Genomic DNA, 112025 nt, shown 5'->3' on the forward strand with positions numbered 1-112025 from the left:
AATGGCTAACTGAAGAAGAGACAGAGAATGTGAAAAAAATGACAGAATGATTTATATTAATTAAACACTGATAACCAGCATCACTTGATTTGCTCTCTATTTTCTTCTTGACTCAATGTTGGCAAGTTCATTTGTACGATATTTCCACTCTTTGTGATGAACAGCTTTATGAAAACAGTAGCTTCATGACATTTACTGCAAGAAATGCACAAAGCCCTCTGTCCTCATGACTCAGTTTATTATTAGGCTTAGATTATGTGGATGGATGGATGGAAGGAAGGAAGGAAGGAAGGAAGGAAAGACCGTGGAAAAGAAACATGAAATACGTGAAACATCATTATGCATGTGAATGTTCAGAAACCCCATGTGTGTTTTCCCTGTAAAGGCTCTTTCAGTCATCTGTTTTTCGTCTTTGCCTCATTCATCTCCATCACTTCGTTGCTAGACAACCAGTCCCTCCTCAGCCTCCCAATCAATGTGTGTGCAGCACAGGAGCAGCATGGTCCCGCATGCTGAAATTGGCCTTCATCACGTCAAAACACGCGGGCATATTGACACAGCACTGCATGTATGTTTGTTTTGAGCATAAACTCTCTTTTCTTCCAGACCATGTCACTTTTTCTTTTTGCTATTTAAAAATTACTTATTATTGTCGTCTCAGTTGAATTATGCAACACCAATTAGGCAATAAGTGATGCTAATTAGTAAAAATCAGTGCTTAATTACAAACAACTATACTGGCTGAATTCTACATTTTAGCTCTTCCTGCTTATTATGATTATTTACCTATTTGTGTCTATGTTTATCTACTCAGTAGCTTCTCTCGTTCAACCTCTTCCACATCTAGCCTTTTTGTGTGAAATTATTCTCACATAGCATCCTCACAGTCCAAAACAAATCAATTTCCAAACTTTGAGAATATAAATATAGAATATAGATATTTGAGAATATAAATATTTAAATATTTAAGATAATGTAGGAAATGAATGAAAGGAAAATGCTTAAGCTTGCTGATGTTTAGCTGTAAAGTTGTTCTATAAATAATGCTATTAATGAACTGTGAGGTTGAAGTGCAGTGCAGGGCGCAGTCTGGAAAGCACCGGGATTTACCATTCAGTCTCGCTGAGTTAGCACACAAAAAAGACAATGAGCGTGAAACTACCTATAACTTCCATTCACATAGTATATCAGAGCGGCTTCTTGCATTTGTACTTCATCGTCAGCAGAAATCAATAAGGCACAGGATTAAGTTGGTACTTTGCTGATTCTATGATTGGGATGCCATTTGTGTCCCACTGATATTACATTTACAAATACAGTCAGGTCCATAAGTATTTGGACAGTGACACAGTTTTCATAATTTTGCCTCTGTACACTACCACAATGGATTTGAAATGAAGCAATCAAGATGTGACTGAAGTGAAGACTTTCAGCTTTAATTCAAGGGATTAACAAAAAATATTGCAATAACCATTTAGGAATTACAGCCATGGTGGTGGTGGTGTACAGAGGCAAAATTAGGAAAACTGTGTCACTGTCCAAATACTTATGGACCTGACTGTTTGTTCTCAAAGTATAGGTTAAAGACATTTTAAACACATTTAAGTGTACTTCACAACATGTGTATATATTTCAGATAAATAACTTATAATGTTAATAAAACACTTGCTCTATCACTAAACTTTACCTTAAAATATAATTACAATACCTTAAACATCATATTAATTTTGTACTGATTTGTGAATTCATTCATCTCATGCTTGAAATATCCTTTTCTATGCGCCACGCATTATACAGTCCTCTCCGAAAGTATTGGAACGGCAAGGCCAGTTCTTTTGTTTTTGCTATACACTAAAGGGATTTGGGTTTGAGATCAAAAGATGAATATGAGATGATAGATCACAATTTCAGCTTTCATTTCCTGATACTTATGTCTAGATGTGTTAAACAACTTACAACATGGCACCTTTTGTTTGCACCCGCCCATTTTTAAGTGATCAAAAATATTGGAACATGTGACTGACAGGAGTTTCTTGTTGCCCAGCCATTTTGAAGCTGGAAAAAAAAGGTAACTCGGAGCCAGTGCGGATCAGAGCCATTGCACAAGCATTGAGCATACCCAATACAACAGCTTGCAGTGTCCTGAAAAAGAATGAAACCACTGGTGCACTAAAAACCAGACATCGAACAGGTCAGCCAAGGAAAACAACAGCAGTTGATGCCAGAAACATTGTGCGAGCTGAGAAGAAAAACCCGAAAATAACAATCAGTGACCAACAACCTCAACAGGGCAGGAGTGAAGGTATCACAATCCACCATTTGAAGAAGACTTTGAGAGCAGAAATATAGAGGCCATACCACAAGACGCAAACTACTCATTAGCAGTAAGAATCAGAAGGCCAGATTGGAATTTGCAAAGAAATACAGAGATGCATGCTACTCTTCAGATACCAGTGATCCTGACTCCTTCTGCTCTCCGGACCTGCCTGATCCATCCTGATGCCCTACTTCTGTTCGGAGTTTTTTTGTCACCTGAAAATCACTCGCTGCTGCTGAGGATGGCCCTACATGAAAGATTCACCATGAGATTCTTGTGGATGGTAACACATAGAAACCACAAAGATGGCTGTTGATGTTCTTTCTTAGATAGCCTTAGGACTGCAATTGCTAAGAACAGTTTTGCACTCAAGTCTCCATCATTAAACAGTTGATAAATTCAACAAAATAGACTTCAAGTTAAAACTATAATGAATTCAGAAATGGCTCTGATGCTCATAAGTTACTCATAAGCTCATTAGTTCATTCTTTGACTATATAGTATACAGTTATAGAAGGGAAATTATTTATCATTTTCCGGTGTCACCCAGACCAGGATGGATGACATGAGGTTTCTTCCTCATGTCGTCTCAGGAAGTTTTTTCTTGCCACTGTCACTTCTGGCTTGCTCATTAGGGATAAATTTATAAATTTTAAATTCATATCCAGAATTTATATATTTGTGTAAAGCTGCTTTGTAACAATGTCCATTGTTAAAAGCATTATACAAATAAAACTGAAGTGAACTGAACTGAAATATCAGGAAATGGAAGCTGAAATTCTGATCAGTTGTCTCAAATTCATCTTTGATCTAAACCCCAAAAGTCTTCAGCGTATAGAAAAAAAAAACAAAAGAATTGGCCTTGCCGTACCAATACTTTCAGAGGGGACTGCATGTTGTGAAATGTACATTTTAGTTTTACAATATTCACTCAACTCTGTTATCTGAACACATTCAGCATTTAGAAATTTCCACTGCGTCATCCTAATTTCCTGAAGATCATGCAAAGATGAAAAGCATGTTCTCTTATTATTTTTTCTTTATTTTTAATGATACTGTGATTGATGAGGTCACTAAAAGTACAGCCATATTACACAGAATGAAAGAAAATTATTAATTAAAAAAATTAAGATTCTCCTTAGAATGTTTTTAATGTCGTCTTGCCATTAGCATTGATGCTAGTTTTTGTGGATTTGTTAAGTATATCCTTAAAACATACTCATTTATGAACACTGAGCCTCATTTATCAGTCACTTAGTAAGCACTTAGTAAAGCATTCCACGAGGTTTGGTAAAGCTGATTTTCTTCTTACTAATTTGCATATGTTGATAAATGCTAATCACCTGTAAATTGCCAAGCTTGTGTACAACACGGTACAGCTTATTTGTGATTTGTGCCCACAAAACTCCATAAAAAGCAAAGCTCACAGAGGGCTGAAAATGGCAAAATGACTACTAAATGGTAAAGGAGTGCCTCCTAAGCAAGAAATGTGCTAAATCCAATAATGCAGTTCAGCCACTGCAGTGCATCAGCTACCATAGACACATTAATTCTTCCGTCTTTTATAGGCTGCTATTTCTAAATAATTAGTCTTATTTGTCTTAATTTATGGATTTGTTTTGGATTGCTTCCTTTGAGATCATGAATATAAAATGAGGGATTTTCACATAGTTTTTATTCAATTATTGTCTGTAGTTGAAATAAATAGTTTAAACCTGACAGTATAATCTGTGAAAAAAATACATGCTAATTATACAATTTGAAGCAGTCATGGTTTAGATTTGTGAGTCTCCTTATACATAAATTAACACAAACTCAAGAGTTCTGATAGGGTATGAATGTTTTTATAATAACTGGATTTTAATTTATACCACATTTCTTGTATAAATGCAGTTTAATCAAGAATTTGTGATAAAGTCCATTGGCAGCAAAAAAAAAAATTAAACTAATTAAATTAAATTGAAAAACAAAAATAAATTTAAAAAGTAATAAAAATGGCATTGTTGTTAGAGAAGGGTTAATGCATTTGGTCAAATGAGTGTTTTCTTAGAGTCAATGTTAAAAAGTTAAAAAATTGTTGAAAATAAAAAAATTTGTAATTTGTAAAAGGGTTAAATGGCACCTCAATTATGGAATCACTTATTTGAAATTCAAAATTTTAGGTCCTCACTATGAGCATGTATTATCATTATTACCTCTTCCATAGAGATGGTTGTGTGTACTGAAAACATGAGCAGAGAAGCTCTCCAGTTATGCAGATATACAGTGCAGAGATCAGAGAGCTTTCAGAATCATCATGCAGGACTGAACTAGGATGCTGTGGGTAGTGTGATGGGGGAAGGGTCTGTGTGTTTGTTTGTGTGTGTGTGTCTGTGTGTGTGTGTCTAGGGACCCGGTGTCTCTCTCACATCTATGCCTCTGGTTAATAACTGCTAGTAAATCGCCCCCATCCAGCACACACTCACTGCAAATACACAAAACCAACCACACACTGGCAGTTCACTTCTTTCCCCTGTGTCCCTTTGTTTTATTTTCTCCCATCGTGTTCTACCTCTCTCTCTCTATCTCATTCTTTTTTCCCTTCCTCCCTCTCTATCTCTGTGGCATTAGGTAGTACAAGCAGGCTTGCGAATCTCAAGGCAGCACTTATAATTCATTGCCCTCTGTATAAAAAAAGAGAGCGGGAGAGATAGCAGGGGACGAGACAGAGGAAATAGGAGCTTAGGGAGAACAAAACATTGCTGTTGAGGCGGGGAAAAGATTCTTCATTGGATTTAGATGACAGCCACACACAAGCAAAAATAAAAAAGCAAGCCTAACCAAGCATGCATTTCTCAGTTATATCTTTAGCCACTATAGTAGTCTTCTTAGCCAATAATCTCTCTCTCTCTCTCTTTCTCATCAACCTGTGTCTTCTTCTGTTCCTCCTCAGCTGGAGGAGAATGTTGGAAGACTATTCTCTTACGTTCCTGTTGTTTTCAGGCACTGTGAAGTGAGTAAGCCTAGTTGATTAACACAGAAGTAGAGTAATTGGCTCAGTTAATTAAGCAATATCACAATATCGAGCAAGAGTGCGGTTATACTGAATATTGACACGGCTGTGATTCAGCTGTAGGTAATCACAGCCATGCCGATAATCCGTATAACCACACTGAGTGTGAGTGTGATATTGCTTTTATACAACAGCTCTATAAACAAGAAATTAACAGAGTAAGTGACATTTCAGACACAATATGGCCAAATATTCTGTTTATTTTTACTGCGCTAGCGGAAATCGATCCTGATGAAGCCACACTCACTTTATAGCCTATCGTAGCTAGCTAGCTAGCTCACTTTAATTTGTACTTCTGGTAAAATTGGCGTTTCTTCTTCCTTTTCAACTTCATTTGATGAGCTTTCATATTTAAAGTCAAAAGTTATATTCCTGAAAAGTATTGTTTATCATGTCCACTTATAATGTCGCTAACGCTACTGTAGTAACAGTTTCAAACTAGGAAGTAGTTTGGCGAACACAGACAAGGGGAGTGATACACACAGTGAAATGTTCCAGTGTGGTTATAGGAAATATAAGCACTCTCGGAACGCCGCTCGACCAATCTATTTTGTGGACCGGAACTAACTGTTGTATAATTATAATTAATTATGTATGTGGTATCAGGGTCTTGGGAAAGGTAGGACTAGCAGTCTCATCTGCTGTTCCTGAATCCAATTCCTCAGTGAGTTATTTTCCATGAGATTCTAAAAAAAAATTGCTAATTTTTCAGCCTAAAGGATCTATGAGTCTTGGGTTGTAGGATGCACAGTAATTGAAGCTGTAACATTTTAGAACTATAAGCTGTTCATTTTTCAGCCTGAAAGGTTCATTACTTCTCCCATGAAGTAGTATTTACTGAATTATGAACACTTAATCTTTCTTCATATTTATTCTTTCCAATACCCTTAGTTCATAAGACTTTGCTCAAAACTTAGTTCCCTTCTTTCCTTATGTCACTGTACAACAGGGCTCATCAATTAAATCAATTAGATACATAGTGCAATTTCAGCCACAGAAACAGAGCCATATGTAACCTGGGAAAAATACTTCTCTGTCTTTGCATATTTGCTCGCATAAGATTAAAGTAATCTCCATTAAAACTACTCCTGGCAAGTACAATTTATTTAAAAAGTCACTACTGCTTGACATATTTTACATAGTTCTAATCTGGTCAGAAGGGAGTGAATGATAATCATGCAATTTATATTTGTTTTGGAATTTGTATCGTTACCCAGTTGCAAAGCAGTTGCAAAGTAGCTAATGAGATAATGATAGTTAGTGGGGTTTTGTGTATTTTTGTACTTTAAATGAGCTTATATTGCATTGGTATATATGTATATCATCCACCAGTCTGTTTTCTACACTGATTTTAACTAGCTACAGTTAGCAGGCTAGCTGAATACCATTTGCCCCCGAGATTCACATTGTGCGCTGTGAGATCAGAGCAACTCTTTCCCCTTCAACCAGAACTTATATTTTAGCTAGTTAGCTAGCATCAGGTGATTAGTTGATTCTGTAGGTCTGTGAGATTAATTTGTGGGCCAGAGAATGGTGCAGCATAACCCACATTACAAAATGTTCTTCCATGGTCGAAGGATAAAGCCATTTTTTATGTAGTATTTTTATGAGAATCTGCGTCAAGAGGCATTATACTGTTCGAGCATCTTTGTGTTGCGATTTTCACAGTCTTGCCAAGAGATTGAGTTGTGCAGTGTGAGGAGTAGTCAATGAGTGAATATGACAAGATTTGTCTCATCGTACAGTGTGAACCCAGCTCTACAACACTCGTCCTTTTCAACTAACAATAGGAATGTGTTTGTTAAGGAGTGCGTCTTTTAACAGTTAACAATAGGAGTGTGTTTGGCTGTTCACATGTGAATGTTTTCTCACTGTGGTCCTAGTCCTGTGATGTCACCTACATGCACACATGTCTACAGAGCGAGAGAGTATTGTGTATATGTAGTTATACATTCCACTGGTCTTGATTGTAAAACAATATGTAACAAATTGACTGTTTTTACAGTTTATATATAATTGTAATATGACTGTAAAGTGTTAGCAGATGGGTTGGGGGAAGAGAAAACTCACTTTTAGTGAAATGTACCCTGGTGTATGAAATGTCAGACATTGTTCCCCTTGGGCCATTATCTCCCATCACATTCAGTTAGGCTGTTGTGGTTGTTTTGTCAGCTCATTAATAAACCCTCCTGTTCCCTGCCAGTCTCTCCCTCTAATTCACAGCATACATTCTTCCCGCACCCCTCTCTCCATACTTTCACCCACCCTTTCCCTTTCTCTAGCCATATCTCACAGGACTACTCCAGTCAGTCAAGGTTGGATGGCTTTACCTCCAGTTTCAGATTTGAACACACATGCAATCTCCTTTTTGCCCAGTGCTGATGTTTAATAAATGTGTTGTCGCTTGCAGTGAAGCATGTCAGATTGGCTGGGTTTGTCGTGTGTGACAGAAGAGAATGGTGCTGAATGGCACCACCAATCTCAGCAAGAGGGTTATGGAGACTCCAGAGCTCTCTCTTTGTGGCACTTACTCATCCATTATTGGACCGTATTTTACAATATATTGCATTTTATGCCATGAGTGTGTGGATGACCCCTCTACTATTCTGTCCTCTGCTCTCCAAACCCACTTGAGTCTGGACCGATTGCATTAGAAGGCAGTTTGATTACATTTGAGATTAAAGTGGGTGCAGGCTGCGTGTGTGTCTGCAGGGAATGAATTATGCTGCTGTTACCTTCTCAGGCTGGGAGTGAAGCAGCTGCGGGGGCTTCATTCCATTGCGCTCATGACCTTGAGGGTCATGGAGGGGAAGGATGCATTTATCACAGGTATGCTGGAGGAAAGAGATGGGGAAGAATCTGTAGGCAGGCATTCACACAACTAATCAGACTGGGCTTCTTTCTGAGTGGGTGTCTTTTTCCTAAAATAAATGGTATTTGAATTCTTTTAAAATGATCATTTTTTGCATATTTATCTCCTCCAAGCCTTATTGTTCTATTTTAGCTTTTCATTTCCACATACCACTATCTACCACACTCCCTCTTTCTCTTTCCTCATTCACATCTACTATGCTCATCATCTACCTCCATCAGTGCAGCGTAATGAATAAGAAATAGAGAGGAAAGGCTCTCAGACTGAACCCCTCCCTCCCCCAAGGCAGCATATGAGACTATTGATTAGGGGAATCAAGGTCATATCCCTTCTCTCTGTCTATAATCTAACACATCTAACAGGGAATTACTGCCAGCCAGACCTCACCTCAAACAGGTTATTACATTCTGATATGCTGCTCTGGTGTTCAAAGAATTCAAGCTCAGCTTTGCCATATGGAATAGCAGCCAATAAAGAAGTGATGGACATATCTGGAAGGCAAGAGTATGATTAACATAAGTAGACATGCTTACACTAAGGGCTGCACAATCGTTAAGTTATTAGAGTTACTAGTAACTGAAAAATTTTTGGGCTAATGACAAAAATGAATAAATTAGTGCAATAAAGGTGCAAAATAATAAATCTGTGGCTCATGTTACTCTATCCAAGGATGTACAAATTCTTAAAATGCAATCGCATGTACAACTTGGAGGCTCAGCCAAAATAATTAATTCTGGAAATGCTGGAAGACTGCACAGTATGGAAGCTCATGTCCATCAACAGAGCTCTCTATAGTCCAATGACCAGTCTTTCTTGAATGGTGTATGTTATGTCTACAGCAATGTTTGGGAGGATTTTCTAGGCTAATGACCCCTGAGCTGAACAGCCATGTTAAACTCCAACCTCAGTAGAGTCTGAAAATGAGTATGGATTGGCCTGGCATGCGCCGCTCTAAACTAGCCAAGTAGGAATTCACTATGGTGCTGTGCAATGCTTTATTTCAATTTTATTTAGCTTTAAAGGATAAACAAAATAACCATGGGAGAAATTCTTCCAGAGTGTGAGATAAAAAAAAAAAAAATCTCCTGAAAAAAAAAAAAAAAAGCCCACAAAGACCTGTACACTTTGTATAAAGTGATATCAAACAGGTAACATTCCATGTCAAGCATGTGAGCTACATGAGTCTGGGCAGCACCTCCCTACCGTTAAGCTGCAGGTCACTCTGGTAATGGGAGTACATATTGTAAATAGGGCATGACATCTGTCAAAGCACTTTACATCATTTTATGACTGAAGACATTATTAGAGGATTCTAAAACTGGAACTATTTTCCAGAGTTCAGGTTTAGAAAAGATAAATAATATGTTTCATATATGTTTTTATAATGAATACAGAAATAACTATTCATTATGCCCTATGTCCATATGACATCAGTGAGAAAATATGAAAAAGAAAAAATACATCTGGTAATATTTTGATGCAGAAAGGAGCAATATCATGGTGTGCATAGTGACCAGAAATCCAGGATTTTTGTGGGTGCTTTATACTATAATATAAAAAGAACAGAAAGATTTTTTTTCTCAATAATGTGCAGTGCAACTCCATTAAAAGTCAATAAAATCAGTTACCTCGGGTCTGCAGATTAAGCCCATTTTACACCAGAAGCAATGCTGCACGTACAGCACATTACAGCTGCTCAGTGATACCCTTCTGTCATGTAAAACAAGGAAATTAAAGTAATAAGGTTTTTGTATGTTGTTCTTTTTTCCCCAATATTAAATAGAACTCTCTTGATCATTTATGAGCTCATTTGTACTGCATGATCATGTCAGTGATAATTTTAGCAAATTGATCATTGAAAGGTTACTTTGTATTGGTTCTTAAATCCAAAGCCTATGAATTTCAGAGGGGCAACTTCAAACCCACTTGGCATATTCGCACAGCAGGGAGCATTTCCACCTCACAGCTTCAGGGTCCCTGGTTCAAGCCTAAGCTTGTGTTATTGTCTCTTCAGTGTTTTCTGTCTGGGTTTCCTTTGAGTTCTCTGGCTTCCTCCAGAAAAAAAAAATGCTAGCAGATGGATTGGCTACACTAAATTTCCCCTAGGTGAGAACGTGTGTGCCTGTGCGTTGCATTGTAATGGACTGGCATCTCATCCTGTCTCACACCCAGTGTTCCAGGGATAGGCTCCAGTTCCTGCACAACCTTAACCAGGATAAAATGGATACTGATGATGAATGAAGGAATGAATGTCCAACCGCTCTGTTCAATTTCTACTCTTAAAACACATTTCACTAACTAAAACTCCTATGTGCTGTTCAGTAGGGTCACAGCGTATACCATTACCAATATTCTTATATAGTCTTGCTGAAAATGATATTTTGTATTGGTTGGTCTTATTTGCTTAAAATTACATTCAGCCCATGTTGAACAAACCCTATTACTGTGAACATCAATCAGTTAGTGAGTCTCATTAAATGAATCAGCAATTTAATATGTAGGACAATCATTCAACACATTTGAAAGAAGAATAGAAAGGTGCTTGTATACACTCCACCTTCACTGGATTAAGAGGAAGCTTGATTGGCTCTGTGGGGTTCTTATCTTCAGCGTAACACCAGCTCACTCCCAGGGTTCTGATGAGAAGCAAACACCGGCTGTTATAGTTAATTGCTAATTTGAATCCATAAAGGCAACCAATTATGTTTATGTGCGTTGTAAATCTGATTAACCTCTCTGTACTGTTCTCCAAACACAGTGGTCTAATGCTTAGTCAACAGGGATGCATATGTCTGTGTGACAAAGAGAGAGAGAGAGAGAGAGAGAGAGAGAGAGAAATGGAAATATGGAGAGAAGAAGAATGATGGCACTGACAGATCTGTGATTATTTACTTGATAAGTGAATACTAATGAAACATTAAAGCTAATTATGTTGTTTTTTTGTTTTTTTTATTCACCAAAAACACAAAACTGAATAAAATCCAAAATAGCCAAGCATTGCAAAAATGCTGAATTTAATAAGATATAGAGTTACAAAAATACAAAAGGTTGGTTTCTGTCAGTGAATGAAAAAAAATCCCCAAACCATAATCTTACACAGGCATCACAACATGACCATTTAACTTGATTGATGATAAACACCAGTTAATTAGTCAACAGGACACAATTAGTCCAATTAACCAATTAACAGCAATCTTCCTATTACAATTCATACCATGCTTAATTTGCTGAGCTTTTTCTTTGTTTCTTTTTATTCATAACACAACCAGCAACTAGAAACCTCCATTGTGGCTAAAGCACATATTAACGATTCTCACACCAAAGGATTAGTTTTCCACGCACTTTTCCTAAAGCATTAGGCTAAATTTGCATTTCTGTAGGATATTTGAGAAATGGGATTTTTTTTTTTTTTGCAGTGAAATCCAGTGAAATCAATTTTTTCTCACTAATTGCTATTCTATGTTATGGTGCAGAAGCAGTCCAGTGAGAGAAGGCGGCAGTCTAAGTGTCTAATTTCATCATCAGCCATCCAATCAGATGGAGGTATTTGTTGCTGCCTGCCTCACCCCACTCTTTCTGCCCTCACCCTCCTTTCCAGCCTCAAGGGAAATAAATCCAAGCCAGAGATGCCCAACCTATTATGCTGGACTGCCAGTCATAACAGCCTGCCCCCCACCTCACACACACACACACACACACACACATATGCACACACCTCACACTAAATCACTGCCTCAGTCCAGGTCCTTTATCCAGCCCTATAATATTCCACATGGACTGTTTAATACCACTAGATGATCTACTGTTGTGTTGTTTGTAGTTCAGTATTTACTTTATTTTCAGACTGTATACATACAGTATAACGTGAGTCTCACATACACACTACTACTACCTATCATTAACATGCCAGTACTATTATGAAACCATTATGGTTGAGCCTCACAGAGGGTCTCACAAGCTTTAAATTATTATACATAAACATAGTAACACATGCTCATTATAAGACAACACAAGTCCTGCTTCTTTTTTTTTATGCCAAGTGTTTCAAGTCAGTGCATAAACAGTAAACATTAAAATTGCACATGCTGTCAGCCAGCTCTTTACACACACTATTATACAGGCTATGGATGTGTCAGTGAAGCAGGTTCAAATAAATTAGCCCCACGTAGCGCACAAAATCTAGTGCCATTTTAATCAGTGTATGCTGTGTGATTATACACTCTGGGCTAGAAAGAAATCAGCCCCAACCTCTGTGTACTATATTGTGTGTATTTTACTTATGACCGTTGGGGGTGCTATTGTTTCAAGTTTCCACAAATGTATAAACAAACAAATAAACAAACAAACAAATAAATAAGCCATGGTTAACAGTAAATAAGATCCTCTTTAAAGGTGTTTGTTCCTTGAAAGATAAGGAGGGCTTAGCCAATTTGTACCAGCTGGCCCTGTGAACTACCAACACAAGAGTAAAATATCTACTGGCTTATACATAAACAATGATCCTATTGAGTTAAGTCACTGCCAAAGCACAAGCACTGATAGAGTTTATGATGAGCTTTTAACTTGGTGCCTCGAGGCTCTGTAGTGACTAAATCTCATACATCTTTACTCTGACTCCTGTTGACCTTAATCAATAGAGAGGAGGGAGATTCCCACTTAATTCAGCACTTGGGGTCAAGCCTCTTTCCTGAGGTGACATTTAACAGCCTGCTGCAGCTTGGGCTTCAGAGCTGCAAAGTCAATGCCAATGAATTATGGATCTGAATTATGATGACAGGCAAGATTAATTACCATAAGCTCCATGCCTCTATACCTGTGATATGAGTAATTGTGTTTTGCTGCTCTCTGTTTAATTTATACCACGGCTATAATCCATATGCAGATGATATGAGGGCAGATTGTTACTTAATAATTGGTCTCCTGAAGACCTGTCATCTGGTCTTTACCCACAAGACTTTGTCCTTTAACTAACCTGAAAAAATTCAGCAACGCTTCTCATTCACCTGGCTAATTTGTATAGTCTGAGTGTCAAAGGTGGATGGGTGCTAGTGAGAAAGACATATCTTTCTTAGTTGCTGTGCAGTCTTCTTAGTTTCTTATTTTGAATTGTTGCTTATTGACAAATTTGTCCCAAACTCAATGCTGTTCTATATAAGCCATCAAGCCATCATATAGGTTTATACCACAGCATTGATCAGAAGGTGTTGATCAGAAGGTGTTGATTTATTTCCTATAACAGCAAAACTTTGACAGCAGTGTCGGCTATAATTCAAATCACAGTCTTATATTAATGCACTCATTCCAAGATGTTATTGTTTCTGTAGTAACAACTCGTTCACAGGGACTTGTATGGCAGACACTCATACACACATAATCTAAGGCTAATAATAAACTGTATTTAAAAATGTGTTTTAATTTAACAAAGAATATATATATATATATATATATATATATATATATATATATATATATATATATATATATATATATATAGTGTGTGTGTGTGTGTGTGTATGTGTATATATATATATATATATATATATATATATATATATATATATATATATATATACATATATAGTGTGGTCCAAAAGTCTGAGAGCACTAGTGAAAATACTTCTATTCTGCATTCTTTTCTAATTTAGCACAACAATTATCTTTGCAAATTGTATCATTGACAACAATCTGAGTGAAAAGTAGAATCTTTGAAATATTTACATGAATTTTAGAGTTTCTTAGTATTTGGTACATCCCCTGTTTGCTTTAATGACAGTGTGCACTCGAGCTGGCAAGTTTGTGCAAAATCTTATGATCCATTTTAGATCAAATCCATCAGTGTGTCGTCTGAACACGTTTCAAAAGAAGAGATTAGGCATGAGGAAAATTTGACCTATTTGTGGAACTTATTTCAGAATGGTACCAAATAATGACCACTGGCCCATGCCACACTGTGGCTGGACTGGAAATAGTTTGTGTACATTTTGCTACACAGACACTGAGGTAATGATTGGGGTAATGATGGTATTCTTGCTGCCTCACAGCTCCATGTTATCTGGTTTGATCATGAGCTTGGGTTACTGTTCATACAGCGTTCAGGGCATGTTCTCCCTGTGTCTGTGGGTTTCCTCCGGGTTCTGCGGTTTCCACCCACCACCCAAAACATGCCAGTAGGTGGACTGGCTAAGATAAATGGCCCCCAGGTGTGGGTGAGGAAGTGTGTGTTTGCATGGTGTCCTGCAGTGGACTGGCGTCCCATCCAGGGTGTTTAACTCCCGCCTCACACCCAGTGTTCCCAGGACAGGCTGTGGATTCACCCCGACCAATAATTGAGTGAAATAGTTGAAAGTAATTACAGTGGATCCATTCATATGTCGAAACTGCGTCCCCTGCTGGTGAATAGAGGTCGGTTTATGCGTTAATATGGCCAGCTGTGGCTGAGGCACTCTGGAATTGCTTCTGTGAAGAAAAAAACGTCTCAGTGTTTATCAAAACAGGAAGTCAAAGGCCTATATACGGGACAGACAAACAGAGAGAGAGAGAGAGAGAGAGAGAGAGAGAGGGAGATGCACTGAAATGGCTCAGCAGGAGCTAGTAAATCCCGTTACCATAGTAACGAGAAGGTGGAACCACTTTTTTTAGGCTTGTTTGCGCCGTGAGGTCACGTGACACGGCGCTGGGGAACGGGGCACTTCCTGTTTGCAGTGAGCTGCTGTTGTCAGTTTCAACAAAATGGCTGCTGGAGGACGGCAAACGAAAGCCCAGTAAACGCCTTATGTCACTACCGAGCAATTTAAATGGACATCTCGGAGTTTCTCTCCAGTCAGAGCACGTACTCGTGTGGACTCGTTTGCATGCGTGTTAGCGAGATAAATGCACGCTGAAACCATTTCCCCCCGGTTTGCACTTTTATCGCCTGCTCGGTATGAACACGTCATTGAAAAAGCGCAGAGCGCGCGCTGTGGCGGTGTAGCTGCTGCACGCGCCGAGCCCGAGCGCTGAGGCAGAGCTGAGGCATTCGTTTGCGCGCTCGAAAGCAAAAGCCGTCGTGTTCTCTGTTTGCACTGGTTGTTTTGTTTGTTTGTTTTTTCCTGCAAAAATTTCGAACTGAATTCGTGAACTGGAAAAGCCAAGCGTGCTGTGTGAGTGCAGGGTTGAGGCTGGAGTGCGGTGCGAGCTGCGGTGGAGGCTGAAGTGTCAGTGCGGGGAGACAGCACATCTCCGGGCCACAAACCCCCCTTCCAGCTGAAGAGCGCCATTACTGGACGTGCGAGCTAAGGTAAGCTGAGGGGAATCCAAAACGGACATAATTACACGTGCACACCTGGGTGTTAAGCCATTTAAAAAGCTGTTTAAAGGCTATTTCAGGTGCAGGTTCGCGTGCTGGATTTATGTTTGTTTTACTAACCAAATAAACCACTCGTTCATTAAAGTGGTGTTTTGGGATGGAGATGTCTGACAGCCTGTTTGTTAAACAATCCGATGTGTAGTGTTATATCACGGATTTGTCCAAGCATGCCTGGTTGTTTTGCAGTCTCATCTGTCAACATCACATCGAGTTAAATGCACTCTGTTGTTTATTTAATGAAATGCGCGAGTCCACGTTGCAACATCTGCTCTTTTCTGGGAGATCATTGCTTCTACGCACTTTACTATTCCTTGTGCTAGGACTGCTGCAGAGGAAAACATTGCATGCTTGAAATAAAGCTTGCAGGCTGCTTTGACTTGATTATCTTTGATTATCTGTGGTGCCCTGTTGTAGCTTACGTCATCATTTCACCTCAGACGTCACACCTGGTAACACGTCTGAACATTTTAAATACAAGAAATCTAAATACTAATCTATACTCTGAGAGAGAAATGCATAAGGTGAGACACTCCAGGTGAATAGTTTTTTTTTTTGAACAACAGATAGTACAATCAGTTGATTGTGGAGATTTTTGCAAATATTTTATCAGTTGGAACTTTTTCAGAAATCTCTATTTATTTATGCAAATAAGGCTATTTTGCATATTTAATAAAAACAGAAATCTAGTCTTTAGATGATTATGATGATGATCTAAATGTTTATTTCACTGAAGAAAGAGAAATACTTTAACAGAGGTTTGTTGGAATATCATTTTTTTATTGTTTAATCATGAAATTACCGTGCATTTTCATACAACTGTGTTGTTTATGTTTTTTTTTTGTTTGTTTGTTTGTTTTTTCAGTAAACATGATATAAATCCAGTTAGTAACCTTTTATGGAATTCCTCTGTAATTTTATCCTGATTATGGACAGGAAGGAACATGTAAAATATCATGAATGTAGGTCATCTAGAAACTGAGACATTTGGTTCTGAATATTAAAAACAAAGACCGGATTTTGAGAGAAACAGTTTTTAACCCCAGTGTGAGTTCACGTCTTTACCTCTAGTAAGTGCGGTTTATAAAGGAAATTGATGAGTACAGTACCGTGCAAAAGTCTTAGGCACATGCAGAAAAATGCTGTAAAGCAAAAAATGCCTTCAAAAATAATGCAGTTAAACATTTCTACATTAAAAAATACTATAAAGAGCAGTAATCAGTAATAAACTAAACAAAGCCAGTATTTGGTCTGACCACCCTTTACTTTATAGAAAAAAAAATGAGTAGTCTGGTGTGAAGTCTTGTAAGGAAATTAGCTGGTCAGTTCTACTGAGCATCTCGAAGGATCTGTGCAGTTCTTCTTCAGACTTTGACTGTCACGCTTGCATCTTTTTCCATGCAAACCCAGCAGCCTTCATTCTGTTTTTTCTTTTTGTCTGAAAAGTGGTCATTTACCTAACATGTTACTTTCTTTACTGACATACAAACATCTTTCTGTAACATTGCACTCTTTTTTTGCTGGATATGTAATGTTTGGAAATCTAAACTGTTATTGTACTGACTCACTAATGCAGAAGTGAGCTTTAACAAAATTTGTACCAAAACAAACAGGATGCCTAAGACTTTGAAACAGTCCTGTATGCCTCATTACCATGTATTTATTACTGAGTTTTTATAGTGTTGTGTCTGTTTAATCTGGTCACATGAGTGGAATGGTTTTAATCTAAATCTCAATAACTCAAAAACAAGTCAGCTTATGTCAGGCAGGACCTGATGTGTACTGTGGATGGGAAATTCAGGAATAAAAAGCCCAGTAGCTCAAATAAATATACAAAACATTATAATGTTCATGAAATAAATATGAACTGAAGGGTTTCTATGGATCTTAATTTACAATTTAAGCGGCCCTTGGTTACAAAAAGTTTGAGAACCTCTGTTATAGTGGTTAGATAAATGTTTGGCTCCATTTGGCATTAAATTAGTTACAGACACAAGAGTGGGTGTTCACACACACATTTTGAACACTAGTTACAGAGAGGGATGGAGTACAGTCATACTGACAGGATCAGCTGATGTGAGGTGTGAGATTTTATCTGAACTGATTGTTTCCCTCTTACTGTTATTTACTCCTGGCTTGTGTGGGATTTACAGATGCCTTGTGGGAAACATGTACAGGACTCTGTTCAAGCTGCTGACGCGCTTGTTCCCTGTGTGAGCCCCCTGGCCTCACGCTTGGCTAGTGTGGTGCAGTAGTTGCTAATTTTGGAGAGCAGATTCGGCCCCCTCGCAGGATCAGGGCCCCCCTGTCAGCGTGCAAGCGTATTAAAGAAACTGTGTATTCTCTGGCGGTGAAAGAGGCTATTGGGAGAACCAGACAAAAAGAGGCCACATAATGCTCAGATTACCATACAACATGCTTTCACTGCATGCTCTTACACAGCCTTAACAGCATTGTCGTGGACATGTGCACTGTGCTGGGCTGAATACCTCTGAATGTTGCTGTTTGAAAAGAAGAAAAAACAGATATTGTTGCCGACAAGGCGAAGACAGCTGTGAAGGGCAGTCATTGGCAGAGATTCATCTTTAGACGTCTCTGGTGTGACATAGTTTAGTTGGAAATGCTGAGGAAACGTACAGTACGCTGCCAAGTACATAGTTTACACAGTTGTTTTAGCATGGAGGCGGGAATAGTATGTAGGAGCACTCAACCAATTTACAAAGGAAAAACAATGGAAGAAAATGTCATGAAAAGCCTCATCTTGCAGCTTAAACAACCTAATCAAGAGTGTATATGAAATATTAAAATTATATAGCATTGATCATAGTAAAACTCTAGCAGAGATCAGTGTGAACCAAGCTAGTCAGGCGGTAAAAATGTATCACAGTATAGTTTAAAACATTCACTGTATCTGTATATAATGGTGTAATGTGATGTTCCCTGCTGAGCAAGTAACGAAACCAAACTGAACTTTCCACTTATATTGTCCTTTAAATCCGATTTTTTGTTGAATATGCAAAAAAGTATAAGAAGACAAACCTAATAAAATTTGCTTAATAGCAAGCTACACTGAACAAACACTGCTTCATTATGTTATTATTATATAGTCCTGTTTCTGAATATTTCTGAATTATAATAACATATTTATAAAAATACATATTTTGTTATTTAAGACATTAATACGTGTTGTAATAATTAATGCTAATGATCTTACCATTTGCTTTCCCCACCAATGTGAATGCATTGTGACGCCTGTGACATTTAATCACATGAATTTGATTACTGACCAGCTGATGACGGTTATCATTCATGTTATCTCTATTTTAGGGAAAAGTCACTATAACAGAGATAACATGAATGCTTTTCAGCCAGTGATTAAGCTTGTGCTGTGTTCATTGTAGCTGTGTGTAACACCCAAAAAGAAAATAATCTTCTCAGATTTTTTCACATTGTTCAGTCTTTTGCTCTATTGCCTCATATTCTGTGTGGATTAGATGCAATGTCATTTTTGTCCCTAAATGTTATACTATTACTGGTTATCATCATACCATCCAGTAGTACACCAAGCTCTACTGAGAGAACATGCTCGTTATATTGATTATATTGATTTCCTGTTTCTTTTATGGCCATATACTGGTCAAGCAACTAAAATAAAATAAATAAATAAATAAGTCTATTATTATCATTATTATTATTATTATTTTTTAAACTGCTGGCATGCCACTCAGGACGTGGGACCAAGTCTTGTTTTGTATCTCTGTTGTTGACTTTGTGAATTGTTTAGCATATGGAAATCACGCCTAAATCTTCGCAGGTGGGGCTAAACTGTTGTGTTGGAATCAGAGAGGGAAAAAAGTCTGCCCATCGGACATAAATCAATAGTCCCACTATTAGTCAGATGCACATCTGAATAGTGAGGAGATGCCCAAAATCAATCCCTATATTTCAGAGGCAGTGTCCTGAATCCATTAACCTTCTGAGAAAGCCACATTTTAGTTTTTATATTCAGCACAGTTCACATTTCACCTACATGACTGTGGACAAAACCGTTTCACTCAGAACATAGCCTTTACTTTATCCTTAATGTCCTTCACGCTTTTCCTGAATTGTAAATGAAGTAAGGAAGGAAAGTCCCTACATCTCTACAGTGCAGGAGTAGTGCATGTTACTGATTATTAGTTGTAGTTCTAAGCTGAATTAAAATTAAATTAAAAACAGTAAAGTTATTTGAATTGGCAATGTTTTTGCTCTGACTTCCATAGACATACATTAATGCCAGTTAGTGTGTTCAAGAATATTTTCTTGATGCCCCTAAAGTTTATTTGTTTGACTATAGCAAGTGAAATACGAGGGTGAGTCAAATGAAAACCCTATTTTTTTTTTCTTGCGTTGTTGATTGCATATAGGTTTGACAAAAGTGGATTATGTTTGTCATGTTTGCCTTTTTGCTCAGTGCAAATGTTCCAGTGCTGCCCAAGAGTCCAGACTGTTCTAGAAAAACATTTGATTCAATTGCAATATATTTCACCCTTTTAAGGTTTTCGTTTGACTCACACTCGTACATGGAACAAAATCAAGACGGTTGGCAAAACCACATGAAAACATCTGAAGTTTGGGGACACAGTAACGTTCAGGGTAGTCTGTGCAAACGTGTTCGCTTGTTCCAACACCACAACATGCCTGAAGCAGAAACATCCTGGTGCTCATTTAAGACAAAAATAGCATGTTAACGATCACAGCTGCGGTTTAACGTTCCCTAGATAATCTAGCTAACAAATAAAATATATGTATTTGAAATCCATGCTTTCATGACTGAAAGGTTTGTTTGCGAGCTTCATAAACAGACACGTCCCTCAAACAGTGAGGAGCATGCACATGTACCGCTAAGTGTAGCACTTCTCCGTGTTTAAAACCTGTCCCTGATATGAATACCACTATTTTTTTTTTTTTTTTATCAATCTTATTTGAATATAACCTATCAAAAAATATTAAATCATTAATTTGTGATGGTACTTGCAAAGAAGGAAGTTGTGCCAGTGAATCATTACACAGAGAATATGAATCCCTGAGGTAAAAACTGTTCCAACTTTCAACAGAACGCTTTCATAATTACGGACCTTTCCAGGGTATAGCAGTTATTATGTTGTTAGCTCTGGACTTTTCAGCTTTAAGAAGAAGTCAGGATGCTGGTTGAGCTGATGCTTAGCTGAGATTGCTTGCTGCTCACGTCACTTTGTGTATCTTGCCTATCTGAGTCAAGTACACACGTACTATTTTGGCTTAGACAAGTAGATGAAACTACCAGAGAAATAAAATAAACCGACTTCCTCCTGACTTTTTCAAGCGAGGTATTTGTTCGGTATTTGTTCGGTATTTGTAAGTATTAAAGGTAATGTATTGGTGTGATGCACTTTAATGCTGTAACTACAGTATGAGCTACAGAGTTCCAAATCTCATCGCATGCTGCACTAAACGCAACAGCCGAGGTGCGGTCTGGCTGACAGTAGAACTGATTTTTACCAGGTGGATTAATTAGCCTGCATGGATGACAGACAACCTTTTCTGTGGAAACACTGTCTACACCAAGCAAAATAAAGTTCAGTGCAAAGCCGTCGTGTTACTCTCCTGCTAACTCAATACGCCTAATACGGTAAAGAAGCTAGTCAGACTCGAGTAATATTTTTACTCACGATGTGAGGAGAGAACACTGCAACTACTAAACATGACCCCATGCTACATCAACCTTTATCAGGAGGGGATAAAGACTATGGCTATACAGTCATCCTTTCCCCAGGAATGCATACACTCATTCATTTACTTGCCCAGTGGGCTGGCTTATGATTTCTTATGAGCATGTGTCATCCACTGCTTTTGCAACTCTAATGTACACTATATGGCCAAATGTTTTTGGACCCCTGGCCATCACACCCACATGTGGTTCTTCCCCAAACTGTTGCCACGAAGTACACACAATTGTATAGAATGTCTTTGTATGCTGCAGCATTACAGTTTCCGTTCACTGGAACTAAGAAGCCCAAACCTGTTCCAGCATGACCATGCCCCTGTGCACAAAGCGACTCCATGAAGACCTGGTTTGCCAAGCCCTGCACAGAGCCCTGACCTCAACCCCACTGAACACCACTGGGATGAATTGAATGCAGACTGCACTCCAGGCCTCCTCACTTAACATCAGTGCCTGACTTCAGTAATGCTGTTGTGGCTGAATGAGAAATCCCCACAGCCATGCTCCAAAATCTAGTGGAAAGCCTTCGCAGAAGAATGGAGTTATTATAACAGAAAAGGGGAATAAATCTGGAATGGGATGTTCAAAAAACACATATGGGTGTGATGGTCAGGTGTCCACAAACGTTTGGCCATATAATGTGTTTGCCACGAGCTAGCTCAAAGACTTATGCATGTATCATGCATTTAGCTGTATTGTGCACTATTAATGTTTGAAAGTCATCAACTGGGCAATACATGTTTCCTGAGTGGTTTATCATTTGCTTTGAGTTAACGCCTTGTTGTCTAAGCCAATGTCCATTCTAAGCTGAAGCCTAATTGTAGACAAATGGCCTCCTACAAGTTTACTTCTAATGCCAGGACTCAGCTGTTTCATGCTATGCATTTTATTGGTTCAGCCATTAAACACCCTAAGTGACGTGAGTGTAACGACCAAGACCTTTGTAAAGGATGTTTGTGTGGTCTTTGAAGGCAATAAATTGGAAAAGCTCGTGAAAGTGTTTTTATTAGTGGCTACTTGAAAAAAGTTACCAAGGCCGCAACAACAGTGAATCAATCAGCGTGTGTTGTTTTAGCTGCTTTGCGTATAAAACAGTCCTGTTGGTCGTATTAGATCAGTTCTTCTTTACACGACAGCATCTTTTACCTGTAACATAAAAAAAGAATACTTCGGAAATCGGCCGTGTTTAAAATGGAAATTCTAAGCGTCGGTCCACGTCATTCTTGCTGGCGCTTGTACTTGATCACACAGCTGTTTTACTTTCACTCTTGGCACTGTCCTGTCCTCTGCCTTTGCTCATTTTCATGTGCGAGTTAGAGAGAGAGGGTTTTGGGTTCCCCAAGGTTGAATGGTGCATCAGCTTTACTCTTCACAAATGACATGGAAGCACTGGCTACATGATGTGCCTCTCAGACGGAGGAGCTGCAGATTTCTTCCTCTGAGCACCGCCGTTGCTAGTCACTGGGCTCCCTGGGGTTTGCTGCACTCTTGTTTGTGTTGTAGCGCTGGCATTTTTGGCTTTGTGCCCAGAGAGAATCCACCCCCTCACACCACCCCACCCCCACCATCCGCTTCCATCTCCTCCATCTTGTGTGCTTGCACCGTGCTCCTCGTCGTCTCACTTCTCGCCTGCCGATACAATTTAGTTACATACAGCTGCTTGGAAAAGAGGAAAAGAATGTAATGTGACAATCACTTTTGTTTTTAACCTGTCATTTATGATGATTGCGGCTTCAGGAAGTGCCATTAGAGTTACAGACTAATTCTGAAGCTATGGGAGCTGTGCTCACGTACATGGCTTGGAGATTGCTTGGTGAATGCGCCAGTGCTGAGAGCACATGGGCTGCAAAATTAATCAAATCAGGATATTAGCTTCTGTAGTTATTTAATTGTGAAAGACTGTATGTAATGTGTATACGTAGTGATAGCCGGCTGTAGCACGCTCAAGAGCTGCATGTTCCAGAGTGTTAAATAAATGTGAAAAATACAAAAATTGTATTAAACAGCTGTATCCCAGGTTCCCACGGGTTGCTACGTAAAATAAAGTTCCAAGATCAAGCAGCCATTTGTTGTTTTAATAAAAGGGCTGGGTTTTGGAAGTACTGTACAATCTAAATGCCCTAATGTAAAAAATAAATAAATAAATAAATAAATAAACCACAACGGGGCGTGCTGACATGGGAAAATAATCAACAGTGGGGTGTTGTGATGTGGCCCAAAGTGAGTTACTTTTACCCCAAAATTGATTATTTTTCAATAACAGCATGCATGCCCTGTCATGATTTATTCCTCTTATACCACAGCAATTTGCAAACAATTACAATTTCTTTTAGATTAAAGAACATGTACTTTTTATCAGTTTCTAATTAATTTAATTCAATTCAATTTTATTTGTATGGCGCTTTTAACAATGGACATTGTCACAGAGCAGCTTTACAGAAATAAATGGATTCACAAAAAAATATATTGTAAATATGAGAATTTATCCCTAATGAGCGAGCCAGAGGTGACGGTGGCAAGGAAAACTCCCTGAGATGATATGAGGAAGAAACCTTGAGAGGAACCAGACTCAAAAGGGAACCCATCCTCATCTGGGTGCAACGGATGATTATAAATCATTCCCTTCTATTATTGTTTACTATATGGACAAATAGTGCAATTGTGCAACCAATAAATTCATCACAGTTTTTGCAAGTAGTCCGGTTGGTTAAAATCTATCCACCGTCCACTGATGGAGTCCTGAGTACGAAGGTGTTCGTGGCAACTGCAGCCCCAAAGCCACCACAGCAATCGCAGTCCCAAGCCATTACAGTACAGTACAGCTCCCCATATGTGATCCCCAAGCCATCTCCACAGCCCCCAGGTGGGACTATCCCCAGCAAACCAAATGGTTCTTCAGACCGTCCATATGGGGCCACCCCCAGCAACAGCGTGTATAATTACACACTTAATGTTGTGTAATGTCCGTGACTCAAGTTAGTTGTTTCTGTTATTCCTTCACATTATAACAGCTATAAATGTTTGTTCCCTCACCCAGCCTCTTTCCTTTTTGCTCTCTTGAAGTTAATAAGACAAAAATAATGACAGCTTTCCATGTTGCAAAGGAACTGCAAAAAGCTGTTCTTGCTGAAAAACGTGTTGACTGTTGCAAAGCACCGACACTGGAGATTCCTTCCTTAAATATAAACATGTCTTTAGACCATTTTAAGTCGGATTATTATTAAACTTGAATTAGGTGAAGAGTACACATGTGAAAGAGCTGTTACTATAGAAGTATTGGATAGTATTAGAACGAGTGTGTCAAAAAACCTAAACCTGAGACTTGAATTACACTTGGCTATTTAAAAAAAATTAATCAACAGAATTCCACAGAATGCACATGTACATTGTGTAAATATACATATGTATGTTGTATGTATAAGTATGTATGTATATGTATAAGTAACTGAGAAACTATTAGTGCTTTAGTAATAGTAATGGTGCAGGGCCTTGATTCCTCAATAAAAAATTAGCTTCATGATTCACCTTCATATAAGGCTGGTGTACAGTCTGAAATTGGGCTTAGAAAAAAGACCTGCGAAAGCATTCTACTACTTCCACTACTGTCACATCTGATTCACTTTCTTCCTAGCACTGTGTACTAGTTGGCACTGCGCTGTATCTTACTGTGCCTATTGTCCTGTTTTGGAAGTCACTGTACTGTCTTGTGCTGTTTACACATGTTTGCACATGCACTTTATGTAAAAATGTGCAATCTCTTGTAGTTCTGTGTTGTTTTATGTAGCACCATGGTCCTGGAGGAGCATTGTTTTATTTCATTTCGTTTTGTAATGATGCAGCTGCCTCAGCGCTCAGTACCATAAAAGCCTTAGCTTCCTCCAAGAACAGATTTATCTCTGGCTTTTCTTGTTCAGGCTGTCTATCTAACCCAACTTGTCGCTCAGGTGAACACAGGTATTTGTAGGTTTGTATCACCTCAGTTATGCCTTTGCCTGGAACGGACTTTGAGTGATCTAATCAGTGTTTGGGGGAAAAAAACGGAAAAAACATTCACCATAAGTAGATCTGCAAACCTCTCCACGTTTTGTGTAGTTGCCACTACAACTTATAACTCAGAAACACACCAAAAGTGTTGTCTCTTCCCCCAAAATAAAACCCATCAGATTTAAAATTAAACCCATTAACACCCCCCTCACACACACACACACACACACACACACACACACACACACCCGTCTCACATAAGTAAAGGTTTTCCTTGGTGGGATGATAAATTTTCCTTGACAAGTATATAGCTGACTTCAGTTGACTCTGGTTGTTAGAGATGCCATCAAAAAGAGTCAATTTTTTGGCTGCAAGAGAAAAAAATGCCAATATTTTGACATTTGGTAACTAGCAGAGCAAAAAACTGTAAGATGTAGCCACTAGAACATTTTCCAGTTCAGTTTGCAGTGGTGCTTGTTTCCACGCCAACATACTTTTCCCAAATTTCAGACACATTCATTCATCAAACTCTATGCATTACTTCTTGGTTTCATTTTCATTTAAGACGAAAGTGTTAAATTTCTGTTAAAACTATTTAATTAAGTGTACACATTCAAATTCTCCCACGTAATTGTACACACTGTAACACAGTGTGAAGTTTTAATTGAAAAATTAAAACTTTTTTTTTTGCAATGATATTAGTCATCGTTAAACATTGCACTGGAGCGCACGTCAATATTTAAATAAGATTGACGTAGATGTTTAAATAAAATTGGCCAAACATCGCACCAGTTTTGACTTTACATACCACCAGTTTCCCGAATTGCCTCATATGCTATTTAAAACTCCTTAAATGTGACTTGTACTTCATGTTTCAGGATGATTCAACTCAACCGCTGATTACCAAAAATTGTCTTAGACTGAACTTGTTGCCTTAGAAGACGCAAATATAAGTGTTCTCTCTAGGGGATGTAATGTCTTAAAGTGGAAGATATTGGAACAACTGAATTTGCCCCATAGGTTTATTTTATCTAGACTTGTTTTATCATAGACTTTCCCAAGATTGAAAGGGCTTGATAGAGAGTTATAATCTAGAGTTATCTCATGATTTCTTCATATCTGCAGCTGAAATATGAAGCATTAGAGAGAGCCCATATTCGAAGTAAAAATGTTTTACACATGTTCATGTTGCCTTTTTTTTTTTTTCTTTTTCTTTTCTCCTCAAGTTTCTAGTCAAACAAACCTCTTGTTTTTCACTGCAAGGAGTTTTTCCAAGTCTTATGTTGTGCACAGGAACAGTGACCATAGTGTGTCTTAATGAAAGTATAACATCCAGACATGCTTTATGTTGTTCATGTTACAAGGTTAATATAAGCAAAATGATTGCTCTTAAAAAAAAAAAATCAAGGCAAGAAGGCCATTGCTTTAAAGCCTAAAGCTGTATGTAGGCTTCGTGTCTGCACTGTTGTCAGTGCCAACAAACAAGAAACAGACTCATTGCTATTTTCGTTTTATTCTTTTAAAGAAAACTCACTACAAGACTCCAGTAAATCAGACAGGAAGAAATGTGGCCGGGTTTCAAACTGTTCAAACTTCATTTGTGTCATTTTGACCAGTCAAATTTGTTTATGAAGTCCATTTGGTTATGAAAAGGGCATTTCTCTTCTTAGGTTTATTCATTTTTGTTCTGTTATTATGCCGGAATAATCAGATTTAACATATTACACAGGTTTTAAGATTTACAGTGTTTTCACTGTTATATTTGTAGAAAACAGGTTTTAACATTTTTACTTAATCTCAAACATTAAGATGAATCGATGTAGATTGAGGCTGACAGAATTAGAGATGTGGCATAACTGGTGTGATTCAGTCACCTACCTAGTGCATTACATGCCCAGTACATCACCATTTGAGATTTAGCCTGTGGCAAACTACCATCATGTAAGATCACTTTTTTGGAAGGTAACATCATGTCCTGAAGTGTTTTATTTCTCTTATTCCACAGCAACTTGCCAGCAGTTAAAATTGTGTATTACTTAAGAACACCAGGTTGTACTTTTTATCCTTTAAAAGTTATGTTTAATGTTGTGCAAACAGCCTTGAAATAAAGTTAGTTCCTGTTATCACATATGTTATAGCAGCAATAAACAGTCATTTGTAAGACAAGAAAAAAATCATGTCATGTTCCTGAGAACCCACACAGTGCAAAGTCCTCTGTCCTGAAGACTTTCCTGTGGTGGAAAACGGAAAGGAACAGCTTCTGACCAATCAGATTGGAGCATTCATTAGCGCTGTGGTATAATTAGGGACGGGCAATATGATCTCAAATTCATATCACAATATCACAATATTTTCCATTATCCAGACAATAATATGATATGATATCATGATGTACAAAAATAGTAATAAAAAAATAATTATTAATAATAATAATAATAATAATAATTTTTTTTGTAGCACAAAATATATTCATCTCTCAATCTGTGTACTATCTATCCCACTGTGCAAACATCATAGGTTCATCTTGCCAACCGTTTGCTGTAGTTCCATGCATATAACCTTCAATTATACTTGAGTATCTTTAAAATAATAATTAAAATCTTATTGGCCAGTTTGGAGTGCCTCTTAAGCCCATTTTACACCAGGCCATAGCAGTGTGACGTCCAACGTGCTGTCATGTTAATCACTTAACTTTAGTCTGGGCTGTTTCTGATTTGTCATTTTCGGGCTTATCACAATATTCACAGTATGAGAAAATCCATATTGTGGCACTGCTTCATACCGGTATTCACTTTAATACCAGTATACCTCCTAGCCCTTGGTATAATTAGTCTTCAATTATCTGTTTGAGCAAAGTGTGTAATTAATACATTATTAGTGCTGAGCAGGTACTTAGTGAGTATTAAGGAAATACATTTCTTATATTAAGTTTACACTCACCTTGTTCATTGCAAATGCAATTTTTAGCATCTGTTTGCTTTTTCTTTTGGCTCCAAGTGAAGCTTCAGCACTAGTTTAAGTACTTCCACTTCTGTTCTTTGTTGAATATAAGTTAATGACTTACGTTTGGGACACAATTAACATTTACACGTTTTGCCTTTTTTGTAGTTGGGAGACAAGACAAGAAACACAAGAAGAGATACATTTGATGGAAGAAAAGAAAAAGAAAAAACAAGAAGAAAAGAAGAAAAAGGAAGCTGCTCAGAAAAAGGTGAGGGGTGTTTTTCTTTGACGTGGGATTTGAGTAAAGTATGTTTACTTAGCACCTCCTACATCCTCTCGCTTCTTATGCTGGAGGGGGATTTCCACCCGCCATCTTCGCAGGTCCATATAATATGCCCAGAAGAGTTGAACCATACAAGCCCTTAATTCTCAGTTTGGTGTGAATGAGGTGAGGGTTCAAAGCTCTAGGTATCAAACCGATCCAAAATTTATTGTTTCTGGGGCTCCCTTCCTGCCAACATAGCTGAGAAAACAGTTCCCAAATGAAACTGACACACTGTACATGTTGCTAAATGTGAAAATGACAAGATGAATAGTTTTGAGTTTTAGACAATGTTTTCATTACACTCTGTATAATGTATTAGCTTGTTTTAATAAGTTAATAAAACAACACTGGCTGCACTATAATTATTATAATAACAGACTGATCTACATATTGTTCTTAATTTTATCTTTTTTTAAAAAAAAAAAAAAAGCTCCTGTACTGTAGAACATTGCATTTCAACAGTGCTGCTCCTCCATTGTTTTTTTTTAAATGGATGTTACTGAAACCTCGCTGAAGTGGGGAAGCTTTGCTGTATTTGAAATGGTCCATGATGCATTAGAGACCATTCAACCCCAAATGGCCTGTTAACATGTTCTGCTCATGCTGAAGTTTCTCAGCACTGTGGAAAGATTTCGAATGTCCAAGTTTGCCCTGCTGAAGGCCACTTGTAGCTTTGTGAGTCCATATGCAGTTATTAGTCTGAGTTTGGCAATTCTTTATATTAGGCTCCTAAACTGACATTGTTTAACACAGTAGTTAACATGAACAAACCATGAACATAAACAAATGAACACTTGCACTGATTGTATTTCTTAAATAATAAACCATGTAAGCCATGTAATAAACCATGTGATAAACCATGTAATAATCAGCACCAGCATTGATCGATCATATTTGGCTTATTTGGATTATTATGCATTAAGTAAGGAATAAACACATGAATTTATTAAGCGTTAAGTAAGGAATAACACGCAACTTTATTAAGCAGTAAGTCAGGAATAACACACAGCAGACCATGCTGTTATATGAAAATAATCTACACTGGGGCTTGTGATGTGGCACAACATGGTAGCAGAATGCTGCTAACCCCCACCCCCACATAATGTCTCCACATCAACGATTATGTGTTTTTACTTTTATTAAACAACCCCACATTTGTTAAAATCTGTTTATTATTATTCTTAGATTATGTGGAGCATCTGCCATACAAGCACCTCTGTATGAGCTGTTACTATAGAAGCAAAAACGTATTAGCTCAAGTGCATTAATGTTAACCTACTGTTTGTGTTACAGCCAGAACTATTGTCCCAGCCATGCTGTTATACAAAAGAAATGTTAACTAACGTTTATCCCATGCATAAGTAAAAAGTAAAAGTCTGCAATGACAAGAATGAACCAACACCTAAAGCCGAGTGCAGCTACTTTCAAAATCTCAGAATCGCTATGCTGCCCGCATTGCACCACTTTTATCACTCGCTATCTGTTGTTTGGTGGATGTAGTGGTGTATAAGGGTGGGTGATGTGACAGAAAAATTTATGAAAAAAAGTGTATATATATATTTTTTAACAGATTATTTTTTATGGTGGTTTTTACAATTATTCTGCAAGTTACTGCACAGAGCAACCAAACAAATTTCCCTAATCATGAAAATCTACAAGGAAACATAACCTCAAAGAAAAAGAACAACAGAGCCCACTTAGACCAAAGTAAGTATTTCTAAAATGAAAGCAGTCTGGCATGGATAGGCATAGTGTATTTCAAAAATGTTAAATAAAAAAATATATGCATCACCTCTACTAATGTCTTCAGTATTTAAAAGTGCAACAAATGAAAAGGTGATTTGCAGCCAAGTGAGAATGCAGATATGTTTACATGCTGAATATATTAGCTCAGTTGATTTTTACTGAACGATTTTAAAATAAACGATTCATGTTTAATTGTTCTGATGCTTATTGCACTTCTCTCAGCATTCTGTGTACAACTGAGGAATATTTTAGACTCGCTAAGTTATAACGAGGATCAGCTGTTTTTAGAAGTCATTTAAAACCCCTCTTTTTGACAGTTTTGATGGGTAGAATATCCTTGGCCAGGTAAAATGTTACTGCATCGATGATGTCTTTCCAGTGCTTACTTGTTTTTTTCAGAAGGAGTGCCTTTTTCAAACACATTTGTTTACTTGAGCGCTACTTCTGGCTGCGCCGATGTTCACATGAGCTTCCCGTGTTATCTGGTTGCATTTTTGGTGGTTAACCAAATTTTCCTCGACATGCCAGTCGTGTCTTTGCATATCATACAAACAACTGTTGTTTGCGCCGTGTCCATTGTGTAAAAAAAAATACGGCCGTTTCTTATAACTGATGCTGACTTTGTTAGACACCAACTCTTCCGTGTTGCCCAGCCACCGTAAACTAGGGAAACACCTGCTCTTGGTTATTATTGGTTTGTTTGTGTGTCTGTCAGAGAGTGGGTACGAGCTGGACTTGTGGATAGAGGGAAGTCTGGTTCACAAAACAACATGAGGTGCCATGTCTGAGAGTTTTAAGCATTAAGTGTTTATCACGGTATTCATCTCTCTGTAAAAACAGACTGTTACCCATTCATGATCTAAACTTGTCATATCCGGGGTGGGGGGTGTTGAAAATCGTGTAGTGTGCACTCGGCTTCAATTAACGATCAATTTGTGATTATTAAGCGGCAAAATTCAGAACCGAGTTTTAATATTTACACCTGAAGGAGTTATTAACATTTAGGAACATACTATAAATCCATGTTAATTTTAAGCTAAGTAATGTCGACTTATTTTTAGTCATGGTTAGAATAAACAATTGCCAATTCAGGTTTATTTCCTAAATATTTAAACAAAAGTCAATTACTACATGTTAATTATTTTGTCACATTAATATTACTATGGTTTACTGATACTACATTTACAATGGCTATATTTTAAGACAAATGTTGTAAATAAACCTAGGCAATGATTTGAATTTGGTGGCCGTCCTCCTAATCCACTTCTAATCTTTCTTCCCAGGCTGCTGAACAGGAAACCAAAGGTGAGTTCTTATCCTTATGTCTTTAAATTCTTTCACTGAATGTATTTATTGTAAATGGACAAGGTTTTTCCGAAAGCGAGACAATGTTGGTGTCTTTTGTTCTCCTTAAAAGCACTCAGTGAGATGTATTATACCTGATTATTGCCTAAGCTTATGATTTGTTATGTCATTCCTGTTTGCGTCACAGTAATGAGTCCGTATGTGAGATGTTTTTTGACTGTCTCATGAGCTTACTTACAGCCGTGTTACCCAGTCATTAGCTCTGTCATCTCCCTGAGTACCACCACTGGATGATTTCATTCCTTAACAAAGGCGTGCAGCATGTGATCTGAAATGTTTGCAGTAGAAGAATGTAAAAATAACCCAACAGTGATTTGTGCGTGTCAGTATGAGAGAACATTTGGCGGGGGAATAAACTATAGTGATGAACTGTAGCGTGTTCCTGTTTAAGGTGGTTTACTAACCAGATGGTTTCAGCTGATTATGCCATTCTCAAATATCTGAGAGTAGATTGTACTGCTAAAGGATTGCCCCCTGCATGATACTGGATTGATACAGGATTACAATTTAATCATAAGGATATTACATAACATTAGAGAAATAGGAAATATGTAAGGCAAAAAAAACTTAGGCATAGCAGTGCATTCCTACAAATCGCACCTCTTATTCAGCAGCACTTTGGCAACAGTTATAATTTTTAAAATTTATTAAAGAATAATGCATCCCACTTTTTATCTGTTTAGAGTTATTTTTGTCATTGGATGACTATGAACATAGTTAGATCCTGTTATTGCTTACTTTAACAGTATTAACCAGTCATTTCCACATCAGCTTCTCTTTTCTCCCCTTCTTTTGAAGTTAATAAGATGCACATTGTCATGTTACTGAGAAAGAACAAAGTCCTCTGTCCTTAAGACTAGAAATGAAGCGCTGACACTGGAGACTCCTTCCATAAATGTTAAATAAAAAAACTCACAGAAAACTTCACCATATATAAACAATTATATGGTTTTCTTTGTTAAATAACACATCATTCAATTAGCTTATTATTAGGCCAAAGAAATGCTAACATATTAGATTTATCAATACCTTCTGACAATTCAGTTCACTTTTGTTTGTATAGCGCCTTTAACAATGGCCATTGTCACAAAGCAGCATTACAGAAATATATAAATTTAAAAATTATATACAGAATTTATAAATTTATCCCTAATGAACAAGCCGGTGGCATGAGATGACATGAAGAAGAAATCTTGAGAGTAACCAGACTTGGACAGGGAACCCATCTTCATCTGGGTGACCCCAGATCATAAGTAATTTCTCTTCTGTAACTGTAGGAACTATATAGTCTCTATAGGAACTATATGTACAATGTACAAAGGCAATTGTGTAAACAGGAACTTATTAGCTTAATATTAATATAATAGAATATATTCAGTATATTTACATAACTGATACAGTACTAGCCCTTAAATCTTACATACATTTTTCTAAATGTGTGTGAACAGTTTGACTGTACAGCAGCCAGTGCTCAGCTCTAATAGCAAGAGAGATGAAGTATGGTAATCATTTAAGGTATTTAAATGATAGGAAACGTATTAAGTAGCCATGAATAAGTAAGCACAATTTAAGTGAGAAAACTATAGGGCATGTTTCAGCTTCAGCCGAGGCACAATGTCTTTAATAATAGTGTAAAAGAAGGCTGAAGTGGTAGATGGGAAACTGGGTTCCACCAGGACCGTAAGTACTGAGCATGCCCTTTCCACCATACGCAGAAATATGTGGCATTAAGACCTCAGTGAGGCCGCCCCTGGAGCGGCCTCTGTTTGTGGCCAGATGGGAGAGGGGCTTATGACACGTGAAAAGTAGACGCTCGTAAATCTCATTAGAGCATCTGCTAAAGCTGGAAGCCTCCAACACTAGCCTGTACACAAGGGGAAGCTTGTGTCTGTGTGCATTTCACTGTTAATGGTGTTGCGTGTGGGCCTGTGGTCAAGGCTGAACCTCTGTTGCCTTCAGACTCTTCTAATTAGGGTTTTGTAGAGCAATAGCTCTCTTTATTTCTGCCCGCATCTGTCTTTGTTGGCATATGAGTCAGTGCAGAGAATTCCCAGAGATTCGGTCAGGATACATCTGGGGAATTGGCACAGTTCCACTAATGAGGTCTAATCTGATTTAACTTTGTTTTGTGTCTCTCCTAGTCCTGTGGCTGTAGTGTAGCTCTGGCCGCACATCAGCTGTGACTGTGTGTAGTAGCCACAGAGTCATATGAGAGCTTTGCATCTAAGTGAGTTTTGCCTGGTTTCATCAGGGTTTCCATATACGTGTGTTCCTGATGTGTGTAAAAAGATCGCCTGTCATCAGTGCACGCTTCTAATAATCTTAGTAAAAATTGTTCTGTTCCTCAGCTGATGTGTGTAGTGCAGTCTCCTGGGCGGATAAGATGCTCATTTGTCCAACTGTGATTAATGATAAATATAAAATACAGTATTGCTAACTGAGAATGTACATTTAATGAGCAGCGGCTACTTGCTGCCATAAACGTTTACTGATGCCATGAAGCACAACGATAGGATATATGCTAAACAAATTGATCACAAAAAAACACCACAAATAGCCAAAAACGTTCATTATGTTAAGAATTTTTTGTAACATTCTTGCTCACATCTTCAAATTCTGTGCATAACGATGTTCTTCAAATCATAGGACCATATTCTTACATGAATCTGGATATAACCCTGATATTCAAGATGCATTAAATTGCTAACTTGGATGGCCTGAATAATTTGAATTCTCAAGTATTTAGTATAATAACAGTGTTATTCATTCAGCTATTCAGTATTGGGAAGTTTTGCCTTGACCTTCCTACTCCCTGTGTAAGTGCCGCACTTGTACAGTGAAATACTGGTTTCTCTGCTCTGTGGAGTGTATGATATATTGAAATTGCGAGGCATTTGGCATTCACCCAAACAGAGATAATGTACAGGAACTACTGATCAAAGACAACGTCAGACATGAGTGTGTATCCATGAATCAAAAAAGCCAGACACTATGGAAAACACAAAAGTATAATGTTGGGGGACTGACGTCAGTGAGGACCTACAGCCCTAATTCTAATCCTAAACGTATTCTTCCATCACTAAGTGATAAGCGTTATGTTTTCGAGTTGTCCATCCATCCATCCATCCATCCATCTGTGTGTCCCTCCAAGTCTCTTGTTTATGTGATATCTCAAGAACGAGTGGTTGAATGTTTGTAGGATTTATATGGATTTATCATTATAACCAGCAGACGAACTGATTAGATTTTAGAATTGATCCAAACAGAGTCAAAGTCACAGCAAGGTCAAGTATGTGAAATAGTTTTTCTTCCTTAGCTTCTGTTTTGTCTGAAGTATATTTTAAGGGTATTTCTGGCATATAATTTAGTGACAAGAAGGACTAGACATCCACGTTGACACCATTGGCATTGAGTTGTTTTCTTTCTGTCATTGCTGCACAGAAACAGGTATGACATTTAAGCTGTAGGCTATTTTTAAGGTTTCATGAAAGTAAAAGTGCTGCTGTTGTACACACTATTAATACTTTGTTGCTTTGTTGCTGTATATTTTACTGCAGTAATGACCATGCTTAAAAAGTGGCGTCATTATGAAATGTAAATATTTTTGTTTTTACGAGTGATGTTGAGTATGTGTATTTGGGTACTCATTGAGAAACACCAACAAGTACTCCAAGACAGCACACACACACACACACACACACACACACAGCCACAGAGAAAATGGAGAGCAGTGGGAAGTCATGAGAAAGTGAAGGTCGTGTTAGGAGAATGAGAAGAACCCTGACATGGCTGACAGAGAGAGACTACAGGTGTTTGTTGTCCTGTGAATGCTGGCAGAGAGAAGATATGTAAGGAGGGAATGGTGTGAAAGAGTGAGAACACACTCTGCTTTCCTGTCTTCTTTCTCTCTGGGTTTTGGCAGGTGCACTGCTCAAGGGACCTCGCATTTCGCCACTGACAAAGTGAGCGCCTTGCTCCTGCTGTCTCCTCCACGCTTACACTCACTCACCTTTTCTCTCTTTCTCGGTCTCTGCATTTTTTTTTAAACTCTGAAGTTTTCTTTACCTTGTCATCTTGTGAACTTTCACAAACACAAAAACCCGGGTTGTGCTTTGCATATGATTGAGATTATCTGCATATCAGTTCAATTCAGGTATTGAAATATTTGATATTTCAAGCATATTTTGTACACAATCTTTACCATAACATAGGCAGAATTTTGAGACGTAACATGTCTTCAAGCTTTGTCCTTTAAATGACTAAAGTCTGATTTTTGCACATTATGACTTGGACTTGTGTGTGGGTGTAATGAGTGCATCAGTAGGGAAATCTGCAATGGCAGTCGTGCCTATTGAATGCTGAAGTGGCTGAAATGACCACATAACTACCAGCCTCCTTCAATCAGCGTTCCATTTTTACCCTTTCTATTTTGGATATGACACGAGAAACACATGCAAACTGTCCCTGTTGGCAGCTCTCAGTTTATTTCTAAGCTGAACTGAAAGAGGTTCACAGCATGCCTCATGCTTTTTGTATATCGTCGCCACTCCACGTTACTGTAGTTACAGTTTATGATCAAGACATGGCAGTCCACATTTAGTACACACACAGAATAACTGTTCAGTGCAGCGTGATGGAGCCTGGTTTGTGCCTTCTGCGTCAAGCTGGCAGATCCAGATCCAAATATCACACACTCTCGTTTGAAGTTTGACTGACTAGGGAAGTGCCAAATGCAGGGGTGGACAAATCATAAATATTTTAGCTAGCCCACCAGGCAAGTAAAAGCTCCAGTGTGTCCCAAATTTTGGGGCCCCGAAAACAGACTATGCTAAAAAGTAGTTACTGTAATGTAATATAATAATATATGGTGAGATACTTAACTAGTTAATTGCATTAATACTATCTAAAGGAAACGAACAGTTTTATGGTTATTGTTCTCTTCTAACGTCATGTTTGTGCATCGACAAAAACTCAACAAGTCGTTGGTCAGTGTTTCAGCCAAGAAATACGTTGTTCTGTCCGCACGTAAATAATGTTCGGGTCATGCGTAGTGTCTTTATTTTCGGTAGACTGCAAGGTGCATGTTGTGCGTGCGTGAGAATTATATGGCAGTTTTGTGCTGAAGTTCATTTTGCTCTGCTTCATCAGTGCATGTTTCTAGTTTTGAAAAGATCGCCCGTCGTCTGTGCACAATGATGAATCCACCTAATAAGACACCTCGAGCCATGCGTGTGGTGCAGCTGTCAGGATTTGGAAACGGTTGCTGTAGTTAAAGCATCGAGGTGCGTCACATCACCGTGCAGTGCATTACATTTTCACATAGATACATTCTAAATGTCTAAGTACTTTTTCCTTTTTATTTTGAGAAGTTGAACTACGAGGACTTACTATAGGTGAAGCTAGTATGTCTCTAATCTGCATAAGTTACTACTATGAGACTGAGATTTCTCAGATACTGTACACAGGCACCGAACCAAAGCGTCTTACAGGTGCACGTTGTGTCTGTTAAGGTTGTGATCTACATACCAGCATTTTCATATACCAGCACATTTAAATACGGCCATAAAAGATTTCACTTGTATGGTAATTTTTATATGGTAATTTTAGTAACCGAGCAATTTGTGTTTCCTGCTCAGCTAATTACATTTAAGTGTTTGTTGAATGTTGTTAATTGCAGCATAATCATAGTGGATTGATTTCTCTTTCATTGGCCCATGTAACCTTGGAGCAGGTTATATATTCTATATTCTTACGTACAGTATTTTATGTCACTTCAGAATAATTGTAAATATAAATGAGTGGAATGAGTGGAGTACCCATCAGTACTCAAACTGTAAACACAGTTGTCATTTTTGACTCCTCTGAATTAAATTAAATAGAGACTGTTCACCTTGCTGATCTTACATACATTGGAAATTTAGCTTTTTCTAGCTGTTCAGATGTTAGGTTGAGCTAATGGATTCACAGTTGCTGCATCTATTAACTAATTGCTGGGAATGTGGGTCAGATGGGCAGAGTAAAGCTAATGAATCTTTACCTTATGAACCGTGATTTCACTGGTCACTACACCAGAGTTCACTGTAAGATCTGATCCAGTCTAACAACAGAAGTCCCCTTTTCAGCGTAAGACCCTGCATCGAGCCATGTGGCAGTTTTACATCCCTGATTAGAAATTATAAGGTTTAAGGCTGTAGGCTAAATATTAACTCTTGCTTCTGTATAAGAAGGCTGGATGTGTTTAAGCCAAATGATAAGACGGGATGTGGTGTTACGGGGAAATAATAAACGACGAGGTGGTGTGATGTGGCCCACACGAAGTAGAGACTGTTACAACCCCAAAGATTGCAGGTCCCGAAGTGTTTTATTCCTCTAGTACAGCAGGAATTTGGCTTTTTTATTTATTGAAAATGTCATACTTTTTAATCATTTTGAGTCATTTGTTGTAGAATGTCTGCAAAATAAGTTCCTGTTATCATTTACATTATAACCGCTATAATCAGTCGTTCCTCCGCCAGCCTCTTTCTTCTCTTGCTTGAAGTTAATATGAAATATAAATGTAGCTTGTCATGTACTACAAGACCCTTGGTCCTGAAGACTCTTTCTCGTGTCAGAAAACGTATTTACAAACTGTTACAAAGCACTAATACTGGAGACTCGTTCCAAAAATGCTAAACAAATGTCAGCAATTACACTTGCATTTTCAATTTGTTTATGGGCACCATCTTCCATACAAGTCTCCGAGTGAGCTGTTACAATAGAAACGATACTGGATTAGAACATGCGCATTAAAATTGATAAAAACCTTGCAGTCAGATTTATTACTGCAGTCTTTTCTAACCCTTTGAAACTTGTGGGTTTTCCTGATTAGTAGAAGTATAAAGGAAAATGATCTAATTGCACTCTCCTATCAGCGAGTGTTTTGAGGAAGGAATGGAATTGCTTTAATTATAGATAACTGCAGTAAGAATCTCTTAGAGCTGTCCCGTGAGGCTCATCCCCACTCACTCCAGCTTCTCGTTTCGAGCTGGTCCCAGTGTAATGGAGCTCAGAGCCTTTTCATCTCCTCTTTCATCTCTTGCTCTCACTGGCTCGTTTGCATGCCTCCGAGAAATACAGGCTTTAAATACAGCTGCGTATTTAAGCTCTGCTAATTAAGACTCCTCAGACTCTGCCTGGCCCTCTGAGGTTAAAGACAAACAATATAAGGGTTGCGTGGAAGAAAAGGAATCACTGGCACTCATGCGCTTTTTGATGGTGATAATGAATGATAATGAAAATAAAACAGGTTTGGAAAGGCTTTTAGTTTGGCATACATTTGCAAAGCAGATTTCCGATTTGCACTCAGGTATTTTGTGTTTATCTGTTAAGAGCTTCACATAATAACACTGGCTTTACCATTATTTACCAGAAAAAAGTACACTTTCTTCAACCTAAATGATTTGCTTTGACTACCCCTGGAGATGATTTTTGAAGCATTGTTGAAAATGTTTCACTCATTTACAGCTTTATATTGCCGTTTTAATCTCCGCTGCCTTGTCTTGTTTGGTTTTGCAGCCAGGATTTCAAGCTTTGTTTTCAAGAAAGCCAGTGTCATACATTCATTCAAAAGCTGCATCAGATATCACACACTTGGGAAAGGGTTTGGCCTTGTCACCGTCCATGCCCGTAAATCCAAATTTTTAAATATTTCTCTCTGTACTTACCAGAACTTTTGTCAGTTTGGTGCTTTTGTTGTCTAATTTGTGCTTGGATGCTCCTCCTCTTATGATTTTTTTTTTTTTGTCCATTTTAAGTGATTTTAAAGGGGTTCTAAAGATTAACATATGATATTAGCTAGCAAGCTAGCTTTTTACTTACGAGGTTACAATAAGCATTAAAAGTTCTAATTAATTTACTTTTTTAGTTCTAAAAATATATATCATTAAAATTTAACTTGTCCTTAACCTTTCATCCGCTTTCATGAACCCCCTGGAATGCCACCACAAACCCTGAGGGGTTCACTTAGCCTTGGTTGGAAAACCCTGACCTAGGGTGAAAAACATTTGAGATTTCCCACTTTTATATTTTTTGGGATTAATTATGATCGTTTCTTCACTGACAGTGACAGAACACAACATTCTGTGTTTCGTTTTATTTGTATTGTTGTTGCAGTTGCAACATTTTTTTTTCCAACAAGAAAGAACTAATCGTTGACCCGCTCTGTATAGTCCAGTGTTGTATTTTGTGTCAAGAGTCATACTTGATACTTTAAAGTTAAGATGCATTTCTGGCAAATAGCTCAAGTATTTTAGTAGTGAGCATTTGTGTAGTTTTTACAGAGTTTAGGATTCAATGGATTATTTTTTTTTTCGTTCCAAAATAACTCGTCAAAGGTTGCTAATTTTATTGATTTTTTTTTCTAGTAAAAACATTAAATTATATCAACCAGAACACTCAAGACAGGTGATATGAATTTAATTAGCATTTTTTCCAGTATGTTAGAAATCATGCGTTATTTCATCAAGGCATTTTTTTTTTTCTTCATCCACCTTTATGCAGAACAGTGCATTTAGTTGCACTAGGGTTGCTTAAATAATTCAGTGTTATGGAAACAAAGATGAGAAGATTGTGTTGGCGGTGTGTTTGTGTTGGGAGTAAGTGGCAGATGATCTGCTCTGATGATCTATGGGAGGTCTGTGCACTGAAGGAAAAGAAAGTGTAAGGTTGTGTGCATCTCCATAGCAACAGGAATATTGTGGGACCTAGGGATGCACAAGGCTTCAGAAGGTTTTCGTGTTAAGTGGCACCCCAAGGAACGTGTTCACACACTGTCTTGTAGAATGCACGCATGGTGCTGGTACTTCACACTGGTGTTCTGGTGTTAGGCGAGGTAAAAATGGTTTGCATCACTAATATTCAAACCTTGTAACATGTTAGAATGTAGTTAGACTCGATAGAACAACCAGATATAATTATGTCTCATGTTCTTGATATGCTGTGTGTTTGAATTCTTCTTTATCAGAACCGTTTTCTCTATTAGAAGTGATTTGTTTGAACAAATCTCAGTAGATAATCAGTAGTTCTTTTTAAAGACTAATTTGCTGTATAGACTACCTGACTGTTCAGATCAGATATTGTCGCTATTTGTGGCTTTTGCCGATCTGACTGTCAATAATAAGATGAAGGCAGTGCACTAGACAGTGGCAGAAAGTGGGATGTGATGCTTGCTGTGAGGAGAGCGTAGCCCCGGGCCACCATTCAATGTGAAGCTCAGATGAAGTGCTTCTTAATTTGTTGGAAATTCGGTGTTCATTTAAGCTGAGGAACTGGGCCTTTGGGGGAAATATTTTTACCCTGAATCTTTTTTTTTTCTTTTGCTTTTGCTTTTGCTTTGTGTTCATGTCTTAAAAATCTTCAATGAAAAGAATATACCTCTTAGAGCAGCTGTATTAAAATAAAATTTGTAAAGGTCCAGATACATGAAATCTGGATAAACAAGTAACATCGTGGATTGGCGACTACAGTTACATTTTAATTAATCGTTAACCATTAATGATTAGTTCATAGCTATAAATAAGACGCATCAGTCTGAAGTGGTTATATTTCTTCCACAAAATCACATCACCTTACCACTTGACTCTGAACAGTTATGTCTGTTTTGAATTTGGATCAGAGAATTAATCTACACTTCTCTGTCCAGCTGTTCTAAGTATTCTGTTTTTGTTGTCAGCTTATTTTTTTCCCAGCCATGCTGTCAGTTTGCTAATCAGACCAGAGAGGGTAAATGAAATAATGTACATAAATGCATGTGATTGGAAAATCTGCAACAGAGGATCTGCTGCAGAAGCCACGATGGTTCCTGTCTAAACCCCCAGAAATAATTTGTTAGGTCCGTATACAGACCCCAGTCCGACAATTCACGACCCTAGCCATGGAGACTTGTTAGTAGTCTAAGCATTTGTTAGTCTTTTTTGTGCACGCGAGGGGCTGTATGTGTGTGTGCACACGTGCGTCTGTGTCTGAGTGTCTACCCTACGTAGTGCGTTGAGCACACTATTCTTACTGATTTCATGATCTCACTCCTCCCTCTCACGTTTCCATTCACCAGCCAACCCTTTCGACGCCAGCAGTTAAAGATGTGAACCTATTCATCACAGAAACCGTGCTTAAAAATAAGCCACAGTGGTGGAGAGTAATTAAAGCATTTCTATTGACTTGGTTCTAATAATAGCAGAGTTGGTGGGGGATTTGTTTTGTGTGTGTTTGTACAGCCAGCTACGTTAGCACACTCTCCCTCCCCTTCAAGGATTTCTGGCTCCCTCCTTCTTGCTTCAAATCTCCCCTTGCTAACGCTGCGCTGTCATTGGCTGAGCACATGCAAGCTTCTAGAAGGCTCCTAGTAGGAAGGTTAAGTTTGCTGGACTGACGTACATAAGCGGAATTATAAACGCTGAGGGATCCTTTAGACATACAGAGGATCGGGCTGTCATTGAGGACATTTTTAATTCCTAATCTATAACCAGCAGGAACAAAAGAACAGCTCAGACATGCAGAATGCAGGAGAGAGGGAGGGGAGGTGTTGTGTGTGTGAGAGAGATAAATGATGTGAGCAGGAGGACGCTCCTCCCCCCTGCTGCTTTCCCTCTGCTCGTGGCAGGCAGACTGAACTGGAATTAATCAGCGGCTGGCATCACTGCCTCTGGACAAAAATAGCAGATTTCGATGTTGCTGTATGTCGTGATTGTGATGTACCTTCAGTGTAGCTGTGATGGGTCACAATTTCACATTTGGCTTGCATTTATGTTTACTTAAAAATTATTATTATTTTTTTTTTTTTTTAAATAATTTTTTTCATGAATATCATGATTTACGAAAACACGTACAGTAAACTTAGTAAACCATAAATCTACGGTTTGACAGACAGCCCACAGTTTAATGGTAGATTGTGCCTTAAATGATTAGGCTAAATAACAAATTTTTATCGTCACTGCTCCTACTGCTATCTGACATCCACCTGAAATGCACTGCCTATCACACTTAATTTTACAAATCAGGAAAAGAGTCGTGATTTTATTTCATAAATTTCCTCATCCCTCTATAATGTATTTCTGGTTATGCCACTGCCAGCACAGCTCACGTTGTGCTTCTGAATTGTGTTTAGAAGTGAGTGTGACTTACATCAAGCGCAGCACACGTTAATTTTAACCCACATTTCAGGCCTCGTTCATGCCAGCTGTGATAGAAACCGGAGTGCATGTATATACAGTGATTTATGGTAACTACCTTTGGATGGCGGCGCTATGGATCTACTATGTATTCTGGATAGTGAGAAAATGTTGAGCAGAAGTTCACACAAGGTCAAATTTAACGAGGCTGAGCTCATAATGAATATTAAAAGGAAATATAGTGATACACCTCAGTATTTTCTATCACAGTATTCGAGTCAATGAAATTCTGTCTCATGCCTAATATACACCCACTCTCCACTTTATAAGGAACACTTTTACATTTGATCATTCAAATCATCATTGAAGTTATCCAGTCAGCCAATCATGTGACGCTAGTGCAGTGCATAAAATCATGCAGATACAGGCCATGAGCTTCAGTTAATGTTTGCATCAAAAATCACAAAAATGTGATCTTACGAACTTTATATAACTCTCCCAATTCCTCCGAGACATGTGAAACCAACCGTCGCATCTTTTCAAACTGCTGCTCATGCAGCATCACAGGGCAACATAACACATTCTGAGAAAAGCGCTATCTACCCTATTTTGCATGCATGAGCTCACAGACACCTGCAGTTGGCTAGTGTTACTGTGAGTAATAGGTAGAAAGAGTATACCATCTCTCCCACCTTGACAGCAAAGCCAATTCACAGTCTCCAGACACCACAGGGCGAACATTTTTCCATTGCTCCACTTGGGAGCAATTCCAGGGACTTTGATCATCATGGTTGTTGGTGTCACACAGGCTGGTTTTGAGTATTTCATAAACTGATGATCTCCTGAGAGTTTCACGCACCAGTTTTAAGAGTTTACACAGAAAGGTGCAAAAAAAAAAAAAAAAAAAACCATCCATTGAGCGTCAGTTCTGGAAACGGAAATGCCGTGTTTGAGAGAGGTCAGAGGAGAACAATCAGACTGGTTTGAGCTGACAAGAAGGCTACAGTAATTCAAATATCCACTGTACAAACATGGTGACCAGAAAAGCATCTCACAGCGTATATATTGACCCATGAGGCATAGTTCAACATGATGTGCAGCAAAACACCATATGGGATTCTACTCCTGTCAGCCAGGAACAGGCATCTAAGGCTGCAATGGGCACAGGCTCACCAAAGCTGGACAGTTGAAGACTGGAAAAAGAGCAGATAGATGTAACATCTATCTGGTGGTGTATACAGCTGTTGTCAGACTATAAGGAAGCACGATTGGCTGCTGGAGAGTATTGATACTAGGACAGACACATTACAGTGTCTTGCACATTACATATTAGAGTGGTGTTTCATTGTAGTCTCCACTGATCCCCTGAATTTCTATTCTCCTTTTTGCCATCTAAATTTTCCCAAGATTTGTAGCGAAAACTGGTTTTGTTTCCTCTCGTAGTAATGTTTACATTGTCCATCAAAGTAGGATATTGGAATTGTGGTGTTGAAAGAAAATAGCAAGATGTGGTGAAAAATTGGAGATGGATACATACTGATGAGTTTTTTAAATTCACAGTGAACATTTAGTAGTAACCCATCCCTTGAACTTTACCATAAGGGTAGATGATATAAGGCTATAAGGGTAACTAGCGTGGGAGTATTATATTTCGTACACCATACTGAGATTTTCGTCTTTCAGTGGTATTGACATACCTTCATAGAGATTGTGGTTAGATAGATGGATAGAATTTGGTCCTGTAGTTTTAAAGACAGTGGGGGAAATCCTGTCTCCTCATTGTGCATATTCCGAACATATACTTTCAAGATAGCATCAATATTCCATACGGTGCGTTTTTCTGCACAGATTTCTTTGGACAGTGTTCAGTGAAATGATATTTTAACATTTCTTTGATATCTTGTATTACACTGTCCTCTATGTGTTCTCTATGTAAGCCGTTGTATTTAACATAGGAGTCATATTCAGTATTCTGTACACTTGATAAAATAGTAAAATTACACTTCCCTGTCATGTATTAAATATAAATATTAAATATAAATTGGTGTTACTGTTATTTACCATTTCGGGGACATGCCTTTTTTCTGTTTTGTTTTTTTTTTTTCTCTCCCCCTAAAAATCTCAGTAGATATAGACGGGTAACCTGTATCACATGGAATTTTCAGATGGTCGTGATAATGACATTGGAAAACGTTTTGTTTTGAATAATTAAGCATTTGCATTAAAGTTATTTCTTCCATAACTTCAAATGTGACAAAATGCACTGAACTCATGTCTTTATTTCTGGAGTCAAATTGCTCTAGCACACCTGGAAAACCTGGCAAACGGAAGCAGAAAGCCATCATGGCAGCACCCACTGATATGAATGTCTTACTCTGTAAATTATTTCTTCTGTAGTTTTTTTTGGGGTTTTTTGTTTTGTTTTGTTTTGTTTTAATACTTTATCCTCCCAATCAAGTATTTCATTTATGGGCACAGATTCTTTTCTTTTGAGAGCTGAGACTGAAAAAAGATTCAGGATGTACTCTATATTCAGTAGAATTGGCTTAGCTGAAAATAACTGAAAATTCAGTGGTGAAATTAATGAATGAAATGATTTGAATGAGCAACTCGGATGTTATTTATCTTAAATGATTTATGACAAAGCAATTTGATGTTTGTGGCTCTTTCAGCACAGTGATTTGAGACCAGGCACCGCTGAAGCCTTAAGCTAAAGAATAGCTTCACCCGTATATGCAATGCTTGTGTAGTTGGTAGAGCTAAGGCGAAGGTGTTTATTAAGTTGCTTTTGGGTTGTGACATTGATAAAATGGGGGTATGCTGAGGTTTCTGTAGGATTCCCCATGTGAACACCAGTAGCAGCACCAAAACCAAATTTTAAGTGAACACCAGCCTGCTGTTTCAACTCCAGTCTCCTACATCTCCACCAATGCTTGACTGACTCCTTTGTGCTTTACTATTAACTGAACACCACTATCTTCTGTCATCTTTGTTCACAGTGCCAGACTCTGCCAAACCCAGCCCTGCCCCTCTTCCCCCTGCCAACCCCAGCGCTACCAACCCCTCTGTGCCCTCGGCCAGCAGCAGTGGTGCCAATGGCAAGCGTGCACCCTCCAGCACCCAGCAGCAGCAGCAGTCGGCAGTACAGCGCTACCCACCTCGAGAGGTGCCACCACGTTTCCGCCAGCACGAGCACAAGCAGCTACTGAAGAGAGGACAACCTCTGCCTGCTGGGAGCCTTGCTGTTGTGCTGCCATCCTCAACCAGCCCTACTGTGCAGTCCTTCCCCAGCCAGTCACACCCAGGTCAGCAGTACACTCACCCATCATTTTGAGAGTCAGATTAGGATCATATGCTCTTGGGGTGGATAAATCATAAATTGGTTAGCTAGCCCATCCTGCAAGTGAAATCTCCATTGTGCTGCCTATTTTCATGTTCTGTTTGCATGGAAGTTCAATTACCATGTTATGCTTGCATGGAATATTCAATTATCTTTTTTTTTTTTTTTTTTTTTTTTTTTTTTATAAACTATGCTAAAAAGGCAGGACTATGGCAAATAAGATAGTATTGAACCACTGGTAGGGGTGACTTCGTAGCAAAAAGTCTGTCCTCTCATGGTAACAGCTCTGGTGATAAAGAAAACCTCAACAAAAAGATAGCAAGTCTTTGGTTAACATTTAATGTGGTGTGGTGTTCCCCTTGTCTGATGTAAAAATGTTTTTTGAGTCTGGCTAGCATCCTAATTTTCCGTCAATGAAATGTTAAAGTGCAAATACGTGTTGTGCTAGCATTATAGCTATAGATTTGTGCTGAACTGTGATTTATTTTGTGCAGTTTAGTCACTCTTTCCGTATCATTTCATATTGCTGATTCTGGAAATATTGTCTAGCATCTGTTCAAGCTAATCAATATGGCTAGTAAAAATAGTTCGTACCGAAAGCCAGACAGTGTAGCAGCGAGTGGTGGGATTAGAAAAAGAGTAGCCTGAACCATGGCTTTAACATGCTTTGCACCTTCGAGAAATATATGAACCAACTGTAGCATATTACATTTACACAAACAGTTTTTTTCTTTGGGAAACTCTGTAGGGAGTAAAGTTTTTTTCTCTTTCTCTGGTTGTTGGATGCGTGAATTTAAAAAAAAAAAAAAAAAAAAAAAAAAAAAACGGACTACTGAACTTGCTTGCCTATAAATGCGTAACTGATGGCCCAGATACATAATCTGCTTGTCCTGGGCACTCCAGGACACTCATCATCATCTCTCTTTACTGAAGTTCTGTTGCCATTGAATTTGCCGTGCCCGTATTCAAGCTTCATAATGGTTAATTGAGCGAGCTTTTTAGCTAGCTAAGTACAGCGTTAACTTGCATATATGGTGTAATGGTACAGATAGTTCTGTAAATTGCATCCCTTCTGGGTGTCGTGAAAATAAAAGTAGCAGCTGAACATACTGCCATATCGCAGAAACTACAGCATTTGATGTTGAAGCTTCCTACATTGCTCTTTGTGCAGTTCAGCAAATCTCAGGCATCTCTGGCAAACAAGCAGTCCAGTTTGCAGTAATTACTCAGCCATATCTAATATCCACAGTTAATGTTACCTCAAATCAAAATATGCCTTCCATATTGTGTATCTTGGCACTTTCATCCTGTTTACTTGTTTGGAGTCTGCCTACGCATACATGTGGCTGCTTACGAATACTGGTTTGCTTTTAAGGCTAAGCAAGGAGAGCAAAAAGATGCGAGTTGTGCTTAGTTGCTTCCTGTGTTTGGGAGGTGTGTGTACGGATATGTTCTATCGGTTTGCGGGTGACTGTTCGGCTACGGAGAGCAAGAAAATGGCAACGGCCCAACTTAGTGAGCTTGAGTGACTCATTGCTTACGGTATGCGTGCACGGCTGAGATGTGGGCTGATTTTGATTGACCTGGCTCATCTAAACCCTGTTTCAAGGCGATAGAGCCAATCCGCTGCCCAAGACTGGATTTTGATTGGTCCCTGGGGTGTGTATGTGAAAGGGACATCCTGTGAGCTGGTAAATAGGCAAGCTGAGGCTTTGATACTAAAGTGGTCTCTTACAATGCTTGCCAACAGCGCACTCTCCTTTCAGTCCTGTGCTCATTTTCTTCCTCTGCACTTTCTGTCCTCACACAACCCTAAAGGTTTCTCTCAAAGGAAAGTGGTGATTCAGACAGAAAACTGTCTAGGTCTGATTTTATTTTCCCTGCCCACTTCATTCACTCTGTCTCCTGGTTGCTTTTTGCCTGGTTTTAAATCTGCACAATCAACAAACTGTGGTTTCTCTGCACGTTACTTAACAAATCGAAACCCAGCTTCATGATAGAAGCTCCTTACTTTCCATGTGCAAGCATTTTACCGGAAACCTCTGGAGTGTAGCCATAGCTCTACCCAAAGCTGGCAGCAATACAGTCCTGTATTCTGGAAAAGCTTTCACTTTCTCTCTTGTCTTCATGTTCATTTACTCATTTCTTTCACACCCCTATCACATGGAAGTGCCAGTATGGACAATTTGGGATAGTAATGCACTGAACTGAAAATCCCTTGATTTTCAGGACACTCCTTTTTTGTTTGTTATTGTTTTTTTTGGGGGGGAGGGAAATACAAGTATATAAAATAAAGTATATAATATAATTTATATTTAGAATAATTTGTATAAAGAGCACCTGGGTTTAGAACACAAAGAGGCAATGCTCTATTAGCCTAAGAAATCCAATATTCTTGACCTCAGAGAACAGCTGTTCGTCCAAGGCATTGAATTCAATTATTTTTAGTCATACTTGGTGCTTTGCTGCTTTCATCCTTTCAGAAAACAGTGGTTACACATTCTGTCAGTGTGCTAGCAGGGACTTTCCTTTTTGCTTCTATTGTTTTGCTGTATTTTGCAGATTGAGCAGGATGCCATGTTTTCAGTTTTTCAACTTGGCATGAACAGCGATTACAAATCGCTTGTCTGTTGTCCCTTGTAGAAAGTGTGAAATGCTTTCACACAGTTAACACACTCAACAAACAGCTTTTTTTATTCACTTCATGACTTTCATTATCATTAAAATTATTTGTCGGGAGATTTGACACAATTTCTTTTTCCCCAGGAGAAATGTGTGATATAGGTTGTAAAATGTGTATAGGTTTAGTTTCTTTGGTAACACCCATGTAAGCCCAGTGCTCTGTGTGTGCCTGTTGCACTATTGCCCCATGGCCAGGTGTAGTGGTAGGGGTTATTGTCTAATTATAAGCCATTTTGCATCAACAAGTCCCAGGTTTTCTTCCATGCACACGTACATACACTTGAGGGCACTGGTCCCTGTAACACACATACAAAACACACACTCACACATAGCCCTCCCAGGACCACAAGTGGTGCAGCCCAGAGGGCACTGGTCCCTGTAACACACACATACAAAACACAAACTTAAACATAGCCCTCCCAGTACTACAAGTGGTGCAGCTGAGGCCGCTGAATTGATCTCATTTCTACGTGACATGCACTTATTATTCTCTATTTTTGCAACACTTAAGATTTTTTCCAGATTCGCATTAAAGATACATTTAATATTAGTTTTTCAGATGAAAAAATGACCAAATGTGCTGGGTATATCCAGTAAACTTGTGTGTGTCGTCCCCTGCTGTCAGCTTTTGGATCTGGTTAGAGTGCAGGCTGATGTGCGTCACATCCTGTGCCGGAGGAATGAAGCAAGTGTGCTACTAAACTGTGGTTGCATAAGTCTCCCACTTACCAACCCCCTTCTTGTTGCCTCCTTCCTACAAGCCTCTGTGCAACCATCACAAACGGCCGTTAGCACAGCTCCCTCACCACATTCGCACAGTGCTTCTATTGTTCTGTGTGTATGCGGATGTGTGTGTGTGTGAACTCGCTAACATGCTCTGAGTGGAGCAGGTGGTAACATACTGTTTTCAAGGGTTTTTTTTGCCTCCTTAGGCAGCATCACAGAAGGCCTTGTTGCACATTTCAGATTAACTTGGCTAATGCACTACAGACATGATCTTATTTTACTACTTAGGTGTTAAAGCATTTATTCAATCATATTCTGTGGTTCTTGTCCAATATAATCCATTAAATCACATTGGCACAGTAGGGATTTGTGCTTTTGATATGTCGATATCAAGCTTCGTATACCATAGTTGTACTATTTGTTCTTGAGGATTAGCAGAGCTCACTTGTTGTGTGTACCGCTGTGCTGGTAGATGTGATCTGAGGTCTAGTTTACTAGCAGGAGCAGGCCCTGGTTCTCACTGGAGTCCATGGGGGAGACCTCGTTATCCCCTACTGAGTCTCGCTGCTGCGGGCACTAGGGTTCTTAGGGGCCGTTTACACGACAACGTTTTCAGCCAAAAACGGGAAACCTTTTATGCGTTTTGCCTGTTCGTTTACACAACAACAGCATTTTGGGGCCTGAAAACGCATATTTTTGAAAACGCCGCCGTTATCGTCTCCATGTAAACACCCAATACTGCAATCCTTGAAAACGGTGACGTCATGCGCGTGCGTAGTACGTGTTAGGTATGTAGACATGCGCAGTATGTGTCTATTGTAAAGGCAAGCGCGAACAAACATACACAACAATGGCGGAGTACATGGTAGTGTTGTTGCTGCTCAAGAGTTTGCTAACGCTTCTTCAGCAAAGTGTGGATTTACTTCACCAATATTACAACCAACTACCAAGGTGACAGCGCCAACTACTGGCCTGGCATACGTAATACAGCATTTTTGGCCGTTATCGCGGATATATGTAAACGCGAATCGTTTTGAAAACATTGTTGTTTATACGTGAAACTTTTTGAAAACGCAAGAGAAAAACTTTCCGTTTTTGACTACATCGTTGTCGTGTAAACGTAGCCCTAGACTCACAGTTAACCTGTTGTTTGCACCCATGGCAGACTTATCAAAACAAACTGAATAATAAGCTTAATGACCATGTGCTTTATTTCTTTTGTTCCTGAATTCACCTTTTTTTTTTAGTTTGTGCGGTATGAAGTACCAAAATGTCCTAATTAATTTTGAATGACCAATTTTCACTGATTTTCACTTGCACTGAAAACACTGATTTCAAAATTATCAGCACCTGGCAATATTTTGTAATGCCTGCCCTGGAAAGAATATATTATTGCAGGTCAACAGCCATCTGTCTTTCTTGTTTCCCATGGTAAAGGGATTTTGTATTTGTGTGCAACCTTATATTTATACATTATTTTTCCTTCTCACTTAGATGGAAAACTGGCTATTGAAGAGTAAAACCACTCCATAGTCAGGCTCAGCATATGCCGTGTGCCATGCATGGTCTCTGGACATGCCTCGAACACTACAAAGTAGCATTCCTTTTTATTAAGCATTAATTAACAGTTGAACATGATAACCTGTTCATTGCCTAGGCCACATCCTGAAATAATGATTATATATCTTTTTGGAAATGCAGATTTGCTTCTTAGACTGCCATCATTATCCCATTTATTTATTTATTTATTTACTTACTTACTTACTTACCTATATATCAAACCCTAACAACACTCCTGACATAATCAGGAATGTTTAATTATATTGTTATATGTTTGGCCAGAGAAAGCTGGGATTATTTTGGTCTAATTAAAAAGTCTGATCTCTTTGAACTTAAGCAATGGGCTGTGTGTATCAGGTATTTTGTAAATAACACCATCATTTATTACAAAATCCGGTGTTCTTTTATCATTTGCTCATCTTGCTCCCCCTATGCGGGCTCTCTCTCTCTCTCTCTCTCTCTCACACACACACACACTCACACACGCACACACACGCACACACGCACACACACACACACACACACACACACAATTTCCTCCCCCACTTCTTCACAAGGCATGCACACTGCAAAGACATTTAGCTCTTGGCCACCTGCCTGCATCCATGTCAGCCTGTTTCCCATTTGGCGCTGGAGTGTTTCTCTTTCCTTTTAAAGGTGGGGGTGGGCGCAGGAAGCCTTCATCTGATATTCGGTGTTACAGTATGAACCTTTTTTTTTTTTTTTTTTTTAAACACAAAACTGATTTGTTTTAAACAAACAAGTTTGGTGGCAGTAAGAGAGAGACTGAGTGTGTCTGTGTGTGTGTTCACCTTCACGCATCAGTATCTCATTCCAGTGCAGCCTATGCATGGACACCTTACTGCTTTTGTCTTTGTGCTGATATAGAGGGAGCTCCAAATGTGTTAACTGTAGCCCATGTGGTCTCAGTTTAAGATTTTGTGACAATTTAAAAGCATAAAATGAGCACTGAACAATGGCAGGAAAAGAAATCTCCGTTTCACTCTGATCTGTTTTCCACTCCCGTGTGATTTCACGCTGGAAAGCACTCCCTGTTTTAACCTTCACCCGAGGTGCACTCCCCACACGCAAGCACAAGCATGAGTCTGTTCGCCGCTTCAGGAGCACAGAGAGATATAAATAAGGCTGGAGTGAGGGAGCAGGGTCGGATCGTCTCTAAGCAGTGTGGGATGAACGGGGCGGTCGCTTGCATGCTGTGCCGCAGTTTCTTGGCAGCGGTTCAAAAGTGAGCCTTGGAAGACATATTGTAGGAGACATATTGTATCAGGAATGCCTGACGTTCTGCACACAACCTAAAGCCCATGGGACGATGGTCGGGAGGCTCCTCACTTCAGGTACTTTTCCACTTCTTCGTCATTTCCCCACCGCCTCTAGATGATAGAGCATTTCTCTTCCGCTCTCTTCTCTGTGCAGCACTGCTTCTGTTTATTTTGGTCTCACAGTATTCTGATGACTACAAAAAAGCGCAAAGCCACAGAAGGCGGTTTTATGCAGGGCATAAGTGTTCTTTGTTGAACGTGCTCCTGAGTGGTACTGATATGTTGACGACAGCTCTAGGCTGTTTTGGCTATGTTTCAAGCTTGATAAAATGGCGTCCTTTGCTACGCAGTGACTCTTCAAAAGGATGGTGCTTATGTCAGAAGCATGCTGCCTTTCCTCTCTCTCTCTCTCTCTCTCTCTCTCTCTCTCTTTTTATGTTCATGTCACTTGCCTACAACGTGCGTCTGTTTTTCTCTGATCTCTGGTTGTTCTGCAAGCTGCCTGCCTGGAGTGCAGGAAAGCTGTTGATTTCCCTACAGCCGAAGCACACTGAACCATGTATGCACATGCAAAGGCACACAAAAACAACAGAGTTGAACCAGGAAAATGGGCAGTGCTTGCCAAGTAATTAACTGCCCATGATCTTAGGCCCCACATGGGGCATTTAAATGCTTTCAAATGTTACCTGTTTCTTTAAAAGGGAAGGGTGTGTATTTCAGTTGGTCAGGCTTTGGTTTGGAAGGTGAAGATATGTGGTGATGGCAGTGCAAAATTATGTTCTCAGAGATGTAAAGCATTATGCTAGATGCCATGTGTAACAAGTGTAACATATGTGGTAAATGTTGTGCAGAATTTTGTGACAATTGAACTTTTTTTTGTTTTTGTTTTTGGATGTGTAGAATCACTGAATTTTTAGCAATTTTTTTTTTAAAATCACAGATTTTTTGGCAAATAGTAACTTTTTGTATTATTTATAAATAATTCTGTGTATGTGTGTGTATATATATATATATATATATATATATATATATATATATATATATATATATATATAATTAGCTGCTCCTGCTTTGATTGGATAAATCAAATTATACCACCTGATTGTATGGACAGCACTGCTTATTATTGGTCAGTCATTCCTGGCAAAAAGTACAAGGGCATAACAGAAGAGTGGCATAAAGCGTTCACCCTATGATTGGGAGATTTTGAATTCCTGACAATGTGACGACCATTGGTGGCTGGGAGTCATGGGAGCAGAATTGCCCATGCTCTCTCAGTGGAAGAGATTTCATATTCTCCTGCCCCTGTCAGTCATTGCAATACTAGCCAATCTTGGACATCTTAGAGGGCAGATACTGCTTTCCTCTGAGTGTGTTACTCTGCCCTGTGACGCAGCATAAAACAGCAGTTTGAAAAAATGCAGTTAGTTGTCTTTTCATCTTTCAGAGGAAGCAGGAGTTAGTCTTGTCCCTCTTTGAATTGGCAGGTGACCAAACTGGGGAGAAAAATTGGTGTGTGTGGGGAGGGGGTCAGTTTTATGCATTTACGAATAAAACTGCTGTTTTTCTACACATTTTTAATACATTTATACAATTTCCCTCATACGTTTGCATTGTCCAAAATAACTCCACATTTTGGTACATTTGTGAATACCATGTTATCAACACTTCTTTGACCTCATATTTTTGTTAAATTACACAAAACATGAAGTTTTTCTTACCCTTCAGGACTTCTAGTTATATAGTTATTAAAAAAACTGATAAATGTGTGATTCTATACTTGAAAATTATAGATCTGTGGACTTTTTAACATAGATTCTACCCAACTTATCTCAACTTCTGTCTTCTAAGAGCTGCTGCTGTTCACTTAATAATGTTTGCCTTTATTATTCTACAACTGTATATAGTATTGGTTTATTATCTCATTATCTTATTTCACCCCGAAGAGAATGGCTTCCCCTTCATGTCTGGTTCCTTTCAGGGTGTCTCCCTCATTTAAGTTTTTCCTTGCCACTGATGCCTCTGGCTTACTCATTGGGGATCTAGATCTGCATCTGGATTTCTGCAGTTTCTGCATTGTGAAAATGTATATTGTTATATGCATTTTACAAAAAAATTTCAGTATATGTCTGTTAAATTGAATTAAAATGAATCTTGATGGTAGTGACCCGGTAGCCAGTAGGCCTATGTTTTTTGGTAGTTAATTAATGAGTATGTAACAGAACAGACAGTAGACAGTGTTCTCCGTAGGCTGCATTTATGGTTTTGAAAAAAATATTTTTGCATAGTCTTGTGTTGAAATTAGTGATAATTTAAAGTAATCATTATAGTTACCAAAAATTAAATACATAATCTATTAATTATTTGAAATAAGTGATCTAGTAGTTGTCATGTCACATATATGTCTCAGATATACAGTATGCCTTAATTTTTTTACTCATTGTTTTTCTTTACTCTTTATAGACCTGCCCTTGCAGAGTGGCCATTCAGCACAGTATGAGAGTCCCCACTGGGGACATACACCCATCAACTGCAGTGCTACTATAGGCACAACCAGTAACAGTGGCTGGGATCAACTGATTATAGACAAAAGTGATACCGAGGAGTGGCCTTCTATTTCTCGCAGCGAAAGCCACATCCCTGCAGGATGCCCATCAGATACTGAGATTGTCAACAACATCAGCAGCAACACAGACAGCATGAGCATGGCCACAGGGGGCAGCCAGCAAGGACACTTTCCCACTAATCATCCCAGTAAAGCCAGTAACAGCCACTCAGGAGGCATCCTCTCCAGCCAGAGTGGGGCCAGTAGAGGCTGGGGCTCTGGCCCATCTCCTGCCATTGCTGGAGAAGGAAAGAGTGATGGCAGCAGTGCATCATTGGGAGCCAGGACCTGGGGCTCCTCCAACTTTAACTTGAATTTGAATCCCAACGCCAACCCCTCTGCCTGGCCAGTCCTTGGCCATGAGGGAACAAGCGTGGGTGGCAGCTCTGGAGTATCCAACCAAGCTCCTTCTAATATCTGCAGCCCACCAGGTGCTCCATCCTCTGGACCCAGCAGTAGTGGCAATTTAGTTGGTGGCAATGGAAATTCTGCTGGAAACTCTGGTAATGGTAATAGCAGCACCGCCTGGGGTGGTATAGTGTCTAGTGACACCTCTGAGCCACACTCCTCCCCTTCCACGAATGTGTCTTTTAGCTCTGAACCTCAGAACCTTAACACTGAAGGACCAAATCACACTAAGCAAGAGCCCATGAGCCCTGCCAATAGTCTACCTAACTGGGGTGTCACCCCTGTTGGCATGGGCTCTTTTGTCCAGTCTCCAACAGGAAGTTCACAGGTCAATGGGGAGGAGGGGTCTGTGTGGGGTAATGGAGATGCCAAGACTGCCAATAGCTCCAAGGATTCAGGCTGGGATTCAGGAAGTGGTTGGGGTCAAGGAGTAGCTTCAGGCACCCCTGGTTGGGGACAAGCCTCATCCAATGGGGACTGGGGCAAGCATTCCAGTGAACCTAAAGGGTGGGAGTCTGCAGGATCTCCCACTCAAGAGCAGCCACTCAGTTCTTGGGGCAGTGGGGCCAATGCTCCAGCTAGCGAGGGAAGCAGTGACAGCATGGATGGTCATTCTCACAGGAGGGAACGCTCATCAAGAGATATGGCCCCACCTCTCCTGCCTGCCCAGGACATGGACCCAAGGGTTTTGTGCAACACAGGATGGGGACAGACCCCTGTCCGTCAGCACACAGCCTGGGAGACAGAAGAAGCTGCATGCTCAAATCACAAGAATGATGTTGGTACTGAAGCCTGGGGCTCATCTTCAAATGCACCTCATATGGCACAACCACCATCTCATGGTAGTGTCAATCCAAGTTCTGGACCTGACTCTGGGGGCAAGAGTGATGCGCATCGCCCTGCTGCAGCAACTACATCAGGCTGGGGAATATCCCCCAGTCAGTCATGCTCTGGATGGGGTGACAACAGCAAGAAACCCCCTATTGGTCCTGGGGGTTGGGGCAACCCACCACAAGGAGGCCACAGTGGTAGCTTGCAAAAAAGTGGGCAGTCCTGGGGCTCTGAAGACAAGTCTCCTACATGGGATGACTCCCATGCCAAGGCTAAACCTCAGGGTTGGGGAGAGGGCCCCAAGCCATCCCATGGTTGGGGCAGTGACCCAGGAGGGGACAGTGGAGCTGGTGATGAGTGGGGTGACTCTGGAGAAGGAAAGAAGAATGGACCATCCAGCTCTTCCTGGGAGGGAGATGGATCAGGGTGGAAAGAAAGCCCTCGTGGTTGGGGAAAACCATCCCCAGGTGGAGGCTGGGGAGATGCACAACGCTCCAATGCCTCAACACAGGGATGGAGCAACAAGTCTCAGGAGGGTGGCAATGGCAGTAGTACTGGTGGGAGCATGGGTTCATGGGGAGGTTCGGGCTCTCTCAAACAGAGTGGTTCTGGTTGGGGAGGAAGCAATGGAGGAGGAGTAAAACATAATCATGCTGCAGAGCCCACAGGATGGGAAGAGCCCTCCCCACCCTCCATCCGACGCAAGATGGAAATCGATGATGGTACCTCAGCTTGGGGTGATCCAAGCAGTTATAATAAGACAGTTAACCTCTGGGACAGGAACAATCCTGGAATGCAGAGTAAAACAGGCTCTGGAAATGCCAGCAATCCCCCCAGCAGCCATCACCACCATACCCATCATAATCAACCTCCGTTACAGGGCCATGGACATGGAGGGCCAGTTGCAACCAACAACCATATCACTCCTGACAGTACAAGCCCACATCAAGCTGTGGCTCCTCATAGCAGAGCACCCTTGATGACCACAGGTAAATGAATGTATTTGTCTTTTGTTCTCTGATAACCAAGCTTTATACAGTTCATTTAAGCGATGAATTTGGCATTTTGGGAAGTGGGGAACGATATGGAAAGACACAGATAGATTTTTATCATCTAAGTAAAAATCTCACCATCTCTCTTAGCATCAAAAACATGTTAAAAATGACCATATGTTATGAACAATATGGCACACAACTAAATATAGATATAATATAGTTAGTTTTATAGTCACTTTTGCAAATTGCTGTTTGTACATGTTTGGCTGCGTTTGCTGTTTGTACATGTTTGGCTGTATTGCTGGATTTTTGATTAGGGCACTTGCCTGTCACTGACCTCTAGTGATACTATGATAGAATGTTAGGCACTGACAAGACACAGATATGTAACAGTGGAGACTACTCAGTACAGGGCAAGTGTTCAAAAGACAGCTGCATTCACGTACCCTAGCCTTTAGCATCAGCCTTAAGCAGCAACTGTGTTAAGTGTGGCAAGTTTTCTTTTCAGTGTTCTCTAGCTTTGCTATATCCATGAAATGCTTATTTTAGCATTGTGTTTCTCTTCTGTTTTTGTTGAAGCATTTGAACAAAGTTTTCAGTTTCCATCTATATAATGAACTAGGAATTGGCATTAAAGACATTCAAAGAATTAGTGGTATTAAAAAGTCGTTGCATTAACATATATAAAATATTATCTTTAACAGCCGTAACTAAAACAAAGCCACCTTTCCCTAGGCAGAAGCCCCTACATACTCTGCCTCCATATTGACTACATTCTATGTTCTCTCTGCATATTAGTTGTTATAGTAAATAGGGATGTTTGCAAAGGTTTATAGATACCTATTTACCTGAGCTTCCAATATTCAAATACCGAAATATTTAATTAGTTATTTTTTATGCCCTATGTACACAGGAAGTCAGTTAGAAAATGATGTTGCAAATGAAAAGCCATGTCTGGTGATACTTTGACACAGAGCATAGCACAGTTGTGATGTGCAATTTTGATGAGCAGGTTTGCAGATCAAGCCCATTTCACACCAGAAGCAATGCTGCATGCATGGTATATTGCAGCCGTGTCACAACACGCTATTGCGTGGAATGCTCATTTTAATTATTTTTTATTTATTATTTTTATTTCCCTTTTTAAATAAATATAACATGCAAAAATATTTACTCACCTTTCAATTATTATAAATGTTGCATCACCATTGTGATAAAAAGTTTGTTAGTTCAATTAGATTTTAATTTCTTCATTCTTAGAAGTTTCACGAAGTTTGAATTTTTGTCAAAGCAGAGTGTGGTCTGCTACAGTAGGGCTACAGACAGAAATACTGAGCATGTATTCAGTACAACTAACATTTTGTAAAGCTTTTGCTGTGCTTTTAATATTTCAGTTTCAAATACTACAGTTAAGCAAATATATGTTCTTTAACTCTTATGAATATTCGAATATCAAAATTAGTCAAAAGGCACATGCCTGTGGGGCAGGCGAAAGGTATAGTTAACTAGCTAACATTCGAAACTAGTCAAAATTCAAAATTCTGATTTTTAAATAGATTTTCCATTTTAATGCATAGACTTGTGTGGTATCACAAACATTCTTTGATGTGCTTTTGAATACATAAATATTATTAAAATTTGAAAAGTAGTCTCCTCAGACACCAAAATTCATTCTGACACTATATCAGAGATTGTTTGACAAAAAAAGGCCTGTTTGAAATAGGGATGTGCCTTAGGCCTGATTTTAATGTTTAATCAGCAGCAGTGCATGTGTTTGTATTTGATGATAATATAGAGGGGGGAAAAATGAACAGGAATAATAAACTCACAGCAAACGCTTTACTGGATATCAGGTGCACTGGATGTAAGCTCAGTGTTTCAGCCTATGATCCTGCTGTATCCTCACTTAAAAATTCAGTGAAATTTGTAGCTGCCACGAAATATAGGAGTCCATGCCTACCAGCAAGAGAGTAAATACTGCCTGTTCCTGAGACTCCCCCACAACCAGTGTTGATGCTCACTATGACAGTGCTGCTCTCTGCATCAAAATATTGATATTTTCTTTTTAAAATTTATCACTGACTGATCACATGACTTCTGGGCATATGGCATAACAAAATGCGAAGTAGTGATTTCAGTATTTGAATACTGGTGTCTCAAATGGTTTGCTGATTATTTGAATACCTGTGCACATCCTTAGTTTGAACATAGTGTCAGTAACAGCACAAGCAATGCATCTGGCCTTTTTCGCCTTCTCACTTTAATTTAGTTGTCAGATGACCTGTGGAGCAAAAAATAATTTTATAATGAAGGTTTATGTTGCTTGTGCAATCACTTTGCACTACAGTTAAGATTGCATCTGAGGAAGTAGATTGCATCTCAGGAAGAAGACCTGATTAATGAGGCTTATCATATAAACATAGATGTGGCTTATAATTAGGGCTGGGCGATATTGCAAAAAAAAAAAAAAATCTAATTTTTTTCAACTTTTTTGAATTATTCTCGATTACAATTTAGTTTTGTTGTTGTTTTGGGGTTTTTTTTTGTTTTGTTTTTTTTTTGTTCTCGTAATGCAGTTGAAAAATTACACAATGTATTTGTAAAGTCATTTTATTTATTAGATTGTCTTTGGGGAAAAATAGTAACAGCACCATCTATAGCAAATAGTGCAAACAGTGGTTCTTTGAAATAAAGAATATTTGAAGAAAAGATATTTAAAAAAAAAAAAAAAAAATTTTGCACAATGTAGCAAACTCTTTTTTTTCTTGACAGAGTAAATGGGGACCATGTCTTTCGTGACATGATATGTCACCGCAACTGAAGTTAACTTGGGGTATTTTTCTCAAATCTGGGTTCCTTCCCTGTTTACGGAGTGATGTCAAATCAACATGACTGTGCACAGCATCAGAAATAAAGTAAAAATTCTTACCTTTAAATGAGTTACACAAGTATTAGATTAATCTTCATACAGACAAGTTTGTTAAATCTAAAACACTGACCAAACAGTTTGCTGTTTGAGAAAGAAAATATACATCACTCACACAAGTTAGCTTACTAGCTTGCTGCTAACAAAATACGAACATGGGGGTATCCATTTTCCCACTTTTTCTGTTGAACGTGCCGAGGTTCTGACCGGCGAATTACCACTTAGGATGCAATGCAGCATTATATTTTACATAAACTTGTTCATCTCACTTTTCAAACCTGTACCAATTCCATATCTCTGAAGTGATATTTGAACCTTTTGCTACAAGTTCAGTCCTCGACGAAGTGCTGCCTGCATATCTTGGCTTTTTTTTTTTTTTTTTTAATCTAAGCGTGCAGTGTTCAAGAGTAGCTCAGGCTGTAGGAGGCTTTTAGTTAGCTAAAGTGTTTTTCCTTCATATTGGTTTAAATGTTTAAATAGCATTTATGGATGTTTTAATTAAAAATGTAAACATATATATATATTTTACATGTACAATTTCAAATAGAATATTTTGAAAATCGCTTTAAAACATTCATTTGAATTAACTGAATGAATTGTGAAAATCGTCACTTAAATATGTCAGTAAAACCAGTTTTTGCGCACTGTGAGACAACAGGAAATGAGTATTGAGAGTTTTGGAGCAGTTGCACAGAAATTGAACAGGTTGTTGGAAAAAGTTTGATGCCCTCTACCGCTGGTTTCCTGCTCTGCAACCACTCTGCAAAGTCAGCACAAGACCTGGAATCTTTAGGCCAGCTTGTGCCAAAAATTAAACACACTTCATCTGCCATGCACTTGGACTATAGTCAGATATTTCTGCTGACAGCTACATTTAAGGAGCAAGTTTTTTAGAATTTAGAATAGTATATCACACACATAATCAGGTCTACGCAGTCCCAGTGCTTTTGACGCATTTGCACTTTTGACTTCATCTAAATTAATTTAAAACTAAACTGTGTAGGATGTTTGGTTTAAAAATTCCCTGGTTACCTGTAAGGGTAATTCACATTACTTTAGTGTCCAGATCGATGGTATAGCTTATGCTGTGTTCTATTCAACTCCTACTACTAGGAAAAGTGCAGTGGTTTTGCTCTTTCACCTGGTATTCAGTAACTGTGGCAGTCACATTGATGTGAACAGTAAAGGTATTATTCTCAACACTAATACTGGGGAGATCCTACAATAAGGGCAGCAGATAACTGAATCTTCTGGTTGGGGTCACCTCCCAATCGTACACTACTTATAAACATACATTTTACATATGTTTTACATAAGTTTGCATTACTGTCAGGATTTTTAAAACATCCATTCCATGTTTATCATATTTGTAGTAGCATGTGCATCTAAGCTAATTTTGTACTTCTTTAGTCAATGAATCTCTCTCGGTCAGCAGGTTAGTTGAGTCAGTGCAATGAGTCCCATTCAAGTTTATTGGTACTAAATGAAGATAGTAGTAGTCTGTGTTGTGCTGGATGTGAGAATTCTTTTTCTAAACAAGCCTGTACAAGCCTTTTAGAAAATAATGATTATTAGCTATTTTAAACATTTCAGGCTGTTTGTTGTCAGCCTTGTCTGACTGCTATATGATCAGGCTGCATATTTGGGCAAACCATGCAACTAAACAAACTGAAGAACAAATCTGAACAAATCATTTATCGCCATGGACTTAAATGACTCAAGTCTCTGAAAAGATTCCAACAATTTAACACTAACAGTGCCGTACACAATAATATGTCAGTGTAGCAATTCCGCCGATACTGTGTAGTCGTACTATATACTGTAGTTCATAGAGTGTAGCATGGGATCTAGCCCATAGAATAAATTCTCATCTAAATTGTATTACTTACCTCTTGCAGTTGTAAAAGTAATCTGAGCAGTGGAGAAGGGTGCAACACAACCCACGTTATGAAGTGTTCTGCGAGTAGCACACAATAGAAAAACTATGGAAATCATGGAAATCATATTTCCAACACTGAATGCTTATTATACAACTCCATAAGAAATGCTTTATGTGGAATATATGATCAGTGTAGTGTTCTTGAGGTTAACTGTGCCTCTGTACAGGATGGGGAGAAATGCCAAATGTCCACTCCAAATCTGAGCCCTCATGGGGAGAGCCAGTGCCCTCTCCAGCAAGCGTGGACAATGGCACATCAGCCTGGGGCAAACCTCCTGGGGGCTGGGGTGACAGTAGCCCTGAAGGCTATGGCCGAGGTGGAGGCCCGCCAGGATCTGCCCCCTGCAAGCCAGGTTGGTTTTCACCAGCATATCCATGTCCCAAGTACCCTGTAGCTAGTCATGATGTAAAACAAAACTATAAAAATAGATTATGTAAGGAATAAACCACAGCAAGGCATCTTGTTCTAATTGAATATGTTACTTCTTTTATGCTAAAGCAATGTGCTAACCATTACAATGATTAAACAATGATGTGTCATATTCTTGAATAATTTATAGTTACATTTAATGTTTTGGAACATTCCCTCACTTTCTCTTGAAGTTAATAAGACAGAAAATGATTCAGCTTGTCTTTTTATTGGGAAACCACAAAGTGCAAAGTCCTCTGTCCTTTCCCATGGTGGGAAACTTTACTTTTGGCTGTTAAAGTTTATTTGTTTCTATATTATTATAGAAACAATAGCATATAAGAACAAAAGCATTAATATAAACCTGAGATTTGCAACCAGCTGTCAGAGCCCTGCTGTTATGGAAACAACACCTGTCCAAACGCACTGAAGAATTCAACAGCGCTATGGTATAACAAGTTCATATTGAGATTTTTTTTTTTTTTTATTGTTAGTGTAATGCCAATACATTCTAAACACAATAAGGTTTCTGAACTCTGAACTATACTGACCTCTGCTGTTGAGTGAATGCAATGCATGATCTTATGTATTTGGTTGAATTCCAGTTATTGATGATTAGCTGGTTCCTTGCAGGTGTTTAAGTTGTTGTATTTTATCTGTTTTTACAGCCTCTAAATCTATGCAAGATGGCTGGGGAGGTGGAGAGGACATGGGCCTGTCGACAGGGCAGTGGGAGCAGGATGAGGGTGACATGTGGAACAGCACAGCCTCTCAGGAGAGCAGCTCATCCTGCAGCTCATGGGGCAACCAGCCCAAGAAAGGTTCTCAGAAGGTCAGTAAAGACAAAGAAAGAGAGTTTACTTACTCGCATTCACATTCTTCTTTTATATGTTAAGTATAACTGGTGTGCTAAGTAAATGCTTATAAGAATAATATGGATGAAGACAGCAAACCTTGATCTTTTCTGGTCTTACAGACGAAGGTTCCTAATAAACAAGACGATGCCTGGATTATGACCCGTCTGATTAAACAGCTGACAGATATGGGTTTCCCTGTAAGTGTTAAACATGCCTCATTAAACAGTTTTTAGAAGTACTGCTATAATGCCTAATTAATGTACAGTAATCAGCAAAGACAGTATATGCTTTTAACGCACTACTTGCATACAAAATTCCATGCCATGCATCCTGATGCATTTTTCTCAATATGCGTCTACAGAGAGACCCTGCAGAGGAGGCTTTGAAGAGCAACAATATGAACCTGGACCAGGCCATGAGTATGTGTTGCATCTTGACAGGTAGACTTCAGTGGAGTGATTTAAAGCATTTAACACTTGGTGCATGTTTCTGTTGTAGGTGCCCTGTTAGAAAAGAAGACTGAATTAGATAAGCGAGGGTTGGGAATCTCTGACTACAGTAATGGCCTCGTCAACAAGCCAATGAGCTGCAGGCCTTCAATCATCTCCAAAGACTCCTCCTCAGACCGTCCTGCCTTCCTGGACAAGGTAGCCTAATCTTCTTTCTCTTCCATAACTGTTAAACATTGGTGTAAATCTTTATTGTGAGATATTCTTCACTGCAGGATGGAGGACTAGCGGATGATGCCCAAACTTCACCATTTATGCCTTCTCCCAGCCTGAAGCTCCCGTTGGCTAGTGCTGCCCTCCCTGGCCAGAGTCTTGGGGTCACAATGCAAAACTTGAACAACAGACAGGTCAGGAAGAGGAGAGGGAATGTTGGTTGTTGCTTGACATACCATGTTTTCATCCATCATTATAAAAAGTGTTCCTCATTGTTGTTTGGTGTGTGTAGATGCAGAGTGGCATGTTTGGCAGTAGTGGAACAGCACAAACCCGGGCCCTGCAGCAGCCTCCTCCTCAGCCAGCAGTGCCACCTCTCAACTCCTCCCAGCCTAGTCTACGTGCTCAAGTGCCTCAGTTTCTCTCCCCTCAGGTGAGACACATGCAGTGTATCCAGGACTTAATTGTAGCGGGGGGTTGATGAAATGTACTAAATAAAATCATTGTTTGATCTGTACAATTAAATTGATAAATGTGACAAGCTCATCCATTTTGGGTGAATACTAGACAGTAGTAGAAGCAGTGGTGGTATTCAGAATGTCATTTTAATTATTTAAGGCACAATTTACTGTCAACTAATCCTGCCATAGTAATGATGTTAATCGGAAATTTACCTTCATGACATTTCCAATGAGCATGATTAAAATAACATGCTAGTAATTTCATCTTACCTTATAAAACCAGATCTATCCTTCATTCCTCCTACTGCTGTAGACCTCAACAGGCTGTCACCTCAGTATCTCTATGCTCAGAATGAAACTAGCTGGCTAGTAGCTTTCAAACAGGAAAAAAAAAGCATTATGTTGAGTGGTTAAAATAGCAGCTGATAGCGAATAAAATGTGATTAAACAAACTAAAGATGTGTTCATTTGACGTCTGGGGCAGTTAAATATGGAATCGTAATGATGAGGTTATTGACCTTTTATGAACATCATTATAGAGCAGTTACTGAGCAAAACACTGTTATTTGACACTTTTAATCAGCTGTACTGTATTTGTGTTAAGGACCCAGAATAAGCAGTTAGAATTGTCAATAAAAATGTTTTGGGCGGGTTGAAAACCTGAAATCCCATCCCTTAGCTATGCCTCTGGAAACATGCACTGAGTTTCACACATCCAGACACCAGCATGTCAGTCTAAACAGATAAATCAACCTGTGATCTGTCAACAACTAGAGATATATGTGGTGAATTGTTTTCAGGTATTTTGTTGCTTTATAGGTTCAAGCACAGCTCTTACAGTTTGCAGCAAAAAACATTGGTCTCAACCCTGCACTTTTAACCTCACCAATAAACCCTCAGCATATGACCCTGTTGAACCAACTCTACCAACTGCAACTGGTGAGTGTCAGCATGAGGCAGTACTGCATGTCAAGATCAGAAAAAGACTTTTGGTCAGTATAGATCACAAACCAAAGTCTTCTCCATTCACATTGATTTTGGTGCAATTATTTTTAAATGAAATGTAAAGTGTTAATTGATGTCTGGTGTTTTGTATTTGTGCAGGCATACCAGCGTTTACAAATTCAACAGCAGATGTTGCAGGCACAGCGTAATGTTTCTGGCCCTATCAGACAACAGGAGCAGCAAGTAAGCTTATAAGCATGCCCTTTCAGGAAAACCTGTCCATGCTTTCCAGTCAGGAGCAACAGGATATAACACACTGCTTGTTTAAGAAAGCGCACATGGTATAAAATATAACAGGGGTTCTCAGAATTTTTATGATTTTTGTTAAGATTCCAGTGGACATTTATAGGCATAATAATTTTGATAAATGGGGGTTTGTGGTTTCCACCACAGTAACACAATTAGCAAATTGCCTCATGGACCCCTGGGGACCACAGATCCCACTTTGAGAACCATGGATACAGTTATTCAGTGGGTGAATCGTGGTGTAATCTTGTAGTGTTTGTCAACAATGGGAGCATCAGGATGTGAATGTTATGGAGGGAACTAGAGACATTCTGCAGATCATCAGAATAGTTACAACATCCTAATTTAACTTGTCTTTCTCTGTTTTGTGTGCGTGTGTGTGTATGTGTTTGGTAGGTTGCACGTACAATCAATAACATGCAGCAGCAGATCCAGCAGCACCAGCGGCAGCTGGCCCAGGTTTTGCTGGTGAAGCAGCAGCAGCAGCAGCCTCCTCCCTCTCATCCCAGCCTGCATCCCAGCACAGGCAAATCAGCACTGGACACATTTCCTTCTCACCAACAGGCATCAGGCCTCTCTGTCTCTGACCTGCCGACCAAAGAGCCGCAGTCTTCTCCCAACTCCTTCTCCTCTTATACTCTCTGTGAGTATTGGTTTTATCTTTCTGTCTCTCTGATTATCGCTGTCATGGACAACTTATTTTAGAGGGATTTTGTTGCCAGTGTTGATACTATTATGTGAATTAAACATTTAGATCTTCCTCCCATGTTTGCTTATCTAGCTGGCTTGAACCCCAACATGAATGTAAACTGCATGGAAGTGGGAGGTCTGTCCATGAAGGACTCTCCTCAGCCTCAGTCGCGCCTGTCACAGTGGACGCACCCCAACTCCATGGAGAATCTCTCTGGCAGCTCCTCGCCTATGGAACCTGGACTCAGCAAGCATGGTACAACTGTCACAGATCTAATTTTGCTTTCTATATCTATAGACATAGGTTATGCGGAGTACAGATTTAACACAGCGTATGTGTCTGTCTCTTACCTTCTCTGTTTTGCTCAGGTGCCATTTCTGCAGGTCCAAACCTTGGTGCTCCAGGTAAACCCACTCTGGATGACTCCTACAACCCGTATAACCTGATGCAGGGCACTGACTCTCCTGCCAGTTCACTGGTGACCCCAGACAGCTGGGGCCAGAGCAAGAATGCCAATGACAAGATGTCCAATGGGACCAACATCAGCTGGCCACCAGGTCAGTAATCGTTGAACTTGATCTTGCTCAGCCCTTTGTAGACTAATAATTACCTAAAAAGCAGTATATCAGCTTATGTCATTCCAAGTATTTGAGTCAGTCTTGTAATGACCAATTTGAACTACATCAGAGTTCTGCCCAGGAGTGCCCTGGAAAGGACTACAGAATATTGACCCTGAGACTGACCCCAATGTGACCCCAGGAAGTGTTCCCAGTGGCCCCACTATCAACACCAACATTCAGGATGTGAACCGCTACCTGCTCAGAGACAGGAGTGGAGGTGAGAAGACAGTGTAAAGAAGGAAAATGTCTTAGTAATGATCTGGCAACCTTTAATAGTAAAACATTTGGTCAAAAACATACAATAGGCTGCAATGGGCTTATTTCATTGTTTCATATTTCACAGTCAGCACTACCAGTTTTTATTTATTACCATTTCTTCCTCCTCCCTTGTGTTCTTGCGTGATTTATTTTTGGGCCACACAGGCTCCTCCCCAACAACTTCTCCAGTGATTGGCCAATGAATGGCTACAGTAGCTCTTTTAGTCTGTCTTCCTCTGAGACAGACCGCACACGGTACAGCTACGAGAATCCACCTCTTGCCTTACCACCCCACCTCTATTCCTAACCTACAGTATCAGTAGGTTCCTGAGTGACCTCTTCCAAGCTTGATTTTTCTTTGTAATGTGTCTATACATTTGATGAGAGGTTGTCTATGACAGGATAAGATCAAAACACAGTTGTAAGATTTTTTCCATTTTGCTTGAGTCAAGCAGAATTTAAGAAGTAATTGCAGGCAGGAAAGTTGAGAGAGAGAGAGAGAGAGAGAATGTGAAAATGTTGTACCACGCACGTCTGAGGAATCGCTCAAAGTAATTGTTTGGATTTGTCACTTTATCACATCATACCTAATTTGCATAAAGTTGAAAATATAAGCTCTTATGCTGCTTGTCTTGCTGTTTCTTTGTTGCTAAAATTGCAGCACTGTGTTGTGCAAGTGCAAAGAAAATGAATGGTGTGAACGCAGGGTTAGACTGCAACACAGTAATTCTCATATCACAATGTGCCCTGTCTGAGATCTAGAACTGTGGTATTCCCGTTTCAACATGTTTGTTTCCGAGTGTTAGTGGGGTAGTAGTCTCGTGTGAAGCATGATCAGCAGCTATTAGTTGGGTTGAATTAATGAGGAAAGATAACTGTATGCAGGATTTCTTTTGTCTTTCTTTTGACAACCTGTTGTTTATCACTGTTATGAGAACTCCTCACCCCCATTTCACTGTTTTCTTAAGTAGTTTTGAAAGAAAATGCATCACATGTGTTGGTATGAAGTTCTGTTGTTAATCAGTTGTTTTTCAAACCTCTGACTGCTCATGCAGGTAAGCTGTCAGACATGAAATCCACTTGGTCGCCAGGGCCCATCTCACACACGCAGGCCTCACTCTCCCATGAGCTGTGGAAGGTGCCTCAGGGACCGAGGAACACTACAGCCCCCACCCGTCCTCCACCTGGCCTGACCAATACCAAGCCCTCCTCCACCTGGGGGGGCAACAGCCTAGGCTTGGTGCCCGGCTGGAGCAGTTCTTACTCCTCAGGTACTTGTTTGTATGAAACATTTTGGATGTGTGAGTGTATGCACACAACTGAACCAAATGAGTGAAGTAAATGAACAAGAACAATTCAGTGATAGAAATGAAACATTATCATTATAATCATTATGACTCGTGTCTTGTCCTGATGCTGTTCATGGGTTGTTTTGACATTATATAAGATGACCATTTCCATTATGTAGTTTGGTGGTGGTTGTTTTTTTTGTTGTTGTTGTTGTTTTTTTTGTTTGTTTGTTTTTGTCTTTTTTTTTGAGAGGTTGCACACTGTTGTTGGATCTGTTGGTTGATTTGTGAGCCACATAAAGAACTTTAGAAATGTTGGTAGGTGGTTTAACAAAAACAGCCCCTGACAAAACATTACATGTGTAGTAAATTACCGTTCACATTTTTCAAGGCATTTTGTAAAATAACATTCAAATGCTCTTCCTGATGCCCCCACACACAAAAAACAGGTCTGTATGGCACAAAACACATCAAAACATAAAATAATTTTTACATTTATGTCAAAAGCTTGGTTCATTTATCATCTGCAGTGTATGTATGGATGTGGAGTCTGCTGAGAGGTACAAAGCCACAGTGAGGACATTTTACACTCACCAGCACATTTCTTATACCAAGCTCAGGATGTTAATGCAGCAGATTCACAATATCGTCTTGAGCTGGTGAATTAACTTGGGCATGTTTATTGTGTCCTTTTAGTTTACCTCAACAAAGGCATAACAGATGAGTAGAAAAACTGCTTTGTACCAACTAAACCATTATTTTCCTATAATTAAACTTTGACCCGTTTGTCATTTTGAGGCACAAACATTGAGATAAACTGCTGCACGTGAGATGGCCAAAAGTAACTCTGTTTTTACAAACAAGGAGGAAAACACAAAAAGCAGCACTGACATACAAATACTGTATGGCAACATTAAACAGCATATGCCTTCTGTTGTCTGTTGTTATGTAGTACCGCATCAGCCTCACAGTTAGCAAACCAGAGAACACTTCTCTTGCATGGTCTTGCAGTTGGCATACTTATATACAGCCATACTGTCATGTTGGACCAAACCAGCAAATGCAGCCTATATCTAAGCACACCATCCTCTATTAGGTTTTAAGGTTCTTTGGTACTTTTGGTTTTTGGAGACAATATGCAACTAATTTTATTTCAACTTTATAATTAATAATACTTATTAATTCTCAAAAATATCTTATGTTAATTGAGACTACACTAACAGTAAATATATACTGCTCAGCATGCTGATAAATTGCAGCAAGTTTCTTTGCCCATAATAGCCATCATTCATATACACATTGGCTAAAGATTTTTATTAAACACTTTATGACTTCCTTATTGAAATCCAGCCGTAATGTCCCTTCCTTCATTACAGCCACTTGTATTGAAAATCCAGTTCAGTTCAGTCTGTGTTCAGAAGCCTGATTCCATTGTACCTGTAGAAACTAGACAAACATGAAGGTCTTTTGGTTGTCATTTTTAAAATATAGGTCATTAGTTTTATTATCTTTATCATTTATGTTTTATTTAAACAGGTACCACATGGAGTACAGACAGCTCCAACAGGACCAGCAGCTGGCTTGTACTAAGGAACCTTACACCCCAGGTACAGCAGGAAGACTAAATAAACATACACAGAGAGCTTTTTTTTTTCTTTTAAATAAAATGCCCTGTTATTTGGGCTTTTATCTTATTTAAATGTGTGTGACTGGGTCTGTCCTCTAGATTGACGGCTCTACTCTGCGGACGCTGTGCATGCAGCATGGCCCCTTAATCACATTCCACCTCAACCTGACGCAGGGCAACGCCGTGGTGCGCTACAGCTCCAAGGACGAGGCTGGCAAAGCCCAGAAGTCCCTGCACATGTATGTGCTGCTATGCTTTTGCTTTCCTAGATGGTGTATGGTGGAGACTGTAACTCATGAGTGGATCCACTATATGTATATGAACACTGAGTGGCCATATACATACAGTAGATCCACTCATGAGTTACAGTTGAAACCTGCAGTTTGGGTTCTTTGCTGCTTCACTTTGACGTATATGCGGATATCGTTTTGTGGAACATTGCACAATTCAAATGTCTAATGTATCCTAGAGCTATACTTGTTCACTGTAATTATCATAAGTGCATTACAATGCAGCAAGTTTGCTTTTACAACATTTGCAGCATTTGCACCATTTACACCATTTACATTTACAGCAGATGACTTTGGCAAAGTCTTTTAGGACTCCATAAAAAACATATCCTCATGCTAGTACAAATAGATCAGGGTCTAAGAACATACTCAAGCTAAAACCCTGTTGGAAAAGAGGGAAAGGGGGGGGGATATATTGGTATGTTGATAATCAGTAACATTATCATGAGAACATTACGTAGTTGTAATAACATGCTGGTAGGAATAAAATATCACAAGACTCAATTTTCCATCTGTGAAAATGAGAAATGTTCTTTATTCACCTGGCAGCTGTGCCCTCCTCGTGTTTGCAATCCCCTTGTCAAAAGGGAAAGTGGTTTGGTCTTGTAGTCTGGCGCTGTCGGTCAAATTCAGATAGTGACGTGGAAAGGAGTTGCTGACTACAAAACATGAAGCCTAAATAGGGTTATCAAAAAAAGAAAGAAGCAGAGAGAGAGGGAAAGAAAGCTGCAGGAGGGCAGACAACTTCTGACTTGGTTTTTTTTTTTTTCTTCAGAAGAAAGGTGAGCCTTTGGTATGCAGCTTGCAAGAGAAAAGCATAACTGTTCTGATCTTTTTTTACCTCAGTGTAGTAGCGTTGTCAAAAGTACCGGTACTTCGGTACAAAGTCGATACTGAAATTGTAAAAATGTAACGATACCAGCCTTTCTGCAGTACTGGTAGTATCAACTTACGTTATAATGTTAATATGTTGCTATGTTAATAGTTTGTTTTTGACCCTCTGAATATAAACTCTGTGCAAATGAAAAAAGCTGTGAATCACAGTGAAAATAAAGCAGTCTTGTATTTATCACTTAAAATGTTAATTTAAAATATGGCATTTAGACACTTAAGCCTGGTGGGACGGGTGCAGAGGGGGGATGGAGGAGGTGGTTGGTGTGGTGAGGGGCCCACCTCTTGGTTCTGTGACTGGGGCCCAACATATGGTGCTACGCCCCTGGCCAAACGGCATTGCGGGTAATGTAGGAAACTGTTAAACAAAGTGAAAATAGACCAACATGTTGATGAAAAAAGTCAGCTCAGAATTTCATTTCATCTTGGATGCTACTGAAGACAACAAATTAATTCTAAAGATTCAGATGTAAGTGCTTCAGGGTGTTTTTTTGTTTGTTTGTTTGTTTTTTTGCGCTCTTGTCCTTCATTTGATGCACTACTGGCACTTTATTCAATGCTGTATCCACTTCCCCTGTGCTATATTTTACAACATGATAGTAAAGGCACAATTTTCTTTTTTTTTTTTTTTTTTTTTTTTTTACACTCAATTTGTGTGTGTGGATCAGAGTTGACTTGATTTCATCCTGTTTGTGCAGGTGTGTACTGGGCAATACCACCATCCTGGCAGAATTTGCTGGAGAGGAGGAGGTGAATCGCTTCTTTGCACAGGGTCAATCCCTCACACCCACCACCAGCTGGCAGGCCAACCCGGGCACCAATCAGACGCGGCTGGGGGGTGGAGCGTCTGCCAATTCGCACCCCATTGGCCACTGGAACACCGCCAACCTGGGAGGAGGCGGAGCTGGCAGTGCAGCTAAGGCAGGCAACGAGCTGCTATGGGGGGGTGTGCAGCAGTACTCCAGCCTTTGGGGGCCGCCCAGTACAGAGGAGGGCCGAGTGGTAGGCAGCCCAACCCCTATTAACACACTGCTTCCTGGAGACCTGCTGAGCGGAGAGTCCATGTGAGGGAGTCGACTCAGGAGGAGAATTATGAATATTAAAAATTAAAATGAACATAAAAAAAAAAAAACTTGAAGAAATATAATTACACAGGAGCAAAAACCAAGCAAAATCATGTGGTGATAATCAGCATAAGTGGAACTGTGAACCAATAGACAGGAGGCTGAAGATACACTTGTAAAGGCTGCTGACCTTCTTCCTCTTCTCCTCCTTTTTATTTTGCATCATTTCAGTGGATTTTTGTGTTATTTTTTTTTTTCATGTGATGCTTTGGTTACAGTATTTTCTAAGACTTTTGGAGAAGAGCAAGTGACGAAACTAAAAGGAAATAGAACCTTTAATTACAAACTTTCTCTTAATAACTGAAAACTGTGTGAAACTGTATTTTACTACAACTGATCAGACAAGCTGCCATTTTTAAATGTCCCCTGGCACAAGCCCCTCATCACCCCAGATACACCGTACGAGCCTTCCTCCCTACTCCCCCAAAGAAATGCATCATTCCTATCAGCCCTCACCTTTAGACTGTATCCATTGCTTTTTGTTCATCTGTTAGCCTGGCGGGTTTGTTTAACAGCACTAAACTAGCCTTAAATGCTTAGCAGCCTCATCTCCCTCACACTCACTCTGGGCTTACAGATGAGATGGATCCGAGAATTGCACATTTTCCTCACTTTCGAGCCAGCAGAGAAGAAAAGTTTCATGCTTGACTTAGCACACAGGCCACAGCACACATCTGCTTTTCCTTCAGACCTCAGCCATCACCCTCGTCTGTCCACATCACTATTAAAGGGGCAGACGTGTGGCTGGTGCTTACTCATCTGCAGGACAGGCTGTGCAAATAGTTGCCAGTGTGTGTGTGTGGGTGTGTGTGTGCGCTGCATTAACCACTGTCTTCAGAACTTTTTAACGAAACACTCGGAACACACCACACAGAACGAATGGTCAAATCACGTTCAATTCCTTCTCTTCTGCTCCATGAATGACCTCAGTTATTTGTGACCCAGTGGGGAAAAAAATCATGTTTGTCGGACGTGCAATATGCCACAGACTCTTCCGTCCATCATTATACAGAGCTTATGCTGGTGAAGTTTCCTTTCTTTTCTAAATTGGAGGTGGGGGCACAAAAACAGTTGTTGTCCCTCATCCACCAAGTGTGGGGACAAAGAGGAAGACTTTCTCATGGTGTGTGAGCCTGTAGTGAAGACGATCACTAGCACTTCCTTAAAAGACACAAAGTGACCATAGCAGGATGCGGGCTTCAAACCAAATAAGTGTTTCTTGTTACCCAGTAGACAAGGTGCATTTTATGTTGTATTTGGTACAAAATAATAGAACAAAGAGACTGGTTTGAAAAATGGGTTGTTTATCATAGCACTTACCAAGAGCATCATGCTCCAACTTCAATGCCAACAAATCACACATGGAAAGCTGGAACTGAAAAAAGCAAAGAAAAAGCAATCTACATAGCTTTTCCATGCTCTTTTTTTAAAACTCTAAATGGATTTTTTTTTTTTTCCTTATGTCCCTCCCTTGGATGGACGTCAAATGGTAGCAAATGAAGGGTAGATTAAAAAAAAAAAAAACATGCAAAACTGATTCTGAAGCATTCTCGTGTTTATATATATATTTATATATATACATATATAGATATATATCAAAGTAAATATTACTGTTACAGTACTCCAAAATTGTTAGCCTTTTGTCTGGAGATGCTAGACATGTCCATATGTGGTAATAGATCCTGCGGGGCCCTTACGCCTGGCGGCCCCACCTTCCTTGGATAATAAGTGTGGCCACTGAGTGCCTATCTGTTGTGGCGCCCGCTGTGCCCACGCTGACTCTGACGCCACTGTGCCAGACCGGTGCGCCCGATGCCAGAGCGTACTTGGAGCTGCTGTTTGGCCTGGCGCAGAGTGGCAGCTCTCTCAGAAATGGCCCGACAGTACTCTTGCGCCAGCATTTGACCTCGTCTCAACTCTCTTAAAACTCTCTTTCTTTTCATGCAAAGATCACTTTAGCTGGAAGTGGACAAGATCCTTTCACGTCATTTTCAATTATTGGTTGTATTTTTTTTATTCCCTGGATTTGCAAGTGTTCTTATTTTTTGTCAACATTGCTGTTATTGTTGTCTTTATGATACTTTATGCTCTTTAAGTGTGTGTGTGTGTGTGTGTGTGTGTGTGTGTGTGTGTGTGTGTGTGTGTGAGAGAGAGAGAGAGAGAGAGTGAGTGAGTTCATGCAGTGGTCTTTTACAGTAGCTGCTCTTTACCAGCCCCTTTCACTGCACATATGCAGGAACATTTGGAGAAAGAGGCATGTCTACGCTTTTTAATTGCAACAGTTCATGTTACTATGCCATGTCAGCATATCATGCTGATCTAGAAGGACGGTTTGGGGATTTTCCTTTTCCGGGTTGCTTTTATGGATCGACTGAGTTTAGGGGCACATCCTACTGGAATTAGGGAACTGTAGTTAAGAGTATTAGACATGCTCAGCCTGCCTGCTACCTCTCCATTACCCAGTCTCTCTCTTTCCTTCTGTCTGCTTCCTGTTTATTCTGTCATGGTCCTGCAAGACTGTACTCATACTGGTGCTGAAGACAAACAACACAGCGCAACTCTTTCTTTACGACTTCTCATCTTCTGATTATCACAGTAATAAAAGCAAATGACAAGAGAGACCCTCTTTTTCTATGCAAAGTCTGAGTGAGAGATACATGTTCACTGTCACTCAATACAGCCCATCATTTCCTGGGTTTTTTTTTTGTTTGTTTTTGTTTTCTAGCATTTCCTGGTTTCTAAGCAGGCAGCTTCCTGTTACTGTGGCCTGCAGTGTTCAAAATGTTTGCATCTCCGAACACCAGTTCCGAAAAAATGATATTTAGCCCTTGTTGCTTTTTCTCTGAACGGCTTCTTAAACTGTGCATGCAATCTCAGGGCAGACTCAGAGAACTCCAAACTTAGTTTACCCAAAGGAGGAAATTCATATATTGTTCAGTGGTGGTTTTTTTGGAGGGGGGGAATCTTATATTTCTTTAGATGTATTTCATATTGGTTAGAATTAGTGCATCTGTAATGGTGGGAGTATTGGGAAATCTTTTTTGTGTTTGCCTTTCTGAGTTCTTCAGCATGCACCCTCTTTTCTGTAATATTATCAAAAATGTTAATTGACACCCATGATTCTCAAACATCGGGAGGAAAAAAAAAAAACAGATGTCTGTGAAACTTGGGCTTTATAGATATTCACAGATTGTGATCTTTTTTGTGGATTGTTGAATACATACAGATGGAAAGGTAGAATGCAGGCTGGCATCAAGACTGACGGGTAGCACCTTGTCCCAGGCATTAAAATTCTCCAGGATGGACTGCTGCGAACTAAAACAGGGATTCTTAGGTATGCTGTAGATGGTTTATGTTAATGTGGGTCGCATCATATTTTAAACCAAAAACGAGAGATTTGTCCTTGTATTGCTTTTAGGAAATTTCAAAACCTATAGTACACTCTTGGTTGAAGTGCTTCTTTCTGCAAGCCTTTTATGGCCCAAAGCAGCAAACGGCTGACTGTGGGGATACTGTACTGATGGTATTCACTTCTGTTCTGACCAAGGAGCAGAGAACCAGAGCAGACTATTTTTCACAGGTCCAGGTCCATATAGGTGCCAGCTCCATGACTGCTCTGGAGCTCAAGCGCCCCAATATTTCAGAATTAATTATGTCATATTTAGCCCAATTTTAAATGTACGGCATACTTTAAGGATGACCCTTCATTGTAGTATCTGTTATAGGCACATCTGTCTTCTGTATTCCCTGTTCACATTGTCTGTGACACACAACAAAGAGGCTGTAATTAGTTCACATTGAGAGCTGGTCCTTTAAAGGCTGTGTCTGTGGTTCCAGATTTTGATTATTCACAGGTCCTGAACCAGCCGGTGAGGCTCACAGTGCTGTATGGGTGATTCTAAAATAGAATGCCATTGATGAGTGCTGTGATCAGAAACACTTATATTGCTAAAAGGGTAAACTTTTAGCATTTAAAATTTATCTTGAGGGCTGGGATATTGTTTTTATGAAATTGTATAACATCACACATTTGTAGGAGGTTGTTCACACCCCAGTGATATTCATAATTTGGCGCCTGTGGACCTATTGCATCAGGATAAGAGCACATGTCAGTTGGTACTAAGTCTTGAAAGGGAAAAGGCCCTAGTAAGTGACACTAGTAATAATCACTATTGCCTCTTTTTCCCTTTTTATTCCAAACTGCCTTGCTTTAAACTGTACTCAAAGCCACCAGACTGTCACATTCACAAGTGAGGTAAAGTGATTGATTCCCCAGAACACCAAGTCACTGCTGCAGAAGTCCTGTAAGGCTTGTCTTGTCTTTCTGTACCTCACTAAATGTCCAGTCCACTACTGTGGATTTGTTTTAGGACTAATGCACCCCCCTCCCCAACGATCACAATGGCTATAATGCAGCTTGAGCAAAAAAGAAAAAAAAAGTTAGTAGGGAAGGAAAGAGATCAGCTCAAAGAGAATCCAATCTTTTCTAAGGTCCTGGGTAGAATATGCACATATACTGGTTTATATACATGCACATTTGAAAATGTATGTATGTATATAGCTGGTTATCTCTTTCCACTTTACCTTAATTTACTCTCCCAGGCCAAGTTAAATGCCAACTCGTATATTTTTCTCTGTGTACCCATATTGAAAGTATAAACATATCAAAATTATACAAAATGAAAGATATACTAATACTTGAATCAAAAGAAGCGCCAATAATGTAATGTGAAACTTTTTGTAATGATTTTTGTCATTCATACACTTCCAAGCTTTTTGATAACATCAGTTCAAAATGAACTAAAAACGTAAAAACATTTGTGTGGAGAAAAAAAAAAAGAAAAAAAAAAAAGCAAAATGACATCTATTGTATGTGTGTTTGCACAAGACTGTGTGTGTTCTGATGGGTGAATGACTGTGATTGTTAATCTGTCTGTACAAGTGGGCAAAGGTTCAAAATATAGTGTGCGCGCTTATAGTGGGTTAGTGCCCACCTTATGGTTTAATTCAGTATCTTTACAGGTTATTTGCCCTTTTTTTTTTTTTTTTTCTTTTTTTTTTGTTGTTGTTGTTGCCTTTTTTGCTAGTCTGTAGTCAGAAACCTATTCGGATGTGTATTGTTATTAGCTTCTAGCGTTGCACTGAGTGTCTGCCTCCCCTCTTTCAGCTAATCGTACACCATGAAATAAAGTACTGAGGGATAAGGTGACAATTCATGTGTTAATGTTTACTCAAGGACTTAGAGGAAAAAAAGTGTGTTTTTATCTGTAATATGATTATCTACTTTATAGTGGCTTTTATTGCTTTCATGAAAAATAATTGAGTATTGCACCATTTTTTTTCTCAGATTATAAAATGAAAAGGAAAAAAAAATAAAATAAAATACAAAACAAAAAAAAAAAATGTGGCCATAGGTTAGTGTAGATGGACTTGTAACTTCCAGTGTCAGCTCCATGCTAAATGGAAATTGATGAATGATGAGTTTGTTACAAGGCTTAATTCAGTGGTGCCTACCTTTTTTTTTTTTTTTTTTTTTTTTTAAATATCATTATTTTTTTTTTTCCTCCAAGGCCACCAACAGTTTACAAGCATTTCATGTTGTTCAAAGAAAAGGAAATTACTGTGGGAATGTCCAAAAAAAGGACATACTTCCATCATGAATAACAAAAACACTTTACTGAATGAAGATTATTGTGCTACTTGCAGAACTCTGGGATTGATCAGTGTTGTCATGTTGTGATTCACTTTTTTTTTTTTTTTTTTTTTTTTTTTTATTTCTGTGTTGTCATTGTTGATTTCATGGACTATTGAAGTCTGTATGTTTTTCCTTTGTGCAAATAATTGCTCACTATCTTGCACATAGATAAAAAGTGGATCATGTCTCAGGAAGGCAAGGGTTCCAGAGTACCAACTCCACACCATTTTAATGTTCATTTTTATAAGGAAAAAAAAAATCGATTAAGAAAATGAAGCACTGAAGGTTATGGATTTCAGAAGAAAAATACCTTTTGTTTCTAAATCCGTAGCAGTTACATATTTACCAAATAATGGACTCTAAATGAACTTTAAACAATGGAGTGCTTTATATAAAAAAGTCTATATATTAAAATTGCTTTACATTTTAGACAAAGTGATCAATGATTTTGATTGTTCAAAAGACAGTAAAAGAGCATACAAGTACTGTATGTGGTAATCTTTATTGTATTTTCTTAACATGAGGTCCCTTCCTGTTGAAATCAGGAACATTTGTGCATTACTATTTCTTTCCTTTCTGCCATTCTCTCTTGTGGCGGGTATTATGTACGGAAAAAAAATGTATGAAAGCATTTCTTCTGCATCAATTTGAAGGATTGAAAGTGAGCTGGTTTTTAAGGATCATGATCTATGCACAAGTGGGGTGTAGAGGTATAAAGACCTCTGTGACCCATCTCATGGGATTTGGGGAATTACTTTTGGGCTTTCCTTCCATTGTACTCATTATGTTGCCTCTTTATTCCTGTCAGCATCTCTTATAAATCGTGTACTACAGTACCAGTACTTTACCATGCTGTTTATTCCTAAACCAATGAGCATCTCACTCTAAAGCACTGTGGGGTTTTTGTAGCCTGTGATAAGGGTGTGTCTTGTGTGTTATCTTTGTTCCTGTGTTACCTAGGGTGTGGGTGGGCAGAGGGTTGCTTTTGCCTTTTAAAATATTAAGGAAAATGCCTGTACTGAGATTTTAAAATGACAGTGGCTTTTAATGTTTCTCTCTCCTCATAGAATGTGATTGTTGATGACATGCACCGAAATGTTTCATGAACAATGGAGCTTCTTTCAACCTATTAATAAATTGCATTTTTTGGCTGTAAGATTTTTTTTTATCTTTAAGTACATAATTCCTTTTATATGTGTAAAAAGTAAATATTGTCAGCATTAATTTATAGCGTTATTGAGGCCTTCAGCTGACTCTGGACTACTCCCATGATGGCATGCATTCAGTCTTATTAGGAATTGCATACATACTGTTATTTCTTCTCTGGGGGAAGCAGCATGCACTGGATCATTTGCAGGTATCTAGTTTCAGGCTAGGTTTCACTCTGATTTCCTATGGCACCTATGGGTGTCTAAACTACAGCCTGCAGCCATTTTTGAAAGGACCCATGTTGCCATCACATAAAAAGGATCTAAAGTCCTCCCCATCTCACTGACCACCAGCTGCTGCGGTAAGAAACAGGATTAACCAATCAGGCTCATGCAAACATCCTGTTTCTATTGGAAAGCTTCTAGCCAGCTAGCTAAACTGAATGTTTAAAAAAGAAAAAACTCAGACCGACTTGAAAATTTTAATGAATTAAATGTAATAAAATTATTTATCCAAATATTTTCAAACTTTCACAGAGCACTTCCCTTATCCAATGCTTGTGTGGAGAGAGGTTTCTCCAAGACTTGGGAGAATTAAGAACAAACTGTTTAGCACCATGATAGAAAACTGCCTAAACAGATTTACATTGCTGTCTGAGCTCTGAGGGATATTGAGGTAGCTGAAGTTTTGCTGCAGGAGGGAAAAAAAAAAAAAAGTGAATTTTTATAAGGCAATATATTATTTCCCCATAACTAGATGTTATTTTAATCATTTTCAGTGAAACTGTCAAAGATATTTTATTACTGTTATTAATAATGCTATATTATCAGTTGGCAGTAGGTGGTGTTTTAAATGATTGTGAATACCATCACCACTCAGAATACTGTCTGGCATCCACCTAAAATACTTGTAACAGCATGTTACACTTATCAATAGCAATTCCACAGATCAGCAGTGATTTTTCAAGTCAAGTGGATTTTTATTGTCATTCCTCTATAGCTTGTATACTCGTGACCAAAATGATGTTTCTCCATGTTGTTTCGATTTTGTTTATTACCTTATTTCTTACTGGTCATGAGTCACACAAACACTCCATTTTAAATGGGATAGTCTGAGTAAAATCCTCATGCCTTAAGCCTCAATTCACACATTTACAGCAGCTTTCTAAGAAGAGTTACCTGTCAGAAATATGAGTTATCAAAGGCAGCTGTATGGAAGAGTGCATATGCAGGAGTTGGGGTTTGGGGATTTATGAGAAAGACTTGGCACTACACCGTTAGAATAAGGAGATTCCTGTCAAATTTACATTATTCAGTAGATACTTAGAAGCATTTATTTGAAAAAATCAATTTTGGTCTTAGAGATGGAGAGTGACAACAGATTTTCACTGTGACCAGACCTCCTGTGGCCCCACCTGCAACATTCAAGCATTGTGACATGACCCTCAAAACACTAATATAGAGAGGTCTGCCTCAGATTACATCTTTGGCTTTATACACGTCATTCTGAGATGTTGGTTTGAAGTGTAATTTATTTAAGACCAGTCAGGGCCTGCGCTCCTCCACCCAGACTGATCTTCCCCCTCATTTCATTTGAAATAGAGAAGGAATTGTGGGATGAAGTCAGCAGGTCCTATACCTGACTTTTGCTCCACAGAACCTCTAAAGAGAAGTGCATCAAACTGCCCGTAGTGGTATCTAGACACCTTTAAGAATGGGGATGTGACTTGACTTTAAGTAACATGTATTCCAGGGAGTTCTTGAGACTGCATTTGTTTATGGTGATTCTTCTATGAACTCGAAAGAGTGGAGGAGGTAGTGGAAGACTGCGTCAAATGCAAAAAGCCGGAGCACACTTTGTCTTCTCCTAAGGTTTTCCAACCAGTAGTGGCTGACTGCAAATACTGCAGGAGAATGGCCAAGGTCACACCCCATAAACAATATGAAACCAGGTTTCTACTGCTTATGAAAAAGTGATCTGTCCAATGTGCATGCACACCTCTTGGAGGGGACCTCACAGTTTATCCATGACTTTTGATTGGGGTATGTCAGGATTGGGGTATGTCAGGATCTGTTTGGTGGGCACAGTGTTGTCAACGCAGGTGCTAATGTAGCTGGTCACAGCTGACGTGTAATCATCCAGGTCAATAGTACAGTCCTCACGCATAGCAGCATTCTTAAACACCTCCCAATCAGTGCAGTCAAAGGAGTCCTGAAGCACCTCATCAGATTCTTCAGACCACACTTTTACTCACTGGGGGGCTTTTACTCACTGGGGGGCTTGCTTGAGGAGCTGTCTGTATGCAGGGTAGAGGAACAATGTGATGTGATCAGACTATCTGAAGTGGGGGTGGGGTTCAGCCCTGTAAGGGTTAACAGGAGACTGAACCATGGCATTGTTGGCCAGTGGGGAGCTATCAGTATTAGCCTGTGCTGTCTCTCCTGCACATGTCTCAGGCCAAGCCAGATAAGTGGAAGAGGAGGATAAGATCAATTGAACCCACCCACCTACCCATTGGAGACATGACCGAGACCTTGTGCCACCTTGGTGATTGATGAGAAACACTACTGTGGTACTGCTTGTTCGCACCAATACGTGCATCCCTGACAGTTTCTACCTGAAATGTCTCAGGGTATGAAATACTGCCCACAGTTCCAACAGGTTGATATGTCATCCTGTGGGCTCCACCTCCCCTGAATGCCACGATGCTGCTACAGTCCTCCCCACCCTGACAGAGAAGGACCTGTGGTTATCACTTCTCTGCGTGCAGGAGGCAGCCCCATCCACGCCCTTCTCCGGAGAAACCGCTCCTGCCACCAGAGTCCCAGGAAGGCAGAACAGCTGGCTGTGATGCAAACCAGAGTAAATCGATTGTGAATTGGTGACAACTGTCTGGCTATTAGCCAGCATTGAAATGGCCGAAGGTGTAACAGCCCTAGATAAATTACCGTTGAGGCTGCGGTGAGTATCCCAGCCTGACGTAGAAAGTTGATGTAGGGTAGCCTGCGTTGAGCTTGGAACCTTGCTAATGTCCTGAGCACAGCCTGCCTCCTGTGTACTGTGAGGGAAGCCCTCGTTGACCTGGAATCCGGGTGCATGCCTAGAAAACAGACTGACCGACAAGGAACTAGAAAGCTTTTCTGCAGATTTACCCTCAATCCTAAGGCTGCAAAATTCTCCAGTAGGCGCTGTGTGTTGCTGACCACCTGCACATGCGTCCTGGCACACAGCAGCCATTCATCTAGGTATTGCACAATCAACAGACCATCCCGCCGCAATTATTGCAGGGCCGTCTCAATACATTGTGTGAATACGCATGGGGAGAGAGACAGCCCAAAGGGAGGGACACAGTACTGGTACGTTCTGCCCTAGAATGTGAACCGTAGAAACTGTCTGTGATTGACAGCAACAGGGATGTGAAAATACGCATGGGGTATGAGGGGGCAATGATATGTATTAGAAGGACATGTGGGTGGCCAGAAACAAGAACAAGCCCCTCCACATCTTGACAGAGAGGCACTAGGACGCGTCAGCTGACCTGATGTTCTGTAAGACTGCCTTTGTATGCGCTGCAGTGAACTAGTCAGCCAACCAGTGTGACGGACGATCAGAATAACCTCTCCTGTGCTCAAGGTGCTGGGGGTGAGACTCTATTGCGTGAGCTCTTCACTCCATAGCCTCCTGAGCAGCTGGCCCAAAAACCTGACCAATGAAATGAAATGAAAAAACTACTGATGGCCAGCACCACGGATGTCCAAGCCCTCATCACTATGGGACCACTGAGACTGGGTCAGTGGAGATGACGTGTCTTCCAATAAGGAACAATGACCTTGTTCAGCCTCAACCAAGTAATCCAAAGCAGTCAATGAGACAGTATCCAAATCCTCTGGAGAGAAGCTTACTGATGGTTCATGGCGAGGTAATGGAGGAGCAGGTATAACTGTCTCCCTACCCTCCTCACCTTCTTTACTGGGGGCAGGAGCAGAACCCACCAGTAACACCTGGAGATTCTGGACTGTACTTGTAAGCTCAGCCACCTGGTGAGCTAGGAGAGCCAAAGATACATGCTTCTTCTTTGGAGGTCCCTCAACCCTTCTTGCTGACCACTTGCTGCTGCGGGGTTGAGCTGAGAAAGCAGTTTGAGGGGAAACACCCCGAAATTCAGGGAATCCTGTGAATCGTTGTTGCTTCTATCGGCATAACACTACACTCAGTAGTACACTATGTAGATCTGTTAGAGCCTCCCTGATGTGGTCAATACCTAAACAGGTAGGACATTGGGTTTGAGCATCCATCAAATCCATGGGCCCAGAGCAAACAGAGAATGCTGCCATAGTCTTAATAATAAACTGAGACCCCTGGTCAGCCAATGGGGTAAACAGTGTTCAGTGGGGACGTTTAGCTAACAAGCTCGTCACCTACGGTCAGTCACCAAACACTCTGGAAACCAATGAGCATTCTTAGACTCAAGCACAACAAATACTGCTAAACACAGTAAGATGATGATCAGAACCCTGGATAACCAATGTGCTCTATACTACTCACCTGAATATCACTGGAGATCCCACTGACATGGGATAGAACTATGGAATAGAATTACTATACCACTCACCTTTGGTATCTATTCAGACCAATTATTCTCTTTATGGTTATTTCCCATTAACACGAGGCACTCATCAAGGATGCCCACTGTCCCCACTTCTTTATGCAATTGCAATCAACCCTCTTTCAACAGCACTGAAATCAACCACATTGTTCCAAGGAATCAAAAGAGGGGATACTGAACATTCCATGTCTTTATACGCTAACGGACTTTTGCTTTACGTTAATGTTCTCGTAACTAGTTGTCCCACAGTTATATTATTACTGTGTTGGTTTGTAAATTTTTCAGGTTATAAATTAAATCTCCAAAATAGTGAATGTTTTCCCATTAATAATTCAGCCTTGCAGATCCAACGAGAATCACTGCCTTTTTGTTTCACTCAAAAGGATTTTAAATATCTTGGAACACATATGACGTCTTTTTCTTCTTTGTTCTAAGCCAATTATAAACTTCAGTTAAAAGAAATGAGGGGTGAGTTGGAGAGGTGGCATAGCCTGCCTCTTACCTTAGATGGAAGAATAAATTCAGTGAAGATGACAATACTTCCCAATTTTCTTTATGTATGTTTCAATCCTTACCAGTTTTTTGCCCAAATCTTTTTTCTGTTCAATCAATCAATCAATCAATCTATATCCTCCTTTATCTTGGAAAATAAGATTCTGAGAGTTAATAAACACATTCTTCAGTGGAGCCATGAAGTAGGTGGGTTAGGCCTTCCAATATTCAAAAGATAGTATATTGGCTTCACTGCTCAGAAACAAATTAGTGTTTAATTGAATGACAGACATGTCACTCTTTCTCTCTCTGCTCTAGTATACTCTTCCCTGCTCTTGAAAACATCATGATTTACATACAATTCTGTAGTGCTTTCTACTTTTAGGATTTTTAACCAGTTTCATTATCACTATAAGTTTACATCAGCATCAGTCCTGGGCCCTATTTAAAAAATCATTTATTTCCCCCTGTACTCTGGACTCAATGTTTAGACAGTGGGTAGTAAGCGATCTGATGTGTGTCAAAGATTTGTATGCTGGTGGTTTATTTAATAGCTTTGGGAAGCTTCACAGAATGACCTCCCTTACAACCACTTCTTTAGATATCTTCAGATTCGCCACTTTGTCAATTTTCTCTTTTTTCTTGACCTTCCGCCAACCTCAGGTTTGGACAAACTCACTCTTAATTTTAGTAATAAAGGGCTGATTTCCATACTGTATTCCCAGCTCACGTCTTTTAAAGATCACAACCTGGATAAAATTAAGTCCAGGGGCCCGTTCTTCGTACATCGCTAACTCAGTTAGCTGGAATTGATTGTTGACAATTTGGCATGATCTTGGATTATTTGGTTCTTCGACACTCATCCTGAAGTTATTGTCGTAGCAACGGGTCGGTAAGCTTAAACCTGCTCGGGAGCAGGCTTATTTCATGTAAACAGGATTAGATCGCGGCTTTATAAGCGGAGGTGATACGGGAAGTCTGTTGCAGCCATATCTTGCCCATTTTTACGAGAGCAACCTGTTGCAGAAGGTGTGAGGATAATTCACAGAGCTTTTAGAATTAATCACGTTTAGCAAGACAGACAGGATCCATTAGCACAGCGAGATAGTGCACTTTTTGAAAGATATCGTTTTTCACATGAGGGTGTCACATTTACATAATTAATTTGTTGGAACCTCATATTAAAGGTTCGACTCGTTGGGGGAGTAGGGCTTTAACAACAGCACAAACTGTGTGCATCGCGTTGGGCCTAGGGATGCCCTGAACATTGGGTTGATTCACATTTAACCCAAGGGCCAGCTCTTCTGCCGGGGTGTGATGTGGGGGTGCAGGACCACCGCATGTTTTTTTTTTGCTCTGCCTTTTTCCTAGTTGCTGATATAAACAAACAAGCACATCACATCAGAACAGTATATGTAGTTAATAGTATCATTTTGTGGAATATTCTTGTATTTCACCTTTACTTGTTCACAAGTTCTAGTGGGTCCCGTGGTGGCTCTAATATAAAAGATTAAAGTAATTATGAAAATTTAAAAAAAAAAAAAAAAAGTACATAATATATACTGTAATAAGTAATAAAAAACATCTAACACCGTTACTACTTACACATTTAAATTGTCTGCAAATTTTTGCCAACCCTCCCTCCTGGCTTTTGCAGCCTTTGAGGTGTTCCCTCACGTTTTTATTAAATTTTGGAACTCGCCATAGCCCTCCATTAAGAGTTCTTGTTCTGTCGATGAGAAAAAGTGTGCACGCTCTTTGGCCATTGTGGGCAACCACAGTGTTTCTACTATCGATACATAGCCCCTTTTAAACCAGCGCATGAACGCGCAATGATCTCAGATAACTCAATCCAGCCATACTAATCATCAACAACAGGTGTGTTCAAAGAACCTAATAAGCCAGATAATGATTAGCTGGATCATATCATCTCGGATATATGCCTTTTGATCTCGGATGTAATAAGCAACGTACGAAGAACGGGCCCCAGATGGGGAGATGAAATGGATCTAAAGTTATCTGATGTCTACTGGAAGGAGGTGCTTAAAAGGGTCCATTCATCAACTTCCTCTGCTAGACTAGGGCTTATACAATTACACTTGTACAAATTTGTACACAGGGTTCATCTAAGTAAGGCTAGGCTTGTCAGAATATACCCTGGGTTAGGCACTGCTTGTGATAAATGATCTTTTTCTCCAGCCAATCTGGCATATATGTTTTGGTCCTGCTCCGGTCTAGATAAATACTGGACGTTGGTTAAAACCATTTGAGGCCTTGCCCTTTAATGGCTATTTTTGGAACATCAGAGGATACAATAAATGTATCACAAACCACAAATAGAGTGACATTAACCACATTTAACCACAAATCAGAGTGACATTATTTCTTTCATATCTCTGTTGGCCCATAGGAGAAGTTTGTTGAGCTGGAAATCTACCACTCCTCCATCAGCAACAGCTTGGCTGGAAGATCCAATCTGTCTCACAGAATGACTAATCTGTTGTCCCTTTTCTGAAAAATTCCCTTGTCATTCTGATATGCATGGGCTTATACCTGAAGCAACTGTGATAACATGGCTGTGTTACTGTGCATTTGTAACAGGACAATGTTGTGTTGGTGTCTGGGGATATTGGGAAGGGGGGAATTGTTCCATTGTTTGTTCCATCAAAATCAAGGAAGGAAACTGTAATGTATCATGCTTTACATTGTAGTGCTTCATTCCTTCAATTAAAAGAAAAGAAAAGAAAAAAAAGTCAGCCTGTTAATGCCTGCCATGTCTCCTTCCCTGGACAAGGCTCTACTGACTCCAATGGGATGAATTTTGAGCATTGGAGCATTGGCCAGCACTGGAGCAGTCACTCCAGCCCACAACAAAGGCTACCTGTTGGTTGAGACTGCACTCCTGGCAGTAGGGCACTTGGGCCACGATGCCACACAGCTAGATGCCAATATGATCCTGGGTCAACAACAGTTATGAATTTCATTTGGCACTCATAAGCTAGTTAAAACCTTCCTGAATGGGACAAGATGCCTTCACCTGTTATGCTCCCCAAAATGTCCAACTTGTCAGTCCATAGTTCACCGAGATCCTCCCTTATGAGCCCATACAGGATGTCTACTTGAAATGGCCAATCACAGCACAGGAAGTTAAACCAAATCAGTAATTACTCAAAAATCTATATGAAATACAGTAAAAACACAGTCAAAAACTCACATACAATATAGTCTTTATGTATACTTTATTTCAATGATGGAGGAAAACAAACTTTTTCTAATGATACTCTGCTGGTGTTGTATTAAAAACTCATTTTACCTTTAATATGTTGTAAGTTACAAAAACACAGTGAAGAGCTTTAAGCAGAAGATTCTGAAATGTAATATTTTTTTCCATTATTATCCATTAAGTAACATTTTTTAAATCATATTACATATCCACATCATACCACTGGAGCTGACGACACATCACACAATGCTGACTACTACTGAAACGGTGAACACTAAGTGATGGATGTACTCCTCTGAGTGTGTGCACGTTCACAGACATACAACATAACAGCAATGAAGCAGACAAAACCAGAGTTTTTTTTTTTTTTTTTAAAGATTCATGAGCAAAAGCATCTCACTGGAGACAATATAAATTCATGTTATAAAAACGAATTCAGGTGTAGCATCTCTAGGTTAAGCAACAACAAATAGTATTTTCTAAATTTCCCCCCAAAAAATTCTAAACCGTACAACAAATATTCAAATAAAATTAATACAAAATGTATTTCAATTTAATTTGCACATAATTTTGTTAATCTTTTAACAAATATTTATTCGAAAAAAAGGTGATGATTTAGTCTACAGGGGATATAAAAAGTATACACACCCCTTTTAAAATGGTAAGTTTTTGTGATGAAAAAAAAATTAAACCAAGATAAATCATGTCAGAACTTTTTTCATCCTCATTGTGAAATTAGAATGTATAAAAATTAAGTGAAAAACAATCAGAAACATTTTAGGGAAAAATAGGAAAAATAACCTTTTTTAAGTTACAATAACCTTGTTTCGTAATTGTGCACACCCTTTTATAATTGGGGATGTGGCTATGTTTAGAATGAACCAATCACATTCAGTCTCATGTTCAAAAGTAATTATCATACAGCTGTCATCAATGAAATTATTCTGATTAACCCCAAATAAAGACCAGCTGTTTCTGTAGGATTTCCTTGATATCATGGTTTCATCTGACCGCTGAAGCCATGGTCTGTAAAGAACTGACAAAGACTGTACATGGTCTCACTGTCAAAATGAATCGATCTGGAGAGGGATATAAAAGAATTTCCAAAACATTAGCTGGACAATTGAACACAGTGAAGGCCATCATCAACAAGTGGAGAAAATGGAGCTCCTCAGTGACATTACCAAGAAAAGGATGTCCCTCCAAAAATTACAAAAGGACAAGACAAAAACTTACTAGGGAGGCTGCCAGGAGACCTACGTCAACATTAAAGGAGCTGCAGGAATATCAGACAAGTACTGATTACTCTCTGCATGTGACAACAACCTCTCATATTATTCATATGCCTGAGCTATAGGATAGGGTGGCTAGATAAAAAGCCCTCTCTCACAAAAATCATCCAAGCTCAACTAAATTACTCCAAACTATGTGGTAAAATGTGTCATGGTCTGATGAGACCAATTCCAAAAGGCATGTTCGGCACCAAAAAAATAAATAAATAAATAAAAAAAACACCAAAAGAACACCATACCCGTGATGAAGCATGGGTATGCCAGCATCATGCTTTGGGCTGCTTTTCTTCAGCCAGACCTGGGGCTATCAAGGTGGAGAGAATCATGAATGCCTGTTGTTTTTAGTGCAAAACCTTCAGGGGTCTGCTAGTAAGCTGAAGATGAAACGGAATTTCACCTTTCAGTACGACAGTGACCCAAACCATACATCCAAACCAACAAAGGAATGGCTTAACCAAAGGAGATCAAAGTTTTTGAATGGCCTAGCCAGAGCCCAGACATGAATCCAACTAAAAATTTGTGGGGTGACCTGAAGTGGGCTGTGCACAGGAGATGCCCTCACAATTTGACAGATCTAGAATGTTTTCACTAGGAAAAGTGGAAAATATTGCCAAGTCACGATGATAGACTCTTACCCAAAAAGACTGAGTGGTGTAATAAAATCAAAAAGTGATTCAACAAAGTATTAGTTTAGGGGTGTGCACACTTGTGCAAATAGATAATTTAATCAATCAAAGTTTCTGATTGTTTTTCACTGCACTGTACTTTGCAGTTGCACATCAAAGATGACAAGATCTGACATTTAAGATTTATCTTAGTGTCATTATTTACTTCACAAATCCTGCCATTTTAACAGGGGTGTGTAGACCTTTTATATCCATTGTATACGTGGTGTAAAGTTATCATTACAGGTATGCAACAGATGTCATTTCTCTACAGCTACACAAACTGCTCTGGTCCACAGTAAGTCTAATGTAAACCAGCTGTAGCACAGCTACAAAAAGCAGTCAAACCATTTATAAAAAAAATAAATAAATAAATAAAAATTGGGGGGGAAAAAAATTGGAAAAACAAGAGAGAACTAAAAGATTTGGGCAGAAAGCTTGCCATTTAAAAGACTAACCTGAGTCAGTGACAACAGGTAATATGATCAGTATCTGATGTGAAACAAACACGAAGAGCAAGACCAACAAACAGCACTGCAAAAGTCATATCTGTGTTATCTTAAATAAAAAATTGCCAGTGCATACTGAGTATTCCTTTAGTGCCATTTTAGAAAAATATCTCAATGTCTGCTGTACCATTAGATATTGGCTGCATCGTACCAAAGCTCAAAAATTAGCTTTGGTTTTTGCTTATCCATTGAGTTATCAGTATATTTTGTAAATCCATTGTAAATTTCAGTATAACTGCTTGCTCAAACACAGGCACCGCGTACTGAGTTAAAAAAAATGTTTGAGGGCTCTAAGAAAAAACATCATTAGTACATTACATCTGATAGTCACGAGCACCAACTAGAGAACTGGGTATCACTTTGGCAGAAGAGTGGGACTTGAGTCACATGGCTTGGTCAAGTCACAAATTTAATCACTAAAGACTCAACCTAAAAATAATTAAGACTTGCAACTTGACTTTAACACCCATAAACTTACTCCTCTTGGGAGATGGAGGGATCGCACCAGTGTTTAAATAAAGGGACACTTGAGCAGGTGTCAACATGCTACCAAGAACTAGCAACTCTAATTACAAACACTAGGCTGTTAACAACAAATGTTAATAAAACATTTGGGCAAGCATTACCTCCAATCTCATTTGGCCTTAGAGGCTACACAAGGAACAGTATGTCTAGACCTCCATAAATAGTTAGAAATCTATTAGCAGACATTTAAGTAGTTTTGTCTGATAACTAAACCAAATAAGATTGAGTATTCAGGTTGACCAATATCAGGTAAAGATCTGCATTTAGCATTTAGTGTTGGTAGTGCTGGACAGCAGGAAATCTATTATTTTAAACCACAGTTCCTAAATGTGACTGCACCTTTACTTTTATTTTTTACTTTAAAGTTAAGCTATTTATCAACTGAGTAGTATTGGTAAATACTATATTGGGGTGTCAGACTCCAGTCCTGGAGGACTGCAAAATTTTAGCATTTTATCTATATTTACACAGCTGAATAAACTCATCAGGTAATTACAGAGACCTTCATGGTCTACATTTGGCTTGTCAAAAGAGGAAAAATAAATAAGTCTGTATCCCACCAAGACTGGAGTTTGACATCCCTGAGCAGTATTATTTTATTATTTTAATGTGCATGATGCACATTATAAGTTTGGGGAAAGCACAACTAAAGTTACTTTCTGGAAGAGTTATTTTCTGGAGTTTGGGAAGCAAAGGCAAATAAGTGCCTTTACCACAAAGGCAAATAAATGCCACATACCACTGCAGGGTCAATTCCAAAACACTTTTTTTTGATCAGTGCCACATGTTTATGTCATTTTAGGTGTGGTCCAAAGAATACATTTTTGTTTATTCTGTTGTTAACAACATTTATAAATAATATACCATGGCTTTAATACTTTGTTAATGTTAAATTTTTAAATGGGATTCAATGTGGTAAGGAACGCATTTTGACTTGTTCAGGATTTGGGACTCCTCTGTCTTTACTTAGGACTTGAGTATTAAGACTTGAAACTTACTTGTTACTTGTTCCCACCTCTGCACTTCGGAAACAAAAGCAGAAGAGGTTAGTTATAGGATTTCTCTAATGTGAATAATAACAGGGGCCATCACCAAACTTGCTACAAGTTTGGGGACATTGGAATCCAACAGCCATGAGGCTGTGAGGGCCCCCCGCTCGTAAGAATTTAAAGAGAAAAATATGAGACTTGCCTCAGCCTGAACAGGGCACCAGTGAGACTCAACCTCAGCCGGTCCCATGGCATCGCTACAGGGAGAAGAAAGATCCTCAGTTTAGCAACACATAAAGTCACCTGGGTCCAAAGTACTTCTGTTTCAAATTACATTCTTCCCCCCCAATCACACCCAAGCCAGACAACCAAAACCACATCAGAGTGAATCCCTTTGTGACCATACACTAGGATTATCCTTTTTTTCCCCCCAAATGAATGTGATTTTAGGTCTTAGAGAACTTACTTCAATGAATATGACACAATGATTTTGACAAGAGACACAAGCCATCCATATTCTTTTTTCCTTGACACTGTGTTCTCTTCATTAAGCCAGGTGTTGAAAAGACACTATTGTATGGGTTATTTAAAATGAATGTGGATGACTAGGTTGATGTGAACAGATGACACTCCATTGCTTTCACATATTACTGCAATCATGCAGCCAGTACAAACCTTTGTACAGATCCTTCCCTCCGTCATGAAGAAACAGTCTTAAGTTTTCAACACCGTTTATTACAGTTTGCATAATAATAATAATACAGACACTTTTCACATCAGCTATTACTTATGTAAGTAAGGATAATCAGGCATACAAAAACAGTTATAGCTAACTGAAGCCCTCACCAAGCAAAGCTGGGGACATGAAGTCCAACAGCACCTAAAGGTGCTGTGAAGGCTTAATTTGTTTAGTACAGTAGTATGTTTACAAAGACTTGCCTTGATAAAAGGTGCAGTACTGTTCACGTTACTCCAGCCGCTTCAAATTATTACGAACCATATTTACTAAACTTCACTTCTAAAAACCTAAACGGAACATAGGGGGAGGAAAAAAGCCACACTATAGAATCGGCAACATATTAGAGGTCCAAATAAAAACTATGCAAAATTTAAAGTTTCATGCATAACCAGTGCTGTTTTTCCATTTCCGTTATAAGACAAATTGAATTACAATTATGCTTAATGATTTGGCTTCTTAAGAACACCATTACATGAGAAAATGGGTGAATCACCAAACCTATCGGAGACTGGTGTTTGAGCTTCAATAACGGCCTCCCTGGGACATTACAGGAGGCCTCATGGCCATGGGCGGCCTTGGAGGAGCTCCCTGGTAAGGAGGAACCATTGGGGGGCCTTGCCCGTAAGGTGACATTGCCCCTGGCACATAGCCAGGCACTGCCTGGGATGGGGTACCATATGGCCCTAATGACAATGACAAAATCCAACAAATGACAAACTTGTACTGTAACAGAGCAAAATTACTCATAACAGTAATTACATGTATTCATCTCCTACTTCATATGAAAATCAAAAAAGGGATTTTACCATGCATGGGATGCCTGGCTCCTGGCTGCTGTGAAGAAGCACCCTGCTGAGCAGGTATCACCCCTCCCATTGGCCCAACAGGAGGAGTGCTGATGTGCGTCTGCCCTGTGCTAGGGATCTTACACTGGTAGCGTGGTAGTTGAGCACGCAGCTCTTCCTGACACACACACACAAGGACACAAAACGCAATTAGGCATGACAGCAATTGCCCGCTATTCAAACTATATAATATTTTAAGATAAAGTAGATAAGATAAATGCAATATAGCGGACATGCCTAAAATTTAACAGCATTCATGTTACCTTAAATTAGTAACCCACATATTACATTCTGATTTTATTACTTACTTTACAAGGGTGGAGCCATATTTGGACACTTACCAGAGAGATATCCTCATCAGGGTGGATCAACTTACTGGTTGCACTGGTAGTGGTGAGGGTGGCAGGCTTACTTGTAATGGGGGTGGCAGGTTTGGCCACAGTGCTGCCTGCACTGGCAGCAGAGGGCGCAGGCTGACTGTAGGCTGGGAATGTGGCTTTGGGAGCAGCAGAAGAAGAGGCTGAAAGCCCCACTGCTGCCCCAGGCACACCCTGCTGAGCCTGGAGACACAGAAGAATCCAAATGAGCCATAATCACCAAAACATCTAATATTATCCATGATGAACATTCCTAATACCCATGTCTGGCCCTGGAGGGCCATGACACTAAACAGCTTATTTCATGAGGAACATTTGCAATTTACTTAATTTATTTAGTTTTTTGTAATTTTAAACTGCGCAGTGCTGCGGTCCTCCAAGGCTGCTTTTGCTACTGTTTTTCTACTGACAAGGTGCTGGTGCTAGAACCAGCAAACCCACAAAGACCCTGACTTCTCAGTAACAGAACAGGAGCATTTTGGTACTGGAATCACGCTGTTTTTTTTTTTGCAGTAAAATTTGAGATCAGGCACTGGCACCCTATCAGTGGAAAAGGATTATAAGAGACTGGGGAATAAAGATTATACAGATAAGCATTGTGCGTACAAGTGCACCAGTATATCTGCTGCTAGCCATGAATAGTTTTGTAAAAGCCTAGTTTCTCTAGGTCAGCAGGCTGCTGCGTACTTGCGACAGCGGCTTAGAGGGTGCTGACAAAGTGTCCATACTGGAAGAGGCTGAGCTTGTGCTGGGAGCTCGAGTCCCCATCTGCAGCATGGAGAAAAAGCAAAGAGCAAAATCCCTCAACACAGCTCCATCAATGACTTCATTGCGTTTCATACTCTCACAAATCAGTGTACGGTTACAATGTACTTTCATGCACCCGCTGAAAGGTGTTGAAAAGTGTCAAATGTTAGAGCTACTAATCTTTGCTAACAAAATACATTCCTTTAATCTTAATTTTTATCATGTTTAGACACACCAAGCTATTATTTAGCTAATAAAAACACCCAGATCTGAATACTGTGTATCATTGTTAGCCTGCATGTGACTCCTACAGTTACAATAACCTAAGCTAGGTGACTATATCTCCACTTATCAAGGATTATGCAAAATATAGCAAAGAGAAGTGGGGCCACACCTGTCCTGCACTAGGAAACAAGGGCTTGGTGACAGCAGGCTGTGGAGCAGCCACTGTGGCTGCAGGTGTGGCTGCTCGTGGGATCATGCCTGACGTGGTGGAGGCAGGAGCCTGTGGCATGTGGTTCATACCTGGACGATGACCCATAGGAGGGGGCATGCCTGTCAGGAGGAACAAATCACAGAGGTCTGTCACAATTTTACTTTAAGCCTATGTAAATCACTTTAGGTTGTACTTCATATAGGACAAGCTTGATGACAATTTTCTATTGTTATTATAAACTCAGTAATGAAGTATTGAACCTGGTGGCATGCCTGGCATCATCGGAGGCATTCCTGGTCCAGGTGGCATCATCCCACCCATGGGCATCATGCTGTGAAAAAAAAAGAGCAAAGGAACAGATTTTTTTTTCAATCACAGAATGGAGGAAAAAAAGGCAACTAAAACAGGACTACAATGGCATTAATACAGGGTGTCCCAAAAGTCTCCACGCACTGGGAAAATTAACACTTTTTAGCAAAAAAGTCTTCCAACATTTTTCATACTTTATAGTTTATAGTTATATAGTTATATAGTTTATATTATATATTTTTTCCAGATAGCCTTTAAGAATGCCTTTGACAAAAGAAGAACATATTGAAGTCATTCAAATGGCTTCGGGAAGCTGTTGCAAGGTTGTGATGGACTTTAACAGGAAACATGGCAAGCACATCATACATGACACTTTTGCCAAACTGGGAGCCAAAGTTGGGAGAGACAACTCCGAATGCGTTTACAAAGAAATGGCAATCATGTAGAGGATGTTTTGTAAATAAAGTTATATTTGCTAAAAAAAAAAAAAAAAAAAATTTCTCATATTTGTTAATTTCTCATATGAGACTTTTGGGACACCCAGTTACATATATTTTACATATAGGTCCCTCCAAAAGTACTGGAATGGCAAGGCCAATTCTTTTGTTTTTGAAGATATGAAACTGAAGACATTAAGGTTTGAGATCAAAAGATGAATATGAGACAATGGATCAGAATTTCAGATTTTAACTTCCTGATAGTTAGATCATGGCACCTTTGGTGGAAGACCACCCCATTTTTAGGTGAGCAAAAGTATAGGAACAGAACAGATAAACTAAATTAAATAACACTTATTATTTGGTTGCATATCCTTTGCTTACAATAACTGAATCAAGCCAGCAATCCACTGACATCACCATACTGTTGCATTCTTCTTTTGTGATGCATTTTCAGGCTTGTACCACAGCTTCTTTCAGTTGTTGCTTGTTTTGGGAGGTTTCTCCCTTCAGTCTCCTCTTCAGGAGGAGAAATGCATGCTCAATTGGGTTAAGGTCTGATGATTGATTTGGCCAGTCTAAAGCCTCCCACAACCCCCACCCCAATGAAGTCCTTTGTTGTGTTTTGGATCATTATCTTGCTGTATAATGAAGTTCCTCCCAGTGAGATTGGATGCATTTCTCTGTAAATTGCCAGACAGATTGTTTCTGTAGACTTCTGAAGTCATTCTGCTACTACCATCATGACTTACATCATCAAGAAAAGGTTAGTGAGCCCATTCCAGAAGCAGCCATGCAAGCACAAGCCATGACACTATGCCTGATCACTGAGCTTGTATGGTTTGGATCATGAGTAGATGCCTTCTTTCTCCACACTTTGGCCTCTCAATCACTTTGGTAGAGGTTAATTTTGGTTCCAGAACTTTTGTGCCTGTCTCTGTATTTCACTGCCAATTCCAGTTGGCCTTCTGATTCTTACTGCTGATGAGTGATTTGCATCATGTGGTATGGCTTTTATCTTTCTGTTCTCGAAGTCTTCTTCAAATGGTGGATTATGATACCTTCACCCCTGCCCTGTGGAGGTTGTTGGTGATGTCACTGACTGTTGTTTTTGGGTTTTTCACCCACAGCTCTAACAATGTTTCTGTCATCGACTGCTATTGTTTTCTTTGGCTGACCTGTGCAATGTCTGTTTTTTTTTTGTTTTGTTTTTTTTTTTTCTTCAAAACACCAGTACTTACTTTCTTTTTTAAGACATTCCAAATTGTGGTATTGGCTATGCCCAATGCTTACGCATTAGCTCTGACAGATTTTACTTCTCTTCTCAGCTTCAAAATGCTTTTCCCCCATAGATAGCTCATTGGTCTTCATGTTGGTTTAGCCTTGCCATTCCAATACTTTCGAAGGAGACTGTATTTGTTTTAACATTTGTGAATTCTTACCCAGGTGGCATTCCTGGCATGACTGGGGGCATCCCTGGCATCATGGGGGGGACTGCAGGCATCATTGGTGGCATTCCTGGGACATATTAAAATACAGTAATACAAAAAAAAACCTGCTGTAAGTGTATTTTTGCCTAGCTAGAAAACACTACAAAATGCAATATTCAAGCTTTTTTGTGCTGCACATAGTCCATACAGCACAAGCTATATTTCAGCCTAAATCAGGATGGACGAATTATAAATTCATTAGATAGCCCACTGGGCAAATGAGCACTGAAATATGCTTCCCAGTCCCAAGATTTGGTTGCCTGGAAACTCACCAGGCTAAACCTGACTAGGCAAAAAATACACAGACCAAGGAAAACAAGTGAAGGCAATCATTAGCTTCTTAGAAAAAAAGCCTGTAATGTAGCACATTGTGTTTGTGCCCTGAACAAACATTCAAAATCATTCAAAAATTCAGCAAGTCATTGGCCAACATTTCAGTTATGGGATGTGGAGTTATAGATTATATATACAAATATAGATTGTATTTCAATTGTGCACTCAAATTCATTCAGCAAGTAAAAAATCATTCTACCATCAGCCAGATTGTAGAACTGAGGGTGTAGTGTAGCAGGCTTCGGAATTCACAGAATTGGATGAATTACAGCGTCAAGATCGCAAAGTGCATTAAGTTTATACAAAGCTATGTACTAAGTGAAAAAATTAGTTTCACGAAAGTCAATAAAGTGGTGGGTTTTGTTTTTCTTTTTCTGGTTGTTGTGTTAGAAAGGTTATAGCGCTGCAAAAGAGAATGGTGAATTTGAGAAAACTGTTTATTTTTTACCAGTGAACAGAGTGCAGCATCTCCCTTTAAAGAAATGCTATGGAAAGATACATCTTCCAAATTAAGAAAGCTACAGTACCATGTGCAGAACAAAGTTAGCAAAGAAATCATGATGGCACAAATTAGTCAAAAGGTAAACACTAGACACTTTACTCAGCCTGCCTCTTGAAGATAGTAAGCTAACTGACACAAGCTGACAAGGTACTTACTCAACAGACATAATCAGGATACACATTAAATGAAAGATACATTTACTAGTCTATTTTTATTATTAAAGCTAGTTAAAAATGTTAGAAACTATTTGGCTCACCTGAGTAGCTCCCAGGTGGCATCCCTGGTGTGGGCACAGGCGCCATTCCAGGCTGTGTCATAGGAGTGTAAGCGGCCGGAGGCTGGGCTGCTGCCTGCTGGAATGAGGGTCCTGCCTCTTCATCATCATCATCCTCATCTGAGTCATCTTGGTTCTGTTTCTTTTTCTGGTTTTCTGAGTCATAAACAGTGTAAAAGGAATTAGGAGTAGATCTATAACATATGCATAAAAGGGGCACAGAAATACAGGTGAGAAAGGTTAAAAGTACCCTGTGTGTGTTAAAAATTACCCTGTGTTTTCTGCTCGAGTACCCGTCTCCTTTCTTCCATATCTTTCTCTGGAATACCCTCCATCCCATAAATTTCCAGTTCAATGTCTGTTCTTCCAGGTATTGCATTGGGAACACCATCAATTGTTTCTTTGTGAACCTTCAACACAGCAGAAAAGAGCATTTAGTTTTAACTTGAGCATCAAGGAGATCATAGTTATGGAAATATAAGCACATACTCACCTGCATACAGTGGATGGCCAGGCCCGGACCAGTGTATAGCTTTTTATGACATATGTGACACTTAAAGTGTTTGGCTTTCTGGTGCTGAATAAGAATCTTTTCGTCATCAAAATCCCTATTACAATACCTGCATTGACAGTTAAGGTCATATTGGAGCAAGATGGACACCTGGAATCCAACTAAATAAAGATGTTGTACCATCCAGTTAGCTAGCTATTATGTTGTTTTGAGTGCACCCACATGTATTGTTTTTGGTTGATCTAATGTGTTCGTGGCAGGGTTGCAACTTGTATTTCCCTGCCTCAAACAAGTAAAAGCCACAGAAAACAGACCCTCAACTTGAAATTCCAACTCGTCAACTTGGGGTAGTCTTCTTAACTACCAGTTCCTTCCCCATTTATGGAATGACATCAAAGCAACACAGCTGCGAACACTGAACAGTGTAAAGTACCCCTTCTGAACTTTTAAATTAGTTTATAGCAGTATTGGCTTTAGAGCAATTAGTATAGAGACACAGTAGCTGGAGACATATACACCACTGACCATACTAATCACTGTTTTGAGAAGATAATCAATGTTAGAATTTAAGGATGTCCCAAACAGGGTTTTTTTTTTTTGCCCCGATCCAAGTCATTTAATATTGAGTCTGCCAATACAGGATCCAATACTTGTATTATCCAGAGTGTCCAATACTTGTATTTTCCTAGTGCTAGGTGCACACTTCAAGTACATTAAAGTTATTAAAATTAATCCAGTGTATATACCTGACAACTTGACAGCTCTGCAATGCATTAAGAAAAAAACTGCCTGAATCCAAGCACTGGTTTTCACTTGTTTTTAACAAAACAGCCAAGTAAAAAAACTGAAAGATGTCTTTAGAAATACCTCTCATCAATTCCTTAGTGCAGGAGCCATCACATCTTATAAAAGACCTCAAAGGTGGTAACAAACCTTGTTGTACTGCTCCGGTAGTGTCTGAAATGTACTGTTGAGAGGGTAGGGCGTACCATGGCTCCAAAAGATTGCAAAAACCTGTATTCTCTACAACAGCGATGGGTTGGTCATCCAAAGCTATGAATTCAATTACCTCCTCTGTAATCTTTTTGGCCTTGTCACTGTAAAGAGGAAATTTCTCTCACCTTTTAAAAGTATCCTCCATTGTGTGTTGCTTCAGTGCAGCCTTTGCCCGAGTTACCTGAGTGAACTCGCTGTATTCCCTTGAGTGTTTAGTTTTTAGTTGCTGTATCAAATTGGTAGTATTGACCGCAGCTCTGTTGCCACCGCCTCGCAAAATGCTCGCATTGCAGACATTACAAGTGGCTGTTGGATTGCTTTCGTTTTCCTATTTAAAATATTTCCACACTGCAGACATTTTAGCTGTGTAGTCCTGCCAAAAATTGCACTCTCCATGACAGCTGATGTAAAACACAGGATCAGGCTTAGGTTAGTGCTCGATAGATCCAATACCAATCAGTTAAAAAAAATGCCTTAATCTGCTCCAGTTCCAATCTTTGAGATCAGATCAGGACATCCCTGTTAGAGTTATCACTTATATAACTAACATTAGCTGGCTAGCTTGTTGCTAATACTACTCACTGTTGTTCCTGTCCTATATTTTCAGTCCAAAATGTTTTTGCATGAATTATTGAAATTCACTAAAATAGAATAGTACCAGTAGCCACTCAGACCTGTAATTTTAAACATGCAGTTAAAGAAGCTTTTTATGAGCTTTACATGCTTTTGTGGTGGCGTCCGTTTTATTTTCACTCCAAAGAAAAAATGGGTGGGAAATTATGTCATTACAACTTACAAAGCACCACGTACGCAGAATTACAAAGCAAAACAGCAATTACTTGGTCAATGTGATGGATTTAACCAAGTACAGTGCCTGTATATTAATTGATCAAAGCCAAAAAAAAAGGTAGACATTGTTCATAGTGTGCGCAGCCAAGTTGATTTTACGTCACTACCCCAAGTTGAAATTTCAAGTTTGGGGGGGAGGCAGATGGGGTTTCTGTGGTCTTTACTGGTTGGGGGCAGCGACTTAAAAGCTGTAACCTCACCTCGAACGCGGCATAAGCCTGTGTTTGTTTGTTTTTTCCAGTTGCAGTGGTGGAAATCACAGTCATTATGAAAGTTATTATATTCAATATTGAGCTCCAATAGTTATTAGTCTATTTGACTGGCCCCTTGAATCGAATAGGTTTTACACAAACAATAACTCAAAAACAAGCAGGTCTATAAAAATATCAACTAGGACCTAATGTTTTCTGTCGGCGGTAAGTTGAGGGATAGAAAGCTTTAAGGCACTAATAAATATACAAAATATTACTAATATTAAAATGTTCATGAACTATATATTGCTATGCATAGTCATTGGAGTAGCTGCACCTTTGCATCTGTGACTAAATAAACCTTGACTCTTGAATATGTACCGATGGGGTCCACTGAATTTATTTTACACTTAAAGGGGTCCTTAGCTACAAAAAGCTACGAGAACTCCAGGTTTATGATACTACAAAGATAAGGGTAGTGCTGAGCTAAATGACAAATACACAGATTATTTCTATAATATGTACGGCTGACTAAAGCGGCGCTGGACATCATGTTTTGCTAGCTTGGCTAGGTTTGTTTGTTACATGGCTAACATAACGGAACAGATTTTTCTGCTTCAAATCTCGAAACCAACAAGCTTTTCTCAGAAAGGATACCAACACCATGGCTTCATCTGCTTCTTCTTTTTCCTTCCCATGTTTTAGTAGAGTAGTGTACAATTAGTTTGTGAATCACCAAGATGTGGTGCACGAACCGAACATTTGGCAGAAGAAAATGGCGCAGACGGAAACGTGCGAAAGTGTTAAACGGGAAGTTTGAAGCTGTAGCGCTACCATATCGCCCCCTACTGGAGCGGAGTGTGAGAATAGGAGAGAAAGAAACAAGAAAACAACGGAGTGATAGAGTTGCCACTAGTCCGCTTTTCACTGTCATTTGTCCGGTTTTGCCCTGTTCTCCCGAATTGTGTTCTTCCGAAAGGGCCTTTTTTACACTTCCAGGTTTCTACTGCCGGAAGTAGCCTCCACAGGATAGCTTTACTTCCTCTACCACAATAGTCGCTGAGTCTAACACCGTGACTAAGAAGTGTTGCAGAAAATCTGAGAACTGCAGAGGAATCAAAACAATAGCTTGAAATATCAGGACACGTAGCGTTTAGGCGCCAAATAAACTGCAACTGCAGTGAGCAGAAATATTTCGCTATCTGAACGAAGCTAATCTGACAGACTCTACTAATCAACTGATTACTACCTCGCTGTCGACTACATGCGATACCGAACAAACAAACTGACTACTAGTGTTAATTCAGCTCTCACTTCACTAGAAATTTAGCTAGGTAACGTCAGCAAAATGATACTATCAGTGAACATTTTACTAACTCTTTCAGATATTCACAATTTTAGCATTCTGTAAAGCCATTACTGGAAATGAACTGAAATGTGGTACATTTGAGATAATACATACACAACAAATTTAACTACTTGGCTACTCATCATCAATGCTAACACCAGTTAACATTGCCTTAGCTTAAAAGCTGTGAATGAAATCTTACACAAATTATTTATATTTTATCTACAGCTCGAATCCCTTATTACTGAGTTTTCTCCAACTATTCTAGGCACATCTTCAGATTCTAGTCATGGCATCACTGACATAAAATATCTTTCCATTGCGAGTGAAAGTGATAATAATGTTATATAATAATATGTTTCTGTAGCAAACAAAAGTCTTACTAGAAATCATTTTACCCTGCACCTACGTAGTTTTTTTTATTTCCCGTTTGGTATAACTGGCCTTTTTAAAGCACAATTTTTTAATGAAGAAGTGTCCAATGAAGAAATCCCCAAAAAGAAGCAAAAAAGAAAAAAAATTAGTAATAATAATAAATGTCACAGAGCCTTGTTAAGGCAGAATTCTGCATTCAGTTTAATTTCGGCCTGTCATGTGCTGACCTCTTTAAGTTGCTTTGAAGAACCACTGCTGATAGCGACAAAGTCAAATATAAAGTACAGCTGTGAGAAACATGAGGGGTGAGTCTAATTTAATTTTGACCTTAAATGTGCATTAGGGCACAGGGGCATGCACAGACTTGGTGGTGAGGGCCCCTGGGCTTGAAACATTGTTGGGACCCTATACTGGCACCATGCCTTGAGTCTACAACTGCTCCAGCCAGGGGAAAAAAGATTAGAAACTGAGAGATATGTGCAATGGCCAGTGGACGCTATGCCACCATCTTAGCCACACTAAACCTCTACATAGCTCACACACTCACACTGCATAGCTCTACATAGCTCACACTAAACATAGATTGTTAACAGACAGCAGTGTGGCCTTTAGGACAAAAGCCACAATAAAGTTAGTCCAAATGAAATCCCTAAAAAAAATAATAATAATAATTTAAAAAAAAAAAAAAAAGGAGTCCTTTTAGAATTTATGTCATCTGAATTTCTAAACCCTTGATCAGGTCAGTGAAATGCAACTTCTCAAGTGACAAGTGACAACAGAGCCTCAAAGCAATATCCATGTGTGGGCAGATGATCTGAATGTTTCTTTTCCTTAGTGACTGTAAAATCTCTCTTACAGATGACATAATTTGAGTCCTTAGAAATTCTTTGGACTACACTAGATCTCATCAACAAAATCCAAGTCCAGGTCAGCCAAGCAGTTCTTCTGGTGATCAGATGCTCTATTGCATAGTTCTTGCACAGAAAGACGAGAAATGTTATTTAGACACCAAAACACTCATTGAGATCATTGTAAGACTGATACCTATGATCCATTTCTGAAAACAATCTATCCATCATAGACAAAAATACACCAATGGAAAACATTTTGTCCCATTAAATGAACCACAGGTGTTGTGGACGTCCTTTGTCTTTTTGTGTTTTGTTTGAATACTTCTGTCACAGTTGGAGACATGGTTTTAGCTTGGGTCTCAAATGTATCAAACCAATCACGCAGGCCTGCCACATATTCCTTCCATGTTTTCAACTCTACAGCTTTACACAGGTCCAACTCTACAGCTTGCAATTCCACATTTGTCTTATGAAAATGCTGGAGTACACAATTCCACACATTGCACAGAAAGGCAATCTCAATTTTTCCATTATTTATGTAGTGACCATGCTTCATTTCTAGGTTTCTAGTAACTAAGTTCTGGTAGGTGCCAGGGCACAATGAAAACTATCAAGGCATCCTGGAGAGAAACATAATGCCCAGTGTCAGAAAGCTCTCCCTTAGTCGCAGATCATGGGTCCTCCAACAGGATAATGACCCAAAACACACAGCTAAAAGCACTCAAGAATGGCTGGGGAAAAAAACATTGAACTATTCTTAAATGGCCCTTTGTGGAAAGGTCTGAAAAATGGCCCATCTGTGGAAAGGTCTGAAAAATGCAGTGTGCAGAAGGCACTCTTCAAACTTCAGACAGTTAGACCAGTTTGCTCATGAAGAGTGGGCCAAAATGCCTGTTACCCGGTGCAGAAGTCTCCTTGTAAACTACCACGATCGCTTGTTGGCAGTGATTGCTGCTGTTGTCCATATCGTTTTCATTTGATTCATGTAAAATATTCGGTTTAATCGAAAAACAAAAGTAATGTCTAATTTATGTTAAACATGGAATTAACAGTGATTGATGCCATTAATGTTTGTCAGTTTCAAATTATTTCAGAGAGAGTTGTAGGTTCTTTTTCATGGAAGGGTACCAACAAATTTGTCCACGTCTATATTTCTTTGCCAGATTTGATATTAGAAACAGGCAAACTGTGCTTTAGACTCCACCTCATGCAAATGACACATGGCTCACTTTCAACACACATGAGGTGAGGTAGGTCCTGCGAGGAACACGAGGAAGGGGGCAGGACCTGATGGTGTCCTCGTGTGCACAGTGTTATATATATAAATACTGTGCAGATCAGCTGACAGGGGTCATCACTAAGAGCTTTAATGTGTTTAATCTCTGTCTCAGCCTGTGGTACCCTCATGCCTTAAATGATTTTTGTCCTGTCACTTCAGAGTCACTATGGGACTCCTCGATTACACCCATATTGAGCATGGCCTTGAGCTCATCCCGAACCACCTGTTTTTTATGCTCGGGTAGACGGTAGGAGCGGCTGCGTACCCCCACCCCTGAAGGCGTCTCAATATGGTGTTCTATGAAATTAGTGTGACCTGGTAGAGGCGAGAACATGTCAGAAAACTCCTCCTGCAACTTGGCAACCTCCGTGATTTGGGACAGGGAGAGGTGGTCTCCATAACGGACCAGGGTGGATTGACCTGCCATTTTTAGATTTACCTAGGGTCTTTGCTCCTCTCCAGAACAACCATCGCCAAAGCCACAGGAACCGTCTCCCTCCATGGTTTGAGGAGGTTGAGTCAATATGGTAAACCTGCCACACCCTGCCTCTATCCATTCAACTTACTTCATAGTCAATATCCCCGACTTGCCGTGTGACCTTGAAGGGCCCTTGCCACTTGGAGAGCAATTTGGAGCTCGATGTGGGTAATAATACCAGCATTTTATCTCCCGGTGCACACATCTCACCTTCACCAAATGTGCATTTACCAATGCCTCCTGGTGAATTGAGGTCCAGTTTCAGCCTGAATCTACCAATGTGTGGTATGTACCCCCTTGAACACTCACCGGTATATGGTATGGATGGGGAGGAGGACAGGAAGTACAAGAGAGAGAGAGAGAGAAGGGAGGGGCTTGACTGTCCCGGATATGCCGCCAAGTAGTCCTCTGTCAAGTCAAGTCAAGTCAAGAGGCTTTTATTGTCATTTCAACTATATATAGCTGACGCAGTACACAGTGAAATGAGACAACGTTTCTCCAGAATCTTGGTGCTACATAAAACAACATTGTCACCTCATACAACATAGAGTTACAAAACACAGAGCTGAGGACTAGACTAAGTTGTCCTAGCCACATAAAGTGCATCGTTTGCAGCCTAGTGCAAACAGTGCAAAACAAAACAGTGCAGAACAGACAACACAAGACAGTGCAGGACAAGTACTATACAGGACAAGTACACAAACACAAAATAGCAGCAACCCATAACCTACTGTATATATATCTATATACAGTGCAATGTGCAAATTTACAAGTATTAAAGTGGCAGTGCCAGTGATGTGCAAAAAGAACCGAGCAGAGCAGCAGTAGCAGTGGTGGGATGTACAATGTAAACAGTAGAACAAGCCAACTTGTTTGTAATAACTTAATGAATGTATGAAGTTGAATGAGTGTGAGTGTGTGGGTGTGAGTTTAGTTCCAGTTCAGTTGTGTGTGTTGAGAAGCCTGATGGCTTGAGGGAAAAAACTATTGCACAGTCTGGTTGTGAGAGCCCGGAACCTCTTCCCTGATGGCAGTAATGTGAAGAGTGTGTGAGAGGGGTGTGTGGGGTCGTCCACAATGCTGTTGGCCTTTCGGATGCAGTGTGTGATGTAAATGTCCGTGACAGAGGGGAGAGAGAATCCGATGATCTTCTCAGATGTCCTCACTATCCGCTGTAGGGTCTTGCGATCTGAGACGGTGCAATTCCCAAACCAGGCAGTGATGCAGCTGCTCAGGATGCTCTCGATGGTCCCTCTGTAGAACATGGTCAGGATGGGGGGTGGCAGATGGGCTTTCCTCAGCCTTCTTAAGAAGTAGACACGCTGCTGGGCTTTCTTGCTGATGGAGCTGGTGTTGAGTGACCAGTTGAGGTTCTCCGTCAGATGAACACCAAGGAATTTGATGTTCTTCACGATGTCCACGGAGGATCCATCAATGTTCAGTGGAGAATGGTCGCTCTGTGCTCTCCTAAAGTCAACAACCATCTCTTTAGTTTTGTCCACGTTCAGAGATAGGTTGTTGGCTTTACACCAGGCTGATAGATGTTTCACCTCCTCTCTATACGCTGACTCGTCGTTCTTGCTGATGAGACCCACCACGGTCGTGTCATCGGCGAACTTTATGATGTGGTTTGTGCTGTGCATTGTTGCACAGTCGTGAGTCAGCAGAGTGAACAGCAGCGGGCTGAGTACGCAGCCCTGAGGGGCTCCAGTGCTCAGTGTGGTTGTGCTGGAGATGCTGTTTCCGATCCGGACTGACTGAGGTCTCCCAGTCAGGAAATCCAGGATGCAGTTACAGAGGGAGGTGTTCAAACCCAGTAGGCTCAGCTTCTCGATCAGGTGCTGAGGAATGATTGTGTTGAATGCTGAACTGAAGTCAATGAACAGCATTCGAACGTATGTGTCTTTGTTGTCCAAGTGGGTGAGAGCCACATGGAGAGTAGTGGTGATGGCATAGTCTGTTGAACGGTTAGGACGATACGCAAACTGCAGTGGGTCCAGTGAGTGTGGAAGGTGGGATTTGATGTGCCTCATGACAAGCCTCTCGAAGCACTTCATAGCGATGGGTGTGAGTGCAACGGGACGGTAGTCATTGAGGCAGGAGACTGAAGACTTCTTAGGCACTGGGATGATGGTCGTTGTCTTGAAGCATGTGGGAACAACGGCGCTGCTCAGGGAGATGTTGAAGATGTCAGTAAAGACTATCTAAAGACTAAAGATCTGCTAGCTGTTCTGCACATTCCCTGAGCACCCGGCCAGGGATGTTGTCTGGTGCAGCAGACTTCCGTGGGTTGACTCTGCGTAGAGTGTTCCTCACTTCATCTGTGGTTAGACAGATCACCTGGTCGTTGGTAGGAGGTGTGGTCTTCCTTGCCGTCACGTTGTTCTGTGCTTCAAACCGGGCGTAGAATTCATTCAGCACATCTGGGAGGGAGGCGTCACTGTCACAAGCAGGTGATGTTGTCTTGTAGTTTGTGATCGCCTGGATGCCCTGCCACATGCGCCGAGTGTCTCCGCTGTCCTGAAAGTGACCGTGGATTTTCTTGGCATGTGCGCGTTTTCCCTCTCTGATGGCTCGGGACAGTTCGGCCCTTGCCGTTCTTAAGGCCGCCTTGTCCCTTGCTCTGAAGGCGGAGTCTCTGGAATTTAACAGCACACACACCTTTGCAGTCATCCACGGTTTCTGGTTGGAGCGTGTAGTGATGGACTTGGAGATGGTCACGTCATCAATGCACTTTCCAATGTAGCTGGTCACTGATGATGTGTACTCCTCCAAGTTAATAGAATCACCGTTGGTTGCAGCCTCCCTGAACATATCCCAGTCAGTGCACTCAAAACAGTCCTGAAGAGCAGAGATGGCTCCTTCTGGCCAGGTTTTTACCTGTTTCAGAACCTTTTTCGAGCGTCTGACGAGTGGTCTGTATGCTGGAATTAGCATAACAGAGATGTGGTCTGAGTATCCGAGGTGGGGGCGGGGCTCCACGCGGTACGCACCGGGTATGTTTGTGTAAACAAGATCCAGCGTGTTTACACCTCTCGTAGCAAAGTCCACATGTTGATGAAATTTAGGGAGCACTGTTTTGAGATTCACATGGTTGAAATCTCCGCGATAATAAATATTCTGTCAGGGTGAGCATTCTGCAGGTCGCTAATAGCCCACAGTCACAAACTCCACTAGGGATGAGCAGACGCTGGAAACCAGCACCTTTGCACCATTCCGTGTTGATATAAACACACACACCACCACCGCGAGTCTTACCGCACAGAGCTGCATTTCTGTCGGCTCGAAACGCGGCTAGCCCGTCTAGCTGGATGGCGGCGTCCGGAACTCTGTCGCTGAGCCACGTCTCTGTGAAAACAAGGACGCAGCAGTCTCTGAGCTCTCGCCGTGTAGTCCGCTGGAGTCGGATGTAGTCCAGTTTATTGTCCAGGGAGCAGACATTTGATAGAAAAATGGACGGGAGAGCCGGCCGGCTAGGGTTAGCATTTAGCCTAGTGTGGACAGCCGCCCACTTACTGCGCTTCCGCTTCCTCGAGCACCGCTTCCTCGAGCACCGCTTCCATCCTCTCTCCCGGTCACCAGCAACAGGCGACGCCGAGGACTGGGGGCCTGGTCTATGTAGCCGGGGTCGCAGTAAGCCGAGGTCGCGAAGTTTGTTAAATACATCATCATACAGACTGGTTGCTGCATGATTTCTGTACAGTACTAGTGTCCGGCGGTCGTATACATGAACACAGTTGTCTTTGGTGTCATGCTAAAAACGAAGGGTCGTGCTAAAAACACTAAAAGCACCATTTTGGATCCGGAGAGGCCGCTGCGAGCTACTGCCACTCCGCCATCTTGGATCTTTTTCTGCCAGCTGGACCAACCTTGTCTAGTGACGCCGGATGGTGGTACTGGTCCCATTCTGCCATTCCCTCTGGTAATCGGGTGACAAGCTGCTCCAGCACCAAAGGTTGACTACTTCTTCTGCGTCGCCCCCTCTGTCAGCAACCATCTTCTGTAGGTGTCTCGGAGCTGTTGGGTGAAGGTGAACAGGCAGCCGCACTCGCTGAGCATCAGAGAGCGGAAATGCTGATGGTGCATTTTCTCTCCAGAGACATGTCTCAGAATCCAGCTAGCCTGGGGAGGGCATTCTTCGCAGCATGGAACAGTGTTTCTGTGTTGCCAATTCTCTTCAGAGCCATCACACTCCAAAGGTGGCAAAGAGTCTAATGGGCACACTCAGATCTCATGGGGCTTTGAAACATGGGGTTTTGAAATTCGCCAGTGGGTCAACAGTTACCCTTAAGTGACCAGCCACCCACCTAAGGAAGTTAATTATCTTATAGCAGTGAAAAATGGCCTTCCTGGTCTACATCAACCTAAAGAAATGACATTAGGTCAGATTTGGCACTTTGTTGAAGATACCCTCCACTACAGGCAACTCCTCCTAGTCATGCATCAGCCCACCATGCACAGTATGTACAAAACATTAGCTAGACAGGATGATCCATTAGGAGACGTTGCCCTTCACCACACAATCCAAAATTGTAGTTCAAAGACTCTGGTCAAATGATCACAACTGGGAAGACTCAACTTAACTGTTGACCTACTAGGCGCCTGGATGGAATGGAAAAGTGAGCTTCCTCAGCTATCACTTATGAGTGTTCCAAGAAGCTATGACTTTACTAAAGGAGATATGACAGCAACCGCTCATGACCTCCACATCTTTTGTGATGCTTTGGCGTATGTAACCGTAGCATACCTACATGGAACAGACAATTTTGGTAAACAAAGCATTTCCATAATTTCAGTTTTAAGGAGAGTGCTTTAAAGAGTGCTTAATAACATTATCAGCTGTGCAGTCAAAAATGCCGCTAGATGGTGGATTTTTAAGTGATTTCGCAGTAATATGCAGTAAAAAGTTAGAAATAAACATCACATTTTGATCTAATCATTTTAGAAATTGAATATTTAAATTCTACATGGACAACATTTTCTCTGGTGATACCACTCAATGTTTCTAATATGTTCACCTTCAACATTAACATTATTTGTAAAATGTTAGATTTGACACTTCGTTGTAGTCCTATTTAATCTTTTTAGGTCAAAAATATTTGTAGATTTTTCTCTTTCAGCCAAAACCAGAAAGAGTCATATTGAATGGTGACATAGCTCAAAAATATATAATAAATCAACGTGAACTTTATACTGTACATGTCTAATGTTAGATAACTTGAACATGTATACTGATTTTATTTCACATTAATGAACTTTAAATATGTTGCATTAACCTTGACAGAAAGCGAGGTGTCACAAGGCAGATGTGGGCGCAAGTGCAGGTAAACAGCAGCTTCGTTGTAGACACTGGCAGACAAATCCAAAACGTTAAGCAAGAGCATGGTAAACAAATGGGCAGAGGTATGGGATGAGCAAACAACATACACTAGGCATGACTAAGTCAAACCATAAACACCAAACAATATCTGTAACCATGTAGACTATAGGAATACAAAGTTTTGGTAATGACTGGAGAGAATCACAGAGCATATATTTCACAGGGTAAGTGTGGGTTGGAAGTTGGCAGATGCTGGTAATGTTGAGGGACAAATGTGTCCTGCTGCAGAGCTTCCTTCATTCATGGCTTGCATTTCCTTAGCTGACAAGGGATAGATGCGATTACGTGGTGGTGTGGTTCCCGCCAGGAGCTCGATGGCACAATCATATGGCCAGTGAGGTGGTAAGTGCTTGTACATGGAGAGGATATTGCAGTGGTTTGAGGGGGAGATGGAGCTTCTCAGCAAGGGTGCTGTCTATGAGATGTGAGAAAAAAATCTGGAGTGACTCAAAGTGTGGGAGCAAGATGTGGAGGCAGCTCACTCATGATCCCACTGTGGTGCTTGAGTTGGCATTTTAGAAGGGCACTGTGCTACTTGGTGCTGAGGACTGCCATAATAGTAGCACAATTTCTCCTTCTGATGTTGTTGGCATCAAGACGGATGGATATGTCAATGAGGGAATCGAGGGTGGCTTGGTCATCCCAGCAGGCCAGCTCTGTGAGGATATCGTCATTCAGCCCTTGACAATACACTGCCTTGAGAGCCGATTCATTCCAGCCGCTTCCCATGGCCAATGTGTGGAAGTTTAATTCAGAAGCACTTTTGTGGTTGAGGCTGAGGAGTTTCTCACTGATCTCCTTGCCTACTGTAGAGTGGTTGAAAATCTTCTGGAAGAGCTGGAGGAAGTGCACACCCTGGAGGAAGCCTTTGCATCCTGCGGGGTCACCGATATACCTCTCTGGGCACATCATGAGAGCAGAAACAGGTAGTGTCCTGGCAGAAGCTTCTGGCAGAGCCGACGCGGTGAGGCAGAGCTGAGTCAGCTGAGCACTGAGCATGGCTATCTGGAGAACCACTCTAACTTTGAAGTGTGCACTTGGACACACCATCAAGCTTATTCACTGCAGAAGAATATATTTGTTCATATTTGTTTAGTCAAGCCTTTAGTGAATAGTTTTCTTAGGTACAGGGGCAGGTCTGGAGGGTTCACAGGCATAGAGTGTTGTGGTGAACTGGGATGTTTGGATGCTGTCGCCCCCCCACTCTCACGCGTTCACTCAGGTTTGTCAACGGTAGAGTGGCTGGCTGACTTATGTCCCAGGGTTCCCTCATGTCTGTGTTAGCTTCTGGCTCTCCCTTTTAGTTATGCTGTCATAGCTAGTCCTGCTGGAGTCCCTGCTTGCACTCTGCATGCAAAGTATATTGTCCTTAACCATTATAGGACAAAAGCTTACCTAACAATCTCTCCCTCTCTCTCCATCTCTCTCTCTCCCCCTCACTCTCTGTCGAGCTACACATGCTACTTCTGAGATGCCAGTGATCCTGACCCCTTCTGCTCCTCCTCGCTGCCTGACCCATCCTGATGCCCCTTCTGCTCCTCCTCGCTGCTTGACCCATCCCAATGCCCCTTCCACTCC

General features: G+C 39.9%; 2 protein-coding genes across 8 annotated transcripts; one reads left to right on the plus strand and one right to left on the minus strand.

Annotated features, from left to right (window-relative positions):
• Nucleotides 1–15362: 15362 nt before the first annotated feature.
• On the plus strand, nt 15363–79406 carry tnrc6c1 (trinucleotide repeat containing adaptor 6C1). Of its 2 annotated transcripts, XM_026917183.3 has the most exons (22): nt 15363–15517; nt 28419–28521; nt 31608–31629; nt 45833–46138; nt 54885–57254; nt 62293–62478; nt 63203–63366; nt 63511–63588; nt 63753–63810; nt 63890–64038; nt 64116–64247; nt 64346–64486; nt 65334–65453; nt 65619–65702; nt 66162–66408; nt 66547–66711; nt 66825–67013; nt 67144–67293; nt 68390–68605; nt 70160–70230; nt 70350–70489; nt 72130–79406. In XM_026917183.3, exons 2-22 carry the CDS (start codon nt 28459–28461, stop codon nt 72497–72499), a joined length of 5421 nt encoding a protein of 1806 aa, XP_026772984.3. In that variant the 5' UTR covers nt 15363–15517; nt 28419–28458; the 3' UTR covers nt 72500–79406. The 2 variants fall into 2 exon arrangements, with proteins under 2 accessions (XP_026772984.3, XP_026772986.3); XM_026917185.3 differs by lacking the exons at nt 15363–15517; nt 28419–28521; nt 31608–31629; nt 45833–46138 and adding an exon at nt 51603–52496.
• Nucleotides 79407–87719: 8313 nt separating this feature from the next.
• Nucleotides 87720–101692, minus strand: znf207a (zinc finger protein 207, a). Of its 6 annotated transcripts, none has more exons than XR_008303345.1 (13): nt 101394–101692; nt 98683–98809; nt 98461–98599; nt 98172–98345; nt 97033–97108; nt 95105–95175; nt 94803–94963; nt 94349–94429; nt 93626–93844; nt 93246–93402; nt 92938–93122; nt 92640–92726; nt 87720–91957 (listed from the first exon to the last, which is right to left on the minus strand). XR_008303345.1 is itself a non-coding variant. In XM_026916637.3 (12 exons), exons 1-11 carry the CDS (start codon nt 101432–101434, stop codon nt 92962–92964), a joined length of 1407 nt encoding a protein of 468 aa, XP_026772438.1. In that variant the 5' UTR covers nt 101435–101692; the 3' UTR covers nt 92415–92726; nt 92938–92961. The 6 variants fall into 6 exon arrangements, 4 of the variants coding, with proteins under 4 accessions (XP_026772438.1, XP_026772439.1, XP_053095280.1 ...); XR_008303346.1 differs by having other exon boundaries at nt 92933–93122; XM_026916637.3 differs by lacking the exon at nt 87720–91957 and having other exon boundaries at nt 92415–92726.
• Between the last annotated feature and the right edge of the window lie 10333 nt (nt 101693–112025).

The sequence above is a fragment of the Pangasianodon hypophthalmus genome, chromosome 13 (assembly GCF_027358585.1).
Source record: "Pangasianodon hypophthalmus isolate fPanHyp1 chromosome 13, fPanHyp1.pri, whole genome shotgun sequence".
In the NCBI taxonomy this organism is placed as follows: Eukaryota; Metazoa; Chordata; class Actinopteri; order Siluriformes; family Pangasiidae; genus Pangasianodon; species Pangasianodon hypophthalmus.

Bases quoted from the DNA above. Each gene is read 5' to 3' on its own strand.
- tnrc6c1 (XM_026917183.3), top strand. From the start codon at position 28,459: ATGGAAGAAAAGAAAAAGAAAAAACAAGAAGAAAAGAAGAAAAAGGAA. The intron at 57,255-62,292 runs GTAAATGAATGT...GCCTCTGTACAG, and splicing joins AGCACCCTTGATGACCACAG to GATGGGGAGAAATGCCAAAT. The intron at 70,231-70,349 runs GTACAGCAGGAA...TCTGTCCTCTAG, and splicing joins TAAGGAACCTTACACCCCAG to ATTGACGGCTCTACTCTGCG.
- znf207a (XM_026916637.3), bottom strand. From the start codon at position 101,434: ATGGGAAGGAAAAAGAAGAAGCAGATGAAGCCATGGTGTTG. The intron at 98,600-98,682 runs GTGAGTATGTGC...GCTGTGTTGAAG, and splicing joins TGGCCATCCACTGTATGCAG to GTTCACAAAGAAACAATTGA. The intron at 98,346-98,460 runs GTAATTTTTAAC...TTTATGACTCAG, and splicing joins ACTCGAGCAGAAAACACAGG to AAAACCAGAAAAAGAAACAG.